Genomic DNA, 144,179 nt, shown 5'->3' with positions numbered 1-144,179 from the left:
TTCTTAGTCTGTAAAATGCTTTTAAATATTTCTTTGATAGTATCTTGCTTTCCATTTCCATTTCCACTGTATTCTGAGTCTCTGAATATTGGGCTTCCGTGACCTTCTGATTTGTTTATTTTTTTCTCATCCATTTTTTTCTCTTGTTTTCTGGAAGACTTTTGTTATGGTTTGGATAAAAATGGCCCCCACTGGTCCATAGGAAGCTGCACTATTGGGAGGTGTGGCCTTTGTTGGAATAGTTGTGGTATTGTTGAAGGAAGTGTTCCTCAATTTTCTTCCTGCTGCCTAAGGATCAAGTTGTAGAACTCTCAACTCCTTCTCCAGCACCATGTCTGCTTGCATGCATGACATGCAAGACCATAATGGACTAACCCTCTGAAGCTATAAGCCAGCCCCAAATCAATGTTTTCCTTTACAAGAGTTGGTCATGGTGTCTCTTCCCAGCAGTAAAACCCAAGACAGCTTTTCTCAGCTGTGTTGCCACACTTCTATCAGGGTCTTCTTACCACAGTTCTGACTCTTAAGAGCTCCTCTGTTCTCCATGGACTTTAAAAATAGTGTCCTATTCTATGTGCATGAGTGATGTATATATGTTACTGTTCTAATTGGGGAGACATTTCCTCTCAGCTGGGTTGGGGAATAAGTAGTCATCTGGCAGAACTGGAGGAAAATAGCTAGGGGGTCTATCTTCTCCTTAAATAGGCTTGAACCCATCTGTTGTGTCTTTAATTTTAAGTTTCTTTCACATGGTTGGAACACTTAACATGAGCTCTCCCCTAATGTAGTTTTAAGTTTACCCCACCCACAAGAAAAGATATGGTAGATTTTACCCATAAGGTGAATTACAGATACTTGCAACTTACTCATTTTCCTTCCATTATGGTCAATGACAAATTTTATTGTCTAATAACGACAATTCCATTTAATTATATTCTAGACACTTCATATTGATGGAATTGGGTAGTATTTGTCAGTGACCAACTTATGTCACTTAGTATAATGTTTCAAGTTTCACCCACGCTACATTGGGTGGATGCCTAATTGCACTCCGTTCTTTGTATACTATTATTTTCTTTATGATACTGGTGATAAAACCCACAATCTTGTGCATGCTAGTCATGTACCCACATCCTGAGCTGCCGCCCATCCAGCCTCCAAATTTTTAAAGTACAAAAGATAAGGGACATTTATGGTGTTTTCTTCTTTTCTCTGTTGTGAATAACAACAGCATAAACACAGGAGTATCTCATTTAAATTCTCTGGAATAAATATCCAGAACTATGATTTCTGAATCAAGTAGTGTTTAAAGTTCCAAGCAGTTTTTTCAGAACTTTTCATAATCTTTTTGGTAGTGACCAAATTCTTTTGTATCCTCACAATGATATTTAAAGTTTTTTTTCCTCCACATCTTCCCCAAAATGTGTGTCTTGATTTTTTTCTATATATTTCAATAGATATGAACTGTATTCTCATTGAAGTTTTGGTTTTTATTTTTTCTGTGGTTAATGATACTGGCTATCTTTTTCATATACTTTTTGTCATTTGTATATTTTCCTTGAAGATTTATCTATTCATACTCTTATGCCATTTTAAAATTGGGTTCTTAGTTTTACCAATAATCCATTGCTTTAAAAACTCCTGCTTTCCCATACTTCCAAAAGCACTTGGTTCCTCAGACAATCACAATGCTTTCCAGGCTCTGCCCCACCAACCGAGCTGCTCATTGGCTTTCTCTGATGCCAGTTAGGATCAGGCTAACTCAGGATTCTTTAAGGAGTGCACGTGTGTTATGTTCAATCTACCATGTTCAGTGCCTTTATGCATGAGATAGCAAACATAATCTAATGGATGAGTGACTTAGAATCCTGTTCTCTGTACTGGTCACTTCTTTGAAAAGGAAAGGCATGGGCAGAGAAAGAAAGCTTTTTCAGAACACACATTTTACTCTAAAGAACTGAGTATCAACTGCCTTTCCTCAATAGAAAATTCTAGAAGCTTTTCTACGGACACTTAGGAAGGGTTGATGTGGGAGCTAGTGAAATGGCTCAAGAGTTAAAAGTACCTGCCACCCAGCCCAAGGAATAGAGTCCAACTCCAGATCCATGTGGTGGAGAGAGAGTCCACTCCTGCCAGTAGTGCTCTTCCCTCCACGTGAACACAATACAATAAAGCAATTTTAAAAGTTCCATTCGATATTGCAAAGAGGTGTGAGGTAACCTTTAGAACGAAACATTTAATTTTGATCATTGACCTTGAGCTACAAGTCTGATATAACAAGGAAAATTCTATCCCATGCCCTACTGGATGCTGACTTACATATTCCCCAAGAAAAGACTCTGCCCTCCCAACTAATTATTTCTCTGAGGAATCAAAGAATTGAGAATTGCTGTCCTGTCTTTCCAACTCCTATGCCTTTGCCTTTTCATTACCTGTAATTACCAACTGTATGTAAATTGAGAAACAAATTTATTTTGTTTTCCTCTTGGAAATGGGTGCATGTCTTAAGGTTCTAATTATTCAGATTTAAGAGGGCATAGCTCTTCAGATGAACACACTGCTTGGTATATTTCCTAGCATGTGGTGCCATGTGATAAAGAATGGAGGTATTCAGTTGGAACTTGTAGAACAATGTATTAGACCATCAATCACATAAAGCACAGTTAGTATAGTTAGAAGAATTTCAGTTTTCCCTTCTTAATCTTCATATGTTCTATGGTTTTAAACAACTAGTTTTAATATAATGTTTTATTATCCATTAATTTTATTTTATATACTGCGGTTCCATTCATCTTCCACTACTCCTTCCTAATTCATTTTAGATCCATCCAATCCTTTCCCACCCCTCCCAACTTTAAGTATTTATTTATTTTAACTACCTACCAAGTCCAACTTGTGCTTTCTTTATACGCATGAATGTGGAGTCATCTGCTTGAGAAGAGTCAACCCAGCAGGAACCACACCCTTGAAGAAACTGTCTCTCCCTCCAGATGCCATCAAGAGTCGGTAGCTCTCAAGCATAGGGATTTGTGAACACCCATCTTTCCAAGCTAGAGTGCTGATTGTCCTGATTTTGTGTAGATCATATGAAGGCAGATACAATTCATGTGAGCTCATGAATACAGCAGTTCTGTTGTATTCAGAATACACTGGTTTGCTCCACTCTTCCCCGACTTTTGACTCTTACAATCTTGCCACTCTCTCTGACACAACTGTCACTGAGCTTTGGGATGTATGTGAGACAAATGTCTTATTTGTGGCTGAACATTCACCTGACACACGTTCGCTGTACTTTGATAAGTTCTACGTCTCTGTTTTAATTACAGTCCACTGCACAAAAAAAACCTCTTACTTAGGATAGCTGCATGAATATAAGGGTAGATATCTAGAGGATAGTTTAATATATTCATGTAATATTCAGAGTAATAGTGGTAAGTTCATCTCTGGGACTTGTGAATTTCCCAACCATGGGCTCTTGGCCAGATTTGTAGTACTTGGCATGTGTTGTCTTCTGTGAAGTGGGCTTTAAATCCCATCTGAAAATGGTTGTTTAACATATCTTGTTTTTTGGTCATTATTATATAAAACAAATAAACGAGTTTTAACAACTTGACCTCACACACATACATTATAAATGCATATAAACAGACATATTTACCTGTTAATGATATGCAAACCTGTAACACCCCTTCGTTTTCTAAAGCTCTCATCCTATTTGAGTTGTGTGTGTTAGAACTACATCACAGCCATGAGCATTTCATTCCTAGCCTTCATTTCTTTTATCTTTCTGAAATAAGTTCAAATACAACTATATTTTTCTATATGACAGAAAAAAGGACTTTTTGTTCTATTTATAGTTTTGCATGAGGGCTTACTGTTATTTTCCTATCTCCTAACTTATGTACTATTAGATTTTCCTCAGTGATGTGATTACCTAAAACAACTCAAAGCTAGGGAAATGATTCAGTAGCTAAGAGTACTGTCTATACAACCAAGAGGAACTGAATTAAAATCCCCAATCCCAAGCACCAGCTTAAAAGCAAGCTATGACAGAGGGCCACCCCAGCACTGAGGGTCAGAGGCAGGTGAATCCCAGAAACTCACTGTTCTGGTCATCTTAACTGAGAGTTTTAGGTTTAACAAGAGGCCTGAACAAAAAACATGGTGGCAACAGAGGAAGACACCTAGCATTATCCTCTCCCTTGTGCACAAATACATATAAGCCACACGTGAGCGTGAACACATGCACACAGTCACACATACATGATTAGAAACAAGCAAACACTGAGAACTCTGCTTGTGCTTAGTGCCAAGAGTTGATTTTCGTCACCACTACTAGTCTCTCAGAGAGTGTGATGCTGGCAGAAGAGAGCTTTCGTGCCAATCATGTCTCACACATATCTACCATCAATATTTATATTATCATTTTTGTACGGAACTTGAAGTTGGATAGCGTTTAATTTCTAAAAGCTAATAAGACCATAGAAACATAAGTTACTGTAAAGCTCTGCTGTACTGCTATGAATTTTTTTCAGTTATATTAGGTGGTCATTTGGCAAGGTGAAACTTCAGTCTTTGAGGTAACGATGTCTAAATTTTGTGGAGAGTCAGTCAGGGAAGAAGCCTGCTGAGAAGCAGTACTGCCTTCACCTGTAATTGAGCCATTCACACTGTAGATAATGAAGGAATGAATACAGGGTGCAGAGTGGTATCAATTCATGATTTTTCTTCAAGGGCACCAGCTAGGATATTATAGCTACAGTTTCAATATGTGGGCTTTGACACGCAGAGACTTAGCCAGACTTTGACTCTGTTATTTGCTAGTCATTTAGGTAACTTCCCTAATTTTGAGTTGGTTCACTGGTAAAATGAAGACTAATAATTTTTTGGCTCTTAATGTTTGTATCTTTTTAAAATTTCAACGTGTCATCGAAAGCCAGTAATATGAGTGTGTATTACTTTCTATAGAAGAGTGGATGGCACAGTCTTACAGGATATTTTATCATAGTATCTGACAATAAGTGTTCAGTAACCAGTGGCTTCGTTCCTTACCCTAGAGACAACATTGTTCAGTAATGAGCAGCTATAAGACATCACACAATTTCCAGCAGGACAGCTATGTCTTGAGTCAGGCACTGAACATAAAGTAAGATAGCTATAAAGTTCTGTTCTTTGTAAATAAAATGTACTGATTTGATCTTATAATTCTTGATTAAATTATAGTTTTAAAATATACTCTTCAGGTTAGAATTAAAAGCAATATTTTTCTGTTTAAAGGATAATAAACATTAAAAAATTATAAAAGTCACCTCTAGATGATAATATCCTTTGATAATAAATATTATATTTGATATATTTTCTTTTGCCTTTAGTCTGTGGATGCTCATGAAAACATACTCCTGTGTTTGTATATGTATAATCATATATAGACTTCAGTGTTTTATGGAATTTGATGTCTGTAGTAGGGAGCACAGGCCCTTTGTTCGTCCGGGTCACCTTGCTAGCTTACACCTAAAATAATCACACAGAAATTGTAATTAAATTACTGCCTGGCCCATTAGCTCTAGCCTCTTATTGGCTAACTTTCACATCTTGATTAACCCATTTCTATTAAATCTGTGTATCTCCATGTGACTGTGGCTTACTGGCAAGATTCGAACCTATGTCTGTCTCAGGCCGGAGATTCATGCCGTGTGCCATACTTCCCTTCTTCCCAGCATTCTGTTCTGTCTACTCCACCCACCTAAGGGCTGCCCAATTGAAAGGCCAAGGCAGTTTCTTTATTTAACCAATGATAGCAACACAAATACAGAAGGACCTCCTATAGCTTTTTTTTTTTTTTACTTAAAGACTTCTGTCTGGTTTAGAATTTATGAGAGAAACTGTCATTTTCTCTCTGTGCTTTCTGTCATTTGGGAGTTCCTTGAGTTTGTGGTATACAGCATGACGCCATGGTAATGTGCAGTTGGCATAAGTTTGGTACATACCATCATCCTGAAAGTTAAAAGGCCCACCATAGGGATCAGTACCACTTTACAGGACAGCTCTGTTACCCTTGCAAGCCTGCTCTCTGTTCAGTTGTCACTGTATTTATTGTGGCTAATTCCTTTTTAAACAAAAGCAAGAAAAGGTGTATGCTTTTATTCCATCCATTTCTCTTCATTATAAAAACAGTTTATTTCTAAAATTGCCAAGAAGATAGTGATAAAACCAACAAAGCACTGATTAACAAGGAAAATGAAACATTGCAATATATTTAACTATCCCTTCTTTACACCCTTTTCTAGAGTATATACACATTTTCAGAATTACAATCATGCTTCCAAGTTTTACTCTACTATAAATAATATTCCAGTAGAGATCCACATGCATAAAGATATCTTTAAAAGTATTTTTCTCCTTGTCGTAAATGAATCAAAATAAGATTATAAGCTGAAGGCCATGCTGTGCTTTAAGAAATATTTTATGCTGGGTTTTATGAGGTTTTGTTGTGAGAAGATGTCTAAAAAATTCCATTTGTGTGTGGAGAGCAGAAAAATGGATGTAGATACAAACTGTAGAAATTTAAATTATCTTTTGAAACTAGGGAGCAATTGTTTCTGTTCTAATTTTCTCCAAAGGTTTCTAAATTAAGATATCTTCCTGTGGGATGATATTAATCAAGGAGGTGGAGATTTGGGGAACTCTCCTCCCTCTAATGGAAGTTAGAGAATAGAGCTCCAACCTGGATATATATATCCTAAAAAGGAAAGACACTGTCACTAAAAATAATAAGCTTTTAATGTAAAATAAAAAACCAAAACTTATTCAGCCATTAAATGTCAAATTTTCTCAGTAGATTTCGGCACAGTAATTTAAAACAATAGGCCATTGTCTTTGGGTTCTACTGCTATCCTAAAACAGCATGACCAAAAGCAACTTGGGGATAATGAATTTCTTTCAGCTTATGATTCCAGGCAATAGTCCATTACTGAGGGAGGTCAAGGCAGGAGGCTGGACGAAGGAAAGGAAGCAGAAGCCACGAGGGAATTGTGCTTACTGTTTGCCTCTCATGGCTTACTAACCTTGCTTTGTTACAGCACCTAGGATGACCAGCTTAGGGTTGGTACCACTCATAGTGGACTTGGCACTCATTTCATTCCTCAGTCAAGTAAACATCCATAGGCCAATATGGTGGGGCATGTCTTGATTGAGGTTCCCTTTTCCCAAATGAGACACAGACTTATGTCAAGGTGACAAAACACCTGTCGGGCCAGCCAGCAAGGAAGAGAAAGCCCAGGACTGTGCTGTGCCTCCTACCCAACCTTTGGGAGCACAGTTTAAGGGTGGGGTTCGCTGTGTGTGCGCCTAAGATCCTGTGCCTCAGTCAAAAGTGTCTGAAGACTAGGAGTGTTCTCACTAGAAAAGACAAATATCAGAAGCCACTTAAAGAGCACTTCTGTATTTCAATGGGTCTTAAATCCCCTGAAAATATTATTTTTCTTTATTCATATAAAGCTTCTTGTTGAGTCATTTTAAGTCTTTTTTCATAAAATGACTTAGCACAACAAATATCTAAGGTAATATTTAAATTGGAAACTCATATAGGGATAATTATAGACTCGTTTGTATAATCTCCAGCCCAGGTTAACCATTGGAAGGAAGATGTAGAACTAAAAGCAAACAAGAAAGCGCTGCCTGTTAATTTCAGAAGTGTTCAGAAGTCACTCTCAGCTCAGATGAAAGGACTCATCATCCATGTGTTCTGTACATTGCACTGGACACCATGAAAGTGTAAGAAATAGGTACCAAGAATTGTGAGTGATGTCTGTCCTTATCCCAATGGCTCCATTTCATGAATATTGATCGATATTAGCCGGCTGAACTATAGATGAAACACTATATGGACAGATGTGCCTTTCACATTTTTGTTCTTTGTAAACACAGTATGGAGATGTTCATAAGTTTTTGTTCAATATATATATATATTTTAAATGAAGTGAGTGGTTGTTGGAGGCAGTTAAAATTCACTTTCTACTTATTATGGAACTGAGAATCTTTTAATTAAAATTTCTTCATATGATATATTCTCATCATGTTTTGCCCTTGTCCCCTCTTAGAGTTTTTTACTAAGATCCACAGTCTTTTACTTTTTAAGAAAAAACAGATTATATTTCAGATATAACATTAGCTTTTACTTTATTATAAATAGAAATCTAAATAAAGAGTAAAAAGGGGAAATAAATCTTTCAGGATTTTAAATGACAATACAAATCCAATAAAATATACTTATCCATTTAAAAACGCACAGGTATTTAAAAGCATATGATCTCCTCTCTCTCGGAAAGCAGATTCAATTCCCAGGCAACGCTGTGGAGCAAGGCTAACACTTTCACATGCTTTATGAGGCACGGGTTCCCCACAGCCAATGCCACCTAGTTTTTATTATCTACTTTTTTAATTTTTATTTTACTTTTGATTAAAACATAATTACATCATTCTTTCTCTCCTCATCCTAACTCCTCCACATCCCTTCCAGCCCCTCCTACCTCTCTCAAACTCATGACCTCTTTTTCTTTAATTATTATTGCCACATATTTATATAAATAAATATACAAATACAACCTGCTGAGTCTGTTTTGTGCTACTTGTATGTCTATTTTTTAGGGCTTACTATTTAGTACTGGATAAACCAATTAGGGAATTTATTCCTGGAGAGGACTATTTCTCCTTCACTCAGCAGTTGGTTTCTTCCCAGCAATTGCCAATAGTTCTTCATCTAGGAGTAGGACCCTGTAAGATTTTGTCCACCCACACTGGGATGTCAAGTAGTATTGATATTGCTTAGATCTTATTCACTCTTTCATAACACTGAGATTTGATGGGAATAGTTTCCCTGTCATACCTAGAAGACACAAGTTCACAACAAAGTTCCTGTTCCTCTGGCTTGTACAATCTTTCTACCTCCTCTTCCCTGATCTTCTCTGAGCCTTAGATGTAGGGCTTGTGTTGTGGTTGTATCAGCTGGGACTGTGCTCCCCAAAGTCAGTTATTCTTTGTATTTTGACAAGTTGTTGATTTGGTTGTTTTTTATAATTGTCTCTGGGGCAAAAGAAAAAACCCAAACAAACAAACAAAAAAAACAAACAACAACAACAACCACCACAAAAAGCTACTCTGATGAGGGGTGAGGGGTGAGATACTTCCTTCTGTGAGTATAAGGATAAGCATTTACAATGCAGTTAGGAATTACTTTGGTTTAGTGGCAGTTGTAGATTCTTCTCTAAAATCCATGACCTCACAGGACAAAGGTTGACTACATTTCCAGTACCGAGCTTGATTTCCTTCATCTTAAGTGGGCATTAAATCCAATTAAACACTACTGATTATTATACTTTTAGTGATATCATGCCCTACTTGTCATTTTTGTGAAGCGTTGACTCTTTCATTTTCTAGCTAACATACTGAATGTTTCCAAACTGCTCTTCACGACAGGTGAGTGCCAAAGTGCAAGGACAGAGATCTAGATTGTAGGTGAACAAGGTGGCATAAATGTTAAAATAATTTTAACCTAAATTTCACAATACTAATTGTGTTTCAAAATAATGTCTCCAGCCAATTCTAAATAAGTTGAAGTCAGGTAATATTTAAGCTTAATATTACTGTAACATAAAATAATACTATACAATACAAGTATTATATGTACAAGTATGAAAAGACATAGGACTTATCCCCACTCCCAAAAAATATATAATGTTTTTGGATATATCCTCAGCAAAATCATAAACTAATAAAAATCCATATTTTAGCATATGTTATCCTTATAAAACAAGAAATATGTGTGGCTTTACGTGTACAGAGAAAATAGTAATATGATTAAAAATTTTGATTGCTGTGATGGTTTGAATGAAAATAGCCCCAATAGGCTCATAGTGAGTGGCACTATTAGAAAGTGTGGCTTTTTTGAGGTAGGTGTGGCCTTATTAGAGAAAGTATAACACTGGGAGTGGACTTTAAGGTTTCAAATGCTTAGACCAGATCAGGGTCACCCTCTCTTCCTGATACCTGCCAATCCAGGTATAGAATTCATGGATCTTCTCCAGCACCATATCTCCCTGCTCTCTGCCTTGCTTCCCTTCATGATGATAATGGACTAAACCTCTGAGCTGGAAGCCAGCCCTAGTTAAATGTTTTTATTTATGAGAGTTGCTGTGGACGTGGTGTCTCTTCACAACAATAGAAACCCTAACAAGGATAGCTGCTATAGGTCACTATAGTCAACACAAATAATAGTGAGAAACCCCATATGGTAAAGTTATATTTTTATAGAGTACCTGTTTTTTTAAAATATTTATTTGGGACATTCTCAGTGCAATGCCTTGATTTAGATCATTAACATGTGCATTTTTTTTATAATGTGTCTCTTGAAAATTGGTTGTTTCATTTTTAAATAGCAGGCAGTATCCTTTCAATTTACTTAACTCCCCGTTTGGAAAACTATAATGAGATTTTAAATATCAGTTAATATAAAGGGTTTATCATGTCATGCTTTATTTTTAAACTATGTGGTGAACTAATGTAGTAATTGATGTCAAGAGAAATTGTATTATTTCCATGCCAACTGTTCTCGAAGTTAAGTTACTCATTTATTTTTGGACTTGTTATTATCTCGGTTTTAATTATGTAGAATTAAAAGTGAGAGGAAGAAAATGAGGCATCCATTACTGGAAGCACACTCTAAGGTTTCTGTCAATTATGGCATCTTATTGATTCACTTTGATTGTGAGAGAAACTGGAGAACACACTGAATGTGGCAATTCTACTGTGTGGATTGGGAAATCACTGTAATTCAAAAATTTTTATACCTTCTATGTCATCGTGCAAAACATACCATCAAATCAGAAATTAAGTTATTACACTGCACTTTAGCCCAATTTGACAAGTTTTATGTGTCTGAACACAAAATTTGTATTCAAAATATTTTGTTATCATTGTATAATATAAGACTCTTAACGTTTTCGCTGTAATGTAGAGTACAGAAAAGCAATGCAGCTTGTGGGTCTGTAGATAGATAAGAAGAAATGGTATGTGTGTGTGCAGGCTTGTCTCTGTGTGTGCGCGTGCGTGCATGTGTTGAGAAGGAGGCAAATACTACTGATATCATGAAAGTCCTATTTTCCTATTTGGAATTAGCACTATTAGGGTAGCTTAGGGTAGCATAGTGTGAAATGGCTCATAAAGAATGTGCTAATGCAATACGCACGCAGAAAGAAAGTATTTTCATACTTGAAAATGATGGGTTATAACATTGGAAATAGATATAAAACTCATGTTATAACTGGATCCTTCCCACACTCCAGTAAAGCAGGTGATATCTATCCAACAAAAGGTCCAGGTCCAACAGAAATGACTAAAATTAATGACACCAAAGCAGATAACTTAAGAATGATATTCCAAATTTGAAAGATTTTGAGATACATTTGTCCATTGGCCTTGCAAAGACATTTTTTTTATTTTGAACTTGTTTATAGAGACAGAGTTGTTAACAAGACATTATTCAGTACTGATGAACAACCAAAGGAAAATATTCCAGAGACCCTGGAATATGAATAGCATCATGAGTACAGTTTTGTAAAAGGTTTTCCAAAGTTTTATTTTGAATGACTACCAAACATCTGATGATTGAAATGTAACTTCCAGTATAACAAATTAATTATTGTCCACAGCAGCCCTTTCCAATAAAATCCCTATCGTGATGAAAATATCTGCATTGTCCCATATGGTAGCCACCAGCAACACTGCTTTTTAAATACTTAAAATGACTTCAGCATATCTGAACAACAAAACTTGAGTTGAATTCATTGGTGTTTAACTTTGATTTTACAGGACCACACATGACTGACAGTTACATTACAGGGCAACACACATCTGCAGCACTGATCTCTCATGAAACAGAGTTGATGGACACAAGAATTTGAATTTAACTGTTCCTGCAGGAAGGCGATGTCATTGATTACTAAAAGACAATCCTGGGAAGGGTAAAATAAAAGATTGTTGTTCCTCAAGAGAACTAATGGTAAGGAAAATTAAAAGGATGATGTGGATATTAAGCAGCTAACATCAATTAGGGATGAAATGATAAATACAACCCCATATTTATTACCAGTGGCACCAATAGAAATGTAATGAAAGTCATTCAACAAGTTTTGAAAGTGGAGCAGAAGCTGAAGCTTGAATGGACAAACAATTTGAAACCTCTAAGATTTAGAAACTAAAAGTTATTATAGGAACACAATCTTACTTTCTTGGGCAATGAAGACTTATTTTTTTTAAATTTAAGGTGAAATAAGTAACTATGATCTGAATGAAGAAATACTTTCTATATTATCATATGAAAACATGGATAAAGCAAAAGACTTCCTCTCTCCTAAGGTATTTGGGCTGAACTTAACATCTGAGGCAGTGCATCCTGGGAAAACGAGTATCGGAAACACTAGAGCAAAGATAAAGTCGTTACAGGAACTAAATCACAACTGCACAGCTTCCAGTGTGGTCAATGAAAATTCAATAACTCAAGGTCTTAGTCAGTCTTTTTTATTCTTAGTTTTTTTATGATGAGACACCATGAATAAAAGCAGCTTGGGGAGGAAATGGCTTATTTCAATTGCTCTTCTATTTGACAGTTTGTTATCAGTGGCAGTCAGGGCAGGAACTCAAAAACGGTTGTATCTGGAGGTTTCTCTCCCACCCATCAGTCCCAAATAATCACTCTGAAGCTTAATATTAATTATAAATTGTTTCACCTTTTAGCTCAGGCTTAATATTAACTAGCTTTTGCAACTTGAATTAACCCATTTCTATTATTCTGTATTTTACCATGAGGGTCATGGCTTGTTACCTCACATCTTGCTTCTCCCGTGGCCGCTGGCATTCATGTCCTCTCTGCCTTATTTTTCCCTATATTCAGTTCAGCTTTCCCACCTGGCTACATTCTATCCTGTTATAGGCCAAAGCAGCTTTATTCATCAACCAATAAAAACAACTCATATTCACCGTGTACAAGACATTCCACTTCACGGGGTAGCAATCTGGAGGCAGGAGATGATATAGAGGCCACGAAGGAGTGCTACTTACTGGCTTGCTCCTTATGGTTTGCTCAGCCTACTTTCTGACAGCAGCCTGTGAACAGCATTGCCCACAATGGGTTGCACACTTCCATATCACCAATTAAGAACATATCTTACAAGTTTGCCTATGTCAAGTTCTTATGGAGGTAGTTTCTCAGATCAGGTTCCCTCCCATCAGATGACTTCAGCTGTGTCAAGTTGGCGCAAGACTACCCAGCCTGCTAATGGTCCTACCTTGAAAAATTGGCCAAGAAATACAGGTGAAATTTAGTTTTAGTATTACTGGACTGATGAATAAATAAAGCATCGTTATAAAGCAGTTCGGTTTTCTAATACAAATCTTATTACAACTCTAAATAATAATAGGTTTTATTCCTCTAATAGGAGTGACAGTTCCTCAGTTAATATTGAATTCACCCCTCCCTTGTTTTCTTGAAAAGTAGGATGTGCTATACTAAAAATGCAGAAACATTTCAGGAGAATCTTACTATTTGTGGAGTTATATATAAAAACAAATGCTCAATAACGTTTTCTTAAAATGAAATAAAGGGGTAAAAAAATGACAGAAACAAAACAAAGAGGTGGAAAGACCACGACATTATAAAATAAAGCAGGAATTTGAACACAGTCAAGGTATTCCCAAAAATGAAAATAATATTCAGAATAAACTCGAGTAGCTTAGAGAACAAATTAAATAGCTTTTAAAAGTTATTAATTAGGAAAATTTATCTATATACATACTTACAAATAAAAATAAGTTGTGGCTGGAGGTATTAGGGTTTAAGAGTTAAGAACACTTACTGCTCTTACAGGAAATCAGGGTTCTTTCCTCCCCCATACACATACATGGTGGCCCCCTGAGTCTAGTACAGAGGATCCGATGCCTTCTCGCTTCTTGGGGACTAGGCATGCACATGGCACACATATATACACGCAGGTAAAACACTAATACCAATAAAATAAAACAAGAAATAAATAATCAAAAACTAAAATAACTTATAAATATGGTACTAATGAATAACTTGTTCTAACAATTGCAGGAACAATTGGAAAGGTCTAGGGATAACCTAATTTTAATGAAAACTTGCTATACAATAAATATAAAATCTCAAATGTTTTATTTAAAACATAATTTATTGTTCAAAAGATGTTGGGACAGCTGGAGGATCACTTAAATTAACTGAAAGTTTTAATCCATAACTTACATTTAACAAAATGTAAGTCAATTTGATATTTAAACATTTTTTTAAGTGTAACCATAAGCATTCCCTAAAATCTATAGAAAATGTTTTTTTTAAATTTTTTTTTATTGCGAAAAGAAGAAAAAAAAACATAAACAAAAAAACAAGTTTCCACCTCCTCCCAGCCTCCCATTTCCCTTCCCCTCCTCCCACCCTTCTCCCCCTCCCCCCACTCCTCCCCCCCCTCCCTCTCCAGTCCACAGAGCAGTCCGGGTTCCCTGCCCTGTGGTAAGTCCTAGGTCCTCCCCCCTCCGTCCATATCTAGGAAGGTGAACATCCAAACGGGCTAGGCTCCCACAAAGCCAGCACATTAAGTAGGATCAAAACCCCCTGCCATTGTCCTTGGTGTCTCATCAGCCCTCATTGTTCGGCATGTTCAGAGAGTCCAGTTTTATCCCCTGCTTTTTCGGTCACAGTCCAGCTGGCCTTGGTGAGCTCCCCGTAGATCAGCTCCACTGTCTCAGTGGGTGGATGCACGCCTCGTGGTCCCGAATTCTTTGCTCATGTTCTCCCTCCTTCTGCTCCTCATTGGGACCTTGGGAGCTCAGTCCAGTGCTCCTGTGTGGGTCTCTGTCTCTATCTCTATCCATCACCAGATGAAGATTCTATGATGATATGCAAGATATTCGTCAGTATTGCTCTAGGATAGGGTCATTTCAGGTTCCCAATCCTCAGCTGCCCAAGGAACTAACTGGGAACCTCATCTTGGGCACTAGGGAGCCCCTCTAGGGTCAAGTCTCTTGCCCACCCTAAACTGGCTCCCTTAACTAAGAATTGTGGTTCCGTGCTCCCCTATCCACCTTTCCTTTATCCCAATTCTCCTGTTTACCAGGTCCCCCATCCTTCCCTTCTACCTTTTCTCTCCCCATCTCCCTTTACCCCCATCCCACCCCATCCCCAAGATCCCATTTTCTCCCCGGAAATTTGGTCTACTTCCCTTAGCCAAGAGGACAACTATATGTTTTTCCTTGGGTTCACCTTCTTACTTAGCTTCTTTAGGTTCACCTATTGTAGACTCCGTGGTCCTTATTTATGGCTAGAAACCAATTATGAGTGAGTACATCCCATATTCATCTTTTTGGGTCTGGGACACCTCACTCAGGATAGTGTTTTCTATTTCCATCCATTTGCATGCAAAATTCAAGAAGTCATTGTTTTTTACCGCAGCGTAGTACTCTAGCGTGTATATATTCCATAATTTCTTCATCCATTCTTCCATTGAAGGGCATCTAGGTTGTTTCCAGGTTCTGGCTATTACAAATAATACTGCTATGAACATAGTTGAACAAATGCTTTTGTCATTTGATAAAGCATGTCTTGGGTATATTCCCAAGAGTGGTATTGCTGGGTCCAGGGGTAAGTTGATCCCGAATTTCCTGAGAAACCGAAACACTGACTTCCACAGTGGTTGCACAAGATTTCATTCCCACCAGCAATGGATGAGGGTACCCGTTCCTCCACAGCCTCTCCAGCAAAGGTTATCCTTGGTGTTTTTGAGTTTAGTCATTCAGACAGGTGAAAGATGATATCTCAAAGTTGTTTTGATTTGCATTTCCCTGATTGCTAAGGAAGTTGAACACGACCTTAAGTGTCTTTTGGCCATTTGAACTTCTTCTGTTGAGAATTCTCTGTTCAGTTCAGTGCCCCATTTTTTAATTGGGTTAATTAGCATTTTAAAGTCTAGTTTCTTGAGTTCTCTATATATTTTGGAGATCAGACCTTTGTCTGTTGTGGGGTTGGTGAAAATCTTCTCCCAGTCAGTAGGTTGCCTTTGTGTCTTAGTGACCATGTCCTTTGCTTTACAGAAGCTTCTCAGTTTAAGTAGGTCCCATTTATTCAATGTTGCCCTTAATGTCTGTGCTTCTGGGGTTATACATAGGAAGCGATCTCCTGTGCCCATCTGTTGTAGGGTATTTCCCACTTTCTCTTCTATCAGGTTCAGTGTGTTCGGGCTGATATTGAGGTCTTTAATCCATTTGGACTTGAGTTTTGTGCACGGTGAGAGATATGGGTCTATTTTCATTCTTCTACAGGTTGACATCCAGTTGTGCCAGCACCATTTGTTGAAGATGCTTTCTTTCTTCCATTGTATACTTTTAGCTCCTTTATCGAAAATGAGGTGTTCATAGGTTTGTGGGATAAAATCCGGGTCTTCTATACGATTCCATTGGTCGACTTCTCTGTTTTTATGCCAGTACCACACTGTTTTCATTACTGTAGCTCTGTAATAGAGTTTGAAGTCAGGGATGGTAATGCCTCCAGAAGATCCTTTATTGTATAGGATTGTTTTTGGCTATCCTGGGTTTTTTGTTTTTCCATATAAAGTTGATTATTGTCTTCTCCAGATCTGTGAAGAATTTTGATGGGATCTTGATGGGGATTGCATTGAATCTATAAATTGCCTTAGGTAGAATTGCCATTTTTACTATGTTGATCCTCCCAATCCAAGAGCAAGGGAGGTCCATCCATTTTTTGGTATCCTCTTCAATTTCTTTCTTCAATGCCTTAAAGTTCTTGTCAAATAAATCTTTCACTTCCTTGGTTAGATTTACCCCAAGATATTTTATGCTGTTTGTGGCTATCGTGAATGGTGAAGCTTCTCTGATTTCCCTCTCTGCTTCCATATCCTTTGTGTATAAGAGGGCGACTGATTTTTTGGAGTTGATCTTGTATCCTGCCACATTACTAAAGCTGTTTATCAGCTGTATAAGTTCTTTGGTGGAGTTTTGGGGGTCGCTTATGTACACTATCATATCATCTGCAAATAACGAAAGTTTAACTTCTTCCTTTCCAATTCGAATCCCCTTGATCCCATTATGTTGTCTTATTGCTATTGCTAGAACTTCAAGCACTATATTGAAGAGTTATGGCGAGAGTGGACAGCCTTGCCGTGTTCCTGAGTTAAGTGGGATGGCTTTGAGTTTCTCTCCGTTTAATTTGTTGGTAGCTGTAGGCTTGCTGTATATAGCTTTTATTGTATTTAGGTATGACCCTTGTATCCCTAATCTCTCCAAGACTTTTAACATAAATGGATGTTGAATTTTGTCAAATGCTTTTTCAGCATCTAATGAAATGATCATATGGTTTTTTTCTTTCAGTTTATTTATATGCTGGATTACATTGATAGATTTTCGTATGTTGAACCAGCCCTGCATCTGAGGAATGAAGCCTACTTGATCATAATGGATAATTTTTCGGATGTGTTCTTGGATTCGATTTGCCAGTATTTTGTTGAGGATTTTTGCGTCGATATTCATGAGTGAGATTGGCCTGTAGTTCTCTTTCCTGGTTGAGTCTTTGAGTGGTTTTGGTATCAGAGTAATTGTGGCTTCATAAAAGGAATTTGGTAATGACCCTTCTGTTTCTATATTGTGGAATACATTAAGGAGTATAGGTATTAGGTCTTCTTGGAAGTTCTGGTAGAATTCTGCATTGAAACCATCTGGTCCTGGGCTTTTTTTGGTAGGGAGGTTTTTGATAACAGCTTCTAATTCTTCGCGACTTACAGGTCTGTTTAGATTGTTCACCTGGTCCTGGTTTAGTTTTGGTAGATGGTATTTGTCTAAAAAAGTGTCCATTTCTTTTACATTTTCCAGTTTTGTGGCATACAGGCTTTTGTAGTAAGATCTAATGACTCTCTGAATTTCCTCTGTGTCTGTGGTTATGTCCCCCTTTTCATTTCTGATCTTATTAATTTGCAAATTCTCTCTCTGTCGTTTGATTAGTTTGGATAGGGGTTTATCAATCTTGTTGATTTTCTCCAGGAACCAGCTTTTTGTTTCATTGATTCTTTGGATTGTTTTCTGTGTTTCTATTTTGTTGATTTCAGCCCTCAATTTGATTATTTCCAGTCTTCTACTCCTCCTAGGTGAGTCTGCTTCTTTTTTTTCTAGAGCTTTCAAGTGGGCTGTTAAGTCTCCAGTATGTGCTTTCTCTGTTTTCTTTAGGTGGGCACTTAGTGCGATGAACTTTCCTCTCAGGACTGCTTTCATAGTGTCCCATAAGTTCGAGTATGTTGTTTCTTTATTTTCATTGAATTCAAGGAAGACTTTAATTTCTTTCTTTATTTCTTCCTTAATCCAGGTATGGTTCAGTAGTTGACTGTTCAGTTTCCATGAGTTTGTAGGCTTTCTGGGGGTAGCATTGTTGTTGAATTCTAACTTTAATCCATGGTGATCTGATAAGACACAGGTGGTTACTAATATTTTTTTGTAACTGTGTAAGTTAGCTTTGTTACCAAGTATATGGTCAATTTTCGAGAAGGTTCCATGAGCTGCAGAGAAGAAGGTATATTCTTTCCCTTTGGGTGGAATAATCTGTAGATGTCTGTTAAGTCCATTTGCTTCATTACCTCCATTAATTCTCTAATTTCTCTGTTAGGTTTCTGTCTGATTGACCTGTCCATTGGTGAGAGAGGAGTGTTGAAGTCTCCTACTATTAGTGTGTGCGGTTTGATGTCTGCCTTGAGTTTTAGTAATGTTTCTTTTACGTACGTGGGTGCTTTTATATTAGGGGCATAGATATTCAGGATTGAGACTTCATCCTGATGAATTGTTCCTGTTATGAGTATAAAATGTCCCTCTCCATCTCTTCTGATTGATTTAAGTTTGAAGTCAACTTTGTTAGAAATTAGTATGGCCACACCTGCTTGTTTCTTAGGTCCATTTGCTTGATAAGCCTTTTCCCAGCCCTTTACTCTGAGTAGGTGCCTGTCTTTGTGGTTGAGGTGTGTTTCTTGTAGACAGCAGAATGTTGGATCCTGTTTTCCCATCCAATCTCTTAGCCTGTGCCTTTTTATAGGTGAGTTGAGCCCATTGATATTAAGTGATATTAATGACCAGTGGTTGTTAACTCCGGTCACTTTTTTAGTAGTAGGGTTTGTGTGTTTTCCTTCTTTAATTTGCGCTGGTGAAGAGTCTCTAGATGTCTGAGTTATTGTGGTCATTGTTGGACTCCTTGGTTAGTGATTTTCCTTCTATTATTTTCTGTAAGGCTGGATTTGTGGCTACGTATTGTTTAAATTTGTTTTTATCCTGGAAAATTTTGTTTTCTCCATTTATAGTGAATGAAAGTTTGGCTGGATATAGTAGTCTGGGCTTGCATCCGTGGTCTCTTAGTTTTTGGAGAACATCTATCCAGGACCTTCTGGCTTTCATGGTTTCCATAGAGAAGTCAGGTGTAAGTCTGATAGGTTTACCTTTATAAGTAACTAGGCCTTTTTCCTTTGCGGCTCTTAATATTCTTTCTTTATTCTGTATATTTTGTGTTTTGATTATTATATGGCGAGGGGATGTTTTCTTTTGATCCAGCCTATTTGGTGTTCTGTATGCTTCTTGAACCTTCATAGGTACATCTGTCTTCAGTTTGGGAAAGTTTTCTTCTATAATTTTATTAAGTATATTTTCTGTACCGTTGAGCTGCACTTCTTCTCCTTCTTCTACTCCAATTATTCTTAGGTTTGGTCTTTTTATTGTGTCCCATATTTCCTGAATGTTTTGTGATGAGAGTTTGTTGGACTTGCTGTTTTCTTTGATCAGAGTGTTTATTTTCTCTATGTTATCCTCAGAATCTGAGATTCTTTCTTCTATCTCTTGTATTCTGCTGGTTATACTTGATTCTGTAGTCTCTATTCGTTTACCTAGATTTTCCATGTCCAGCCGGCCCTCTGTTTGTGTTTTCTTCTTTGCCTCCATTTCAGTTTTCAAGTCATGAACTGTTTCCTTTATCTGCTTGATTGTTTTTCCTTGGTTTCCTAGGGTATCATTCACTGATTTACTCAATTCCTCGAACTTTCTATTATACTTCTCTTCCATTTCCATAAGGGCGTTTTTTATATGCTGTTTAAGGGTGTCAATCACTTTCATGAAGTCAGTTTTTTCTACTTCTTCTTGATTAAGGTGTTCATGTCCTCCTGTTGTGGGGTCACTGGCTTCTGGTGGTTTCGTGTTGTTTTTCAGATTGTTGGGAGAATTCCTGCATTGGCGTCTGCCCATCTCTTCCTCCCAATACTCCCTTTTGGATCTTCTTTTACAGGATCAGGTCTTCTTGCCCACTGATGTACCTTCCCAGTGATGTCACTCCCCAGAGATGTTTCTCCACAATGATGTTTCACTCGGTGCCCAGATCGAAACTCCGCGCTGCCTGGTTAGCTCGCGAACAAAGGGCCCACCCTGCTCGCTGCGGGCAGGCTATGGGAACAAAGGAGCTACCGGCCACCCCTTTGTCCTCCCGGTTCAGGCTGGGCAGGAAGGCGCTATGCCCTAGAAAATGTTTTAATAATAGAAAACTTAAGTGTTTCCCTGAATATTAGACCTCAGCACACACATTTTGGAACTAACTAAAAGCATGTTTTTCCATGTAAAAGAAGACCATTATCAGAGTTAAAATGTGAATAGACAAAATAGCAAGCAATAACTGCACTTCACATCACAGATTAAAGTCTTCTTCCTAAATTTCCTTTCTGCTAGAGAGAAATGAATCTGTAACCCTTGAGACCAATGATTTGTTCTACGGTTTAGAGAAATGTTCCTTAAAGGCCCAGTGATGAAGTCTGGGTCCTCAACCCACTGTGCTACAGGGATGCTGAGTCTCAAGGAAGTGGCGGCTTCTGGAAGGAAGTTAAGTCAAGTGCCTTTGAAGAAATGTCTGCCACTTCCTGCCCAGTCTTTGCTTCCTGGCTGCTGTCAAGTGAGGGATTTTGCTCACTACTGTGGTATGCTATTTGCATCACAAGCCAAAAGCAACTGAACTTTCTAGACCACGGCCTGAAACGTCTAGTTCTCAAAACCAAAGAACAACTCTCCACTTCTAGGTTAGTTTCCCTTAGTTACTAGATGACATAACTTGATAAAAATGGTGAACACACAGAAAGACTACAGAACAGGAAACACAAATGGAAAGAACAAGTCCTCCAAGCCCATTTTCAACTTCCAGGGGAGTGACAGACAAGATGGGAGTCTTCCCTGTGGTACTTTATCCTCGCCTTTGCTACTCATGTGAACGGAGCGGAGCCTCAATTTACCTTCCATTAGCAATGGCACACATACTCTACCCAGAATTTCTCTGAATTCTGAAGTAGGCATATCTAAAGTCCAATCTTTAAACAAACACAGGTCTTTAATAAATCACTGTTATCTCTAAAGGGTAAAGGCATAGCAGAGAAGGTAATGAACAGTACTGAATACCAAGCTTGCTTTCCTGTTTCCACAGAACTGGACAACCAGGGCACTTCTTCCAATGCTTAGTCAGGTTTGGTCAGGTTTCTGGAACAAAAGCCCTAAAATAAGAAGAAAAAAAAAAAGAAATAAAGCCAAAGCCAAAATCAGAGAATGACAGAGTAGGTTAAACATTAATCCACTAGTGGCTTGATGTGTTTTAGATGCTTGATTATAAAAATGTATTTGTAGAAGGCCTTAGAAATCAACAGGCCTCTTGGTCAAGAAACTAAGTGTTTAATGTTATAGGGTGTGTGAGCTGATGTTCTGTTTTATATATTTAACACAATTTAAGTCTTTCCCCGTGAATTGGGTTTTCCTTATTTGTTTTAGTCTCTACTGAATTTGTATGTATTTGTAATGAGTGGTTTAGAGTGGTTCTTGTATTAATTCTTCCAGAGTATAGGCAATTAACATTATGTGAGGACATGGTTTGTATATTAGACACGGAAGAAGGAGTAGGTGGAGGACAGTGACAACTTCCATGGAACTACTGAAAGCAATTTAGAATTCAGAAGGAACTTGAGATTTAATTTGACTATCATGTGGCTATATTGAACTACATGTCAATCTTAATCTTATTTGATTTGAAGAACATTTGCAATAATCTTTACCAAAAAATGTGATTTTTGTTCTCCTGGCATTGAAAAAATTAGTAAATGCTGAGTATCTTAGTTTAACACCTAAATTACAATCTGTTAGCTTGTGGCAGAACATGTGATTTTATTGTGTCATGCACTGACCAGCTGTTACTTTATTATGCAGGTATATTTGCTCACAAAAGAGCAAATAATTTTTTGAAATAATCATTGAAATATTTCCAATGGAGTCTGTGCCTGAAACTATTTCTCTTTGTTAGCCCCAACCACACAGGGGGAGAGGACTCCATCACCGAATAGAAAATTTCTTGCATTTTACAGTCAATTTTGGTAGGAACTGGTAGAGGAAAAACCAAAGCACATTGGCATGAAATTACCTCATTAGACTTTGTAGCTGAAATGTAAATATTTTAGAAGTATTTTAGACAAAAGTGCATATTTTCCAAATCTTTCATAATAGTGAGGAATTTTTAAAAGTGAGTCTCTTATTGGTAAATCCGTACATTGGAACTTTGCTATGTTCCCTTAGTTCTTAAGCTTGCTTGTCTGTTAAAAAGCCTCATTTGTCTGAACTACGTATTTCTATCAAAACTCTTGTTCTATATTTGGGGGAAAGGGCACATCTACTGCAATCAACATGTTTACAGCAAAAGGTGAATCATGTCCTCCTCTTCCTGTTCACACTTTTCCCCACATAGATGAAATGTTTTGCAAATTTAGACCATATGTGCCATCTGGCTCGGGTGTACATAATTCATGCACTGAGAGGGTGTGCAGCTACATGATAAAATTAGGAGGTCCTTGAAAGGCAGAGACAAGCCTTCTCTCTTGCAAGCTCTATAGATCCAGGCAGATTATTACAGCTCTGGCCCCAGTGTTCTTATCTGTAGGATGACTACAGTAACACCTACTATAAAGCTATGCTACAGTCTAGGCCTGGAACTGGTGAGTGAAAAAAGCATTGCGTATGTCTTTCAGATCTGAGCTAAACTGTTAATTGGCTACGTTTTACTTGCATATAAGGCAAGTATAAACATTCATCTAATCAGTCTTTAGTAGACCAGGCTGACCTTGAACTCGGGAATCCCCTTACTTCTGACTTACAAGTGTTGTGATTAAAGGTGTGTGCCATCACACCCAGGGGTATTTTATCACTCAATGACAGTAACAATCCATGACATAAGAATCAAATACCACCAAATATCAACGTAATTTTCAACATAGATCCATTAAAAATGGACATTTATATCTAGACCAAAGAAAATTCAGAAAATGAGCTTAGCTGTCCTGAAACATTTGCAAATGGGACCTCCTAAAACTGAGAAGCTTCTGTAAAGGAAAGGACACTGTCATTAAGACAAAACGGCAACCTACTGATTGGGAGATCTTTACAAACCCTGCAGCAGACAAAGGTGTGATCTCCAAAATATATAAAGAACTCAAGAAACTAGACTTTAAAATGCTAATTAACCCAATTAAAAATGGGGTACTGAACTGAACAGAGAATTCTCAACAGAAGAAGTTCAAATGGCCAAAAGACACTTAAGGTCATGCTCAACCTCCTCAGCGATCAGGGAAATGCAAATAAAAACAACTTTGAGATACCATTTTACACCTGTCAGAATGGCTAAAATCAAAAACACCATTGATAGCCTTTGCTGGAGAGGATGTGGAGTAAGGGGAACACTCGTCCAATGCTGGTGGGAATGCAAACTTGTGCAACCACTTCGGAAATCAGTGTGGCGGTTTCTCAGGAAATTCGGGATCAACCTACCCCAGGTGCCAGCTATACCACTCTTGGGGATATACCCAAGAGATGCCCTAAGCATTTGTTTAACTATTTTCATAGCAGCATTATTTGTAATAGCCAGAATCTGGAAACAACCTAGATGCCCTTCAATGGAAGAATGGATAAAGAAAGTATGGAATATATACGCATTAGAGTATATTTACTCAGCTGTAAAAAAACAATGACATCTTGAATTTTGCATGCAAATGGATGGAAATAGAAAACACTGTCCTGAGTGAGGTAATCCAGACCCAAAAAGATGAATATGATATGTACTCACTCATAAGTGGATTCTAGCCATAAATAAAGGACATTGAGCATATAATTCGTGATCCTAGAGAAGCTAAATAAGAAGGTGAACCCAAAGAAAAGCATATAGTTATCCTCCTGGATACTGGAAGTAGAAAAGATTTCCAGGCAAAAATTGGGAGCTTGGGGGTGGGTGTGGGGTGGGGGTAAGAGGAGATGGGGAGAGAGAAGTGAGAAGGGGAGGATAGGGAAATCTTGGGGGAATGGGACGGCTGGGATGGAGGAAGGGTGGATATGGGAGCAGGGAAGTATATATCTTAATTAAGGGAGCCATTTTAGGGTTGGGAAGAGACTTGACTCTAGAGGGGTTCCCAGGTGTCCAAGGAGATGTCCCCAGCTTGTTCCTTGGGCAGCTGAGGAGAGGGCACCTGAACTGGCCCTATCCTATAGTCATACTGATGAATATCTTGCATATCACCATAGAACCTTCATCTGGCGATGGATGGAGATAGAGACAGAGACCCACACTGGAGCACTGGACTGAGCTGCCAAGGTCCCAATGAGGAGCAGAAGGAGGGAGAACATGAGCAAAGAAGTCAGGACCGCGAGGGGTGCGCCCACCCATTGAGACTGCAGGACTGATCTAATGGGGGCTCACCAAGGCCAGCTGGACTGGGACTGATGGAGCATGTGATCAAATCAGACTCTCTGAATGTGGCTGACAATGAGGGCTGAATGAGAAGTCAAGGACAATGGCACTGGGTTTTGATTCTACTGCATGTAGTGGCTTTGTGGAAGTCTAGTCTGTTTGGATGCTCACCTTCCTAGACCTGGATGGAGGGGGGAGGACCTTGGACTTCTCACAGGGCAGGGAACCCTGACTGCTCTTTGGACTGGAGAGGGAGGGGGAGGGGAGTGGGGGAGGGGAAGGGAAATAGGAGGAGGGGAGGACGTGGAAATTTTTAATTAAAAGAAAATAAAAGAAAAAAGAAAAAAAAACATTTGTAGAACTCATAAGGTACCCAACACAAACAATCTTTGTTCATAGAAAAGTCATCTGCTAAATTTACATTGAGGTATTTCCATTGACACCCCTCCTTGGCTTTCAGTTAAGTCAAACGACATAATCACATGTCTGCTAAGAACCAATTTCCTGTAGTTTACTCCTGACAGGGAGAAGCTTATAGTACTCAATTTCCTTATGCAGTGGTTATATTTCTTGCGTTCCATTCTCTTTCTGGAAAAAGCTCCCACCTACACACTGGGAATTCATCTCCATTCAGTCTTAAAATTCTCTGCCAAAGTTGCTAGCCAAGTGGCGCTGAGTTGTTTGGCTATCTGGGCTGAAGTGAACAGACAGACTTACACTGAGTCTGTATTTCCAGTGCAGATTCTGAGTCCTACAACTTCATACCAGACTGAAAATATTCATGACCTCTAAATGATCTCATTAGTGAAATCGGTTGAAAAAATAAATAATAACATATAAACAATGTTAACTGAGTGCTCACATTACTTATGTGGTGGTTTTAGCTCTCAAAACTTGTCCAAGTTTCAATTTTCAGTTTATTATCAGCTTGTTTTTTGTTTGTTTGTTTTGTTTTACTTTTTCAATAAATACATTGTTATGAAGTCAACTTTGAACTTTTTGGAACTGTCAAAGTGTAAAAGCACATAATAGATAAAACAACTTTAGTGATTATTTTCTTGGTGAGTCACTAAGAAGTTCTGTGGCATCAGCGAGGAAAGAATTAAGACATAATTTACATATTAGCACAATGTTAGATGAAGCATTTTTTTAAGGATAATAAAGGGCCATTTTTGCTACAAGTTATTACCTAAATTTTGAATTTCATCATGTATTAATGCAAGCAAGGTCAAATTGACTTCTGAAAGAAAACTGAGGGGAATATTGCAATATCTGACGATAGAGCTACCTGTGTACAAAGCAAAGGTCTTGATGACCACTTAATACGCTTTCAAATGGTTCCTATCATCTTGTTTTTTTTTTTTTTTTTTGATTTTCTAGACAGGGTTTCTCTGTAGCTTTTTTGGTTTCTGTCCTGGCCTCGAACTCACAGAGATCTGCCTGCCTCTGCCTCCTGAGTGCTGGGATTAAAGGCGTGCACCACCATCATCTTGTATGTCAAAGTAATATTGAGTACACATGTCCTCTATATCAGGCCCTAGAGAGGACGTCAGGCATGTGAGCATACTACAGAAGAGATCAAGGAAATGCAGCAGTTCATCTGTGGTTGGTTTTCATGTTATTCTTTCAAAATGAGAGAAAATAAGTCTTGAGATAAGGACTTTTGAAATATCAACAAAAATGGAAGCTAAAACATATTCATATATGTGCATGTCTATATATTAAGGGAAAATATGTGTGTGATGTGTGTGTCTTTATGTGTGTGTGCATATATATATATATATACACATATATACTCTTGGAATACCTAATATATCCTATACATTTATGTATATCAATATATGTGCATATTGATATATGCATATACATTCTACACAGAATTGTTTACATACACATACCTATATCACATATATCATGTAGAAGCTATGCACCGTTACCCATGTCCGAAAGGTATATGTATACCATGGGTCAGGTTGAGTACGGTCACTTTTTAAGTAGATTAGCTGAAGATTGTTGCTTGCCTTCCTTGCGCGACTTCCCCGAAATCAGCATTCAGCACGTCCAGCTTCCTGGCAGACAACAGAACATTCAGCTCCTATGTAAGGGGAGACTCTCACCAATGAGAAGGGAGGGTCCGGCATGGGGAATGTGACAGCTCTGGCACAAAGGAGCAAAGAAGGGCGCTCCAGGAGGAGGGTGGGAGAGTGCGGCTCGCATCCATGCTGCCTCAGCTGAGAACCGCCACTGGCATTTATTTGGCCCATAACTGCCTGGGCACTGACCTTGGCAGCCTCACAGAGGTAACCTTCATGCAAGGGGGGACTGTTTCTCAACAATGCCGCCAAAGCACTCACCACAGACATTCTTCTTTTCCTCTTGTAAAAGGAGCAAATACATGGGAAAGCATATTTTAATTTTTTCACTTCCCCCTTGTCCCCTTGTAAGGGTCAACACTCCTGGTTTGCTGTGGGAGATTTCTTATGTGCCTCACATGCCCTTCCTAGCCCTGTTGAATGTGAAAGCAACGTTTAATTATAGGACATAGCAACAATGTTTTTATTAGGTTGCTGCGTGTCTTTTCAGTTCAAGGCCATAAAATAAGTAGCTTTCCCTAGAAGCCTCTGTGCCCGATGTCATGTGAGGTAATCTCACTCTCAGTGAGGCAGTCTCTCCCTGGAAGGCTATCTTCGGTGCTAATGGCCCTTGTCCATCCACACATCACCTTGTAAAAATGGCTGGGATGCTGGCCTTCCTGTGTCCATATATATGGCCACTAATTACCTCTAACTCATTGTGCTGATAATCACAGAAGCCAAACATTTGCATGGCATAGTATATTTGAAAAAAGAAAATTCTTGTCTGAGAGAATGGAATATAGTTTTATACTCTCGTGGCTTGGAGGATAAGTTCAGTGGGAGAGAACAAATATGAGAAAGTAACCTCGTGTTCAATTAATGTAGAAAGACAAGTAACGGTTTCAGTTCTGGAAAGAAATCGAATATTTGAAGAGTTCCCATGCCTGTGCATGCATGCCTAGTAGGCTGCCGGCTGAGACTGGTGGCCAGCCCATTCAAACATTTCAAGTCAGAGCTCCTGCGAAAATAATGTGCTTTTGTGCCTGCTAGCTCACGTCAGAAAGGGCTTTCCCCCCTCACAGCTGGCATCAGGCTTGGACTGAATCGCTTGCTTTTTTCTGCCTTTCCTCTTCTTTTTTGGACATTAGTGGCCATGCTCAGCTGCTCACAATGACTGCTAAGAGCAGGAGGGGTTGAGGGGAAGAGTCAAAGGTGGATATGATCAAAATGCATTGTGTGTCGTTCTCAAGGAATTAATAGAAATGTATAAAAGGAAAAAGCTATTCTAGAATAAATTATCAATGAATAGAAAGGCGATGCATTTGCTTGGGTTTGCTGTGAACCCCTTGGTTATGGCTGGGCAGGAGTGGAAATTAGTGTCCTAGTTCATGTGACAGATATCATTGTCTTTACTGATGATAGCCCAAACATTCTAAGAACCTTGGAAATTTACTTCTACTATACAACCAAAAACATAATTTTTTTAACTTTGAAGATTATATTATTTTCTACTGTCCGTTTTCTCCTTCCTAACTATCCCACAACCCTGCCTTTTTCTCTTTCAAATTCATGACCCTTTTTTTTATTAATCATTCTAGCATATGTGTGAGTGTGTGTAGTCCTAAATACATAAATATGACATGCTCAGACTGAATAACATTATTTGTCTGTCTATGTTTTCAGGACTGTCCATTTGGATAACCAATTGATGTGTTCTTCCCTGTGAAATTCAATCCTCCTGCTGTCAGCATTCCTTAATTGCCTGTAATTCTTCCTATGGGACTGAGGCCTCATTAGCCTCCCCGACATCCACATTAGCAAGTCTGTTGTTGTCCTTGTCAGCTCATGTTTAGGAAGCCATGTTGGCTAGACTTCTTGGGTATAGCTTCTGATACAATCTCAAGCAAACTTCCCATTCCTCTGACTCTTACAGTCTTTGGGCCATCCCTTCTGCAATGGTTCCCCAGCCTTTGGTGCAAGAAAAGAGTGTGTTGTGGATGTGTCCGTTGGAAATAGGCTCCACAGCCCTGTACTCTGATTGCTGGTGGTTTTCTGTAATAGTCTCCATTGGTTGCAAAGAGAAGGGTCTTGATGAGGAGTGAGAACTGCAGTTATCTGTGAGTAGAAAGACACATATTTAGAATGTAGTTAGGGGTTATGCTGGTTTAGTAGAAAGGTAATTATAGGTTCTTCTCCAAGATCCATGACTTCTCTAGCGCTAGATAGTTAGCTAGGTTTTTAGTACCAAACATAACTTCCCTCTTATTGGACTGGCCTTAAGTCCATTTACAGAGCTGTTGGACGTTCAGATGCCAAGCTGGTCATTGTTGTGGTCCATAGGCATCATATGTGGGTAAGACTGTTGGTAACTTCTCTCCTTTGGAAGCTTGTGTGGTGCCTTCTGGAACCATGAAAACCAGTGGTCAGTCATTTAGTACTTGGGTCAATTTCAGCTCAGTGGTCTCTGGGCCATGTGTCTAAGTGCATGGTACCTTCAACAATAGGGGCTTAGTTTCCACCTTTCCTTCAACCAAAGGAAACGGCAATAGTCTGTAATATTTTGGAAGTCTCTTGAACAACCCTGATGAAAAATTCAAAAGATGGCTTCCCTTGCCTGTTGAGGTTTTTATTATTGTTTTTTGCTCTTCAAAGGAGAAATGTCAGTCCAGATGGGAAATTTTCATTCAAACTCTATATGTTTATTTATACATTGGCCTGTGTATATTATGGGTAGGTAGATAGTAAATGATTCCTGATGACTTTTTCAGGCATCTTTACTGTTATTTTACTCTCCTCCATCTTTCTTATGTATTTGCCCATCTCCCCTCCCTAATTAGAGCCCCCCATTTTCCCATTTTCCCCTTTGGATCACTAGTATCCTAGTGTTAACCTCTCTATTGCTCCCTCATTCTCCCTAACTCTGAATGGTCCCTTTTTAATTTCCTAATAACCAAATACATTTTGCTGGTTTTTTTTTAATTTTTGAGATTTAATTTGATTTTAATGCTTCTTTCTTCACTTTCCTTCCTCCAATTCCTCCCATATACTCTTACTTGCTCTCTTTAAAATTCATGGTAAATGTAATCTTCACCTCTGGTCAAAGAAACTTCTTTTTGCCACAGTCAGATGTTACTACAGAAGACCACAACCAATCAAAAGGCAGAATTGTGGATCTCAGTTCCAATGCATTAATCTACAAAACACCCCCACACCTAAGGTTCAGGGAAGATGTTATAGAAGATGGGGTGGGGAGAATGTAAGAGCCAAAGATCTGGGAGTTTTCTATGAGACTGTGTCTCCTCGTAACATCACAAGCTAAAGCCATGAAGCCTCACCATAATGACTTCCCAAATGCGAGAAAAATAAGCAAATATTTGTCAATCAGGCTGAATATACCTCCATTTCAGAAGATAATTGGCATAATAAAACAATATTATTTTATATTTTGCCTTCTAGAGTACATATAGGACTATGTGTATTTTAATATTAATCAACATTTTAATTAACAAACATAGTATATGTCTATCAGTATAGTCTCCTCTGCAAAACCATTTCACGTAAGCCAATATAATTGTATCTACATCACTACTTTATCTCCATCCTCTGTTAGGTATGTCATCATTTGTACCAGACTTTTTCTTTTGGGCCACCAACCAGCTCCCAAATCATGACATGGATACTTATTAGTTATGAATGCTTGGCCCTATCTTCTGCTTTTCCCACTGGCTCTTATAACTTAACCTATTCCCCTTCATCTATGTTTTACCATGGGATTTTTACCTTTCTTTTCTTTTGTATATCTTACTTTCTCTGTTTCTTGTGTCTGGCTGGTTGGTGGCTGCCTGGTTTCTGGCCCTGGGCATGTTCGTATCCTTCTCCTTCTTCTTTCTCTTTTGCCTAGATTTCTCCTCCTACTTATTTTCTCTCCCCACCAGCCCCACCTATCCCTCTTCTGCCTATTGGCCATTCAGCTTTTTATTAGAGCAATCAGGTGCCTTAGGCAGACAAGGTGAAACAGATGCAACACAGCTTTACATAATTAAATAAATGCAGCATAAACAAATGTAACATGTCTTTGCCTAGTTAAAATAATATTCCATAACAATCATCTTGTAATCAGTGAATGAATGGCTAACCAGGAAGAATAATATAGTTTATTATTTAATGTTTCAAAAAGAGAGTTGTATTATATATACATTTATATGTATTAATTTCTAGATTTTCTTCTTTAACATTATATTTAGTTTCCATTCCCACTATAATATTCCATTCACATTATTATTTTTCTTGGTATGATATGCATAATTATAACAGTGTCATTATTATTTCCTTATTCTCATTTCAATTTTTGAGAAATTTAAGTTTGGACTTTTTATGTTTTATTGTATTACATTTACAACATTACTTTAAATTAATAAAAGAGGGCTATAAAAGTGAAAAAAAGAGAGTTGTAATTCTGAATGAAGCCATGATAATGAAGAGATGTAAAAAACATAAGCTTAATTACTGTCTATAACTGACAGAGTCAAGACCTATAACACGGGATGTTGTTCAAGTGAAGGTGGGTGTGTTCAATATTGATGGACAGGTCAATGTGTTTCCTTCATTAAAATCAGAGCAATGTAGGACAATGTGCACAGTTGCAATCGTGTTTGGGAATATAGAGGCGACACCAGACAGTGATTTCCATTTCGGCTTTCAAACTTTCTGATGCAGATAAGAGAATAAAATTATGAATTCAGGTTTGCAGATCCGGTATATGAGAATAGATCATATTTATATTTCTGTGTTTGAATTTCTTCACTTAGAATAATATCCTTCATGTTGTGGCAAAAAACAGAATTTTTATTTTATGGGGCTGAGAATTAACCAGTTACATGAATATGTGCACATATGCATAAGGACTACATTTCATATTTTCCTTATCCATACATCTAGTGATGGATATTCCCCTATCCTGGATATTATAACAATGGGAAATCTATGTCTTCAACATGTTGATTTAATTTTCTTTTCGTATATACTTAGAAGGGAAAACATATTGCAATTACTTGACATCAGAGACCTCTGTGCTGTTTTGCAGTCGCTGAACCCACGTATATTCCTACCAGTAGTGTGCACATTGTCAGTAGTTCTATCATAGGACTGTGATAATAGCCAGCCAGACACATGTTGGGTGTTGCTTTGTTGCTGTTTGGATTTACGTTTCTCTAAGTACTCGGAATTGTGAACATCCTTTTCATGTTATTTAAGTAAATACAATTTTATTTTCATAAAATTGAAAAGAAATGAGTTAGGGAAGGCACATGGGCAGGGCTAATCCCAGAAAGCCTTTTTTTTTTTAAAAAAAAAAAAGAAATAGTGGTTCAAATGACAACTTGAGAACCCGAATGCCTCATGTCCATCTGCACTCCACTTCCTCTCTGTTGGTACCACTTTTGAAAACAACATGTCACTCTATGGGAAGATGGCTGCTGTGCAAGTCAGTTCAGCATCCTTCTGCTTTTCTCTGTCTAGTGAGAATCAAGGCGATGCTCAGATCATCCCTGCATTAATTATTCTGATAGGAGAATGAAAGGCAGATAATTCAAGCTAGGGTCACATGCCAACTCCTTGAGTTAGTGTTGGGGTGACTGCCCAAAAAAATTTACTCTTTTTTGCTTTTTAAAAGTAAGACATGAATGCTGAATTACCAAAGCCAAGCAAATCTGTACTACAATCTGCCATTGCCTCTGGCATACAGAAGAAAACTCAAATGAGTGGTATATTATCAGTCTGTCCTTAAAAATGTACCCACATATATATGCATGTAATTCTGGGATAACTTACTGTATGCATTTTTATTTTCAAAAAGGTAGTTCAAGCTGGGCGGTGGTGGTGCACGCCTTTAATCCCAGCACTCGGGAGGCAGAGGCAGGCAGATCTCTGGGAGTTCGAGTCCAGCCTGGTCTAAAAGAGCTAGTTCTGGGACAGGCACCAAAACTACAGAGAAACCCTGTCTCAAAACAAACAAACAAAAAAGTAGTTCAAACTGGAGATATTGTCTTGTGAACCTTTGAGCTGTGGGTCAATAGTACATTATAACTATTTTTTCATATGACGATGTACATGTAAATTTGGGCTTTGTTGGAATCTACTATTTGGGATGCTGTAATTACTCACCCATTGACATAGTTCAGGAATCTTTCATGTGCTTCACTGAAATGAAGAAACCTTCTATCAGTTGACGTTTTTCTAGCAATCCAGTCACAGAATGAAGCTAATTTGGAATCACTTGTGTTATAATTGGAATGGCATATTTACATGTGAAATGTATTTATACTAACTGTTCTATTTATTTATTCAACTAATTTTTTCCCACTGTGGTAGGTTATGATGTATAGCTCTTTTATTCATTGCTTTCTGTCACTGTAATACTAATGCCACACAGAAAGAACTTGATGGGGGAAAGGTTTACTTTGCCTCACAGTTTCAAGTCACTCAATGCACGATGGCAGGGGAGGCATGCGGGAAGTACCTCAGTCTCCTGCTGTCAGTGGAAGCACACGGGAGATGCCCTGCAATCACAGGGAACTGGGAAACAGGAGAAAGCGGAATACTGACATCTTCTATATTTCTTCTTTTTCACATTTTATTTCTTCCAGAGCCCCAGATCGTAGGATGTACCACTTCCATATAGTGTGGGTCCTCCCTCTCTCCTTAGTTAACCCTAAGGTAATGACCTCATAGATATATGCAAAAATGATTATAGGTCTGAGTCTTGTCAAGCTGGTGATACAGACTAAGCCTTACACTTCTATACCCTATGTCGCCTTCTTCCTAGTTTCAAAATCATTCTTCTTTCTGCATATTATACAGAAAAAAATTAGTTGGCTGATTGTTTGATGTCGAATATCTTTTCAGTTTCTGTGGAGTCAGAGGCAAAGCGTGTCATGGACAAATTGTGGCTTATGTAAGAGAAAGGACGAATCAGTGGCCTTTTCCTTCTCAGCTTTGAACACTGCATCATTTCTGAGACCTTGTCAATGCGTGTTTATCTTGAGGTTATTTTGTGGTCTATCTGATTTCTGAGCATTATCTTTCTTTGTCAATGAAGACATTAGTCTTCTTGACACTCTTCGTGAAGTTCCCACTAATTGGGCTTAGCCTTGGTCCCATGCCCGCATCCCAAGGCCTTTCTTGTCCTTATGGGTCTGATTAGTTGCCTTGCTCTTCAACTGAGCATTAGAATGATTATTTGGTGCACCCTTTCACGGGACTGACTGCAACTGTAGAACCTGCCTGTCTTTCTGAATTACTTAGGAAACAGTTATTTTCCTTTTGTTTTTTCTAATCATGCTTTCCCCCAAACTTTGGGTTTCTTTGACCCTTCTCTAAAGTCCCACTCTCCACTATGTAGCTGACCCCCATCCTGGCTTAACCCAAGTGGCATGAGTCTTTCCCATCTATTCTTACTTCTCTGTCTTGGGCAGCTACATGCTTATTCTATAAGTGTTTGAATTGTCATTTTTCCGTACTTAGGTAGAACTTCCCACTACCATGTCAACTGTGGTAGCTCAAATTTTTCATAAGTGGGAAACAAAGGCAGGAAAATCATAAGTTTGAGATGAGCCTCGGCTACATAGCAAGAATCTATCTCAAGCCAAATAAAACAAAGCAACATCATAACACATAAAAAATATTCCATTCTCACCCTTCACTCTGATGCATCCCTCTTTAACACTGAAATGTTCACTCAACATTGTTGCCTTTTCTATAATGCTAGTTAGTTATTCTGATGGCTAACCATAGGTAAAGAGTTTCTGCCCAGTGAGAAGATTCAACAGTTCCCAGAGAGACTTCTTTCCCATTCTCATGCCTTCAACAATTCTTATACTGAGTGAGCTCATTTAAATCAGAGATTCAGTATCGTAAACTTGCTTTGTTGAATATTAACATAATTTCTATGTTTTGCAATGCCTTGTGGTAGTATGTTTCTCTCTTTCCCTCCCCTTCCTTTTACTTATTTCCTTTTTTTTTTCTCTCTAGCTTTTCTCATTTTTGGTTACGATCAGGAAAAATGAAAGTTACCACTTAAACTCCATCGAACACCAGACCCAGAAATTGCTTCTGTAACCACTGGCTATAACTTCATGGTTGCTCTTGTAGAAAAAGCATGCTAGCATCTCATCGTGTATTTTCCTAAAGAAAGGTCTGGCCAGAGCTGGATGATTTCAAGTTCACTGAATGCAAATGAAGTCACTCCATGGCAATGAGCTGAGAAAAGAAGGCTCTGTGTTTGATAAACGGAAAATGAAAGGGGCCTAAAATAAATAAGGAAGGATGAAATAGGAGGATAGCAAGTGGTAGTTCAGGAAATTACAGTCATGGAAATCACCAAGTTCCTCCAAATGGCTCCAGATGTGTTGTAGATAGCACAAGTTAGGAACTAGGTAGCAAAAATAAGAGTGGATGGCCATAAAAGGAGGGTAGTAGAACAATTCAAACTCTTTCTTCTAAAATAAACAATCCCGTTAGGTGAGAGGGAGTTCACGCGAGAAAGAAAAACGAGGGCTGTTAAAAAGCTGAAGGGGGCGGGGAGAAGATATTCTGTTTCTCTGTGGTTTGCGTATTCTTATTCTAACACTCATGTGATTTGTAAGGCTTTTAGAGACGAGTGGCTAATTATCTGAACATATTGAAACGTGACGAAAACTTGTTCTGTAGGCAATGGGTAGGCCTTGGATAAGAGGTAGATCCTACTTCTCATTATTCGGTGTAAAATCATACACACACACACACACACACACACACACAGTAAATGGTAAGGGAAGAAAAAGGTACATGAAGAGAATGGAAGATTGAGATTAATACTGTGTCCTCCTTTTGTTCATTTAGCTCCTGGAATAACTTCCTTTGTGTTAGTTTCTGTGCTAGTCACCTCAGTCTGTGATTGAAGCCTCAACAAGAACTGTAGACACTATTATTCATTTGTTTCTTTTAAAAACTCGGCTTATAGGCCAATATGTTGGGATGACACAGCCAGGTCATGGTAAACCAAGAGTCTGGTTCTAAGTTACTCTGTCTCCCAATATCTAGCTTCTCCGGCACTGTATCTGGGTCAGCAAATTTCTTTTTGTAAACTGTCAGAGAGTAGAGACTGTGGGTTTGTGGCAGAACTACTCTGTTCTGTCAAGTGCAGGAGCAGCCATGGACCATATACATGTGGATGATGCTAGGGTCTCGCGAAACATGATTAGTGCAGGAGCAGTCATGGACCATATATATGCGGATGAGGATGCCTGGCTCCCACAAAGCATGATTTACAGACATAAAATTTGAATTTCATGTAATTTTCATGTCCCAAAATGTTATTTTTCTTTTCTTTTTTTTAACTATTCGAAAAATTCTTACCTTTCAGGCTCAACAAAGACAGGTGGTGAGACAGATTGGCTCTCATGCTATAGACTGTCAACTTCTGGCAGAGAATGAGCTTGTCAAATTCACACTCTCCACCACAGTGTTCCGAATGTACTAACAGACTTTATCCAATCAAAGAGGAAACTAAGGCTCATTAGCCACCACACATTGTGAATTAAAGCCTGGAATAGTCCCTGACTGTGTGTTAGCTCAATCTAATGTTGAATTCTTTGGTCCAGGGTCAGAATAGAAGAAAGTGGACAATAATGAGGGTTATTCTGTATATTGTTGATGTGTCCTACAGAAGGATCTATTTATGCTATTGCTCTCAGATTAAGCAACTGTCTGAATGGATGTCTCCATATTCCTTGATGTGGTTGGAGATGGCCAATGGAGGCAGCAGTCGAGGATTTGGAGATGAGGAGGATCATGTAGATAGGGCTGTTTTCCCAAGGATTCCATCCTTCAGGAATCCCAGTAAATAGAGCATTTCACTCCCAAGTTCTAGGAACCGCTTCATTCCAATTCTAGTATAGCCACAGAGTGTCAGAGAGTTCCCGGAGCTTTTATCCACAGGGAGGCTAGCCTCAGTACTTTAGCATATATTTTTCATCATTCGATGTAGTACTTTATAAATCTCTTCTCATGTTGTGCAATGTAAATATGCCCTTAGCTTACTCCGGGGACTCTGTGATAAGCCATGATTAGGTTTAATAAGAAGTGTTTAGCAGATGCTCTAGAGCTTTTCATCTATGGTAGGAGGAAAATATCATATCCTATTGTGTCCACCTTGTATCCTGGGATACTTTAAACAGATTTTTAAAATTTAGCTGACATATAATATGTGCCATAATTTTCACATATTTATGACAATATCATGCATGTATATAATGAATTTTTTTGATTTCCTTTCCTATTGCTTTCTTTCACCCCCTTTTCTCTCCTCTCAAGACTCTTCTTCTCTAAAATCTTTCTTTCTACTTTGGTGCCTTACTTTTTTGTGGGAGTGTAACCCATTGAGTTCAATTAGGGCTGTTTGCATGAGCACAAATATAGGGTCATTTGCTGGAAAAGTGGTAACTTATCAATGGCTACACCACTGAAGAAAATGACACCATCCTCAGCAACCATTGATTACCCATAGTCCCTCAGGGAGCAGTAGAGCCTCATGAGCTCTCCCCTTTGCTTGTTGAAATGTTGACAGGCAGATAACTGCAGCCACACAAAGTTCTTAAGTACAATTATCAGGCCACATCCAGTGTTTCGTAACGCTCTTTCCCAACTGCTGGCTCTTATATTTTGTCCTTCCATCTATCAGTGACATTCCCTCAGTATGGACGGAGTGAGGCTGAGATTGTCTTAAGGCTCTGGTACTCAAAACTGATTTATTCTCACCATGTTGACAAATGGTGAGTCTCTTCATTAACCACTGACCATTGTAATAAGAAGTTTCTTGTTGAAGGCTGACAACAGCACCAATCTATGAGTCCATACCTAAGTATTTAGATGGTAGTTTGAAAACATGACCGTTTAGCAAAACAGTATCTTTCCTCTTAGGGTCTTATTGTCTCCCCAGACACAGGCTCTTGACCAAGTTTACAGTGTCAGGCATGAATTCCTTCCTATGGAAAGGGCTTCAAATCCAATCACTCAGCAGTTAGTTACTTCCTCAATAGTCATGCCACTGTTGCAATAGTAATATCTTGCCCGGCACGTTGTTACCATAGCTCATGAGGTCCGTCCTTGACTAAAATCATTGAAGACAGTTCTCACTCAGTAGGTTGCAAAACAATTCAAATTGCCTTCTCTTAAGTCCTACGATCAAAGTATGTGATATCTTCACCAACGGATCTTATTATCTAGCTCTGGTAGGTAAGGAACAGCAATGACAATAATCTGTGTTGTTGGGAGAGAATTCTGGAACCTCCCTTTCTAACAACTCCATGGGAATATCTTACTGTGTAGCTTTAGCTAGTTGGATAATATGTAGCCCAGGCTGGCTTTGAACTCACAGCAATTCTCTTGGCTCAACTTCATGAGTGGGATTATAGGCATATACCAACACATTCAGATTAAGGTTCATATTTTATAAGCTCTAATATATGTATATACATAAAAATTCTTCACTACTATTAAGATAATTGATACATTAGCTGGATAGTGGTGGTGCACGCCTTTAATACCAGCGCTCAGGAGGCAGAGGCAGGTGGATCACTGTTAGTTCGAGGCCAGCCTGGTCTACAAAAGCTAGATCCAGGACAGGCTGCAAAGCCACATAGAAACCCTGTCTTGAAAAAAAAAAAGAAAGGCAATTAATATATCACTTTCAAAGTTTTTTACATACCTTAGTAATATTTTTCTACTCACTTTCTATTCCCACAGATCTTCACCACATAATAATCAGTTATTTTATGTCTTTAAGAATTATATTATATATAAATATAAATAAAAAATAAATAGTATTTATATATTTTAATATATAATTATTATTTGTATATAAATACAATTATAAAATATGAAAATTTATATATTATTAAAATAATATCAGTTATTTTTGTCTGATTTAGCCCCCTTGGCATAATTCTTTGTTACAATATTTTCAATCAATGAATCAGTAAGTCTTTATTGTTAGCACATGCCCTCATAACTGTATTTAGGCTCTAAGTTCTTAAATATCTGTAATTATGCACCAACATTTATTACTATGCTTACCTTTCAGTAGGAACCACTGATATGGAAGGAGGGACAGAGGATAGATGCAGAATTGTGTGAAGCCTCTAGCCTTTAAGGGATATTAGTCTCTGAGGTAATAAAATTCTTAAGATTTGTTATATGGATAGTGTTGTTATAACATTCTGCTCATAATTAAAGGTTAAGACTAGCATCAGTCCTCAGTCTGAAATCAAAGCCTCCTCCATTGTGATTGAAGAAATCCCATGGTGTCTTGTCTTTATGCCTCTCCCAGCGTCAGGGTGATTAGATGTATTTTAGTGTAGCCAAATTTTGTAGACATGTCCAGAATGTGTGTAACAGCTGCCAGTTTGCTCTCAAGTCATCATGATGCTGAAGAAATGTGTAACAAAGGAAAAGCTACAGATTTTCAACAGTGCTGCCTCCACGTTTCATAAGTAAGCAGCAGTCAGCATAATTTGTCTTGACACTAAGAGATCTGTGTGCTACCCTGGCAACAGCATCACTAGTAATGTATAGGAATTCTCTTCTACCAATAGTTTGATAAGAATTGTGAGTTTGTAAAAAAAAATGTGGTTATCTCATTTATTATTCAACGGACATTCTTACATGTTTGTCCTCCTTTGCTGTTGATTTAGGAATATAACACTAATAACCTTTTTAAATGCTTCAAATGTTAAATTAATCTTGTAGGACTCAGGGATACACTGCTTTCCGTGAAAGCTTGAGGACCGATGTTTAGAATCCCAGAACCCGAAAAAAGGCTAGACAACATGGTGGCCATTGATAATAGCATTAGGAAGATGAAGATAGGATCTCTGGGACAAGGTAGCTAGCTAAACTAGTTAAACTTGGCAAGTTTGGGGTTCAGGAGAGAACATACCTTGAAGTAGAGAGTAATGGAGGAAGAAACATGGCATCAACTTTGGGCCTACACATGCATGTACACACACAAGCATGTAAATATACACACATGTGCATTGTAATGCATGCATGCATGCATACACGTACACACTTATGCATTTATAAACCAAATCTTGCATTCCTGGGATAAAATGCACTTGAGCATAATGCATTGTTTTTATAGTTTGCTATATGTGCTTTGCCATCACTTAGATGAGAAGAATCTCATGGGATTATTAGTTTGCAGCTTCCCTTCCAGGTTCTGTTTAGGCTTAGTGTTACGAATAAGACTATATTACAGAATAGGGAAGTAGTCACTCCTTTTCAGTTTTGTGGAAGAGTTTGTGTAAAATGTTTTTATCTCCTCCAGTGTTTGGGAAAATTCACCATTGAAATTGAGCTTGTACTTTTTTGAAGGAGAAGCTGAAATGTAAATAAAATTTCTTTCATCCCCAGATATGCTGGAATATACTGTAATCCTAGCACTTGGGAATATCATGAGTCCTCAGGGGCCCTGCCTCCTTCCCAGATCAGCCTTTAACAACCACTATTGCACTCTATACATTTGTGAAAAAACTTTGTTCTAAGCCCACTTTGGAGCAAATATTGTTAGTTTGTGACTTTCAAGTTATTTTCCTCTGTTTGTTCAGTTTGTTGAAATAAATAATTTGTATAATTTTCTTCCAATATTCCCTTATCTGTAAAACATCTTTAGACTACGGATTGTTAACTGCTTCTCTCATTCTTTATTTTTATTTTTATTTTTTTTTTAATTGAAAAAATTTCCGCCTCCTTCCCGCCTCCCATTTCCCTCCCCCTCCCTCTCCAGTCCAAAGAGCAGTCAGGGTTCTCTGCTCTGTGGTCCTCCTCCCTCCCTCCAGGTCTAGAAAGGTGAGCATCCAAACAGGCTAGGTTCCACAAAGCTAGTGCATGCAGTAGGATAAAAACCCAGTGCCATTGTCCTTGGCTTCTCATCAGCGCTCATTATCTGACATGTTCAGAGAGTCCGGTTTTATCCCATGCTTTTTCAGAATTCAGGATCAACCTACCCCAGGACCCAGCAATACCACTTTTGGGGATATACCCAAGAGAAGCCCTATCATATTACAAAAGAATTTGTTCAACTATGTTCATTGAAATGTTATTTGTAATAGCCAGAACATGGAAACAACCTAGATGCCCTTCAATGGAAGAATGGATGAAGAAAGTGTGGAATATATACATATTAGAGTACTACTCAGAGGTAATATACAATGACATCTTGAGCTTTGCATGCAAATGGATGGAAATAGAAAACACTATCCTGAGTGAGGTAACCCAGACCCAAAAAGATGAACATGGGATGTACTCACTCATAATTGGTTTCTAGCCGTAAATAAAGGACATTGAGCCTATAATTCGTGATCCTAGAGAAGCTAAATAAGAAGGTGAACCCAAAGAAAAGCATATAGTTATCCTCCTGGATATTGGAAGTAGACAAGATTGCCAGGCAAAAATTGGGAACTTGGGGGTGGGGTGAGATAGGGGTAAGGGGAAATGGGGAGAGAAAGGTGAGAAGGGGAGGATGGCGAGAGCTTGGGGGAATGGGATGGTTGGGACAAAGGAAGGGTAGATATGGAAGCAGGAAAGTATATATCTTAATTAAGGGAGCCATTTTAGGGTTGGGAAGAGACTTGACTCTAGAGAGGTTCCCAGGTGTCCAGGGAGATGCCCCCAGTTAGGTCCTTGGGCAGCTGAGGAGAGGGAACCTGAAATGGCCCTATCCTATAGCCATACTGATAAATACCTTGCATATGACCATAGAACCTTCATCTGGTGATGGTTGGAGATAGAGACAGAGACCCACACTGGAGCACTGGACTGAGCTCCCAAGGTCCAAATGAGGAGCAGAAGGAGGGAGAACATGAGCAAGGAAGTCAGGACCGCAAGGGATGCACCCACCCACTGAGACAGTGGGGCTGATCTATTGGGAGCTCACCAAGGCTTCTTTCATTCTTAATGCTGATGATTTCAGTCCCCACTGGCTTTGCCAATACATCTCACTGGAGTTTTATCAGCTTTAATAGCTTTTCCAAAGAACCGAATTTCAGTTTTATTGGTGCTCTCTACTGTTTCTCTTTCCCGAATTTTATTGATTGCCACACTTATATTTTTAATTTCCTTTAATCTGCCTGTTTTCTCTAATTAATTTCCAGTGTTTTAAGTTGGAGGCTGAGGCCATCAGTTTGACAACTCTGATCCTTCCTCACACGAGGACTTAATTCTGCATATTTTCTTTTAAATACTTCACTAGCAGTTCACAAATTTTGGAGTGTTTGCTCTGATTTTAATTAGCTTACAATGTCTAATTTCATCTTCAACTTATTTTTGACATGTGGATTATCTAGAGGTTTAGTAAATTAGTTTCCAAGTATTCAGGAATTTCCTAGACATTCTTCTCTTGCTAATTTTGACTTTGCTGGCTCTATGATCCGACATCATTTAGAAAGTGTGGCTTGAATATCACTTTCTTCCATCTGCAAGCCTTTCCTTGGCATCTTTCTCTCTCTTCTTTTTTTTTTTTAATGTGTAGCCCAGGCTGGCCTCGAACTTGTGATCCTCCTGCCTCTACCTCCATCAGCAAATCCTACAGGCATGTGCCACTACAACCAGCTCTTTGACATCTTTCTACAGGCACGCGTCTTGTGAGTTCCTTCATGTTTTAATTATATTGATTGCTGTCATATTTAGGAGATACTTTCTAGGTTAAATTGTTTTTCTGTGTGTTAAACATATCATTCCACCATGATCCCACTTCAGTCTAAATGTTAGCAACATCCTGGTCTCTGTTCTCAGATACTGTGTTTTGCTGTCCTTTGGGTTTTTGTTTTTTTTTTTTTTTAAGTTTTCTCTCTCTGTCTCCCTCTATCTCTCTCTTTCTTCCTCCATTTCTCCCGCCTTCAACCCACTCTCATATCCTGGTTTTGAGTTACTTAGTTACAATCTGCCTTGTTCTTTTGCGCTCCATGTAAAACTCATGGAGTTATTCAAACTGTGCTATTGTAATTTTCATCAAATTTGGAAGATTTCCAGACATATTTCTTTATAAACTGTTCAGTGCCATCCGTCCTTTCCCTGGGTGCTCTTAATCACTTGTGTGTTTGGCAGTTTGTTATTGCCCTGCAACTCATTAAAGCTTTGTTTATTTTTTAATTGAATCCTTTTCTTCTGTGTGTTTATTTTGAAATTCCTGTTGCCATGTCCCCCAAGTACACATCTTTCCCTTTGTTGTTTATTTCATCCAGTGCATTTCGACCACTAGAAACGTGATTATGCTTTTTATTATTTTCCACTTATTTATATAACTTTTTTAACATATGAAATGTAATTATAGTTATTAAATTCTATTTGATTATTGGCATGTATGTCAAGTTCTGAGTTTTTTCCCTTGACTAATTTATTTGTGTTTTTTAAAATATTTTTTTGAGATTATAACACAATTACATCATTCTCTCCCCCTTCCCTTTCCTCTCTCATACACCCAAACCTCTCTCAAATATCCCTTCTTACTCCCTTTTCAAATTCACTATCCACTGCAGGAAGAAGCTCTTCCGATAATGACTGAGCAAGACTCTAATCTATGAGTATAACAAAATTTTGTGGCATTTGGATTGTTTCCAGGTTCTGGCTATGACAATGCTACTATGAACATAGCTGAACACAGAAAAAAATAATGACATTTTGAAATTTGCAGGCAAATGGATGGATCTAGAAAACATCATATTGAGCAAGGTAACCCCCAGAAAGACAAATATCATATATACTCACTAATAAGTAATTTTTAGACATAAAGCAAAGAAAACCAGCTTACAAATCACAATCCCAGAGAACCTAGACAACAATGAGGACCCTAAGAGAGACATACATGGATCTATTCTCCATGGGAAGTAGAAAAAGACAGGATCTCCTGAGTAAATTTGGAGCATGGGGACCATGGGAAGGGTTGAAGGGGAGGGGAGAGAAGGGAGGGTAATAGAGAAAGTATATAGCTCAATAAAATCTATAAAAATCAATAAAAAAGATATCGAATACTCTTTTGTACACTGTGAAGATGTATCTTTGTCAAAGCACCTTCTGATTGGTTTAATAAAGAGCATCATAGCCACCAGCTAGACAGAAAATGTTAGACAGGACTTCCAGAAAGAGAGAGAAGAAGGGGGAGATGAACATAGGCACAGGGGATACACCGGGAGGCATGGAAACGAAGAATAGAGGTTAAAAAATCATAGGTCAAAATATGAATTAATATAAATGGGTTCATTTAAGTTATAATAGCTAGGGGGGACAAGCCCAAGCAATAGGTCAAACTTTGATAATTAATAATAAGTTCCATGTCAATATTTGGTAGCTAACTGTATGGAGGAATAAAGACTTGCTATAACAGAATGTTGTTAAGTATCATTTTATTGCCACATTCAGCAAAACATAGTATTTGGTTTCCTGCTAGATCTATGACCTGTTGGTCTCAGGTTAGCCCCTTGAACCTTGCACAGGCCTTAAATCCAATCAGACAGTGGTTGGTTTCTCCCACAAACTTTGTGCCACTATTGCACTAGTCTGTGTTGCAGGCAGGTCACCATTGCAGACTGCAGTAATTGTTGCTCACTGGTGTTTACCCTTCTCCTCTGGTAGCGTGCAGAGTAACTTTCAGTACTATACACACTAGTCAATAGGGATAAAGGCTCTACGGAAGCACTGACCCAACTTCTTCACGTTCAGTGAGTTATGCAGATACTGTCTTCAGCAATAGGGCCTTACCATCAGTTTGTGAAGAGCAATCAATCGCCTTGGCAAGAGTCTGAGTTGTTTGGGGGCTTCCATGGGGCACCCCTTTGGCCAACGACTCAGTATATGTAACTCATTCCCAGCACTAGAGGTTTATTTTGGTGGTAAATGTGTAGTTGGAACTTTGTCTTTCTGTTATTTGGTGATTTCACTTACAGTTTTTTCATTTGTGTATATATTTTAAGAAGCTTTTACACTGTTATGTTTCCATATAGCCCCTCAGTGGTCCTTAGTGTTAGCTCTCCCTCCCCATATTCCTTCCCTTACACCATCTTCCCCAGTTGATCCTTCCATCCCAGTATCCCTCCCCAACTTCTCTCTATAGTTTTCTGTTCTACTTCTCTTTCCCAAAAGATTTTTTCCCTCCCCTTTAGTCCCTCACTCTATACCCAACCTTTGTGGTTATATGAATTTTAGCTAGTATCAATGATTTTCAAGTTATATTGGAGATAATCCTGAGGGTCTTTAAAGTACTCTGGGGATAGTGATATGGTTTATTGTAAGATGCCTTTGTTTTAAAGTTATAAAGTTTCAGAATTTGATTAGGAGACTCTTTGACAGATAAAGATGACAACACAAATAATTGAAATGGGTACCATACTGCTTAGGTTAAAAACTAGTGACCCTACTTCATAGCTATGTAAATTTAGGCTATTAATAAACTTCACTAAGCCTCAGTATATCCATGAGAGAAATTTTAATCATGCCTAACTAATGAGGGATTAAGAGAACTAAAACAATTCCTATAGAGCTCTCAGTTTGTTCAATTTGTGTTAGATATTATGATCTTTTTAAACCTAAAGGACTTTTTACAATATTTATCAAATAACAAAATTAGGGTATGGTAAAAAAAAAAATAGGTGAATTTTATAATATTCTTCTCTTACAGAAACAATTTGAACAACCTTCCACTTAGGAAATTGTTGTTTTTTAAAAAAAATTATTAAACTCTTTTGTTAAAATTTTTTATTGAGCTATGTATTTTTTCAGCTCCCCTGCTTTTCTTTTTTTCTCTCATTCTACCCTATCCCATGATACCCATGCTCCCAATTTACTCAGGAGATCTTGTCATTTTCTACTACCCATGTTGATTAAATCCATTTATGTCTCTCTTACAGTCCTCTTTGTTGTCTACATTTTCTGGGATTGTGAATTGTAGGCTAGTTTTCTTTGCTTTATGTCTAAAATCTACTTATGAGTGAGTGCATATTATATTTGTCTTTTTGGCTTGTGTTACCTCACTCAATATGTTTTCTAGTTCCATCCATTTGCCTGCAAAATTTCAAGATGACATTATTTTTTCCGCTGTGTTGTACTCCATTGTGTAAATGTATCACATTTTTCTTATCTCTTCTTCAGTCAAGGGACATTTAAATTGTTTCCAAGTTATGGCTATGACAAATAATTCTGCAACTGACATAGTTGAGCACATGTCCTTATGGTATGATTGAGCATCATTTGGGTATGTACCCAAAAGTGGTGTTGCTTGGTCTTGAGGTAGGTTGTTTCCTAATTTTCTGAGAAATTGTCATACTGATATCCAAAGTGGCTGTACCAGTTTACACTCCCACAAGAAATTCAAGAATGTTCCCTTTTCCCCACATCCTCTCTAGCATAAGTTATTATCAGTATTTTTGATCTTGGCCATTCTTACAGGTGTAAACTCAGAGTTGTTTTGATTTGCATTTCTCTGATGGTTAAGGATGTCGAGCATTTCCTTAAGTGTCTTTTAGCCATTTTAGACTCATACGTTGAGAATCCACTATTTAGGTCTGTACCCCATTTTTTATTGGATTATTTGTTCTTTTGATAACCTAGTTCTTTAGTTCTTTGTACATTTTGGAGATCAGCCCTCTGTCTGATGTGGGGTTGCTGAAGATCTTATCCCTTTCTATAGGCTTCGGTTTTGTCCTGTTGAACATTTCCTTTACTTTACAGAAGCTTCTCAGTTTCATTTATTAATTGTTTCTCTCAGTATCTGTGCCACTGGGGTTATATTTAGGAAGTGTTCTCCTGTGCCAATGCGTTCAAGTGTATTGTAGGAAAATATCTTTATGGAAGCTAAAGAATATGAGTGAGAAATCACAGCATGTGGTCATTGTGCATAAATGAGAAAAGATACATTGATGAGTTTATGAAGAATAGTTTCACATTGTCTGTATCCCTCTTCCCCTAAGTCTGGTTGGCACAGTAGAGAGAAAGATCCCAACTCTGCCTGGAGTAGATAGAAGGCCAGCACCACGCCAGTCCCAGGGTGTTCTCCTTGGCACTGACAGTGGATTGGTCCTCACAGATCTAGGTTGTAGAAATGCTTTTGAGACCTAATGCCCAGACCTAATACCTTAATACCTTACCCTGTGGGTAAGATTCCATTTGCTTATTTTAACAAGAGGAAGAGGACTAAAGGAAAGGGAGAAATGATGCAACTATATTAAAATCTCAAAAATAAAAGGAACAGTTTTTTTTCTTTAAGAGACTTATTTTTCTTTTTTCTTTTTCTTTATTTTATTTTTTTTATTGAGAAAAGGAGGAAAAAAAAACAAGTTTCCACCTCCTCCCAGCCTCCCATTTCCCTCCCCCTCCTCCCACCCTTCTCCCCCTCCCCCCACTCCTTTCCCCCTCCCTCTCCAGTCCAAAGAGCAGTCAGGGTTTTCTGCCCTGTGGTAAGTCCTAGGTCCTCCCCCCTCCGTCCATGTCTAGGAAGGTGGACATCCAAACTGGCTAGGCTCCCACCAAGCCAGCACATTAAGCAGGATCAAAACCCCGTGCCATTGTCCTTTGCGTCTCATCAGCCCTCATTGTTCGCCATGTTCAGAGAGTCCAGTTTTATCCCATGCTCCATCAGTCCCAGTCCAGCTGGCCTTGGTGAGCTCCCAATAGATCAGCTCCATTGTCTCAGTGGGTGGGTGCACCCCTCGAGGTCCCGACTTCTTTGCTCATGTTCTCACTCCTTCTGCTCCTCATTGGGACCTTGGGAGCTCAGTCCAGTGCTCCAGTGTGGGTCTCTGTCTCTATCTCCATCCATCACCAGATGAAGGTTCTATGATGATATGCAAGATATTCGTCATTATTGCACTAGGATAGGGTCATTTCAAGTTCCCTATCCTCAGCTGCCCCAGGAACTAACTGGGGACCTCGGCTTGGGCACCTGGGTGCCCCTCTAGGGTCCGGTCCCTTGCCAACCCTAAAGTGGTTCCCTTAACTAAGAATTGTGGTTCCGTGCTCCCCTGTCCAACCTTCCTTTATCCCAATCCTCCTGTTTCCCCAAGGCCCCCCCTCCTTCCCTTCTAACTTTTCTCTCCCCATCACCCCTTACCCCCATCCCACCCCACCCCCAAGATCCCAATTTTCTCCCCGGCAATTTTGTCTACTTCCCTTAGCCAAGAGGATAACTATATGTTTTTCCTTGGGTTAACCTTCTTACTTAGCTTCTTTAGATTCACCTATTGTAGACTCCGTGACCCTTATTTATGGCTAGAAACCAATTGTTTCTCATTTGTAGCCTTGGGAAGATAGCTTGGTGAGTGAAATATCTGCTGCACAGCAAGAGGGCCTGTGTTTGGGTCACTAGAATCCACATAAAAAGCCAGGTGTGGGATCATACTCTCTATAACACTAGCACTATAGGCTGTAAAGATAGGTAGATCATCAGAGCTCACTGGTCAGCGAGGCTAGCTGATTGGTGATGGCTAGTTCAGTGAGGAAATACATTTCAATAAACAGCTGTAGAATGATAGAGGATAACATCTGGCATCAACCTTTAGCCCCTGCACTTTTGCACACACACACACATACACACACACATACACACACACACACACACACACGTACAGCTATGTGCACACACTTCCACAAACATGAACACATGCATATATGCACAAAAATACATACTCCAAAGCTTTGGAATATGTTCACAATATATTTTAGCTGCTGTTATGTGATTTATCTTTAGGGGACATTACAAATATCTGTTTACGTCAGATAGGGAACTAACAACAGATCAAAGAAATGATTCTACCCCAAGTCTAGCCTAGTGAATCAATGAGTTTAGTGCAGTTGCTTATGGGAGGATGGTAGGCTAATTATGGTAGCATGATATCTCAAAAACAACTATGTCACTGAAAATTAATCTCAGAATCAGTGTGTTGTCTGAGTTTTCTGTTCTGCCTGGTCCTGCAGTCATTCAGTCCCATAGAAATCACACAGAGGTCTACATCAATTGCAAACTAATTGGCCCATTAGCTCAGGCTTCTTATTAACTCTTAGCACTTATATTAGCCCATTATTTTTGTTCATGTTAGCCACGTGGCTTGGTACCTTTTTCAGCGAGGCAGTCACATCTTTCTTCCTCTGTGGCTGGGTCACAATTGCAGATCATCTTCCCTCTTCCCAGAATTCCCATTTCCCTGCCTCTACTTACTGTCTGGTAAACCTGTCTATACTTCCTGCCTGGCTACTGTCCAATCAGCATTTATTTAAAATATAAGTGACAGGGTACATTCCATTGTCCCACAGCATCAGTAGGTAACAATTCACAGAAACTGCATCTCTGAGGCCCCTGCACAACTAGCAACTGCTTATGCCAATTTAGCAATTGTGAGGCTCTTGTGATTCTTACTCTTTTCAAGAGGTGCAGTGCTTAGAAGTTTCCTTTACTTCTTCAGGATTATGAACCTCCCTCCTCCCTCTAGAAAGGAATGTTTCTGTAAAGAGGAAACCATGGAACAGCATTCCATCCCTTTCTCCAGCTCGAACACTCTTCTCAACTTCTCACCCTTTGATGATAATGCTCCCTGAAGTTTGGAAGAGTAATATTGATTTTAAGTATCTTCTGGGTGTGCACTGGTCTCTCACAGTTGTTGCACTGGTGGAATCTATATTTAAATAATTAATACCAACCTTTTCTCAAACTCTCTTGAAACACTGTAGAGAAAAAAAATCTTCTAAATTTCATTTTATAGAACCAGAATTATTCCTGCTATTAATGAGAGATAAGAATGCTATAAGAAAATGAAATGATACATTAACATACTTGATCATCACCAGGCACAGTTTATGAGAACCAACGAGCATGAAATAGCACAATAATGGAATGAAGAAAAACAGCAAATGATCATTTTAGCAGGTGAAACAAAAATGCAAAAAATAGCATATTTATTAACGGCATAAAAACTCTCAGTACATTTCAGATAGAAGTTGCATATCCCAACATAATGAATATAAAATATGGCAAACTCACCCTAATAAAATCTCAGCAGGAAAAGTTGAAAGATTTTCCTCCATGATCAGGTTCAAGATAGAGATGCCCACTGAAGTCTGGAGACTTCCATTCCTAGCCAGGAAAAGCAGACAAAGAAAAGAAATAGGAGTCATTGAAGAAAATTAAAAAAAAAGACAACAACAGGTAAACAAAACAAGAACAAAAAGCCTGTTTACAAATGGCATGATTTTGTATATTAGAAACCCTAAGCCTAGTGCCTCCATCGGGCATCTCACAACCACTCATTACTCAGCTTCCATAGAATCTGACACTCTCTTTTGGCCTCCTCAGACACCTGTACACATGTATGCACACACACACACACACACACACACACCATGCATGCACATGCAAATCAATGAAAATAAGTCTTTAAAAAAACCCAAAGGAACAACTCAAAAGAACAGAGTTCAGAAATAACCTCATGCATATATGTAAAGTTGCTGAAAATACGTAATGCAGACAGGATAGTCTTAATTACTGGGGCGTGAAGAACTAAGTGTCTATATGCATAAGGAAAAGATGATATTCTCTTGTATCATTAAAAGAAATTAATTGAAGAGTGAAACCTGGGACTGAAACAGTTAATACACACGGAAACAGCATAACAAAGAAGCTTCAGCAGTGATGTTTTATGTGATTCCCTAAAGCATAAACAGCACACATAAAAATAGACACAGGTGTTTGTTGTGAGTTTAACTTCTTCAGAGCAAAGGGAAATATTAGCATACCACATATTTCCTTTTTCGCCTTTTATTGAAAATAGATTCAGCCCTCACATAATATATTCTGATTATGGTTTCCCTCCCTCTACTCTACAGTTTCCGGTTCCACTCCTTTTTCCAGTTCCTTTCCACCTCCCCTCCCATCTGGATTCATCCCCTTTTTGTCTCTCATTAAAAATCAAAAAGACAAAAACAACAACAACAAAAAAGGTCAGTTGTGGCTCACACCATTAATTCCAGCTCTTGGGAGGCAGAGGCAGATGGATCTCTGTGAGTCTGAGGCCAGCCTGGTCTGCTACAAGAACTAGTTCCAGGATCAGGGCAGACTCCAAAGCTATAAAGAAATCCTGTCATGTAAACCAAAAACAAACAAACAAAAACAGGCTTCTAAAAGATAATTATCAGATAACCCAATATCAAACAATACACTAGAACAGGACAAAATAAACAAACAGAAGGAAAGGAATCGAAGAGAAGGCACACTCAGGGCTTCAATGAAAATACTAAACTGGAAGCCATAATATATATTCAATGAACATGTAGGGTAAAAACTGAAAAGAAAAAATGTAAGTAAAATACACATTGTATATAATATATTAATAATATTAATTATTCACAATATAATAATAGCATATATTAAATATATTATGTACAATATTAGATGCATAATATTATTAAAAAACCATACCTCTTCCTTGGGAAAACTCTAAATGGCAGATGAAGCCAGTGTGATATAAGAGGTTCCTAAGGACCCAGCGGCTTGGGAGGTGATGGTAGAAGCCTCAAAGGAGGATTCAGTAGTGATTTTAGGGGCCATGAGACTCGAGGAGAAAAAACTGAAGATGAGTGACCTTTGTTAACAATCTGGGCTGCCTGCTGAAGGACAAAACGATCAATTCCCTGGAGGAGATCTACTTGTTCTCCCTTCCCATCAGGGATTCTGGAGTACTGGCTTTTGCCTGGGAGCGCACCTGAAGGATGAGGTTCTATGGACCATGCACACCGGCAGACTCAGGATGCCTGTGTTCAAAGTTGAAGATTTTCGCCACTATCAGGCACTATATTGGTTACGTTTATCTCCACTAGACCTGTTAACTGGTTCAAGGAAGTAGCCACTGCTGTCTAAGGGGCTATCACCTTGCCAAGCTTTCCATTGTCTCTAAGCAGAGAAGGTATGGGGGAAACAAGATTGGCAAGCTTCATACCATCCCATGCAATGTGACAGGCCACTGGAGCTCTGTGCTAGTGTGCCTTATCCCTTCCCTGAGAGGTACTGACATTGTCTCTGTACCTGTGCCCAAGAAGCTGTTGTTGGTGTTGCTGGAGCTCCTTCCGCTCCTCCAGCCTATAGCAGCTGAGATACCAGCCTATTGGGGCGTGGTCTCTCTCCCTTTAAAAAAGCGGCCACTTCCCTCTCCTCTCTCTCTTCACTTCCTGCTCCGCCAGCGACTAGACTCCCTTCCTGGTTGCGCAGAGGGCTGTTGTCTGGGACGGTGATCTGTAATTTTTTCCCCTTTAAATAAATATCACCATATTAATCATAATTCCAAACTGGTGTGGCATTGTTTGCGACTTACGCCTACAGTTGATGGCTGTTTATGCTGCAACTTTGCCAAGTCCATCCATGATGCCATCCCTAAGACCTACAGAGAACTGACCCCCCCAACCTCTGGAAAGAGATTGTGTTCAACAAGTCTCCTTATCAGGAGTTCATTGGCCACGTTGTGTAAACCCACAACAAAGTCTCTGTTTAGAGGATCTGGGATCAGCTGTGGCCACCACAAAGGGGTTTTATATTAAAAAATAAAATGAACTAAGTCTTAAAAATTAAAAATAGGACTACCATATAATTTAGTAGCCATAGTGCTTGGAATGTACATATTCTAGTCTATTTATGCCACTGTAAGAAAGTGTCACAGCCTGAGTAACTACTGAAAGACAATTTTTAACCATTTGTTGAGAACACATTCACACCACAGCATATTAAAAAGAATGCAATCAGCATGCTAGTCCAAATTCCCATATTCATTGTAGCATTACTCACAATAAGCAAGATAGGAAATAAATCTAAGGTCCATCAACAAATAAATGAATATTTGAAATGTGGTATGCATACATGATAAACTTCTTTTCAGCCTTATAAAAGATGTAATTCTTATTTATTTTATTTAAACCACATGGATAGCCTGGAGGACGTTATAGTAAGTGAAGCAGGATACATGAAGGATAGATAGTAAATGATCTCACCGGCATACGCAATCAAAATGTTGACCTTAAAGAAACAAAATACCCCATGATAGTTGTGGAGGAACTGAGGTGGAAGGAAGGGGGATGGAGTGATGTTGGCAAAGGGTGTAATGTTTCAGTTAGAATAAATACATCAGGGAAGTCTGTTGTACTGCATGGTGACTAGGTTAATAATAATTGATTGATTGTGTACTTGACATTTTCAGGAAAGTAAGTCTTAAATGTCCCCACCCCCAAAAGAAAACTAATAGCTCCGTGAGGTGATGAATATGTCTGCTATCTTTACTGAAGTATTTCATAATGTTTACATAGCTCAGAAACTCTTGTTCTATAGCGTGTGCGCTCGCACACCCAATTTTCCAGTTACACCTCAATGAAATAGGAAAAGAAGAAATTGTGCCGTCATAATAAAAACGATGGGAGGGAATTACAGGTTTGCTAAGTACTGCTGACCGACCAGTAGGAAGAAGCATTTTGTGAAAGGCAAGGAACCCGCCCTGCTCCCAAGTTTGCACCTTGCATGGATATACAATTTTGAGAAGGTGATCAAATTCTGCACCCCACATTGGTAAACTAAACACTTCAGAGAAGCAAGGCCACAAAGCCGTGACTCGGTAAATTCTGTGTCTACAGCGACAAACACAGGTTCCTCTGTGGAGATTTCCCGCTAGACTGTGTCTGGAATCCTACTACTGAAATTATTCAGTGGTAACTCACCAAGATCCCCTGCTGGGAGATTTTTCTAACTGTTGTAACTTTGTTTGGTCTTAATAATCGCCTACCTATGAGAGGAAACTGTTTCCTTGGGTGATGGGAAAACAGTACTTCCCAATAAAAAGCACACAACAATTTGAACTAAAAGGTTACCTGATGGAACAAGTGTCTCTGGACAGAAATCCCATGACATCGAAGCAGTTTAGTAACACTGCCTGGAAGGAGACTTGTTCAAGGGCTTAGAGCTAAATGAATAATTGCTGAGCTACTGAAGAGGAAAATACCAGAAAACACTGACATACGTTTAGCAACAATAGGAAGCATCTACTTGGAACTAGCCTTAGGCAGACAAAACAGGTGTTTCGTTGTCATGACTGCCTCACTTATGCACACCATGAGAGAGAGAAAAAAAAAAAAATGTTGCCCTCTTTCCAGTATTCAGGAACTCCCGAGATCGACTGCGTTCACAGGAATCAGCTTGTGTGGAAAACGTTTTCATTGCAGGGTAGCACGGATAGGAATGCACAAAAAGTTCACCTGGACCAAAGCCTTTGCTGTGTCCAGGTTCAGCGAGGGAAGCAGGAGGAGGTGGCTTGGGTAGATGCTGCCACGCTGGAGCGCCTCCTACTGGTTGTCTTCGTGACTGCGGGCACTGTGCATTTCCCTCTTGTTCCTCTAACCACTGTTGACCTCCCAAGGACTTCTCCATGCATTTTGCCACGGACATCACATGTATTTGAATTACTCATTTTTGTTTTCTTTTCTGCAAATGGGGTCAAAGGAGGCTTGAGAGGGAGCTTGCTTGAGTTTCCGTGTCGCCACCCGCAGCTGTTCCTAGCCGCTGAGTTTCGTAGTACCGCGTAAAAAGAACTGTTCCGTCTAGTTACAGTGAGAAGCCAGTGTTTTTCTGAACCCGTTCTTACCTGTACTGCCTGACAAAGGGTGTTCGGGAACCGGACTGAGAACTGGCTGCTTTCCCGAATTGAAATTGTCCAAATGGTACTTCCTGATGAGTCACTGAGAGGGCACGGGCAGGGCACTCTTGCGTCATTGCCAAGGTTACTGAAGCAGTCTGCTATTGCAACACAGTCGCAGGGGCATTCGTTCTACAGAGAGACAGATGTGTTAGCTGCAGTTGACCAACCTGAAGAGCCTCAAACGGCTAGTCGATTTACACGTTGTCCATAGATTCCCTCCATCTGAAATTCTGGTCACAAGGACCTTTGAGAGGTACACATCTTCTAAATTAATCGTTTTTACTTCTCCGAGCAGTAGGGTTACAGATTAGCTAACGGACACATTAGCAGGGTTCGTCACCTGATCAATAATTAATCACATCTCCGTTCATCCAGGAGAGCACAAGCATCTGCCAGGAGAATGAAAAGTGACTTTTATTATGAGAATTGAATAAGGCTTTGTGTGGACAGCACTTGGAACTTAGAAGGTGAACAACCAGTCATTCTCATCACAATTAGAAATAGAAACACATAGAAAAGGTGGATATTCCATTTCCAAGACAGTCTAAAGAATATCTTTATAATCGTGCTCCTGAAATTGTGTGTAGCTGTGATGAGCATAAGGCTTACCCCTGCAGTTTAAGCAGCTAAAGAAAACCCCTGGGCAGTTCTGATCATCCCCAGACCTCAAAACCTGCCAGATATACACACTGGCCAGTCTTGGAGAAGGAAAAGAAAGCAACAACAATAAGAAAAATAAAAACCTCTGCACTGTGAGATATATACAGTGAAATCAGCTCAGGCTCGGGTAAGAGGGAAAGAAAATATTCACTAGCCTTTAAGAGGCAAGCATAATTTATTGTCTTTTCTACTTTCCTCGGATATCTAGAAAAGGAAGAGTCATTCAATGTAGACTACTAAATGGAGTCCGTTCCTATGAGAGACACCCTCTGGATCCTTGTAGAAGAAGAGTGACTTCAAATCCCTTTCTTGTGCTTTTCGGCGCCAGATACCCTGTAAGGAGTTGTTGGAGAGATCGGTTCTTTCCACCCAGAGTTCTTGCTTTCATCCAGGTGACTCAGGAATGAGTCTAAGCTCCCCTGCTATAAAATGTGTATGATAGTGACATTATCCCCTTCAGCAACTGGTGTGAATATCAATTAACAAAATCTAGAAACTTATTCCAACACATTTATAAAGCAAGCTATTTCAGCAAATCTATCAAATACAGAGGGCACAAAAACTTAGGAAGCACAGCCCCCATTTCTGCTCAAGCAGTGCGGGTCCACTCAATAATGTGCTTTGTGATGGTGATGTACCAGAAACCCACTTAGCATGAGATTAGGGCTGACAAAGGAGAGGTCACCCAGGAGTTTATTTTTAAGCAGAGTGACATACGCATACTCATATATAATTATACCTTGACTCACCTAAGTATATGTTTATCATTCAGTTTTCAGCATTCCTTGTCTTTCCTTCAGTGTGGAGGGCTGATTCCTACTGATTGGAGGTCTGAACTCTATTTTTTCATAAACTTTACCTAAATGACGCCATCTATACTTCCCAGTAATTATAGTCTTCTTAAAGTAGGATGGTTACTTAAGGCCACTTAGAAAGCAGTTAAATTTGTAAAGACACATAGAGAATCCTGTGATTTAGGGAGGACAAAAGAGAGACTGTATTATTTAAGCTGGAGCATAGGCAGTTCAACAGGTCAAAGAGGAAAGAAAGTAGTGTTGGGGGCTGGCAGAGAGGAGGCTTTCAAGGCACAGGGAACCGTGTGCAAACCCAGAGAAAGGGTTGGAAAGATGCCTCAGCAGTTTAGGGACATGTGCTACTGTGCAGAGGACCCGAGTTAGGTCCCAGCACCCACACTGGGTGGCTCACTACCAGCGACTCCAGATTCATGATCATCTGGGTCTTCTGTCCTCCTTGGCATGCTCACACATGTGCGTATATAATAAATACATTATATAATTTTTAAAACATAAATCTTGCCTTAAAAATCAGAGAAGAGCAAATTGTAGAAAATAAACTTTAGCCATATTTTCTTAAGGACTGCTTGGGAAAGGGGATTCAAATGCAAGTTTGGTGAGACCTGGCCAGATACCATTTGCCCACTGTGTCCAAGCTTCGGCTCTACATAACCCTTCCTAGCTTCCCGTATACTCGGCTCATCTTTACGTTGCCTGTTTAGGATTTCTCAGCAGGCTCAGCTTCCGAGCCTCTGCTCCCACACCGACAAGAATGAAGACACCCAAGAACGGCAGCAATGAGCACACTTCTAGCACAGGACTGAGACCTACTCCAGTCACTCACTGGCTGTGAAAGCTGAAGGCTCATTGGCCCACAGCAAAGCCAAGTGCAGCCGAAAATAACCTTCTGCTGCTCGTTTTGCTAAAACCTGAGACTGCAAAAAGAGCGTTGCCTGGCGCCTGTAAATGAGGGTGATTTTGCCCAGCACACCTTCTCTCGGGTACCATTCCTTACCTCACAATCTGACTCATTTGTCGTTCTCAAATGCCACCCACCCGTCAATGACATTCTATGCCTTGATTCCACTGTCCCTTAGTCTGATAATAAGATGCTTGTTTTCTCCTCTCACAGCAATACTTCCTGAGCTTCTGTTAGAATGTGTCATTCATTTTGCCTGGAGCATCTAACGGCACATGCAAGAAAAGTTATTTGATGTTTTCTGTTTGATATTTCTACCTGCCCCAAACAGCACCTCCCATGGAATAGTCAGCAATTTCCCAGTAAGTATTCAATTGAAGAGAAGAAGTGAAGAAAATATGATGACAGTTCTTAAATATGCTTCCATAAACAATGAGAAGCTTTGGCAAAATAAAGAATTTGAAGAGTTGGGAAAGGCTGGGCAGATAGCCCAGGTAAGCACAGAGAACTTAAGTTTGGTGCACTCTCAATTCAGAACCCATACTTTTTTTTTTTTTTTAAAAAAAAGCATGGCATGGCAGTAGATGCTAATAATCCTCCTGCTTGAAGCAGAAACATGAAGATCCCTGGAGCTTTCTTACCAGCCAGCCTCTCCAGCTTGGCAAGTTCCCAGCAAGGAGAGACTTGGACTCGAACAAAAAGACAATACTCAAGAAATGGTATCTCTTGTTCTCTTCTGGCACGTGAACACATGTGCAAATGCACACACATGGGCATGCACAAAAAGGAACACACACACAACATATGAATTTAGATAGGTTTTGATCAGAGAAATTAGTAGGGATAAAACCTAGACATTTTGAGGAACAGGCCTGGGCTACTTATCATGTAGAGAGGACTTAGGGTGGTCACCACCTGCATTGGACACTGTAGGAAGAGTCCCAGTTGCTTTGTGAGTCTGCTCAGCTGAAAGGAAGAGGAACAGTATACACACTGTCTCATTTCTGGCCACACGTTGCACAACAGTCTTTTCTTCATCTGCAACAGTTTCCCTACAGTAAAGACACCCTGATCAGGAATATGTTATAAACCATTCAAATTTCATTATGCAGTCACATGAAAATAAAAGTTGGCTAATGTCTGGGCCATTGTTATGTGACTGAATTTTATATAAAAATTAGCTAGTGTGACATTGTCTTAAAGTTCTCCCGGAGTGTCACTCTTGGTCTGTTGTGAATGACTGTCTTGCACGGATGTGCACACTCCATATACAAGTGTGTTGAAGGGTTATGATTAGGGTTGCTCCGTAGGTTTAGTGGTCCATCCTGAGAGCATCATAGGTCTAAGGCAGTAATTCTCAACCTTCCTAAAGCTGTGGTCCTTTAATACAGTTCCTCATGTTGTTGTAATACAGTTCCTCATGTTGTTGTGACTCCCAACCATGAAATTATTTTTGTTGCCACTTCCTAACTGTAATTTTGTTTCTGTTATGAATCATAATGTAAATAGCTGATATGCAGGGCATCTGCTATGCAACCCCTAAAGGGTCATGACCCATAGGTTGAAAACCATCCATCTAAAGGCAAAGGAAAGACAATAAATATTGTATACATACCCAGTACAACAACAGCAGGCCCCCAGGTACCTGTCTACACAAATGAAAGAGAAGGATGCTTAATCTTTTAGGAGAATGGAGAAATAGGTAACATTGTTAGTTTGCTAGTTGGAAATTAGCAGTCTTGGAGAAAAATAGAGCTGGATTCTTCCTCTTAATCAATAGCTTATAAAACCAAAAATTGATCTGGGTTTGGTGGCATATACCTTTTGTAATGATCTGTTCTGTCTCTTTAAGTGACACACCCACTCTCTTATTCCCCACTCCACTTTCCCCTTTGCAAAGACAGGCTGATCATCAGCTTCCAGCCTGAGTTCCTTCCCTTTTCCACCTCCCTCTCGAAGAGGCAGCTAGGCAGCTTCTGCCTCTCCCCACTTCTCCCCTTCCCTCTTCTGTCTCTTCAGTCTCTCTCCCTCTGCTCTTCTCCCTTTCTCTCTTCCCCCTCCATAACCCACTGAATAAATATCCAAACTCACTCTGCATGGCGTGTCTATCCATGTCTCTGTCTCTTGCCCATCTCCGCATGTCTCCCTGCCCTGGACTAGCCACAGCTCGGGGATCTGCAGCCATCCCTGCCCCTGCCTGGGACTGGCGGCTCTCGGGACCCCCTGCCCACTGTCTGCCACCACATGACCTGCTGCCTGCTGCTACCGGGGATCCTGCAGCATTTTTAATTTTCCATTACACCTTTTATCCTAGGACTCAGGAGGCAGAGGCAGGAAAATCTCTATTGTAAGCACACGTTGGGGTGACTTCTGTTGTGGTCCAGTCACGACAAGTTTGTATATTCCAGGGTAGGGGTGTGTGGTAGGTAGGAGGAAGAGAGATAAGAAAGAAACACAGAGACATAGGATAGTACCTGGAGGACAACTCAGTGAAAACTGAATACTGAATTTGCCCACATTTATTTTCCATATGCTTTTATATGCTCCAATACAAAAAGGCGGGAAGAAGGCAAAAAACTTTTTTAACATGACAGAAAGGACAACCAGAACAGTTACTTGATTCAATACTTGAGACATCAAGCCATTATTTTCTGAATAAAGCATTTGATGTTTGGGGCAGGATATGCAATGAATATACCCTAGACCAACTATCCTGTGGGCAGCCACTTCCTATGTCAAATTTCCTATTTTAAAATGAATTCTCTGACCTTTGGTTAGGATGGATTGGACCCACCTCTAGAACCATACCCTAGGTAGACCCACCTCCAGAACACCAAGTAACCACACCCTATGTCAGGGTTTCTTGTTTGTCTCTATACCTCTTGTCAACAACTTTGAAAAAGTAAAAATAGCCTCAAGCTCCCTGACCTTTGGTCAAGGTAGAACAAGTTCACATCTGTGTGCCTCCATCAATCTCTGTGAGTTTAAGACCAAACTGATGTATATAGAGAGTCCCAGGCTAGCCAGAGCTATATAGTAAGACCCAGACTGAAATTAATAAATAAACAAATCCAATGACCGGGACTGTTAGACTCTACATAATTGCTGGGTGAGTCATATCCCTTACTCTGGAAAGAGGCCCAGCATCCTGAACTTCTCCAAAGGTCACTGGTTGACAAGAATCTAAATCTAGTTCTAAGAGCTGTGCATGTTATATATCAATCTAGTAGGATTGTGTATATATATATATATATATATATATATATATTACATTCTGTAATGATTTTTCTTGTCCCTTTAAGAGACAAGCCATACCCACTTCCTTCCCCCTTCTGAAGAGGCAAGCTGATCTTCAGCTTCCAGTCTGAGTTTTTCCCTTTTCTGTCTCTCTCTCAGAGAGGTAACTGCTGCTATGACTCCTCCCCCTTTCTCTCTCTCTCTCTCTCTCTCTCTCTCTCTCTCTCTCTCTCTCTCTCTGCTCTTCTCCCCTTCACCTCCATAACCCACTAAATAAATATCTAATCTCACTCTGCAAGGCCGTGCCTATCAATGTCTCTGTCTCTTGCCTGCCACGTGGCTTCCTTCCCCAGGACCAGCCACCTTCAGAAACCTAGGGCTTGGTCTCGGGATCCATTGCCCTCGTAGCCACTTGGGGATCCACAGCATTTTACTTCACCATAACACATTCCGCTTCCTCATCCTGGAAGACAGTATAATGAGCTTGTCTGCCACCTGGACAGGACAGAATACTGCCCCTCGGGAAATCTGCCTGTTCCAGAGACTTTAGAAATTTTAGACTTTAGTACAAAAGATACCTAAAATACAAATTGACACATGGCTTCTTTGAACACTGCCCATGGTTACTACTTGAGCATGGCCCACTTTACCCTGTAATGAGTTCCATCTGTCTTCTATACTGTGTGTCTCCTTCACATTCTGTTCATGGAGATCACAAAAGTGTGAGCTCAGAGGAACTCAGAGTAAAGGCCCAGGGGACAAGGTCACCTCTAATTGAAAGTTCAAGTAGCCCACCTTGCACCTACCAAATGCGCATTACAAAAAAGAAAAGAAAAAAATAACAAAAGATACAAAACAAAATGCATTAAGACAATCATCAATGAGATACTTTTCACATAGTGGTATGTTCCTCTCAAAAAGTCAGAGCTGGGTCTAGTAAGTTGAGCAACTGATTGCTTTTTGGGCTGAGTGGGGGGGGGACTTAATTGGGGGAGGGGGAGGGAAATGGGAGGCGGTGGCGGGGAAGAGACAGAAATCTTTAATAAATAAATAAATTAATTTAAAAAAAGTCAGAGCTGTTGAAAGATACAGTTTGCTGTTAAAGCAAAAGGGTGAAACCTAGACTTTGTGTGTGTGTGTGTGTGTGTGTGTGTGCCCCTGTGTGCTCGTGTGTGTGCTTGCTCATGCAGACAGTGCCACTGCACATGCTCCAGTGTCTGTTTGCCTGTGGTATCTTGTCGGAAGATGAAACAATGTAACAGTGAACAGAACGGATTGACTCTCCCGTTAGACAAGCAGGAAGGAAAATCATTTGTGTGAACACTTGTCCCTGGCTTGGGGCAGATCTGCAACTCGTCCCTAAGAAGCAGAAGGGGGAAGAATGAGAAGAAGGAGGGGGGATTATTTTCCCCACTTCCGTAGTGTGTTGACCTCACCCTTCCCTTGAATGGGCGAGTCTGTGGTTGTGCCAACATTCATGATTTCCTTCAATCTAGGTTATGCAGAGAACCATGGCTATTTTCCATAGACTCAGGCCCCAGCTGGGGAGTATTCCATCCTAACAACTTTTCCTCATAACTCCTTAATAAAGACAGAGCCAGGAACTAGACACAAGGGCAAACACACTTCTTCAGTCTTCCTTGTCCTTCATGGACAAAGCAAGGACAGGAAGAGTATGCGTTATTACCCCCACCCCCCCACCCCCTTAAGAATTGTACTTGCTATCTGTATGACTTGCTGAATGGCTTGGACTCTGATAGCAATGAAATTTGACATTCTACAATTATTATTTGATTGGAAGTAGACCTATATTTTTAGATGAATGTCTGAACAATAATCTTGGAAACAAAATAAACAGCCTTCTGAAACCCAAAGCACCCTGGTGTGATAAAATTAAAACAATGGGCAATTAGTTGAGATTCCTTCTTGATTCAATTTGAATTTTCCTATTGAAGAACATTGTTCGGGAATGTTTTAAGACACTTTTAAGGCACATTTTACCAGTTTTGGGTGTATGGCCGTTTTTTTTTTCTTTGAATTTCACTTTTTTAAAATAGTAAAATTAAAGCCGTTCTGCTTAGATTTCAAGGGGTATTAGCTCTCTGCTCACATCTTCTGTCTGGTCTTGTGAGAGTGGTCCATTGTGCCAGTTTCTTTAGCACACTGAATCTTAGACACTAAAGACAGTCTCTCTTCAATGGGGTTACTACAGGGGGAAAGAAAGGGATTTCAGTGCCCCATAGAAGGGACAATCTAATCCTCTTTGCTGGTACATCTGCTGTGGCGGTTTTGCTCTGCAAATCAAAAGGCACCCCATTAATTAAAGTTCCTTTTCCTTTCATTTTTATTCAGTTTGTGAAATGTGACCAGTATTCACCAAAAAGAAGAAAAAAAAAAGTTTCAGGCCACTTTATTCACAAATTTCCACCCGATGGGTGTGCACTTGGATTTGTTGCCCGATTTCCGCTTACTGTCCCCCCACCCCCCCCCACCCCACTCCCCTTCTATTGGATGGAAGGAGCCCTTCTCTTCTGGCAGAGTGCAGTACATTCAGAGGGCTTTACAAAACAAAGCTTTGAGCTCCGAGTCAGCAACAAACTCATCTTTGTTCGTGTGGTTCTATTAAGGAAAGAAGGCCAATCTTATGCAGGTTTCTATGGCTGGCCTCCCTCACAAAGGCGTTTCTCTGTGTGCAAACTCTCTGGCAGGGACTGCCGACTCTGAGATCATCGTCTTCAGTAACCAGCAGCTGCAATGAGGATCAGAGAAAGAAAATCATAAACTGGTTTATAGAGTGATTTTTCCTGGGGAGACTGAAATATAAATTCATCGCGGGTTAGCAGTTAATAAAGGCAGGCTGTTTGCTGCACGCATGCGCCCAGATCAAGGTCTCCTCTATATTTTCCTTTAGCTTTGACGCCAAGTATACTTTGATTGGATATTCACATCATTTGTCTGGAAGAGGAAGTGAAACTCATTTGCATTTTCCTGGGTTTCCCTGGAAATGCGCAGGAATTCCTCTCCTTCAGTTAATGGTGGTTAGTGTATTTGGGATCACATTAAATTATAATATCACAGTGTGTCTCCAGGCCGTGAACATTTGTTGAACAATAGAGTGCCAGTCCCCTAAGAGTCCAAATTGGACCACCTGGAGGTGGTTTAAGACTTCTGAGACAGACAATAAACTTTTGACAGAAACAAAATAATTCCTGAGGCAAACATTGAAAAAACGAACAGCATCAAAACATGACCATTTGTCATGAGACTTTAGGAAATGGAAACCTGTTTAGGCTCTATCCTCGAGAGCAATCTTCGCTCAAATTTCTTCAGGAAAGTTTCAGAACGTTCACACATATTCTGAATTTAAAATGTTCAGATTAATTAAGTCATGATAGGCACTGCTGGACTTAAACTTTGTATTGCTGCAGAATGTCACAGAATCTGAAACTACGCCCCAGCTTTCATTCTCTCTGCTCCAATAGCAAAGATGATACTCGGAGGAAATCCTCATCATGGCTGAGAGTCAGTGCAGGAGTGATCACCGAAGGCATGAAAAACTCAGGCTACCCTGGATGGTAATATACTCCAGAGAGAAAAAAAGAAACAAATTTGGTTTTGTGTGGATATATAAAATATTGATAAACAGAAGCGGCTTGGAAGATATCTGCTCATAAAACAATCACAAAGTCAAAGAAGAAGAATGTTCATTAAATTTTTGTAGATAGGAAATCTTTGGTGTCTCCAGGTGTAGTCACACAGTTTATGATTTTCCTTTCGGAATCCCAAAGCATAAATTCAGAACTTAAAGGGGTATTTATTGTAATGGTCTGTCCTGTCCCTTTAAGAGGCAGGCCCCGCCCCCCTTTCCACTGAGGCAAGCAGATCTTCCTTTCTGCTTCCAGCCTGTGTGCTCTGCCCCTGGTGTCTGCTGCCATGGCTCCTTTCTTCTCCTCTCTCCCTTCTCTCTACCTCCATGCTTCTCTCTCTCTCTCTCTCTCTCTCTCTCTCCCTCTCCCTCTCCCTCTCCCTCTCCCTCTTCCTCTCCCTCTCCCTCTCTCTCTCTCCTTTTCCCTTCCTTTCATAACCCACTAAAAAAATACTCACTCTGCATGGCGTGCCTATCTGTCTCTGTCTCCCAACTGCTGTGGCTCCTCTTGGGACTGGCTGCTCCAACATTGGCCCGCTGAGGTCTCTCACCCGCCTAGGATTGGTGGGATCAGCTGCCCCTCATGGCCTGCATCCTGCTGCCCACTGCGCCCTTCTGGGAACTGCAGAGTTTTATCTAAACCATTACACTTTTAAGTTACTTTTTCTAGAAAGCATTGACTTTTCCTTTGGGTCTACAAAGTAATCAAAATCAGCATAAAGGTTGTCATCTCTGTCTTAATTTTCTTTCTGTCTGTCTCCTTTGATGTGGCTGAAAGCACAAATAAGCCATTATCATTAACTTTTCCTCTCAAACCATCTTGGATTCCTACAAGAGCAAAACCTCATAAGCCAGAGCACCCTCAAACAAGGATACCCAGGAACGTAAGCGTTTAAGGATCAGATTGAACTCAAGTGATGACAATGATAAGAACTTTCTCAGCCCACGTTCGTTGAAGACCCAGAATTGAAACATTGACTGAGCAGAGCACACCAGCATGCCCAAGATGGCGTCTCTCTTGACCCAATTTTTCCTGTAATTAAACCTAAAAGTTCATGTCAGTATCCTAAAAGTGGATTTGTGGTTCCTAGATCCCGTTAGATCAGTGGTTCTCAACCTGTGGGTCATGACCTCTTTGGGAGCCTCATATCAGATATCCTACATATCAGATATTTACATTATTATTCACAACAGTAGCAAAATTAGCTACAAAGTAGCATGTGTTTATTTTTATAGGTATTTGATATTTTGCCTGTGTAAGGGTGTCAGGTCCCCTGGAATTGAACATACAGACAGTTATGAGCTGCTGTGTGGGTGCTGGGAATTGAAGCTGTGTCTTTTGGAGGAACAGCTGGTACTCTTAATCCATGAGCCATCTCTCCAGCCCCCCACTGAAATAATTTTCTGATTGGGGTTCACCACAACATGAGAAGCTGTATTAAAGGGTCACCGAGTTAGAATGTCGAGAACCACTACTCTGGATAAAGGGCAGACTGAATAAACCCCTTCCATGCTTTGCATCATTACTTGACTCTTTCATACCATGCTACGGACAGGTAACTAAGGCTAGCCTGCTGGGGCTGCTGGAGCTCTGGCTTTTGCCCTCTGTGTGAAGAACTATGATGGGATTAAAAGCAGAGGTGAGAAGCCTGTGCTGCTCAACTCCATGGAAAACCTAGCCTAAGTTATTACCATACTCCTCTTTTCCTAATTCATGTCTACCAAGCACAGATTCCAGGGGGGGAAATGTTATATTTTCATATTGTAGACTGACATTTGATAGCAAAGACTTTGTCTATCTTTTTTTATTGTTTCAGGCAAAACAAACAAACAACCTACAAGAGCTAGTTACAGAGTAATGATAAATGTATATACCTGCTTTTCTGGAACACAGAGTTAGAAGGGAGAAAGGCAAGCAATGTGCTGTGTAGCTTCCTGTCATGTGATGACCTTCTCGCTTTATAAAAGGGAAATGTACATTCAGAACTGAGTGCATGAAGGAGAAATTACTGATATCCTGAAAAATCTCGGTGAGCAGTCTATTCTGAAACTTGTCTGGCTCAGGGGAGTTCTCTTCACAGGCAATTACCCCGATACTTTGTTAAAAATGTTTTGCAATTATGCCAACTGCACTTTAGGATAATAATTCACAATGGGTAAGGATGAGCCTCTGAGTTATTTGCCCAAGATTTTTGAGCAACTGTTCCTGTTTGTCAGTGACTGATGAGTCACAGTTCAGATGAGATCTGGTCAGTGTGCCAGTTGTTACAAGAAAACAAGAACGATTTCTACTTTGGAATCCTCGTCACAAGTCTAAACTTCTCTGGGGTTGAAAAATAACCCTGAAGACACATACCTCAGTACTTGATAGACTATGGCACATAAAGGATCTTTCTACCTCCTCCACACAAGCTAGGGCTTGACTAGAGGGTGTTTTTGTTATGAAAAAAAGGAAAGATAATGGCTGAACTAACGAGAAAGACCGTGACAGAGAAATTGATAAAAATAAGTCCATGTCAGAATGCTTGAAGATCTGTAAGAGGGTTTAGAAACAAATAATCTCAATTTGTAGTTTTTCCCATTGGTTGTTGGCCTTTGGTCTGGTTTATTCTCTTTCCATTCCTAGCTCTAAGCTCTAATTTGAGAGATGGTACACACATACAGGCGTCTTATATAACTACAGCCATTTCAGCCAACAGCTGTGCCTGTACCACTTCTTAGCTCTGGAGAGTGCACATCTGTAGCCGGTTCTACCACTGGATGTATGAATCAAACGGGAAAGTGGAAGACAGTTCCACCAACATGTTTTCAAACAGTGAATAGTAGACTCTAGCCCCCTTGAGCACATGATCCCCAAGGGGAGTATAGCGTCCATTTCACACATTCCCTTGTAGACTTCCAATTTAGCATTTATCATGTTGGGGGCAGGAGGATGGATGGTAGTGGAGGTGGGGAGAGGTTCCTCTTCTGCACACCCTTACAAGCTCAGTCCCAGAGTTGTACCAGCTCACTTTCTAGGCTTTAGCAAGGATTTGGCTTTTAATGTAATAGAGCTGAAAATATATTGAAATGTAATTTTACCTTTAAGCTCTTATTGTGGTTATAATGTTATGAAGTCACCTGGAAAAGAATAAGATTTTAAGAAGGATCCCTAGAAAACAGCTGCAGAACTGTAGACAAGAGATCATTATCCCTGCAGGCTGCTATGAACATTATCAGTTAACAATGAACACAGTGCCCTCATATTCTTCAAAGCCCTTTGAGATACTAAGAAACAGATTCATCTGTGGGAGGAAGACAGAGTGAGAAATAAAGCTCTCATTCCCACACTTCTTAACCACCTACACCAATGTGGCTTTATTATGCATGTCCCTTTGATAATAGAATTTTAATATTCCACTTGTTTTGATCAATATAACTTTTAGAAAATGCTTCCCCAGAAAGAATAAAAATTGTAAATAACATCATTGTTTGCTGCAGGAACATTCTGAAAAAAAAAAAAAGAATGTTAGATTGCATAACAAAATCTAGAATACTTTGCTATATCTACTAACTAATCTGTTTTATTAAAGTCCTTCCACAGTCTCACGTGAACCCTTAAATTTCACAATTCTGCCCTCTTTTCCCTTATACTGAAAAATTACTAAAAACCGCACAGGTACTGTTCCCTCTTTTTCTCATGCTATAGTTTATGGATGGTTTCAGGTTGGGCTTTTTAATTATCCATGTGTTAGAGACTCAGCTGATTGTGTGGTGATAATAGCAGTGATGGTACCTTTAAGAGTTGGATTCTAGAAGGGATATTCTGGGACTATGCCCATTAGAATCTATCGATCCCTGTGTCTCAGTCTTCCTGTTGGCAATATGATCCTTTTCTCACAGTCAGGAAGACCCTCACCAAGCTGAGTCAATGTCAATTCAATGCATGGAATCTCTTAAAACATGAGCTAATAAACATCATTTTTTAATAGGGTTTGACTGTCTCTGGAAATTTGTTAGAGCAATAATAATAGCAAACCTCATTAGGAAAAAAACCCTCAATTTTGTCTTATTCCTGCTCTTTTGGTGATATTTATGGAGAACTGGACTTTGAGAATCCTGGGAATCCAATGAGATCCAGCCAAGGCCACCTGTTAATGCAATCCAAGACTTTCAGTCTAAACGTAAAGTCATAGGCCTCTCTCCATTTCTTAGTTTTTATTTTCCTTTGGTACCCACATTTTTACTTCATTTTGTCATATAAAAATTATAAGCCCAATTATAGAACCACGTGTTTGCCTAAACAGATTTGAAAACTTGCCATTCTTGCTGAAAATCCACCTTATTCTGTGACACAGAATCTGTCTCTTTTATTTTAGTGCTGTATGCCTATAAGGAATGTTGTAGGAAAAAGATGGGGAAAGGGTCTCCTTAGTCTTTTCCTGAATTAATCCTGTAAACTGGTAAACTCAAAAAGGTTTGTATACTGACTTGCCTCTGTTAGAAAAAAATTTATTCCCAGTAAGAGACCAACTATTTTAAACTATTAAAAACCGATAGAAAATGTCATCAATATTGTCCATTTTCACCACTCTACAAGATAGTGTTTGAAATCATAGCCACAATTGCAAGACAAGAAAAAGTTAAAAAAAAAGATAATTCAAATGGAAAGAAAGAACCTAAATTATCGTTGATTGGAGATTTTAAGAATGTATACCTAAATTGTCTAACAAAATGATTTTGATTTATGGCCAGTAGGAGGTATAAATAAGACATAGCAACTCATCTTTCAAAATAGTAAGGATTATCTTAACATCAGCTCTTGGAAGTTCTGAATATAACAGTTGCCTGGAAAAGGAAAACAACTGAAAAAATTTGTGCAGTAGTAGATCTATTAACATGGCTTCAAATTTTGTGCACCAAAAGCAGAGTCTTGCAATTCTCATCTTGAAGCAATCTTGTTAGTGAGCAGCATCAAGTGCTTAGAAGTTTTACATGTTTGTTTCCTATATACAACTCTTTGGATCTTTTGTTTGAATAAACAGTTTGTATTCCTATAGCATTCTTTTGTTTGAATAAACAGTTTGTATTCCTATGGTATTCTTTTGTTTGAATAAACAGTTTGTATTCCTATAGTATTCTTTTGTTTGAATAAACAGTTTGTATTCCTATAGTATTCTTTGTTTGAATAAACAGTTTGTATTCCTATAGTATTCTTTGTTTGAATAAACAGTTTGAAGAAGAGTTAAAAAAATCTATATTGTCAATTTAACTAACAAACGCTTATGTATGGTGCTGTGAGGTGTTTGACTTGGAGATAGGAATCTGTGATCTCAATCTGATTTGAATTCCCTTGGCTGAGAAATAGAATAAAGTTCTAGTCATAATTCCTCCCTTGCATCTGTCTGAGTAATAATATTAAGATGTGTGAACTTTCTTTTAGGAATTATTTATTTTTATTTTGACAGTTTTATACATACATGTACACATAAATATTTTGATTATGTTCTTCCCCCCCCCATTGCCCTCCTCTTGCTGTCCCCCTTTTCTTCTCAGTTTGTTCATATAACTGGCAGAAATGATATCCTTTTCTGCTGTAGCTGTTAATTGTCGAGGAAGGGGTGGAGTCTCATGAGTACATTTTTAAGCAATGATGGGAGGTTGAAGTTCCCAATCTTATACAGGCATCCATAGCTGCTATGTGTTCATGGTTGCAGAAGCTATCATGTCAGAATGGCAATATTTCATGGCATTTCCCACTAACATCCTACTCTTACATTATTCCTGTATTCTGTACCATGATATTCCTTGGGCCATGCAGGTGGGCAGGGAGAATGACTATAGATGTCCTGTTTAGAGTTGAGTACTCAACAGTCACTTATTTTAGCACTTGAACCAGATAGGAGTCTCTACATTGACGACAGCTCTCTGCAAAAAGGAGTTTCTGTGACCCAAGATGAAAGCCACCCCAGCTTAGGGTTACAAACATCAATATTTAGAAGGAAGTCCAACAGCGTATCACTTTAGGGGAGCAATGATGGTATACTTCCACTTGCATCCATGACCTCCCAATCCGTGAGTCTTTGAGCAGATTTATAATACAAGGTGTGTATTCTCTGCCATGAAGCAGGTCTCCATCTCAATCACAAAGTTATGGGCTGTGCCCTGTAGAGCTGTGTGACTACCACACCAGTGACATCTTGCCTTGCAAGTCAGAATTTCAGTAAGCATGTTCTATAGCTGGATGAAACAATTAGCCATTTCTCTCCTCTACCAGCCCACCTAAAACATTCTTGGAATGTCAGCAAAGATGGAGTTTCCAGAATAGCTAAAACTGGATTTTTCTGTATCCTATGTAGAGCCTCCAGAAATGGCATCTGCCTCTCTAGTTCTGGTAGGCAACTATGAGCAATGACACTAGTCCGTATTCTTTTGGGAGACCTCAGGAGATTCTTTGGTCACTAACTCATAGGGAGGCATCCTGAACCTGGGTGCTAGGGTTTGTACTTAAAAGCACATGACTTCTGGAAACAGAATTATCCATTCCTGAAGGGCACCACCAATCCAAACTCATGACCATTATTATTACCATTATGCTGATTAAATACTCAGATAACTTTTGAGAGTTCAAGAGTAGGTTCTAGAGGATGTATATGTATATGTTTCTCTGTATATATCATCTCCTCGATGATAGTACTAACTGTCACCTCGTGTGGGATACAGCAGAGAAGCTGCTGAGATGCTGAATGGTTCAGCTACAGAATAGAAAAACCTGAAATGGTGGAGATTGGAGCTGTCACATTTGGAAACTTTGTATATTCTTATGACAATTCAAATAGCTATGGGAATTTGGAATGCTCACACCCCAGGTGCTGATGGACCTTGGCAGCTTCCACTGAAGTATAGCCATATGAAGAACAGCTACAGTGGGGAATGCCAGTAGCTGCACTCTCACTGGGCTACACAAATGGACCTTTAGGACTTGACTCTTTTCATTGACACGTCTTTACTATTGTTCATCATGTGGGTTGACTTAGTAGGTGATGGAGGAAGGTCATTGGTTAATTAAATAAAGAAACTGCTTGCCCTGATAGGTTAGAACATAGGTGGATGGAGTAAACAGAACAGAATGCTGGGAGGAAGAGGAAGTGAGCTCAGAGACGCCATGCTCCCCTCTCCCGGGAAGACACGATAGCTCTGCTCTCTAAGGCACACGCGATGAAGCTCCGACCCAGGATGGACGTAGGCTAGAATCTTTCCCGGTAAGACTGATGCTACACAGATTATTAGAGATGGGTTGATTGGGGTATGAGAATTAGCCTGTAAGGGCTAGAGCTAATGGGCCAAGCAGTGTTTAAATGAATACAGTGGCCGTGTAATTATTTCTGGTGGCAGGAGCTGGGTGGCGGAATGCAGCCCTCAGCTCCTTCAACAAGTAGGGAATTTACTACCATGGGACTTTCTTATTAGAAAGAGGAAAGATGTCATTAACTTCGATTTTAGGGGCTTCCTGGAAGCTCCATTTAAATAAGCATAGAAATATTTGGTTATTTAATAAATATCATAAAAATGCTAGCATACTACACTCTTTGGAACCTATGCTTCAGTATCTTTACCTTGTTCCATCCATCATGACTAATTTAAATAGAACTTTAATAATTTATTAAATGGTTTAATTGGATATCCATGTTAAAGGCTATCGATACTTTTTTATCACCAGCCTTTGTATAGTAAAAGGCTCCTAATGATCATTTAGCCTAATCACTAATTCTTCAAATTTAACAGCATCCAGTATTCTTTGATATCCCACTTCCCTTTGAAAGTTGAACTATAACACATACAATAAAGTGCACAATTTTGTAGGAAAGTCAATCAATTCACATACACATATACATCACTCCAGAGTGTTCACTGTTCAAATAAAGGTAATATTTGAAGCACAGTGTTTCAGTCCCAAGCTCCCGGAAATTAACTGCACAAAGACAACCACTTTTTGCCTTTTGTCAGTATAGGTCAGGATCTGTGTAGGTGTGTGTGTATGTGTGTGTGTGTTTCAACTTCATCCACTGTAAATGGGATCACACATATATTAATGTTTGTCTTTTTCAACTTCTTAGCTCTAGGAGATTCACCCACACTGTTGTGCTATGACATCCTTTTGTACTGCAGCATCTTATGTAGTATCTACTAATGCTCATTCCAACACATTTAAAACAGTTTGTTTAGGGAGTCTCCAGCCAACAGACATTTGAAGTGAACATTGACAACTTGTTTGTATCATTCTATCCTCTTACCAGCAATGGCCAAAATTTCTATTATTTCACATCCAAGAGAATTCTTGTGTCCTTCTTATTTCTGTGCATATTGGTACGGCAAACATTATATTTTGGGAGGTTTTATTTGGACTTGCAAAATGGTTATTTTGGATATCAGTGCCCTTTAATGTACTTATGGAAACATGTATTAATACACAATATAGGAGAGGGAACAAATAGTATATGAAAGAAGTCGATGATGGTGAAGTAAAAGAAACAATAACATGAAATTAGGGGTAAAGGTAGAAGCAGCAAGTAAATGCTGCGATTCATTAAGAATCCAATGATAATTCAGGATAGGCAGCCAATCTTCTTAATGAGGTGCTCCACTAAGCTTACAGATAAATGTTTCTAACAAGGTGATTCTGGTTGATGACAAATAACAAGTATTAAGAAGCCCTAGTTACTCATTATTAGGTTTCAAACTCACAGAGATCCACCTGTCTTTGCCCCCTGAGTGCTGGGGTTAAAGGCATGCGCCACCACCACCCAGGTAAGGTGAAGGTGAAGCTGGGGTATTTGGCAGGATGCACTACGGTTCTCTAGATAAAAGAGGGAAGGTCATTTTGTTTTGTTTTATTTCACTTTGTGTGTATGTGAGAGGGGGAGGGTGTACCTTAGGGTATGGGGTCTCTCATTGGCCTGGGCCTTGCTTTATGATTAGGCTGGGATGGCCTGCCAGTGAGCTCCAGGGATCCACATGCGGATGGAATCTGTGTAGTTTATGTTGACTGTCTCTGTCCAATGGCTCAGAGGAGGCACAAGGGTAGTTTAGGCTAGACATCTTCAATAGCCCAGGGATGTCATGTGCTACATCCTCAACATAGGCGTGCTCAATAAAGATGATCTTGATGGTACAGAAATTCAAAAGAGCCTGATGTTTAACAGAAGGGAAAGCTAGGAAAGAAGGAACTGCCTGAAGGATTCTAGGTTCTTCTTGTTTGTTTGTCTGTGCTTTTTATGAATTGGAAAGTCCAGGTGCTTTACCTGGTTGGTGAGCACCTGGAATTCCCAGGGATCATTGTGAGCTGTGGGGTGCTGTAGGAAGATTTACAGCCAGTGGTTACCGGCCCACTGGGACGTGGCCTCTTATACTATATATGCCTATGTAAAGCATGCCTTTATCTGGCCTCTTTTCCAGCCTCTCTGTTCCGGTTGTGGATTTTGGTTTCTGTTCTCCGTTCAAGCAGAGGATTCTGATTTGTGAGTTTACCTCTAAATAAATAACCATCTATTTCTTAATTCTGAGCTAGTGTGGAATTTCTTTTAAGTGTCCTTCTTCAGTGGGTGAGTGAGAAAAGCCAGGATGCCACCAGAAAGCATTATTCCCTAGTAGTTCTTTTTATTTATTTATTTTTTTATTGAAAAGAAAAAAAATTTCCACCTCCTCCCAGCCTCCCATTTCCCTCCCCTTGCTCCTGCCCCTCTTCCCCTCCCCCCACTTTTCTCCTCCTCCCTCTCCAGTCTGAAGAGCAGTCAGGGTTCCCTGCCCTGTGGAAAATCCAAGGTCCTCCCCCCTCCATCCAGGTATAGGAAGGTGAACATCCAAACCGGCTAGGCTCCCACAAAGCCAGAACATGAAGTAGGATCAAAACCCCATGCCATTGTCCTTGGCTTCTCATCAGCCCTCATTGTTCGCCATGTTCAGAGAGTCCGATTTTATCCCTTGCTTTTTCAGTCACAGACCAGCTGGCCTTGGTGAGCTCCCAATAGATCAGCCCCACTGTCTCCGTGGGTGGGTGCACCGCTCGTGGTCCTGACTTCCTTGCTCATGTTCTCCCTCCTTTTGCTCCTCATTGGGACCTTGGGAGCTCAGTCTGGTGCTCCAGTGTGGGTCTCTGTCTCTATTTCCATCCATCGCCAGATGAAGGTTCTATGGTGATATGCAAGATATTCATCAGTATGGCTATAGGATAGGATCATTTCAGGTTCCCTATCCTCAGTAACTCAAGTGGCCTGTAAAACTTACAAGTTATGTGTAGTGATTTTTGCATGACTACTCTTTGTATACAACTATCCGGTGTCGTACATACTTTCGTCATTGGATTTCCTTTTAAAGTGTTTCTTAATATTGTGTTAGGTTAAGTCATAACAATATTCAGGCCAATTTATTCTGTAGCTTGTTCACAATTTCCACACAATATCTACTCTCTTATCTGAACACTTCCTACATACATGGCCTGTGAATAAATAATTTATGACACATCCTCAATGATTGCTTATATTTGAGTTTGAGGCTGAAAGATCAATTTTGGAGACAAGGCTGTTAATGGAAGCAGGTTCTCCAACTCAGGATCTTCTAACAGTTCTCATTGCACATAGGTCCTTCTTTTAGGAAAAATGTACCTTTGCACATATATGATGTATATATGTGTGCACATGATGTGCATGTATGTTTGTATGCAGAAATGTGTGTATGTTCTTGCCATGGCACACCTGCATACTATGGTATGCATTTGGAACTTAGAGGACCAGCTTGGATGTCAGTACGTACCTTCTATCTTGTTTTGAAACAGTGTCTTATTTTTATTGTTCATTCCCTACACCATACTCCACATTTGTTGCCCTGCCATCTTTCAGGGGTTCTTCTATCTCTGCCCCCCATCTGGATGCAGTAGACCAGGGATTATAGATGTGGATGGCCAACTCTGGCTTTACTTGTGTTCTGAAGATTCAAACTCAGGTCCTCATCCTTATAAGAAATGAACTTCTCCCACATCTGCCAATCCTTCACATATGTTCTTATTCAATCTTTGTCCAACACATGTTTTACCTCTATTGAGAGCTGGAAAAGAATTTGAACACTGTGTATATTGTTAACAAAGAACAAATTTGGAACTTTACACAGACTGAAATGGTTGCAGTTATTCCAATGCAAACACTTGAGCATATGTTTGCAGCCTTGGGAAGGGTGCTGAGTTCATAGATCTGTGGGTGTCTATACTTAATGCTATTGAGAAAGCACATGGCAGCTGAAGAAATGAACAGAGTAAGAGAACCAGAAGTCATCCACCAGAAAGATATACATTCAGGAGCTTACCAGGACAGTTAACTTTTCATACGTTGCAACATGGAATTATGATATTTTCATTTTGAAGAACACCATTAGGCCAGTGAATTACTCAGCTGATAAAGGTCCTTGCTGTCTTGTCTGACAGCATGAGTTCTTTCTAGAGCTCACATAATTGAAGGAAGGAGAGAACCAACTCTCCCCAGCTGTCCTCAGCTTTCTCATGTATGTATGCATGTGAGTGCATGGGTGCATGCATAGACACACACGCGTGTGTGCACACACGCTCACCAATAAAAAGTAATAAAAATGTTTAAAAAGATATTAAACAGATAATTTCTTTTTATGATAATTGAATGGAATTATCATTATGTATATAGATCAATATATAAAAGAAATAATGCATTCTTGCTCTCTGTTATTTTCATCAGCATTGTTTCTAGCAATGCATGTGTGGAGAATAGATGAAGTTTCAAAAAATGTATTTTAATGGATATAGAATTACATCACTTTCCCCCCTCCATTTCCTCTCTCCAAGTACTTCTATTTTCTCCTCAAATTAATGTCTACTTTTATTTCTTATTATTGTTATATATGCATACACACTTATTATTGTTACATATGCATACACATGCACACTCAAATATATAAATACTACTGGCTGAATTCATTTTTAATTTTTTGTGTTTATACGGCTTCATGCTAAACAAGGAATAAGTAAAGTTTTAGTCTACCTTTGGGGACAAAATGCATGACATTTAGGTCCTCAACATTACCATAAGCATGATATTTTGAATTTGACAGACAATATTAATGAATATGCAAAAGGTTTAATGTTTCCTATGCTTTATCAACACATTATAAAGTAAAATGTTTGTGTTTCCACTGAAAGGACACAGTACAATTTTAAAGTTCCCCTCATTTGGAACTTTCCTGACTCTTAGAATCTCCCCAATAAGTGTTTGTTAAATCAATAAACTCTAGCAATAAAAGCATCAACATTTAAGTGACCCAAAGATAATCAAACTCCAAACTTTACAGTGTTGGCCTGGGGATGAGAAAATAGATTTGATAGAAAGCAATTCTATCAGAACATATTTTGACTTGATTTCCTTTTATTCCTAACTGCTGGCATAGATCATGATATGTGGCAAATGCTAAAAACACTTTGTTGGTTGCATGGGTTCTTCCTTTCATTTGCAGTTATACTCACTTATTTACATTTCTTTGCACTGTTTGTTTTGTTAGTGATGTGGTGTTGCAAGCAACACAGAGCAGTTAACTTTGAACGCTTGTGAGCGTCCATCCTCAAGAGTCCATAAATAAGGTACTTGAGAAGTAAGGGAAACTTTCGCATTTCAGAACAGATTCCCTGCTGCCTTCATTATATGACCAAAGATAGACGTAATGAGCATGGCCAGTAATAAGCATGAGTGAGAGAAAGAGAATATAAGGTCATGGAAAAACAACACATAAAGATGGTGATTGAGAGGGATGTGGGAGTAGATGGCTCATTTGAGTTAGAGAAAGCAGAAGTATACTGAAGAGTAATGAGATACTTGGTTAGAAAATTTACAGAGTCAGGACCCTGTTGATGAAGGGCTTAGGTACCAGACTCTAGAATTTAAGTGAGATGGCATGGGAAGGGGAAAGTGATTCTAGGAGATGGCTCAGTGAACAAGGCGCTTGGGGAAAATGGCCCTGGTGAATGTGCCTCATAAAACATCTGGCTCAGCAGCTGGGCATGAAGCTCATAGCTGAAGGGTCAACACTCTTGGGAGGTTTCTGGGATCTGAAAGAAGTACAAATGCAAAAAGTGTCCCAACAGTAGTATGTGGGGACGGGTGGGCCAAAAGTGAGCTGAAGGGTGTGAGTCAGAGACTAAGGGACATTGGGCTGGTGTTTTGTTTATTTGGTTTTGTTGTTGTTGTTATTGTTGGGGTATTTTTTTTGGTGGGAGGATATGTGCTTTTTGTTTATTTTTATCCAGATTAGTAGATTTGTTTACAACCACTCTTGTAAAATACTTTTTAAAAATACAACTAATTTCTTTGCAAGTTACAAATATCAACTATGATAACCTAATTTTTTTGGTGGATAATATACATGATTAGGCAGAAAGAGGCAAGGTTACACTGGAAGATGAATTATCAAATGAGAGTCAAAATCTATTTATGACTCGCTCTTCTTGATCAAATTGTTCCCTCTTAGTGTTCTACCACCATGCTAACTTCCTGACCAATATCCCTGTTGACTCTGTCTACCTCAACAGCCACCAGATTGAACACCAGACTGACCTGAGTGGCCCAGCCTGCTCTATCTGAGATTAAAAGATGAGTTTCTACCATAATATTCTTCATTTTTCAGGTAACTGGTTGGCAATGAGACTATCTGATCTGAATCATACCACATGACCTGTAATATTTCTGACTCCGTTTTAAGAACATCAAAATAAATACTCATATTTCCTTTTAGGAAGCTCCTTCAGGCTATTTGAGAAGGAGTGTTAGTCCTCAGTTTTGTGTTAAGTTCTTTCCAAGCACAGTTGGCATCCTGTCTTTCTTCTGGGCATGCCAGAGTCATCATTACAAACCCCTAATCAGAGGTGATCAGCTCTCATGGTTCAAGCTCGATGCACCAGAAATGTGAGCTAATGCTGTAGCCAAAGCATCCACTGTCCCTTTCTCTTCTACCAGTTGTTGCAAGGAGGCCACAACCAGTCCTTGAGTCGATGATCGGGAAAATGCCAACAGCAGCAAAATAAACAGAAGCTAGAAACCTGATGGCATCCACGCTTTTAGATTTAACTAAATCTATCATTGAAGGAACTCTATATATTTAATTATTATTCCTGCTTTCTGTTCCACATCTCTCAGTTGACCTCTTTCTCTTGGTTGATAAAGACAGACACAATCTCCTGTCCAGCCAACACTACCTGCGCGTCCAGAGTGATGGATATAGTCTCTGGCGTCCTTCAAGCTAACTTTTTGTGACAGTGCAACATCCTCATGAAAACACTGAGCATTTTGCTTTCTGTGTGGCATCATGGTCATTTCGGGAGCATTTTTTTTCTTTCTCTTACAGAAGATAACAGCCCTTGCTTCAGATCTACTGCTTTTACAGTATAAGAGACTACGCCCAGGTGGGCTGGTATCTTAAAGGATACTGGCTGAAGGAGAAGGAGCATCTACAACACTGTATCTTTAATGCTATTGGCTAAAGAAGCAAAATGTGCTCCCACAGCAGTTTTTGATATGCCCTGGGGTCCCAATATCATTCCAAATGTGATTAATTTGGCTTTGATATGATGTTCCATCACACCACACCACACTGAGTTTTCTAGTTATATCTTTGAAATTTTTGGCTTACTTGGTTTGCCAGTTGACTTGTTAGAGCCAAAACAAGTACCTTTGGTGAGCAGCTTTTTAAACTGCTTTTTGAATTCTTTGGAGCCTTTCATTCAAGTGTATGGCAAAAGAGAATGTCTTTCCTGTTCATGTCTGGGCTTTAACAATTATATTTTTTCCTTAATATACAGAACCAAATGTTTTAACTTGACTAGGTAGTCTCCCCAGAAACAGAGAAACTGGAGATGGCTCGTTTCTTTTATTCATGTGTTAGAGTCTCTTCCACTTTACCACTTGATTTATGAGCAAAAGTTTTGATTTTTTTCATATTCTTCAACATCTCCATTTGGTATGTCTTTTCATCTTGACTTATGAGATGGGGAGAATTCATCTGAAAGTTTATTGAGTCCATCTTTGGTGTCTCCAATTATCTTATCTTTTGTTTTAACATAAGCTGGTATTGGGTGCATCCAAGTCATATGTGACATCTCTCATTACTGTTTTCTCATCAGGGTCTTAATGGTACCTGACTTCCTTCTACCACTATGTGAGTTTTCTTAGCACTTTAAGATCCCTTATTGTTTCAGGGTTTGTTTTTGTGTGCATTTGTTTTTATGTTTGTTTTGTTTTCTTTTCTTTTTCAGGCTGAGGTTGGGGTAGAGTCTTTAAAAAATTCCTCTACAGTCTTCTGGTGGACTGGGATCATTATGCATCTTTAATTAGTTTAAGCTACTTGGTACTCAAACAAAGATTCTGTAACGATTAAGCTCAACTAATACAATTTCAGAGGCTCGGTCTATTATCATCGTGGCAGGGAGCAAGGCAGCATGCAGGCAGACATGGGCTGGAAAAGTACCTGAGGGTTCTACATGCTGATTCTCAGACAGGAAACGAGGGCATTTGGCTGGTTTTAAGACTGGTTTATATTGTAGGTATTAGGGACCACAAGAGACCATGATTCTCTTGGACAAAGATAATAATAAATATTTGCAGTTGTAGAGAATTAATTGGCATACTTGTGACAGCTGAAACAGCAAGAGTAAGTAGGCAAATATAAAGGATATTTAGAAAAGGGAGAGATAACAAAATATCAAAGTGAGATTTAGTTGGTTCTTAGAGTATTGACTAGTCTGACTGGAGGAAATAGGAAAAACTATGACTAAGAAAGTAGGAACCTGGATAGAGGTGGGCGGTCCTTGGGCTTCCCACAGGTCAGGGAACCCTGATTGCTCTTCGAGCAGATGAGGGAGGGGGACTTGATTGAGGGAGGGGGAGGGAAATGGGAAGCGGTTGCGGGGAGGAGGCAGAAATCCTTAATAAATAAATAAATTAAAAAAAGAAAGAAAATAAAATAGAAAGCAAAAAAAAAAATGAAAGAAAGTAGGAATAAGGAATATAGTGTTCTGAATAGGAAGACCTCAAGGGAACACACCAACCAAGTTATTCTTTGAAATTCTTCTCAATGAATTGTTAAAATATGCTGCATGATTCCTGTAATAACTGACTAAAATGAGCAATAAATATAATACCTATAACTCCATTATTATAAATATTTCAAGGTGAAAATATGATCTAAATTTAGGCTTCTAAAGTATGCATGCCAAAGTTCTATGAATGTGTAACATGAGCGGTCTGCTTGTTTGTGTTAGCTCTAGCCTCTCACTGGCTAACTCTCACATCTTGATTAACCTATTTTTCTGATCTATGTTAGCCATGTGGCTCAGTACCTTTTTTCAGTGGGGCAGATCACATCCTGCAGCTTTGGTGGTCTGGGCAGGAGTGGGAGGAATCGACTTCCTCCTTCCCAGAATTCTCCTGTTCTCTTTACATCATTTCTACTTCCTGTCTGGTTTTTCCTCCTATCTTTCCTGCCTGGCCAATCAGCATTTATTTAAAGTATGATTGACAGAATACAGACAATTCTCTTGCACCATGCGTGAGGGAAAATAAAACATGGGGATAAGATTAAAATCTCAGGCTGTGAAATATATAAACTTGTATTCAAGGCATGTTTTTGTAAGAGCGCTGCATGGAATTTGCATGGTTTCCAAGGAAATAAGGGACTGACAAAATCAGCTCATATTCAGCCCTGATTTATTCAACCCTCTATTTGCTTCCAAGCATTAGGTTCTTTCTGTACTGTTGTATTTCATATAAATATAAGGTGATTTAACTATTCATCTTGGGCCTGGTGTGATGGCTCAGTGATTAAGTGCCTTTATTGCTCTTCTATAGGACAGCAGTTCAGTTCTCAGCACCCACATGAGACATCTCACAGCCCCTTGTAGCTTCATCATTAGGGGATCTGATACCCTCTTCTGACCGTTGGGCACCTACACACACATAATACATACACAGACATATATTAAAAAATCTTTAAAACACTATTAATCTGATGTATCAGGAATACCTTGTAGCCATGAGCTGTTCTTCATGTAGAACCAAGAAGATTAGGGAGGAACAAATGTCAACTCTTTCTAGTGCCCCTCCATTTGATTCTGTCACTGTAATATTGACATCACCATAAATATCCAGGTCTTTTTTTTTCTAGGAATGAAATTTATTGACACCATATTGTTTAAGACACTTAAATTGCCAGCAGCTGATGTTTGTGTGAAAGGACAACCAAAGGAAAAGAGAAAAAAAATCAAAACAATTGAGTATAACATATTCTGAAGGATGTCATACTAAGTAAGAAAAGACACCAATTATTTTGAGACTCTTCAACTCAGGATATTCAGAAGTCAAATTCAAGAAGCAAAATTTAAATTTGTATTTGGAGAAAGCTGTTTATTTTTCCAGAAAACATTGATTAAAATATTGGAGGTACAGCACAATGGTCAAATGTAAGACTTATCTAACACTGCCAGGGTTGAATTCCAGACTCTGTGCCATAAAAACAAAGAAGCCCACAAAAGCCTTACTCAAGGAAAAGAAGAGTGCGCTAAGTGTTAGAAGGCTTGAGCTTGAGATCTGAGATCTCCTTCTACCATTAAAGAAGTGATAACCCCAGGCCGTACTTTAACTCATCAACTATAATATTTTCTGATGCATTAATATATAGGCAATATTATTCCAGTTCCAAAATTAACACCAAATTAATAGACTCTATATGTTTAACAAAAAGGTATTAAATAGCCAGAGCCTGGAAAGCACTGTGTGAAGTGCCGCTGATAGGAGCTCTGAAAATGAGAAGACGCAGTTCTGACAAGTGACTTAGAAAAAGGTAAATGCCAATGCCAATTGGAGCTAAGCAAATTCTGTAACCAAATACTAAAAAACTACCATATAAAGTGCCTTCTTGATGAGGAGCTGGTGATATCACCAAATAGATAGTGTTTGTGAATTATTAATTCACGCTAAGAATTTGTGTTAATAAGAAGCAGCACACTTTTAAAATGTTTTGCAAAATTATTTTCAGCTGTTTTTGAGATGAAAAGAAAATATTAGTTTTAATATTACCTAAAATTTGAATATCTCGTATAAATGAATATTCATTTCTTTGAAAAGATATTGACCTCATAACTGTCATCACCATTAACTCATTGAAGCAATGCTTAACACCAACATCAAAATGGAGTCCCCTTTTACTATTTAGTATTTCATCACCACAGCTCTACGTGACAGACTTGCAAAGAAAAATGAGGTCTCTAAGTCACTCTCAGATTCTCTGCTAGATGAGCTTGTAGTATACCTAGATCTGTAATAAAATAATAGTTACCCTTAAATACGAGCGAGCCATTTTGGTAAGACTGTAAATTAAAATAGTAACTACTGACATTTTTGTCTCTGTATCCAAATGTCTGTTCTATATTCACCTAGAGTCAATCTATATTTGCCTATATTTAAGTATGTGATGAAAATCTATAAAATTTAGAAAGGAAGTTAAATCTCTTCACTACCAGAACTCTTTAATTATAGCAGGAAAAACACCTACTTAATGTAAAAAACATATGTATACAGTAGATAAGAACTCTTCAACAGAATTTTGTTTTTTGTTTAAAAGAAGGCCACATTTGTGTTCACATTCAACATCCTAAAAAACTTTGTAGGAATATATTATTTTCTAGGTGCTATGATCAAACATTTGTTGAGAAGTACCTTAATTTTCAACAAGTCTTATTTTGGCTCAGTTTGAGTCTTTTATGGCAGTGAAGGAATGGCGGCTGAAGCATAAGGTATTGGCTACTTTGTGTCTGTAGTTAGAAAGTAGAAACCGATGTCTTACTTGGTATGAAGTCTCTCTGTCTCTCTGTCTCTCTGCCTCTGTCTCCCTCCCTCTCTCATATTCATTCCATTATTCTGGGGATGCTTCCACCCACATCCAGGTTAGTTAATCTCCTTAGTAAACCTCTCTGGAAATACACTTTCAAATATACTCAGAGATGTGTCCCTAGGTAGTTCTAAATCAAGTTATAATGATGATTAACCACCACAAAGGGTGGGTACTTTCTCTTTTGATACACATGAGCAGGTAACTCCAGTGTGTGCACACACATATTTTTCTTTTGAAGGGGCTCACAGTCTTCTTTTTTCCAACGTATGAGTATGTTTTGTAAATCTCCTCTCTCATTCTTCGTATCTAAAAAGAGAAAAGACACAGGAGCAATCTCCTGTATAGTTGTCATGGAGACAGATGGATTGCTTTTCTTAGAGGGATGTGGAGTAGAGGAAAGGTGATGCACTTCTACTGGAAGTAGAGTTTGTCTGATGCTCTGGTGAGGAGGGGAACAAGATATAAGATGCTGGAAAGAAGGAAAGAGAGAGTTCTTTGTACTAAGAATGTTACAAAAATCTAGGCATTTCAAGATATACTCCAAGAGACGAATCCATGCCTGATACTGTTCTGGTGGCCAAAAACTGAGACAAGGCAGTTCATGGACCTATGGGAAAAGCAAACACTACTGCTCTGATGAAAGAACATGACAATAAAATGACCCTGAACAATAATATTCTGCTGTCCTCATGGTGTCTTGCCCAACCATATCAGAGGTACTTTCTCCTGCCATAGATGCTAAAAAACACAGGCCCACAACTGGACAGTGTACAGAGAGTGAGAATCCATAGAACACTAAGTCCTAAATTCGATGTCTCCATCAATTCCTTCCACTTAGGCTCAGAAAACTTTGCAGAAGAAAAGCCTGAAAGACTGTGAGATCCACTTGGATGGACAAGAGGGCCTTCTAGCCACAACAGAACTGACCCACATAGGAACTAACAGAGACTGTAGCGGGATACACCGGGCCTGCACAGGTCTAAGCAAGAAGAAGTTCCAGCTTTGAGATGGGAAGTGGACAGGATCCCCAATCTCTAAGCCAGAATCGATTTCCAATTACAACCACTTGAAAACGAACATTTAATTTTCTTCAAGGGAATTCCATAGGGTATGCAAACCACACTTAAGAGAAGCAGAAGAAGTAGAAGGCCAACACTAAATGAATTCAATGGTGTTTTTGGAGATACTCCGTCTCATAATTCTATGGCCGTTTTTGGCATTACTTGTCCTCTGCTTATCTATTATGGTTCCTGATTTTGTGTGTTTATAGTGCATACGTGTGTATATACACACATACAAGCATGCATGCAGATATACATACATATGTCATGCTTTCTATTTTTTCTGTTTGTTTGCTTTATTTTATTCTTTGTGTATGTGTGTGCGTGTGTGTCCTGTTTGTTTTAGAAAGAGAGTGAGAAAGAAGGCATGGAGTTGGGCAGGTGGGGAGGATATGGGATATGAAGGAGGGAAAAGAGTGATTAGAATGTACTGTGTGAAAAAATATTTTAATAAAAATTCTTATCTAAAAAAATTCTTATCTAAATAACTCCTAAGTGCACTAAATATTTGTCTGTGTATCCATAGTAAGGTGTAACTCTCATCCTAGTCAAAGAAGCTTCTCTTTGCTGTAGCTGCAAATCATCACTGAAACCAAAACTGAACAAAATGCAGAAAACAACTGATTTTGGAGTGCTTGTCTTCAGTAGACGCATCTATAACATAACTCCTGAGCCTAAAGGTCAGGAAACACAGAAAAATATGTGAGGCAGAAAAAATGAAGGCCCATAGGAACAGGAAGTCTACTGTGAGATTGTAGCTCCTAAAAATGATGTGGTTACATCCATGATACCACAATATGACAAGCTAAAAACAAACAAACAAACAAAACAAATATTGACTGTAACAATAGACATGCTAATGTGGAAGAAAGAAGTTTCACAGGGCTCCACCTAAGACAAAGAACTATAGGCAACTAAGAACCGTGAAGAGAAGGAAAATTAGTCTTCCTCAGGAATGAGCCACTTAATTGGATATCCATATCTACAGGTCAATCCTGAAATCGTGTGTGTGTGTGTGTGTGTGTGTGTGTACACACACATATATATGTACACAATGAATACACTAGGGCTGGACAAGCCATAATTAGTTATTTGTAGTGACATTTCAACTGTATCTTAATAAATAAAGACTATCTGAAGATCTGACAATAAAACAGTCCCACTGGTTATCCTTACAGATCAGATTATGGTAACACACACCTTTAATCTCGGGATCCATAATGGCACACACTTTTAATCCCAGTTAAACACTAGTTGCTATAGAAACGGAACGGTGCATGCCTTTAATGATGGTGATGCATACCTTTAATCCCAGTCCTAGAGAGGGATATAAAATGGGGGAAGGCAACTCTCAGATGCAGTCTCCTGAGATTCCTGGAGGCAGGGTCGTCGTTTTCAGACTGAAGTCGAGGTAAGAACCAGTGGCTGGCTGTTTTCCTTTTTGTTTCTTCAGGTTTTACCTCAACTTCTGACCCTTAGATTTTATTAATTGCACTAATTAAATAAAAAAACCCACTAAAAACATGAACATGATGGCAAAAAAATGGGAACAAAATAATTCCTGTGGGGGTCAATACTGAGTGTCAACAGACAGGTCTCGAATCATCCAAGAGAGAAATATCTGGGGCTGTCAGGAATTGTCCAGACTATTTGTCTCTTGCTTGCCAGTCAGGATTTTCCTGATTAGGTTATTTGAAATGACCCATCCAAAGTGTGATAAGCACTTCCTACCTCCCAGAAGCCTTGGCAGTCTGGATGTGAGGAAGGCTGAGTAGAAAGCGTTTGTTTTTGCCTGTTGTCATGGACTTTGCCAATAACATCGATGCCCCTGCTGCTGTCCATTGTTGGCGTGACAAGCAGACTCTCCTGGGCACATCTCTATGTGGATTTCATGAAGGAGTTCTTTCATTTACTGTATTTATTGTTATTTTCCTACAGTTTGAGCAAATGTTCACAAAATAATTATTGGTTAATTTTTGTAATAGAAAAATAAGGGGAAATGTATGGATTTCATGAGGCATTACTCTAAACCACAGGAGGAAGTACATGAGTCTTTGTAGGTTTTCGGATCAAATACAGTTTTGGAACCCTATGCCAGAGCTTTGGTATCACAATATTTGTAGATTGTTTCTGAGATTATTATTCTGTCACTCAGGTTTGAAACCCAGAGAACTAGGAAGATCATAAAGATGGTTTAAGTACAGAAAAACTAGAATGATCTCAATGATTGACAGTTACAATAAAAGCAGATGAATTTCTTTCACACTAATCCACTGATATTGCATGGTGAGTCAACTGTGCTATAGAATCTATTATTTTTCTGTCAAGTTACAGAGAATTTGACCTTCATTTTAAGATTTGGGAACTGAAACTCCTTAATGGAATTAACGTCTAACCTTGTCATTCACACACAATGTGAATATACTTACCGTTACCTAAGTACTTTGGAAGCCCAGATGTCTAGGGATAGTTTTATTGTTATTGTGAGCTTACACACTGAGTGGAAAAAAAATCCTCAACTGCACTCACATATTCAGGCTTGTGTGGGGGTAGAGAGATGACAGATAGGTAGATAATAGACAGACAGATAGATAAGTAGATAGAGGCAGATAGATAGATAGATAGATAGAGATAGATAGAGATAGATAGAGATAGATAGATAGAGATAGATAGATAGATAGATAGATAGATAGATATAGATAGATAGACAGACAGACAGGTGTGTATGGTTTGGAATAGTCATGCATTAAACATCAGGAGGCTAAATAGCATGACTTGGATATGCCTTTGAGTGTGATAAAGGAGGTGGCAGTTTGAGCAGGTCTGCTGAAATATAAGATGTAATAAAGAAATCATCAGTTCTCATTTTATTATAGAATACTAGAGACTCGATAGATATTCAGGAAGCTAAGGAAATCTGGCCGAAGTATGAATAGGTAAGAGTTATTACTTGAATGGTGATTTATGTAATTAATATAAACAGAGTCAGAGACTCAAGGCCTAGAGTGTATACCACGCACAAGGCAGAGCCACAGCAATAGTGTGGCATCGAGTAAACCTGGGTCATAACCTTTACTTCAGCACCTTGTCAGCTGTGAACTACTAGACTGATGACCTAGCTAACATGCCTTGAACTGTGTTCCTCTTTTTAAAAATAGGGCTTGCACTGCTGAACATACAGAGGTCTTGCTATCTAGCAGAAGGGCTGGTATAACAGTAAATACACAATAGCTCCTCATATTCTCAGTCTTCTTTAACGGAAGATAAATATTTGCTCCCATGTTAGTCTCTTTTAAACATTTGTTTTGAAAACTCATTTGCTTCATCCCTCAGTGAGTGATGTGGGACAGCGCTGCCACATGGAGCCCTGCAAAGGTTCATATGGCTGATGAATTAATGAAGCAGCAATCACTGCTACCAGAAAGACGTGACTGTGGACTAGCCCGTAGGAGTACACTATGATGCTTATGAACTCCAATTACTCCCAATCGCAAAAGAATAACAAGGTTTTAATTAATGCCAACATCTGGCGATTAGCTAGCCTATAAATAATAACATTCCCTCGGGATTTGAAGTGTCCCTTTTCTCTGGTCCATCTGTGGGCTCTGGGGGGCCATTCTGGGGAGCACTGGAGATCACAGAGACGGGGAGACCGGAAGCTTGATGATGATGTACAGCTCAGAAGCTATCACAGGAAACGCCTCACTTCACTCTTTCCTGGGGAGGAATTGGGTCTTCTCGAGGACTCTTCTAAGGAAACCTTTCCCCCAGATCTGTTCCCCAGGCCGCACATGTCAGGCTGGCACTGTCGAGATGCCAAAGGTTTTTTTCCTTGTGGGGACGGCATCATTGACAGCCAGCTAATTCTCATGGGTGCCCCTTTGACGATGCATCTTCTCTTACCACACTGGCTACTGAACACTATGCTTAGTCTTTTCAAATGTCTGATTAACCTTTACTAAAATTTAATGGACATTAGAGTTGCTAAGCAGACTGCCTCAGTCTCGTTAATTCCTGTTGATTGTCTACCCCTGTGTGTGTCTAGGTCGGCCACCATTGCACTGGGAACACGCACATCCTGGGATTCCTGCTTCTTCTTACTTACCTTGTCTCCACTGCATCCCATTATCATCCCATCTGAGTGACGGAGTGCCTTCCCTGTAGAGCAGCATTTATGCAAGATTACTGATTGTCTTGCTCAACCTCTTTCAGTTACTTGCTGAGACAGCCTGTCTCACCTTGGGCGACTCCAGCAGAGAGGAACTGTGTGGAAAAATTGTAAGCTCCATGTCACAGACATTTCCGATCCTGTAAAGGGTCACAGCCATCTTTTCACACAATCTTAACCGCCTCCACGGCTGAGAGTATGCCCCTCCCTGCGTGCACCAACAAGCATGGCTCCATCTGCCAAAGGCAGGCACGTCTCCTTTTCTACCTCCTGTCTCCTTAAACTGTCTCAGAAATCTAACATTCAAAATTTTGCCATGTCCTACATTAAGGATATGGACTTATTTTACTCTGACCCTAGGCTAACAGAACTCTTTTTATACTGAGCACTAGTCTGAACACTAATATCTGGACAAATACCGTGTTTCAGCCACATTTACTGACCCAATTCCCATATTTTCTCAACTTGGACCAAATTTATTTCCGTTGTTAGGGGAGGAACTTGTAGATGAAGCTTTTCTCCATCATAGGCTTAAAAGACAGACTAGGCTCCTTCCTGTTTATGTTTAAACCTCCGTTTCTCAAAGAATGGGCTAAAACCCACCTGCAACCTTAACTGCAAATGGTTCTGTACTGCCTGTTCCAGGAAATGGCAATCATGTCTTTGTTTTTAAAAGTTATTATAACCATCTTGCAGCCCTACATTTGTTTGAAAAGATTTCTATGAGCACCTTGTTATGATTACCTTGCGATTGATTGTGCCTTTGCTTCAGGAGATCGTTATGACTAACTATGACTAACTGGTTATGCTTATGTTCAGCTTCAGCAACCCTGCCAATTTTTTCCACCAAGTCCCTCATTTGGATATCTCCTACCTGTGATCTAAGACACCTTGTCTTGACCATATCCCAGCCCCACAACTATGACAGAAGCCTCCTATCCCAGCAGAGGCCAGATCAGCATCCTGAAACACAGGTATAACTGCCCCCACTTTTCCCACACTCACTGAGCATAACTCAAACCACCCCTCATCTCCTCACCACTGTATCCAAGCCTTCATAGCCTGTGGAAATCTTCTACCCCATCAGAGGTCAGAGCAGCTCCCTGAAAACCAGGCAGAAGCATTCTACCCCACCAGAAGTCAGGCAAGCATTCTGAACCCCAGAGGACCCCCAGCCAGATCAGGGAATAGAATTTCAGGCCCCAGAAGACTGGAAAGGAAACAGAAACCAAGAAAGAAAACACCCATCCTACAAAGACAAACCCAACATCAGCACCTAGAACTATATTCACTCCAAATCCAGATGCCTAAACATCAGTGCAGTGTGGGAGGGAGAGAGATGGAATGGTTCATGTCCTGTGGACAGAGGCAGATCTGAAGAGGTGAAAGAGGTGATGAGTGGGCAGAAGTTGGTGGCAGTCAAGCCATAGTGATGTCTGAGCCTGGGCTGCTGCCAGGCCCATATCTGGGTGCATGGTTTTGTGACAGCCAGGCTCTGTGTTAACATCTGTGGCTCCTGATTTCACTGAAGGAAATACTTATGAGGGAAAGGGCTGCAGAGTTGACCCCACCCCTCACTGACTGAGGGAGGGTCGGCTGGTCCTCCCCCTTACCACTGTAGCACTAGGGAGAATGAGCCCTGTGCCTCACCTGGGCAACACAGTAGAGCTGACCCTGTAGACAAGGACACAGATGAGCTGACCCTGAGGTATGAAAGTCGGATCGCTGGTACCACCACCCTCGTCTGTGGTGTGGTGATGAGGGCGATGAAACGATGCCCTCTCCTCTTGCCTCTGTCACCTTTGGCAGATGAGGGAGCAGATCCCCCCTCCCTTTTCCAGTTGCAGCCCTCAGGAAACTGGTCCCTGCACCTTGTCTGGGAAGCATGATAGAGCTGACCCTGTTAACAGGGGTCTGAGTAAACCCTCCTAAGACCATGAGTTTGGGAGATCTGGTATGCCTCTCATCTGTCATATGGTATATGGGCAAGGGAGAGACAACCCACTAGCACCTGTGGTAGGTGGAAGAGCTGGCTCTGATGTCATAAGAGTGAGAGCATGGGGATCATGGGAGAGGGTTGAAGGGGAGGGGAGAGGTAGGGAGGGGAGCAAAGAAAAATGTACAGCTCAATAAAATGAATAAAAAATAAAATAAAGTTTAGGAAAAAAAAACGAATGGGAGAGGCTGTCCCTGCCCCTCACCAGCTGCAGCACTCGGGAGAGTGGCCCGTGCACCTCCCCTGGGCAACACAGTAGAGCTGGCCCTGATCATGTAGGTGTGGGAGAACTGATTCTGAGGGCAAGAGAACAAGAGGACCCCTTAGTCATCGCTGCATATGGTGAACTAGTCAGGGCAGTGCAAGAGAGCTCCCTCTAGTGGTGATGGCGGGACAGGGGCAGTGCGACCATCCCAACCCATCAAGTACCCAGGCCCATAACCAACCCATAACCCAGGGTTATGAGTTGATCCACCTCAACATCCACCCCACGTATGATCTGCTGGGGCACGTGAAGGTGAAGGGTCATGTCCTGCAGATCCAAAGTTGCAAGGTCTCCATGACACAGGGCAACAACAGGATATCCAAAGGGAGCTGCTGTGGAATAACCTTTCTGTATACTGTGAAAATTGTTGCTCTCAATGTTAATAAAAAGTTGATTGGTCAATAGCTAGGTAAAATTTTTCAGGGCAGAAAGAATACTGGGAAGAAGGGCAGAGTCTTGGGAGTCACAGGAGAATCAGAGAGAAGCAAGATGAATGTGCCATGTTGGAAGAAGGTATAGTCACATGGCGGAGGGTAGATAAAAATATGGGTTAATTTAAAATGTAAGAGTTAACTAGTAATCAGTCTGAGCTATCAGCTAAGAATTTATAATTAATAATAATTGTCTTAATGGTTATTTGGGAACAACTGCCGAGACATAGAGAAACTCTGCCTACAAGAAGCCCCTCCTGATTGCCCAGTATTGATGGTGTAGCAGAGACCAGAATCCTTGAACCAGACCAATAACTTTTTACAATGAACACTTATAAGTAAAGTGGACCAAAGGGTATGCTGTGTGTCTCTCTATATCACCCTACAGCTTCCCTAGAGAGATTTCTCTTTTTTAAGTTTTTCTCTTAAATTTTATTTTATTTTGGGGGGGAGGGTAGTTGAGAAGAAGGTGGATATGAAGGGATGTGGAGATGAATGGGATCAAGATGCATGATGTGAAACTCAGAAAGAATAAATAAAAAGAAAGTTAAAAATTAGAAATAGATACATTTTTCAAGGAAATTCCTGACACAAAATATCCAGGAAATCTGGAACATTATGAAAAGATGAAACCTAAGAATAGTAAGAATAGAAGAAGGAGAAGGTTCCCACCTGGAAGGTCATGAAAATATTTTTAACAAAATCATACAAGAAAAATTTCCTAACCTAAAGATGGACATGGCTATAATAAAAGTACAAGAAGCTTGCAGAACAACAAACATATTGGACCAGAAAAGAAAATCACCTTGACACATAGTAATCAAAACGTTGAACACACAGAACAAAAAATATTAAAAGCTAGAAGAGAAAAAAAGAACAAGTAATAAATAAAAGTAAAGCTATTAGAATTACGTATGACTTCTCAAAGGAGGCTCTAATAGCCAGAAAGACATGGACAGATATGTTGCAGACTCTAAGAGACCACAGATGCTAGGGTAGACTACTGTACCCAGAAAAACTTTCAACCATCATAGATGGAGAAAACATGATATTCCATAATAAAGTCAAATTTAAACAATATCTATCCACATATCTACCATCCCTGAAGATGGTATTAGAAGGAAAACCCCATCCAAAAAAGGATAAACACATGCTTGAAACACAGGCAATACACAATCTCACATCAGCATAACACCAATGGAAACACACACACTACCACTACCAACAACAAAATAACAGGAATTAGTAACCATCAATGATATCTCTGTCAGTGTCAATGGACTAAATTCCCCAATAAGAAGACGTGGGATAGCAGGGCAGTGGTAGCACACGCCTTTAATCCAAGCACTTGGGAGGCAGAGACAGGTAGATCTCTGTGAGTTCAAGGACAGCCTGGTCTATAAGAGCTATTTCCAGGACAGGCTCCAGACCTACAGAGAAACCCTGCCTTGAAAAACAAACAAACAAAAAAGAAGACACAGACTAACAAAATAAATGTGAAAATGATGAGATCCGTCCTTTTACTGCATACAAGAAACACATCTCAACATCAATGCTAGACATTACTTCAGAGTAAAAGGTTGGAAAAAGATTTTTGTAAGCAAATGGTTCCAAGAAACAAGCTGGTGTAGCTATTCTAATATCTAACAAAATAGACTTCAAGTCAAGATTAACCAAAAGAGATGAAGGATAGCTAATACTCATCAAAGGAAAAATTCATAAAGATGACATTTCAATTCTCAACATCTAATCCCTTGGTGCCAAAAAGAAGGGCATCCACATTTGTAAAAGAAACATTACTAAAGCTTAAGTAATGTATTGAATCTCACAAGTTGATAGTGGGAGATGTCAATATCCCACTCTCACCAATAGACAGGTCTCCCAGACAGAAACTAAGCAAAGAAATAATGGAGTTAACATCTTTCTCTTCAAAACATAAAAATCCCCAAATCCAACAAAAATTAAAACAAACTAATAAAAAGAAAACCAACAAGGCAAAAAAATATAGCAGAACAAAACAAAAAGCACACAGAAAACCAACTGGTTGTCCAATTCAGCTAGTTCTGAAAACATTTCATATGGACTGCTTAGGTTATAGTTAAGAATATAAGCAGGCAGTGGTGACTCACACGTTTAATCCCAGCGCTTGGAAGGCAGAGGCCGGTTGATCTCTGAGTCTGAGTTCAGCCTGGTTTACAGTGAGAGTTCCAGGACAGACAGGACTACACAGAGAAAGTCTCTCTCTCTCTTCCTCTATCTCTCTCAGTTTCTTTCTTTCTTTCTTTCTTTCTTTCTTTCTTTCTTTTTTCCTTCCTTCCTTCCTTTCTCTCTCTCTCTCTCTCTCTCTCTCTCTCTCTATATATATATATATGACACTCACACACACAGACGTATATATGCATGCAACAATTAGTAAATAAAAGACCATGAATTTGAAGGAGAGGAATAGAAAGGGCTTTGAGGGAGAAGAAGGATGGGAGAAATGTTCTAATAATTTATGGTCTTAAAAATTAAAATATTAAGTAAATAAACAAAAACATGGAGTACATTTTGTGATGGTCAACTATTTCTGGATATGAGTCCTGCCCTAGGTGTGATTGATTTATCCAATGAATTGGAGAAAACCGATTTTCTATTTCCCAGGAGATATCAATTGTGTGCCCTCCTTCCTTTTCTCCTCCTGTATTTGGACTAAATTTCTTAGCAGTTTCTGAAGTTTTGATCTTTCATCTTATATAAGAATAAAAAAAATTCCAGTTTAAAAATGATAGCTCATAATATTTTGAATAATTCACTAAAATGTTTTGAATATCTTTTATGAAAATATAGAAATTTCTCAGTTTTGAAAGATGTTTTCAAAATCTTTAAATCTATAACTCCAGTCAAATTTGAGGATGTATTAGTAATACATTTCTGGATAGACAAAATACACCTTTTCTCCTTGGTATGCTAGATAGATGTTCAATAAACATTTATTGAAAATTGACTGTGTTATAGGTACTGAGGATTCATTGATCCACATTAAACAGTGCATGAAATGATGGACTTTTGCAACAGTGTTGACTTGAAATATGCTGCTCCCTCATAGCTCTCATTTAGGGTATTGGGATTCAACAGCTCGCTTTATACAAAATGCCTTTGTCCCACAATCAAAATTTGTTTTTAATTAACCACTGTAGTTTTTTTTGAATGATTAGGATGTGAACAACATTCTATAGTTTAAATGGCATATACACATAACTTCATTCTGTTCAAATATTCATGAACATGATCAGATGTCTAGAATAATAGCACAATAACATGTTGTATCTGTTTATCTTCCACACTGGACTTCTCCCTGTCTGCTGGGAACTATGAAGTGAGTCTGTAAATAACTGTCTAAGCTTTTTAAAATGATTGTGCTGGAATTTGAGAAAGACAAGGAAAATTTTGACTTTTCTGTACTAAAAATCAGTTCATTGCCGAAAAACAGGATCAATGTGAAATGAATAGAGCAGAAAGATTTGTGCCTTTCCTACAGCTCTTGTAGGTCAATGGTGAAAGAATGAGGGGTGCTTCTGCAAAGGGGTTGTCCATGAGATGCAGTGCTGGGGACCACACTCTTCACACTGGCCTTGTGCACATTAGTGTTTCTTTCTGTCCTACTTTCTCTCCCCTGAAGCTCCCAGTCATACTGCTATTACCCCTTCCTCTGACTTAAAGAGTTATGGTTTTATAATTCTTCTATTAAAATTCTTGGTTTGTTTTCTATTATTTCCTCTTCATACCCTTTCATTAGGGAACATGATAAATACTACACTATGGAAACCGAGCCCTCTTTGACTTCAGTAAATGTAGAGAAAATTAGGCAAATCAAAAGTTACTCAGAACTAAAGTACTCTGTAGCTTTCATTAAAAATCAATCAAACTTAAACACCATGACTATGCTATGAAATAATATTTGAGAAGAAAATGGCTTTTCCAGCAAGATGCTAACCTCTGTCACTAAAAGCCTTTGTTAGTGTTCTCAGCAGAGTTACTTAATCTTAAAAAAAAGAAAAGAAAAAAAGAAAGAAAGAAAATCCAGTCTTTATCAGCTTCTTCAATGGCCAATTATTACCTGGCTACAAAGTTCGAGAGCTGACCCATGGATACTGCCTGGATTAATGGAGTGGAAAGCCCTTCTGTATATTGTTACTTTTATTAGTTAATAAATAAAATAGCCTCCTTAGCCTGTGATAGGGCAGAGAAGAGCAAGGTAGGGAAAACTCAAATGCTAGTTATTTAGGCAAGAAACTACTCTTTCCTCTACTGCTTTATGTTATGCTGTTTGAAATGGACATGCAGGACCCACAGAAAAATGACTGCTGAAGTTGCCTAAAGAAGGTGAGATGGTTCTTCAAGGTTCTTGCTTCATGAAAGAGTCTGCCAGACATTCTGTAAGACACAGGCAGGGATATGTCTCTGTCAATTCTAGAGTTTTGGAAGTTGCTAACAATGCACTTTCTGTTTATTTAGGTAATATTATATCCTTCTAGAGACTTTGATGGAGTTGAAAAATAGATATAGTTTCTTTAGTTATAATAAAAAATAAAGTGGATATAAATATTTTAACTAAAATTCTCGCTTTATAACTGTTTTGTTACATGTAATTTTGCTTTGTTAAAAAAATTTAATAGAATATTGAAGTGGTAGATTTGAGAAAGAATAGGGTTTAAATTCTTTGTTTTCCTTTTCATCAATCCATGTGCTGTGTGACCATAAACGCATGCTTTAAAATCGCCTTACATAAAAAGTCTTCAAAAAATAATTTTTATGGTTAGTCTTCTACTTTCCACACAGGATTATTGGTTGGATCAAAAGTTAATGCATGGGAAAACTTTTCAAAACCACACAGAAGTCATTGTTTGCAACTAGCTGAAAGAATTCCTTGGCTTACGTTTGTTCAGAACTGAAATTTGGATCAAGGTATATATTTAACAACATATTATCTATACAGACATTGTCGATTAGAAAAAAGTAAACAACAAACTATTAGAGGAGATGTTTGGCTAGAAGAACATCTTCTGTATTGCTTACTCTATATAAGACCGCTGACTTGAATCAGTCTCTACTTTCAGTAAGACTATTGCACACACTCCCTTTCATCAGTTTTTGGTATAAGGAAGATAAACAAGGATGCAAAAAAGCTTGATTAAGACACTAGAAACATGTTCATTGTCTTGTTTATTTGCTTTTGTTAATTTAGTGGGTTGACCATTTGGTTCACTATATTGCTGGAAGTATTCAAGTTAAAATAAAGTTAGTTTCTGAAGTTTCTGAGTGAAAACACTCATTTGAGCTGAAATTAACAGTGAGTTACAAGGAAATAATTGATGTAAAATAGTCTCTCTCTGTTTCATTCTCTATAAAATTTCATCTCTTTTAAACATCCCATTGTTTCTGAGGTTCATGACTACAGTACTGAAATACTGAATGGAATTGTTTGATTAGGGAACTTAGAATATACCAGCCCTGACTTATTGACTCTTTAGAGGTGGCAGGAGGAATACCAGAATCTGAACTAGAAAGAAGCATGTGGGCATAATTTTATATATTCCTGAGTCTACAACTCTATGTGTGTGTGTGTGTGTGTGTGTGTGTGTGTGTGTGTACCCTACCTGGATAACATATTTCTATGCTCCAGGAAGTCACTGGGAGGGTAGAAGGGACATGTGCTGTTTAATGTTTTTAAAGCATAGATTGTATTTAATCATTTTAACTTTAGTCATCTCCTTGGTTATTTCAAAAAAGTTAAAAATTATTTTTTGTCTGTTTTGTGCTTTGGTATGTGAAGTTCTTGTACTTCATTCAGCACATGTGGTAAGGAAGCAATATGCACATAGATCATAACTTATTGTGAGTGACAGAATAGAGAATCTTCTATTTGACTGAATTTGTGAGGATGTTCTAGATAGATGTTTGACTTGTCTGAGAGGCCATTGCTCTGTGTCTGGATGGAGTGCAATTGTCTCTTGGAAGCTTGACTTTACCTTCTGCTCAATGCCTCCTGCTCCAAACACAGCACAGCCCCCAGGGTTCTCATTAGTGATCTAGCCCCCTCAGATCATGTCATCACAGTTTGCATCCTGAGCTCAACCTGCAATCACGTCCTGGTTCCATACACGAAGATCCTCTTCAGGAAACTCTGCCCTTACCTGTGGCTTCTCATCACGTCTATGTGGCTCTTTTGCTTTTGAGACAAACTCAGATGCCACACATTGAGAGAGAAATGCTGGGAATCAATGCTCAACCATGACGATGGGGATGGTTAAGGAACTGGTGCCCGGTTATCCCTGCTCCCTCACTCCTCCACCTGAAAACTGAGAGATGCACACGTTAGCTTCTCACAGCACCTTCAGAGTTGAGTCAGGGTAAAATCTATGCATTCACAGACCCTATGGTGGCTATGCACCTTTTCCTCTATTACCTCTTCCACCCGATCACTGTCTTAGGTTTCTCATTCACAGATGAATTAGCCGAGTCTTGTCATTCTCAAAATGGCCTGAGGAGTCTAAACTAAATTAAGAAGTTAGGATTCATTTCTTTTTGCCTTCTACACGTTGTTTCTATCTAACTCACTAACTTTTATTTGTTGGAAGCATAAACAATTTAAACTATAAAAAATATCTTGCACTGAAAACAGAACAGCACACGCCTGTGTATAGACTAAGAGAATCATGGGAGGATTCTAGAAGGCTGGTCTGTGGTTCTAGTGCATCTTGCCTTGAAAGTTCTTTTTTTTCCTTTTTTTAAAATTTATTTATTTATTAAAGATTACTGTCTCTTCCCCGTCGCCGCCTCCAATCAAGTCCCCCTCCCTCGTCAGCCCAAAGAGCAATCAGGGTTCCCTGCCCTGTGGGAAGTCCAAGGACCACCCACCTCCATCCAGGTCTAGTAAGGTGAGCATCCAAACTGCCTAGGCTCCCACAAAGCCAGTATGTGCAGTAGGATCAAAACCCCATTGCCATTGTTCTTGAGTTCTCAGTAGTCCGCATTGTCTGCTATGTTCAGTTCTTATAGGACATATTGACAGAAGTCATACTTATAGTAAACTTGTTATATAAATTTCCATTGAAACTGTCTAAACAAGATACTAAACACCAATCCCACACTTATTTTATTTGCCATGAAATGTGCTCGTATTGCAAATCATTTTATAACTTCAATTAGGAAAGGAAAAGTCATACACAACTATATTGTGATTTCAGTGTTTATTGGCAAGAGAATTTTTTCTTTGAATTGTTTTACTTTTTTTATTCTGGTGAATAAAAGAAGACAGGGCTTAATTGCTGTGAAGAGACACCATTAACACAGCAATTCTTAAGCAAATAGAAAGCATGTAAATGGGACTGGCTTACAGCTACAGAGAAGGAGTCATGATCATCATGATAGAAAGCAGACAGGCATGACCTTGGAGCAATAGCAGAGAGCTTTACATCCTGATCCAGAGGCATCAGGCTGAGAGAGTGACACAGGACCTGGCATGGGATGTTGAAACCTCAAAGTTGACTCTTGTGACGCACTTCCTCCAACAAGCCCACATGTTTTCATTCTTCCAAACAGTCATTAACTTGGTCCCAGCATACAAACACATGAGCCTGTCGAGGTCACTCCCATTCAGACCACCATAGAGGCTCATCCATCCAACTTTAGTATGTAGCACTTGGTATTCTGAGGCAGGAGAATTGATATGAGTTTGAGGATAGCCTGAGCTCTATAGTGAGTTTCAGATCACCTTAGACTACAATAATAGATTCTGTCTTAAAATTTTTTTTTTTTAGCATGAGAAGAAATTGAAACTTAAATGGAAAATATGTTACATAAATACTGGGTTCTGGCATTGAAGACCACTTCCAAAATATAAGTCCAGCATCACAGACACTGACAGAAACAATTAATAAATGAGACCTCCTGAAACTGAAATGCTTCTGTAAAGCAAAGGACAAGGTCAACAAAACAAAATGACAGCCTACAGAATGGGAAAAGATCTTCACTAACACCACATCAGACAGAGGTCTGATCTCCAAAAAACACAAAGAACTGAAGAAATTGGTCACCAAAAGAACACGTAATCCAATAAAAATAAATGGACTACAGACCTAAATAGAGAACTCTCAACAGAGGAATCTAAAATGACTGAAAGAAACCTAAGGAAATGTTTAACATCTTTAATCATCAGAGAAATGCAAATCAAAACAACTCTGAGATTCCATTTTACACCTGTAAAAATGGCCAAGATCAAAAACACTGTTGACAACTTATGCTGGAGAGGTTGTGGGGTAAAGGGAACACTCCTGAATTGCTGGTGGGAGTGCAAGCTGGTACAGCTCCTTTGGATGTCAGTGTGGCAATTTCTCAGAATATTAGGAAACAACCTTCCTCAAGACCCAGTAATAACACTATTGGGAATATACCCAAAGGATGCTCAATCGTGCCACAAGGACATGTGCTCAACTATGTTCATAGCAGCTTTGTTTGTCATAGCCAGAACCTGGAAACAGCCTAAATACCCCTTGACCAAAGAATGGATATGGAAAATGTGGTACATTTACACAATGGAATACTACACAGCAGAAAAAAATGACATCTTGAACTTTACAGGAAAATGGATGGAACTAGAAAACATTATTTTGAGTAAGATAACCCAGACACAGAAAGACAATTATCACATGCACTCACTCATAGGTGGTTTATAAACATAAAGCAAAGAAAACCAGCCTGCAAATCACAATCCCAGAGAACTTAGACAACAATGAGGACACTAAGAGAGATTTACATAGATCTAATCTACATGGGAAGTAGAAAAAGACAAGATCTCCTGAGTAAATTGGGATCATGGGGAACTTGGGGGAGGATTGAAGAGGGGAGGGGAGAGGCAGGGTGGGGAGCAGAGAAAAATGTAGAGCTCAATAAAAAATTTTTTAAAAAGAAACACATGGCTATTTTCCAAAATGACTTTTGTACAAAACAAAATTGAGATCATTCAGTTATATAATTCAGCTAATTGGAAAGGTTTTTTTGTAATTTTAGAACAACAAATGGTATTTATAAAAAATAAATAAATACTGGGTTCTGGGCTTTATATGGTATTAGTTTAGTGTAAATAAAATGCATAATTTAGTCAATTACAAAAATTACAATTTCATTTTAAAAGTATTTAGTAAGAAAACATAAACATTCAGTTAAAATACCTAAAATTTTTCTAACCATGCATTTTCAGGATTATAGCTACAAATACTATTACCGTATCTGAGTTATTAATTTTAAAAGGAGTTTGGAAAGGAATAGTGACATGATTGATCATCTTCCTGGTTTCATAGACCAAGATTTTGTAATTGGGCTTGAAGTTCACATAATAAATTAATCACATTAAAAGCACATCCAGGACACTTAATACAATTACAATGATCTACAACCACCCCTGTATCTGGTTCCAACATATCTATCTTCATTACCCCAATTGGAGACCCGTACCCACATACCCTCCCATTCCCTGGTAATCACCAATGTGCTTTCACTAAGGATTTACCTATTCTGGAGATTTTGTAGAGAGTCATGCAGTATGTGGCCTTTCTTTCAGGCTTAATACACTTGCGATACTGTTTTTGTGGTTTCTTCATGTAGTAGCATGTCAGAATTTTATTTCTTTTTATTACAGAATAGGCTTCTACTACATATGTTATGTGAACAGAGTTTCTATGAACACGTGTGAATAAGCATCTGTTTGGATCCCTGTTCTCAGTTGGAGGACATTTAACTAAAAGTGGAATGCTGAGTTAAAGCAATTTTATCTGTAACATCCTGAGCAACTGCCAACCCTCCACAGCTGCTGCATCCTCTGCATCCTCACTAGTAAAACACAAGGGTCACAGTGTCCTGCATCCTTCCCAACATTTCCTCCCCTCTTTTGGTTTTGTTTTTTGTTGCAGCCATGTTGGTGGGTGTGAAGAGCTAGCTCATTGTGAGCTGTGTTTTGTTTTGACTTTTGTTTTTGAGATGGGTTTTTTTATGTAACCATAGGTGGCCTGAACCACTATGGCCATTGTGGCTGACTTAGAACTCCTTAATGACCTGTGATAAGCATCTTTTTATATGCTTTTTAGCTATTTTGTATCTTTGGAAAACTTTCTCAAGTCCTTTCTCCAGTGTTCAGTTGATCTGTCCTGTCAATTGTTAAATTATATGAGCTGTCATTATATCCTAGATACTGGACCCTTATTAGATATGACTTAAAAATACATTCTTGTGATTTGAAGGGTGTCCTTTCAATTTCTTTATAATTCCATTTAATGCACAAAAGTTTTTAATTTAGGAAACATCCACCAACTTGCTACTTTCTTTTTAGTTGCTTGGACTTTTGGTGTCACACTTAAGAATCCATTATCAAATCCAAGGTCACAAAAATTTAGTCACATTTTCTTCTGTCTTAAGTTTGGTTTCTTATGTGTAGATTGATGATGCATTTCAATTAAATTTTAAACAAGGTTGGAATCTAGTTTCATTCTTTTGCATATATGCTTCTGATTGTTATTATATTTTTGTATCTGCTCTAATTTATAATTCACTCACCTTCACTGTTTCCTCCTTTCTGCTAAAGTTAGTTTTGATTTATACTCTTTCTAGTCCATGGTAGAATAAGAGCATTATTTCGAGATCATACTTCTTTTAGAATTGACAGTTGACAATTTTTATTTGAGCACTCATTTAGATACTTTGGGATATCTTGCTTCTAATTTTGAAGAAAGCAAGAGAAGAGAATGTAAATTCAAGTTTTGATGTGCTTAATTGGGTTCCCTGTGAAACACTGATGTAGAAATAGTAGTTAGGAAGCAAGTGATGGTGCCTAGGATTTAGGAGAAGGGTATAGATTGAAAAGACATACTTATGAACATAAAATGAAGCATGAATGGAAGTCATAGTGATGGATAGTAATTAAAACCATGAATGGCATAAATTATACCTAAAAAGGATGGGCCTTTCACAAATGTTAGCATCTGAAGCTAAATAAGAAACAAGTAGTCAGTACAAAAAACATGGCAGGAACACATGAAAGGTCTTTAAGGATGGATGTGGAATAGAGAAATAGTGTTTGAGCTTAGATGCAAAGATATTGAGATGATGAGACAAATCAGGAGTGAACGGTGTCCTTCAGGTTCTGTGACAGTGGATAGGGCATCAGCAGAAGATGCTAGTTAGTTATTGCTTTATTGGATTGCTTAATTTTCTGTGATTTCTTCACCTATACATAAGTCTGTCACTGGCAGGTTACCTTGCTGTTTGGTTCTGAGTGATCTTGGCTCCCAAACTCAGCCCACCAACTTTGTAGTACACTGTGGTCACATACTCCCACATCATGAAGTAGCAATTATGGTGCATAGTAGAATCATTTACCTCTCATTTGATGAAGCAAACTGTTGCTTCTTAGATTCTTAGCTTTTAGAAGACTTTTCACTGTGGCCCTGTTAGTGGCTGTCTCTTCTGCGCTAATAGAAAACAGGTCAGCATTTTCTCATTAGTATTCTACTACAACAGATGAATGCAAAATATTTTATTTAATAGTTTACTTAGAGATATTTAGATTCCCTGGGAACATACCAGCCAAGCACTGGTAGGGTGAACAGGTAGGCTAAGGGTGTAGTAGAAGGAGTAGGTTGCCTGGCTAGTTTAATCTCTGAAATAACCACACAGAAATTGTATTAATTAAATTACTGCCTGGCCCATTATATCTAGCCTTGTCTTGGCCAACTCTCACATCTTGATCTAACCCATTTCTATTAACTTGTGTTCACCACGAGGTCATGGCTTACCGGGAAAGATTCAGCCTATCTGACCTGGCAGCTTCATGGTGGCTCGGGTCTATCTGCTGCTTTCTTCCCCCCAGAATAGTTATATCTTCTCCGCCTATCTAAGTTTTGCCCTATCAGGCCAAGCAGTTTCTTTATTGATTAACCAATGAAAGCAACACTAATACAGAAGGACCTCCTACACCACAAGGGCAGATCTTCACCAGTTCCACCTTTCTTCCAAATCAAATCACACAGTCTCTTCTCTAGCACTGTGGCAATCTGCGGCAGCTTTCCTCCCCTCTCGCTGCTTCCCCCATATCCAGTGGTTCATACAGCTGCTCCCCTCCAAGTACCCTCCCCCCCCATTCATTGCTTTGTCCCAGCCCTGAAATCCAGCATGCATTCCCTGGGAACCCACAGGCTACCTCAGTCAGGGAAATGAGTAGGCTAAATGTGCAGCTTTCCACTCTGCCTCCTCTCCTCCAAATCCAATCCCCTGATCTCACTCCACTCTCTGTGGCAGACCATCTGCTTCAGCCTCCTTCTCTCTGCCCCAACTTTAGCTGTTCTCGTAGATCTTCATTTCCAAACTGCCTCCCTACTCTGCCTGTTTTCCTAGGTCCAGCGGAGGCATTCTCTGGGAAGCCACCAGGAAAGCCTGCAAGGAAGCAGGGAGGTGAGCTTTAGTTCTTCATTTTCCCCTCCTCTGTTTTATTACCAGTCCTCTAGTCCCATCCCCACATCCTGAGCAGACTTCTTACTGTGGTTTCTTCTCATTCTCTGCCCTGTTTCCAGGGGACTAAGAAGATCCTGGTAAAATACTATTTTTTCTCTCTTCTGTGAATCAAAGAAGTGAAAGACCTATTCGACAAGGACTTCAAGTCTTTGAAAAAAAGAAATTGAAGAAGAGACCAGAAAATGAAAAGATCTCCCATGATCTTGGATAGGTAGGATCAACATAATAAAAATGGCAATCCTAACAAAAGTGATCTATAGATTCACTGCAATTCCCATCAAAATCCCAACACAAATTCTTCACAGAATTTGGGGAAATATGCTATGGGGGAAGGGGTGAATATGGAGAAACAGGAATGTGAGCAGCACTGGGGTGCATGATGTGAAATTCTCAAAGACTCAATAAAGAATTGTGGTTTTTTTTTAAGTTTCCCAACCAAAGCAAGTTCAGTACCAGATGGTTTGTAGTGCAGAATTCTACCAGGTTTCCAAGAAGGGTTAATGCCAATACTCCTCAAATTATTCCACAAAATAGAAATAAAAGGAACATTGCCCAATTCATTTCATGAGGGCCGCAGTTATTCTGATACCCAAAGCACATAAAGATCCTACAAAGAAAGAGAATTACAGACCAGTGTCCCTTATGAAGATAGATGTAAAAATACTCAATAGAATACTCTTAAACAGAATCAAAGAATATATCAAAATAATCATCCACCATGATCAAGTAAGCTTTATCCCAGAGATGCAGGGATGATTCAACACAAAAAAAAATTAGTCAATGTACTCTATGATATAAACAAACTGAAAGAAAACAAAAAACACAATCATCTAACTAGACGCTGAAAAGAACTTTGACAAAATCCAACACCCTTTCAAGACAACAGTTTTGGAGAGAGTAGGAATAAAAAGGACTTACCTAAACATAATAAAAGCACTTAACAGTGAGCCTATAGCCAACATCAAATTAAATGTGGAGAAACTCAAAGCAATTCCATTAAAATCAGGAACAAGATAAGGCTATCTATTCTGTCCATCCCTCTTCAATATAGTACTTGAAGTCTTAGCTAGAGAAATAAGTCAGCTGAAGGAGATCAAGGGGGTATCAATTAGGAAGCAGTATTTTCATTTGCAGATAATATGATAGTATGTATAAGTGACTCTAAAATTTCCAACTGAAGGACCTACAGCTCATAAACACATTCAGCAAAGCAGCTGGGTACAAAATTAATTCACAAAAATCAGTAGCTTTACTATATACAAATAATAAATGGGCTGAGAAAGAAATCAGGGAAATAACACCTTTCACATTAGCCTCAAATAATATAAAAGATTTTAGAGAAACTCTAAACTAGCAAATGAAAAACATATGATAAAAACTTCAAATGAAGAAACTGAAAAAGATATCAGAAGATGGAAAGATCTCCCATGCTCATGGATCAATAGGATTAACGTAGTAAAAATGGCCATCCTAGCAAAAGCAATCTACAGATTCAATGCAATCCCCACCAAAATTCCAGCACAATTCTTAGCAGACCTAAAAAGAACAACCTAACAACCTTTAGCTTCCACATGGAATTACAAAAATCTCAGAATAGCTAAAAAATAATCTTGAATAATGAAAGAACTGCTAGAGGTATCACAACCTCCAATTTCAAGTTCTATTATCATGTTATAAAAATAAAAATAGCTTGGTATTAGGGCAAAAATAGACACATTGATCCATGAAATTGAATTGCAAGCCCATGCATAAATCCACATATCAATGAACACTTAAGTTTTGATAAAGATGCCAGAAATACACACTGTTTAAAGGACACCATATTCAACAAATGGTGTTGGCCAAACTTGAGAGGTTCCTTTAGAAGAATCCCAACACTTATCACCATGCACAAAGTTCATCAAAGACCTCAGTTGATGGAAGACCTCAACATAAAACCATGTACACTGCAGCCCAAAGAAGAGAAAATGGAGTCTAACCTTGAACTCAGTGGGACAAGAAAAGCTTTCTGAAAAGAACACTCTTAAAACAGGCAGTAAGATTAAAATAAAGCACCCCATCAACCAGACAAAGTGAAAGCCTACAGAATAGGAAAATATTTTTATTAGCTGTTCATCTGATAGAGGGCTAATATCCAAAATATATAAAGAGCTTTGCAAATTAGATATCAAGGAAAAATAACCCAATTAAAAAAGGGTTACAAGTTTAAACAGAATTCTCAAAGGAGGAAACACAAATGTCTAAGAAACACTTAAGGAAAATTCAACATCCTTACTCATCAGTGAAATTAAGACTACTTTGAGATTTTATCTTACGTTTGTCAGAATGGCTAAGATCAATGAAACATGTGACAGGTCATGTTTCTAAGGATATAGTATAAAGAGTATTCATCCATTACTGTTGTAAGTACAAACTTGTACAGCCACTGTAGAAATCAATGTGGTTGTTCCGGTGGACTCTTGGAATAGATAGATCTACTTCAAGTTCCAGCTATACCACTCTTGGGCTTATACCCAAAGGTCACTTCATCCCAGGTACTATTGCTTAAACTTGTTCATTGCTACGTTATTTATAATATCCAGAGATGGTGAAAAATTTAGATGTCCCTCTATAGGAGAACGAATAAAGAAACTGTGGTATATTTACATAATGAAATATTACTCAACAGTTAAAAATTTTAAGTCATGAAATTTGCAGGTAAACAAATGGACCTAGAAAAAAATAATTTTGAGTGAGGTATTCCAGAGCCAGAAAGACAATATGGCATGTAACTATGTATATATGGATATTATCTATCAAGTCAATGATAACCAAGATTCTGTTTGTAGAACCACAGAGGAAAGGCATAAATTAAGTCACCGAGGAGGCTCATTTGGAAAAGAAAATAGAATAAATATTTATGGGTGGATGGGGGACTGGGATAGGAGGCTCAAGTGGAAAGGGGGGTGAAAGAGGGGAAAGAAAGAGAGAAAAAAGGGGGAGACAGCTAAATTAAGGTTCATTTGAGGGTTACTATGAAATTGTAGTACAGTAGAAACTTCCTAAATACCTGTATGAAGGTAATCTCAGTGAAATCTCTAAATTATGGGGGAAAGCACTGTCTCAACACACTATATCTCTTGTAACTAATTGAAGATTCCAATACTGGAATTGGTTTTATCTACCTAATTTTTTTGGCCAAAGGGGTCCCATGGGAGCTCCAAACAATCCGGGCTGTTGCTAAGGCAAAAGATTGCCCTCCACAAACTGACAGCAAGGCTCTATTGCTGAAGAGAACACTTTTACAAGTCATTGAACATGGAGAGGTAAAGCTGGTACCTACATATAGTCTTCACTTCTACATACTACTATCTTTGGTACAGGAAGGTATCTTGCATGCTACCAAAGGAGAAACATAAATATCAGCCAAGCCACAAATCTTTTGATGTACAATGATGTCCTGTCTACAAGATATGCTAGTTCAATGGTGGCACAAAGCATGTGGGGATAACCAATCATATCTGATTTGACTTGAAACCTACTCTACAAGATGAAACTCCATACCAGACAATGCTTGAATGACCAAGAACCTGAGAACAGATAGCCTAGGGACCAAGGGAAAAGCCAAATACTGCTTATTGCTTTAAAAATAAAAAATAAAATGACTCTTAATGATATTCTTCTATATTCACAGATCTGTGCCTTGTTTGGTAATCATCAGAGAATTTTCCTTCTGCAGCAAGCATATGGTGGCAACAAATACAGAGACAGTCAGACATTGTGTGGAAAGAGAGAGACCATGAAAAACTCAGTTCCAAATGGGACATCTTTATCAAATCCTTCTCCCTCAGGGCTCAGAGAGCCCTGTGAAAGAGGAAACAGAAAGGTGTAAGAGTCAGAGGAGATGGAAAACAAGACCCTCTAAATCATCAGGAACTGAAGCTCATATGAATTCACAAAGACTGAGAAAGGATGCACAGGGGCTGCACAAATCTGCACCAGATGGGGTCCTAGAGCTGGAGGGAGAAGCAGACACATGCCCCCATCACTAACCCAGAAGAACCTTCCGTTGATAACCACTTGCAAATGAAAATTTTGTTTCCACCAAGGGAGTCTCCCTGGGGAAACAAACTTCTCTTAAGGGTAGGCTGCAAGCCCAGCAGTAAATGGCCAACAGAATAAAACTCAGCAACATATTTGGAGGTTCCTTATCTCATAATATCAAAGGGGCCTTTCCTTTTTTTAATGTTGTTATTTTATTTATACATATATATATATATACATTTGTGTTTGCGCAGGCACACACACACATATTCTCTTTTTACCCTAGAGGTCCTCTACGAGTATTTTTATGGCTCCCAGGTCAGGTTTTAGGGATTGCCGAGTGTGTGAATGCGTGGGTCTGTTTCTAGGGCTTTCTCTCATGCTCTTTCCCTCCTTTTCGTTTGTTTTGTCCTCTTCCAATGTATTAGTTTTTGTTTTATCTTTTTATACTTTATTTCATTATTAAAAAAGGGGGGGAGAAGAAGAAGTGTTTAGCTCATGTGCTGAAAAGATTGCCCATTGTTGTACACATTTAGTACTACTGGAAAAGTCCGTGGATTGAATCTGTTCTCAGAAACCATAATGCCAGCACATTTAACACTTTAAAGGTACAGGGAAACTAACTCCTGAGAATAATCTCTACATGGAAAGATTCAGGGATGTTTGACCATTTGCTCTCCACCCGCCTTCTCTTCCTTCCATCTCCAATTTATGTTTCCTTGAAGCCCAGAGGAAGATTATTGGATCACTGTTTTCACTTCTTCTACTGCTCTCAATATCATTTTAGAAAGATGGAGCATTAATTTTAATTGTTCTTAATAATAAAAATTCAGAGTCAACTGTCAAGGGTGAAAGATCAGAGAAGCAGAGCAGTCACCCACTAGAGAGTTCTTACCTCTACCAATGCTCAGACTGAGGGGATCATCCTGTTTTTATGAATCCTTAGACTGAATGCTGTCTCTCAGAATCTTCAGACTGCATCTGAGCTCCTGTCTCCTCCTGCCTTATATTCCTCTCTTAGTCCAGGCCTATCATTCCTGTCTCTAACTCCTTAGTGCTGAAATTAAAGGCAAGTGATCCCAAGTGCTGGGATTGCCTTTGTGTGAGCTGTTCCTCTTTTGGACAGATTCAATCTCATATAGCCTGTGGTGACCTTGAACTCACAGAGACCCAAATGCCTCTGTCTCCTGAGTGCTGGGAATAAAGGTGTGCATCACTGCTACCTGGCCTCTATGGCTAACTACTGACTTAACTCTGCACTCTGATCTTCATGCAAGCTTTGTTAGATCATAAAATATCACTACAGAAAGACATTGACTTTTATTCTATTTGTTAGTATCATGGATGTATACGTGTATGTGATGTTCAGTGTAGGTAAGGGCACAGTAGTTTGAAAGAAAATGGCCCCTAAATGGAGTGGCACTATTAGGAGGTGTGGCGTTGTTGGAGTAGGTATAGTATTATTGGAGGAAATGTGTCACTGTGGGGTGGGCTTTGAGGTCTTATAAATGCTCAAGCCACACCTAATGAGTCAGTTCACTTCTTGTTGCCTGCAAGTCACGATATAGGACACTTGGCTACTTCTCCAGCATCATGTCTGTCTGTATGCCACCTTGTCACACCATGATGGTAATGGACTAAACCTCTGAAACTGTAAGCTGTCACCTCAAATGTTTTCCTTATAAGAGTTGCCATGTTCATAGCACCTCTTCATAGCAATAGAAATGCTAACTAAGACAATGTGATATGTGCCTACCACAATTTATATGTGCATGTCAGAAGACACTTTCTGCATGGGTTCTCTCCTTCCACTTCTTTGAGGCAGGGTCTCTCTTATTGTTTCTTCCAGGCTGTAATTTTTTTATTGTTTTTATTGAGCTATACATTTTTCTCTGCTCCCCTCCCTGTCTTTCCTCTCCCCCTCAGCTTACTCCTGAAGGGTATTATTTTCTCTTGACCTCTTTCTTTCTGCCTCTCTTTCCTGGGGGTGAGCAACACCCCACCATCACACACTTCTCCCATGATACACTGCCTCATTACAGACCTAGACATGAATCAAACCAAGTGTCTGCAGAGTGTAACTTGTAGGACACAAAGCCTAGAGAAGTTGTTGCTTTTTAACTTGATGCACACTGCACTGGGAAAGAAGAGGCTGGACCAAGCACATTGGTGTTCAAGGGCTGTTCCTGCCTCCCAAATATACTATGCTGAGCTGGGGTGCAGCTCAGTTGTGGGATGCCTGCTGAACATATGCAAAGCCCTGGGTTTCATCCCAGCACTGACAAAACTTAAAAATAAACACTCCCAGGCTTGGACAAGATGCTCAGACTGATTTCCTTGTTTTAAAGCAATAGTGCCTTACTTAACTAGGTACTCAATCACCACAAAACTAAAATGAAGAAGCTGTCATGCACTGAGATTGAATATGGGGCTGCACTGTACCGGAATCGGGAAGGGTTCCCTCCTTCACCTTCAACAGAATTGCATGGGTTCTCTTCACTCTGTCTTTTGGATTCCTCATACATGCCAATTTATTCTGAAATCTGTGATGTGCTGGAGGAAGGCCCTGGACCATTCTTATTCCTGCATATGGTGATGAATGGAACATTGTCGTTGAGATTCACTGACTATAATTATGACAATTTTACTTGGCAGCAGATCTTGTTTTTGCTCTTTTATCTTGTAGTAATGTTTATTAATATTTAACTTTTATTCAGTTGCCTACTCAGTAGTGTGTTCTGCACAGATAATTTAAACATGCCTACTTTCGGTCTTCAGGATTCTAATCACTAAAATGATTGTTCTGTTCATTCCCTGGAGGGGTTAAAAAGTAGACAGCAGTTGAGCACTGGTAGAGGTGGCGGTCTAATTCATTGTGCTTTCTCTCCCAGTTATATATGCACTGCAGTCTCTTCCATGTGCACGTCGAGATTCTAGCAGCTCCATGCAAAAGCATTTCTTCAACCCACAGTGCAGCCTGAGAACCTGCAGTGTATCTTCCTTCCTGCAAACACTGGAATGGTGTCAGGTCGAGTTTCCCGCACCACCCCACCGCCCTGACCTTTGATTCCTGAAGGAGATATCTCTATTGGGTTGGAAGGTAGAGATCTCATCAGAGCTCCTAGGAACAAGCACACAGAAACTGAACAGAAGGCTGAGAAGCCAGAAGGAGTCAGAGTTGAGAACTCTCGGGGACTTATGAAACAAACCTGACTCCTCAAAGCCTGGCTGTGGACACAGGCTAAAAGCTATTGAGAACTTGTTGCCTAGCAACGTGAGACCAGTTAATAAAGGAGTTGGAAGCTTTTCATTTCCCAGACGGCAGGTAATTTTTCTAGGGGAGCTTGGAAAGCGTATTCTTCTATCTTTTGCTTTTCTAGAGTCTAATATTTGCTCTGCATGTCGATTAGATGACAGAATTTAGTGAATTCTCCCTGGATGCGATGTGATATTTGGGGTGTGGGGAGTGTCGGTCTCTTTAGTTGCATGAGCAGAGATGCTATATTTAAAACCGAGAGATCAAGAACGAGTTGCACTAAGCACCACTTAATGCAAAGGAGTAGCAGTGGCTGCATATATTTCTGAAATAACAAGGCAGGTAGAGGGGAAAGTGGTAAATAAAACATCAGCTGAACTCCTTCAAGGACACACTTTTCCAAAGATTGATGGAAACATTTGATTCCTAAACATTTGATTCAGTGTTGTATCTCTAAACAAGCCACAGAAAACCGGTGTGGCTTCAGAAAAGGCAGGAAGGCAAGCTTTTCCTCCTGAGCTTGGTTCCTCGGACATACCCACAAGCCAGTGCTGCTCTCAAACACGTTAGTTATTTGATAGAAGAATTTAGTGTCCACTGAACAGAATTTAGTGTCTGTTCTCAACTCGGGGCTTATATTTTGGTATCTTTATTTTATAATCATTCATTTTTATTGTATGTAAATGGAAACACTAGTCCATAGTGGATCAGAAGTGACAAATCAGAAGGAAGCTGTCCCTTGCATGCCGAGCAGCACAACTCGGGAGCACATCCACAGATCTTTTGTAACTGTCCAGATATTAAATACGTTTTCATTTGTGAGTCGTTCAGTCTCACCTGCAGTCAGTACCTCAGCTGCAGACACATCCACAGGCAATGCAGGGCATACTCATATCACAGAAAAAAAAAAAACCTCTTCATCGCAAGGACAACCGGTAACCTTTGTTCTAGTCCAGCGCCTCTTGTCCATCAACCTGTGGAAGCTTAGGTTAACATTTGTAGGCAGCCCCTCAGGTCTGTCCCTGACAACTCCCTAAGGCTGCTTGTGGTGGTTCATTAGAGTCCAGATGTGATTCACTAGGATAGAACCTGTGGGAGAGGTCATAGAGCCTTCAAACACAGTTTTCTTCTCTGAAAAATGGAAATTATATCTGCCCTGTTCAATGTCTGGGAAATTGTAATTAAATTATGTACTTCATAAAGGTTTATGAAAATGTAAGATAGATGTTATGAATTGTACATAAATGTAGGTTTTTCCACTGATCTTAATTTTCTTTTAGCTCCTTTAGTTTAAATGGTGAGAACACACATGTGTAGATTATTTTCTGCCTGGGCATGCTAGATGTTGGCTTCCATTTGAGGCATCCTAAAGTTGCAAATCCACACTCTTCTCTGTAGTTAGTTAGATCTGAATAATGTTTATTATTATCAGTCCATGCCACAAAGGTGACAAAGGGAAGCAAGACAATGTGTTACATACATACGCCTTGTAGGTCTTGTTTACATAGGTGTTAGGAAACAGTATTTGTTGTGAAATGAGTAAAGTCTGATAAGTAGTACATTAAAAAAGTACATGTAATGACTCCAAGGACACAGCATCCTCAGACATCAGAGTGAGTCCCTCGTATGGAACATATAGTCTTGCCATCACAAGAGAAGCCAGTTAGCAGGTGAACTGTTAAGGGACTCAAAACAGTGTTGTATTTTTTCATCTAAGTGACTCTTCCTCTTGTCAGAGGCCAGAGGCAGCAAGGAGCCAGAAGTTCCCAAATTACAGAGCAGCAACATGACTGGTCCTGTCTGTTTTTTGCCTTTATGCAAATACGTATTTGTGTGACGGGAAGTGAGGCTGAGAGGAAACATGAATAGACAGCCAACCCCTGAGTTCCCAATCCTAATAGTTATGAACAGCTTGATTGCTTTAGACTACCTGATAAGATTTTGTTTTATATATATATATATGTGTGTGTGTGTGTGTGTGTGTGTGTGTTTTGCCTATATAAGTCCGCACAACATATACATGAGTCACAGACAGTTGTGAGCTTCCATGTGGGTGCTGGTAATTGAACCTGGGTCCTTTGGAAGAGCAGTCAGTGCTCTCAACTACTGAGCCACCTCTCCAGTGCACACGCAAAAAAACAGCTCCATCTTATGCCTGTGGCTTGGGTGGGCAGGACTCAGCCAGGAGCCTCTAGAGCCAGGTGGCCAATCACCATTACAGCGAGTGAGTACAGGGTGGGGAAATGGAAGAGAGAGAGAGGCAGAATGGTTTTGGTCTGGGAAGAGAGGTGGATCTGAAGACATGGGTGCGGTGAGGAACAGGCTGACATGAATGGCCTACTGGCCACCTGAGTCCAACGTGATGTCTGTGTCTGGGCTATTTATTGCCAAGGACCAAGTCTTGGTCTGAGGTCCCGAAGCAGGTGAGAGAGCCTGTGGTAATGTCTATGACTCCTGTACCACTGAGGACGACCAGGCAGATGCCTGTAGTCTGGGCGGCTGATCTGAGAGACCTGCACTGCCACCTGGGGTCATTGTAATATTCAGGTCTGGGTTGCAGCTGAGAACCATGTCTGGGCCTATGGTCCTACCATACCCGGGTCTGTGTTGATGTCTGGTGGCCCATGTTGCCAAAGATGGCATGGATACCCAAGGTCAAGGCTGCAACCTGAGACCATGTTGGTATCTGAGGGCTGTGCCATTGCTGGGGCCATGCCGATCTAAGTGGCTAACAATTGTCACCTGGGGCCATGGGATCATTTGGGCCAATGTTACTGCTGAGGAGCAGGTCTGTGTCAGTGGCCCTATAGCAACCAGGCTCTGACTGATGTCCATGGCCCTAATTATAATTTTATATTACAGGCAAAAGAGCCATTTGCTCTGCCCTGCCCTTCTCAGCAAACTATCTTCCATAATACAATATTCCTAGTTTGTTCAATAGAGCTGAGTATAGCTTCTATCAGTTAACTGGATGGTTTCCTCCCACCCTCCATTAGAAAAGGAGCACAAACCAAAATGTTAGTGCTTAGCACAATTCAGGGATAAAGATAACAACAAAAATCTTATTTTTAAAAGTTCTTTTAACTTTCAATGATTCTTTGTGGATTTTACATCATGCCTCATGATCCCTCTCATCTCCATCTCCCCTCGATTCTGCCCTCTGCCCTTGCAACCTCTCCGCAAAAAAACAAAACAAAATTTCAAAGTAAAACCCCGAACCAAACCAAACAACAACCCAAACAAAAAAGAAGAAGAAGAAAAAAAAAAAAAGAATCTTGCCATGGAAGCTGCAGTGTGGCCCTATGAGTCACACAGCTTACCCTTTAGTCCATTCATCTCTGTTTGCAAGTGTTTCTCTGCTATGAGTCATTGGTCTGACTGGAGGCCTCTGGCTTCTGTCACATCATTAATAATAGGCTCACACTGGGGCTCCTCTTGAATAGCCTGTTGTTGTCCTATGTCATGGAGATCTTGTTGTAGGAGAAGGCCGCTTGTTTTTCCCGGCAGTCTGGCTACCATAGCCCGGAAATAACCACACAGAAACTGTATTAATTAAATCATTGCTTGACGCATTAGCTCTATCTTCTTATTGGCTAACTCTTACATCTTAATTTAAACAATTTCTATTAATCTGTGTATCACCACGAGGTCGTGGCCCACGAGCAAAATTTCAGCACATCTATCTCCAGCCGCAGATCATGGCATCTCTCTGACTCTGCCTTCTTACTCCCAGCATTCAGCCCAGTTTATCCCACCTACCTAAGTTCTGCCCTATCAAAAGGACAAGGACAAGGCAGTTTCTTTATTCTTTAATGGTAATCACAGCACACAGAGGGATCTCTACATCATCTTGTAGCTTTGGATCTGTAGGTTGGTCTCCTTCTTGTGCTCCAAGAGTTCATAGATGAGGTGGATGTTGGGCTGGGCTAACTCATAGTCCTGGTTCTAGCCTTGGGTGGTAGCTGGGTTAGCAAGCCCACCTGCTTTCCCTCATCATCACTACCAGGACAAGCTCTCTATGCATCTTTGGGAGATAGAAATGGGGCCTAGGGTCCTGAAAGTGGAGGGTACTGAACCAGTTCTGACAGTCTTCTCAAGACCAGTGGCTGCCTCAGGATGCAGGGCTGGGGGAAAACTATAAGAAAACTGTGCTTCCTGTGAACATAGCCCAGAGGAGGCGCATGGTTGAGGACACAACCTCCATCTGGGCATTCTGAGCTTGTTTTCCAGTCCTCTTATGAGGTACATTCCAAACCCTCTTGTGTATGTATATGTATACACATATGTATATGATGCACATGATGGATATATGTGTTTGCATGTGTGTGTGTGTGAGTACATAAATGTGTGTGTATGCACGTGGAAGCAGAGGACAAACTCCGGTCACCATACACCTTATCTTTTAAGTAAGGTCTCTCGCTATCCTGGAACTTGCCAGGGAGGCTAGGTTTGCTGTCTAGCATGCTCCAAGCATCTGACTGTCTCCACCTCTTAATGTTGGGATTACAAGTGCATGTCACCAGGCCTAGCATTTCTTATTTTAATGGGGGGTTCTTGAGATTGAACTCTGGTCCTCATGCTTACAAGGCAAGTGCTTTACCAACTGAGTTATCTCCCCAGTCTTTCCCACCTCAAATCCTTTGTATTCATAGCAGCAGACAAATCAAAACAACCTTAGTTTTGGAGGCAAAAAGCTTGTTCTTGCTGAACAAAGTACAGGATGTGTTTTAAAACACCCATGGACACTGGCATGCCTTGGTATGAATCCATATGGAGAAAGTGGAGGGAGAGGATCTGGGTGGAGGCACTGCTGAGCTCAATGGCTTTCCTGTGTCAAGGCTATGATGGCAGGCCTGAAAATAAGCGCTAAGAAATGCCAACGTGGAGGCTGTTAAAAAGACATCTAGGTTAACTGAGTCTAAGAGGAGATTTTCTACCTTCAAAGACAGTGTCCTAGGATGGGTCAGCATGGCCAGAGTAGGGCAAATTCTCAAAAGCATCATTGAAGATAAAATAGTCTTTCTTTTAATCACACCAAGGACACGTCAGTTGACTATTTAAGAGTACCACACTACCCTGGCAAAATAAATGCCTGATCAGAAGTGAATGGGACTTCGCATCATTAACTAGAAAATAAAAGACATTTGGGAGTTGGAGATATATCTCACCTGGTAGAGTTCTTGCCTGGTATGCATGTAGCCATGCATCCAATGCCAAGTACCAAATGAACTAGGCATGAAGGCACAGGCCTGTAAGCTCAGCACTGGAAAAGTGAAGGTAAGAAGATCAAAGTTCAAGGTTGGCCTCTGCTACATTGTTAGTTTGATGCCAACCTGAGACCTTGCCTCAAATAAATAATTAGAGAAAACAAAGGGATTGGGGGAATGGCTCAGTGGTTAAAGATTCATTCTGCTCCTCCACAGGACCAGAGTTCAGCTCCTAGGACTCACATTTGTCAGCTCACAACTGCCTGTAGCTCCACTTCTAGATCTCACCCTGCCTTCTGGCATCTGCAGGTACCCACATACATGTGGTACATGTGTATGCCCCTGATACACACACACACACACACACACACACACACACCATTTTTTATTTTAAAAGCTAATTAATGAAGTAAATCAAGATGTGATAGTACTAACATCATTTATGAAGGAGTTTCTACATTTTTTGTAGTAATCAAACAAAATAGCAAATGTATAGTTTCTTAATAAAAAAAATGACATAACCTCAGAAATCGTCATCATAGGTAGTAGACATGACAATAGGTATCATAGGTTGGTGCAGGAATCTTGACATGATTAGAGACATATTGAATTTTAATTTCCATGCTTGTCTATGAGCAACCCTGTGGGATCTCTCTGCACAATTTCTCCATACACTCTGGTTTAGTCAAGTATCTTCCCACTTAACCAAGATCACTTTAGTCCTGGGCTAAAGTCCCTCCATCTGACCCAAACTACGAGTCCACTGGTCCTCCTGTCACCGGGGCTCAAGCTTCAGCCAGAAGGCCCTCAATAATTGCACTCTCTGCAATTGCAGATATGTAACCCCGCCACACTTCTCTGCACTTTGCAGCTGTCTCTTGTGTATTCAGACCAGTTTGCTTTACAATGATTGGCAGTTTTGATTTCAGAAAAATTAAGAAACTGAAGAAGCTACTATCCTCCTTACACTGTGCTTTTAAAATTTCTCTAACCCAAGGACTGTCATGAAGGGAACTATGTGTGAGTGCTCATGCCATGGCATGTATGAGGAGGTCAGAAGGACAATTCTATGGAGCTGGTCCTTCCCCCTAACTTTACATATGCCCAGGAGATCCAATTAAGGCATCAGGCTTACTCAGCAGGTTCTTTACTAGTGAGCCATCTCAGCAGACCGAGACGGGTTCCACTTGCACACACAGTAATTATTTTATGTATCTCCTGGAAATATGGCATTGACAAATAAAATTAAGATGAGGTCATTAGGATGCACTCTAGCCCAGCATTTTTATGAGAAGAGACAGAAATTTTCCTCTGTAGGGAGAGTGCGATATGATTGGAAGTGAAAATTGGAATAAAGCAATGAAATGCCTGAAGCAATGAGAAGACAGGCTGTGCAGGGAAAGATTCTTATAGCTCGATCCTGACAGAGTGGCTGCAGGCTTGCAACCCTTAGAACTTTTTGAGAATTAAATTTTGGTTGTCTGTTTCTAGCAATGCAGTTTGTAGTACTCGGTGTTGACAGGCCTGGAACACCAACAATCAGTTACAAGGACTAATCCCTGTTCCTTTAATTAAGAGGATTATGTGTCAGAACCACAGACAAGTTACAGAAGAAAGGAAATGGTTTCCAAACAGCATGAGATGGAGCCCAAGAGTTCAAATATATAAATATGGGGCATTTCACATCCATGTCTCAACAGTGAGTATACTAGAACAATTGATGTCTTTTCATGATGAAATGGCCAGCTTTGAGGAAGAGTTAAGGGAGCTGAAATGAGTCACTGTTGACTCTGCCCTAAACTTGTGCTTCTCGAAGATGGGATTTAAAATCTGTGGGTGAGGGGAACGTGCAGCTTCCTAGAGAGAAAATAGTCCTCACCTCCCTGAACTCTGCCACAGACAATATCCACAAACTGTTACCTAGAGTGAGATGGGAATCTCTGAGGGAAAGAAAAATAGGGAAATAAGTTCTTAGGACCTTGGTGGAAATGCTAGCAAGAAAAAATTCAGACTTAGGTTCCTAACAACAAAAGGCAATGGACTCGGGCATTGTGTCATCATTCCTTGAAAACATTGACTCCTGAACAGTCTAAATGATGAAGAAAGAAAAGCAAGAATGAATTTCCTGGAGGCTAACATCATATCCAACTCTGTTCCTTAGCAAAAGTAAATTACAAGCACCTACAGGTTTAGTCACCCATGTATTTTCAATGATTAAGATCAAAACGTAGCCCTGAAGTTAAATTATAAAAGGCACATACTGTATTTGCAGCCTCATGGTTCTTAACTGACCTACGTCATTTGTCCTCCCACAGCTCTGAGACATTGGAAGCAAACTAACACTAAGAGAGAGGATCACTTAAGACCCCATCATGCACACAGTCAGTCAAGATTTCAGAATGATTCTGCCATAGTGAAAACATGTATGAGACCGCAGACCCTATAACATTATCCGTACTTCTCCATGCACTTGTGAGCTGCTCCAGTTCTGTTATGCTTCACACCCTCTCATTCTCAGTATGTGTAACATTCTTGCAACACAGATGCAGTGCTTATGCCTCTAGCTGAGTTTGGTTAGCTTTCCATCATGATTCGAATCTGGGATTGTGTGTGTGTGTGTGTGTGTGTGTGTGTGTGTGTGCTTGCCTGTATGTGTATGTGTGTACATGTTCATGTATCCATAGGTGAATGCATGTATACTGGGGAGGGGGAAATGTGTGTAGAGAGCAGAGGCTGACACCAGGTGTCTTCCTTAATCACTCTTTACCTTTGTAGAAACAACCGTGCACACACGCACACATACACATATTTATGCAAGTGTGCACACAGGCATACAATAATTATAGTAATGATAATAATAATAATAAAAGAGGAAAAGTAAGATAACAGTAAAGCATTCTTGAAACATGTATACCTGATTAGAATACATAGTTGAGACCACTGGCTAACTCACTATTCTTTCTCAAAAGGCACATAAAGCAAACTATTCTAGATGTATATCAAATTGTTTAATTTTATAAAAATTGGATTCTTATCATTCAACATTTTTCCACTTTGCTCCATAAAAATGGTCATTTTCTTTTCTTATTAAACTTTTTTATTCTTTTCAAAAAGGATAAATAATAATAGCCTTGAGATCGTACTTGGAGAAAGGATAAACAGAGAAATCATCTTTAAGACACTGTTTTCAATATAGAACTTATATTTAGGAGTTAATTCATTTGTTATTTAGCATGTACCTCTCACTCCTTCCCTAGAAAATGTATCTGCTCTGACACCTAGTTCCCTGATAGTCAAATGAGGGAAATATATATGTACCCTTATGTACTTCTGTTGCTTTTTTTTTTACAGTTAGTAGTAATACGCAATTTTACAATTAGATGATGTTCACGGTGATGGTTCTGTGCATGCTCACAGCATATGCTGCCCACATCCGTCTCTTTTCTGTGGCTCCTTTCCTCACCCTTCCCATCCTTGGCTATTCCTTGAAACACTTTCAAGATTACCTTTGTTGTTTGTTTGTTTGTTTGTTTCTGCATGTGAAAGAGGACATGTGACGCTCATTTTTCTCTGACAAGCTTATTTTGCTTATCAAACTGTCCTCCAGTTCCCTTCATTTTACTACAAAGAGCAGAATTTTCTTAGTTTTTAATGGCTCCATTGCATATCCATCAGATTTCCCTACCCGCTCGCCTGTTGAAGGGCACTTAGGCTGACTCATCTTGGCTATTGTGTATGGTGGAATGCACCCCTCTTTAAGGTTAGTGTGGATGTTTCAGAGGTAAAACAAGAAATGGGGATCCAGTAATAAAGGCTGCTGCTGTAGCTCACTGATTTTACTTCATCAAAATCATTGATCCTCAGGACAGTTTCGTAACCTGAAATACTCAGAGTTTAAATTGTCAGTGTTTTGGAGTTGGTTATGTTTAGGGAGATCTACTAGGGTTCATTAAACAATCGACTGATTGACAGAAAGGTAACTCCCAATTAAAAGCAGAAATATGAACTGAACATGGTATCAGCACCAATCTGACTGGTGCCCTTTCTCTTAGTGAGCACAATTTTGAGAAACTGAAAGATAAAATTCCAGTATAACAAGCAACTCAAACTGAGGATCTTAGTGTGATGACATAAATGCTTTTTGCCGTGAAGCTCTGCCAGGCTGATGTGATTCCATTATACCTGCCGAAGGGAACTATTTTCTCCTCTTCTTGATCTGACAGGTGGCCTCAGACCTTGCACCCACAGAGCTAAAATGGGCAATGACAACCACTATCTTTGGAAATCTGCCTTTCCTGTTTTCATGTCTAAAAACCTCTGTTCGAAGAAATAATCCCTTTGGGTCTAAACGTTGATATGAAATCTGACAGTGCTTGGAATCTAATGACACCGTGTATTCATTTTGTATCGACTTTGATATTTAACTCGCATGAAAATGTTCTATCTGACAGGATGAGTTAGTAGGCACCTCATGCTGTGCCATGTCGCATTTACAGGCAATGATGATCATTCTAATGGATACAAACAAACACAGACGTGGTTTTATAAAATCTTAGGAGAACGGTTGTAGGGCAGAATTTAGGAGAGCCATGTGTCTAGGAATCAAAACATGTGAATGGAAACAATAAGTGGAAGCTGCTCAGATCCGTTCTGGGAGCAATAGGAAACAGTGCTTTAAGAAGGAGGAGTCTTCAGCGAAACCAGGTAACTGGCATTGCCACCCTCGGCTCTGAGGCCGTTCAGTCACTCCACACTTGCCATTCTTGCTGTCAGAGGATAGAGGTCACACCCAGCAGCTTCCCATGAGTCATCCCATGAATCACAGGGTAGGATCCAGGGAACCCATTATAGCATGGACTGATGCCCGAAACCTCATCCCTGGCCTGCAGGTGGGCACACTTGCCCTGTCCCCCCAACCCCCAGCACAGGTATTGAGCTGCCCATGCTATTTCTCACCAGGAGTAGCCAAAACCCAGCAGGGTAAGAGATGAATGAGCAACATCAAGAGGGGAGATAGAAGAAAAACGGGTGAGGATCTTCAGAATTCATTAGAAAAGAAGGGTAAATAGTTTTGTTAGCTCCCAGAGCTGTGAGTAAGCTACTTTTAATGACTATGCATGCATTTAAAATTTTCTGTTATATCGGGTTTATTCCATCATGCTCTGATAATTTGCTTAGCATCTGAAGTACAATATTCTCTTTAAAGGCTTTGGCCTCCTTAAAATCTTCACTACATTTTAAAACACATTGTCATTTCGGTTTCCTCTTTGCTTTGGCTCGAGCCAAATGCAGCAAGGTTATTTTTTGGTTGTTTTCCTTTTGTAGCCTAGTGTGTTTTAATATGTATTTTCATCTCCATTGTCATTTTCTTGCCCAAGATGTGTTTTTAAAACTATAATTAAGTCAGTTATTCTGATACTAACTGCAATCACATATTAACATCACAAAAACATTAATAAAAGTTCAGTTTTCAGCTCCCAAGGTCCCAATGAGGAGCAGAAGGAGGGAGAACATGAGCAAAGAAGTCGGGACCACGAGGGGTGCACCCACCCACTGAGACAGTGGAGCTGATCTACTGGGAGCTCACCAAGGCCAGGGGGACTGTGACCGAAAAAGCATGGGATAAAACCGGACTCTCTGAACATGGCGAACAATGAGGGCTGATGAGACGCCAAGGACAATGGCACGGGGTTTTGATCCTACTTAATGTGCTGGCTTTGTGGGAGCCTAGCCAGTTTGGATGTTCACCTTCCTAGATATGGACGGAGAGGAGAGGACCTAGGACTTACCACAGGGCAGGGAACCCTGACTGCTCTTTGGACTGGAGAGGGAGGGGGAGAGGAGTGGGGGGAGGGGGAGAGGAGTGGGGGGAGAGGGAGAAGGGCGGGAGGAGGGGGAGAAGGGTGGGAGGAGGGGGAGGGAAATGGGAGGCTGGGAGGAGGTGGAAACTTGTGGTTTTTTTTTTCCTCTCCTTTTCTCAATAAAAAAAATCATTCTTAAAAAAAAAAGTTCAGTTTTCTAGAGAATGTAAAAGTGGCAGCCTTCTCTATAGTCAAAATGAAGGCAGAAGGCTATTCTATTCTATTTTATTTTATTTTTTATTTATTTATTTATTTTTTTAAATTTATTTATTTATTAAGGATTTCTGCCTCCTCCCCGCCACCGCCTCCCTTTTCCCTCCCCCTCCCCCCGGTCAAGTCCCCCTCCCCCATCAGCTCGAAGAGCAATCAGGGTTCCCTGACCTGCAGGAAGCCCAAGGACCACCCACCTCCATCCAGGTCTCCTGCCTTATCACTGCATTGCCCTGTTTTCAGCTCTTCTGAGGAGACCCGACTGGTCCAGTATCAGACGCAGCTTCCATTTACCTTTGCAGCGTCTACCACCTGCTCCCTTTCTGTGCCTGAATCCCTTTGTAGTGGATAGAAACAAAAGTGTCTGTGAGCCTTTTCAAAGTCACAGGATTCTTTCTTTCTTTCTCTCTCTCTCTCTCTCTCTCTCTCCCTCTCTCTCTCTCTTCCTTTCTTTTATTAATTTTTATTTTCCATTCCAACCCCAGTTCTCCCTCCCACCCTCCTTCCACCTCCTCAGCCTACCCCCCATTCACTCCTCCCAAGGGGTAAGGGCTCCCAAGGGGAATCTACAAAGCACAGATTTTATTCTTGTGTGCCAAGACTTGGATGCCAGTGATGTCTTTATAGAGTTTTAGAGTGTGGTTCTCTGAAAATATCATACAACTAGAAACCACAAGCTTAATTTCAGATTCTTTAATTAAACATAAGCTAAACATATGTTCTTAAGGATTTCTCACCAACTATTTAACAAAGTGGACACTCCAGTGGTGGTGTTTAAGATCTATTTTTCATGAGCATCCTATCCTCAAAGAGCTTTTATTCTCTTCTGTTTTTTTTCCAGATTGTTCTACACTGAGAATGTTATCCAGTCCATCAAAACTACAAGAAAACACAGATAAAAATTAGCCTCTCATCTTCATCTTGCAATGGTTTCTCTAGTAAAATAAATCTTATGAGCCGGGCGGTGGTGACACACGTCTTTAATCCCAGTACTCCGGGAGGCAGAGACAGACAAATCTCTGTGAGTTCATGGCCAGTCTGGTCTACAGAGGGAGTTCCAAGATAGGCCCCAAAGCTACAGAGAAACCTTATCTCAAAAAATCAGTGTGTGTGTGTGTGTGTGTGTGTGTGTGTGTATTGTAAAGATAATAGATAATTGACTATATTGCCTTTGGGAGAGGGGTGAGATGTTAGAGATAATCTGACACGGGGATTATTATTATTAAATATCTACAACTAGAAAGAGTCAAATTGTAGTGAATGGACTCATTTTTAGCCAGCTACTTTGTATTTTGAGATGTGACTCTTGATTTATATGCTAAACTCCCTATCATATCTTCTTGACTCTTTTAAAGAGTAACTAGTAGTTGGAAGCAATCTTTTGATTACGACCTAAACTTATACTTTCTGTTTTCTTATCATCTGTGCCATCTGAAAACTGATTTGAACATAAATTACTGTATTTCCTGATTCTAAGATATTATCTTGAACGGAGAGCAAAAAATACTATCTAGTGAATGAATATCCTGATTGTGAGACACAGCAGTTTTAGAACTTTCAAAGCAGAAAACCGTGCATTTGAAATCAAAGATATAACAAGTATTTTTTTTTTCTTGCAAGAAATCAAGCTTCATTCTGTGGTCCTTGCTATACAAGTAAATTCTGTGGTTTTTTTTTTCCATTTAAATATGTGGGACAGACACAGGCAATTTCAACTGGTTTCTAAATAAGATGAAATGAAGGGCTTGATCTCTCCACAGGGAGGAAATGCCAGCTCTTCAAAGGAGGCAGTACAGGTCGTGCTGCCTCCGGGTTAACCTTTCAGTGTGGGTATTCTGTTGTCTGTCCTTGACTATGGTCTATTTTTGCTATTTCTCATTTTATCCAGAGGTGTTTCAAAGCCCAGGCAGAATTTCAGAATGGAGCAAAAATATTATTATTTTATTATTTAAGTATCACATTGACTGATCATCACAATCATCCTTCATTTCATGACGTGAGTGGTTAATTAGATTAGTGTTTTGTCATTACTTTATTGCTTCCCAGACTATCAGTGAAATGACCAGTCGCACCAGAATTTCTGGTACTGACAGAAATGATGATTCCCAAGGTTGGAAAAATGGCTCAGCATTTAAGAATGTTTGCTGTTCTTCCAAAAGCTCCAAGTTGGGCTCACAACCACCTTTAACTCCAGTTCTAAGAGATCTTACAGCCGCTTCTGGTCTCTGTAGGAATCTACACATATGGCCACATAACACACACATACACACATTTCTTGGGCAGACAGCACTCTTGCTTGAAATCATTTTACTGCCCCATTCTGCCAGCGATATTCCAACAGGCAGAACACTCCACTGATCATATGGATTCTTGACTAAATGGGGATTGAAAACATCCAGGCTTTTAACTACAGTGTACGGATGGTCTTTGTATAAACGTGAGAGCTGGGGGAACATTATTCTTCCCCTGAGGGCTTGGCATAGATGTTATATTCACAGTAAGTAGAAGTTCAGAAATTGTATTTCAAATATATGCAAGTTAGATTCACAATTTTTTGTTGGTAGTGGTGTTTTATTTTTATTTTTTATCAGGACAGGTTTTCTCTGAAACTTTGGAACCTGTCCTAGAACTTGCTCTGTAGACCAGGCTGGCCTCAAACTCACAGAAACCCACCTGTCTCTGTTTCCTGAGTGCTGGGATTAAAGTGTGCACCACCACCATGCTGATTAAATGCTAGGGACTGAAAGATAAGACAACCTACTTCTGTAAATAACCAGGCCATTCCCTTTTTAAGTTTATAGTCAGAGTCACCTGTTAGACAACCTGAAAGGCAGGCTTTTGGGGGTTGGGCTGTTTTTCATATTATTTTTCCCCTTGAAAGTAGAAAGTGATTTAAGGTGTGGTAACACAAACAGTACCTTGTATTTACACAATACTTTTCCCTAAGGCGTTGGCAGATTTTATCCACACTGGCTCCTTTTCAGCATGGGATCCATGGGTAGAGATGATGACTAGGAATCAAGACGACAAAAGAACCAAGTCTATGATGTCATTAATTCACAAGCAGAATGGATTCTGAAATTACGGTAAAGACGAGATCACATCTGGGTGTTCATCTTCTTGCCTCCAGCGAGAATTATCTATTTTATGTCTACCTTTAAAATACTATAGCAAGATGATGAGGTAAGATGTCTTTAGTAAAATTTTTGGAACTTAGAGCTTGAATAGGGATCTGTCTACAATAAAACCTAAAATGTAAGGAGAAGATGAAAATATTAGAATATCTCCCTGCTACAGAAATTAAGGTATTCAGTTTGACATTATTTCAGTATGAATTGCATTAAAAACATAAAATAGACAAGATAATTTTTAAAAAGGATTAGGACTTCTGGATATCGGGAAAATGACATTGACACCTAAACCAATTTTTGAATTTTAAATTTAATGAAAATGAGATGTTTTGAAATATATATTTTTTAAAAAATATTTTATTTATTCTTTGAGAACTCCACACATGCATACCATGTAGTTTGTCCTTACCCACTCCCATTCTCCACCAACTCTGCCAAGGCCTCTTCACCACATCTCTCTCCTAACTTCGTGTCTTTTTAAAAAAAAAAAAACTTGAGCCTAATTATGGCAGTCCTAATTACCAGAGTCTAATTAATGCTGTTCATATGTGCATGAATATAGGCATCCACTGGGACATGGTTAACTTACCAAGAGCCACATCCCTGAAGGAAATTGACTGTTCTTCTCCCACAGTCACCAACTGCCTGTAGCTCCTCAGCCATGGGAGGGGATTTGAGGGCATCCCCCAATCTATACCAGAATGTTGAGTAGCTTGACACGGTGCAGATGTTGTGTAGGCAACCACAGCTCTCATGAGTTCATGCGTGCTGTGGTCCTGTCATGTCCAGAAACATCACTTCAGAGCAGCCTGACTCAACCTCTGTCTCTTATAGTCTTTCTACCTCATATTCTATGATGTCCCTTGAACCTTGGGGAAGGAGGTAATAGAAACACTCCATTGAGGAATGAGCTCTTTACAGTCATTTTTTCTTTCCACTTTGACCAGTTGTGAGCCTCTGGATTAACCGCTGTCCACTGCAAAAAAAAAATAATTTCTCTGATGAGGATTAAGAGACGTGCAAATCGGAGGATGTAAAGATCAATGTTTAGAAGTATGGTTTGAATGGAAATGAGCCAATAGGTTCATATGTGCTTTAATTCTTAGTCCTTATTGATAAATTGTTTCAAAAGAATTAGTAGGTATGTCCTTGTTGGAAGAGGGTTGTCACTGAGGGTGGGCTTTGAAATTTCAAATCTTATACCAGGCTCCAGGCTCAATTTCTCTCTCTCTCTCTCTCTCTCTCTCTCTCTCTCTCTCTCTCCTGCCTGTAGATGGCAATGGAAAGTTCGTGGCTACTCTTCTAGAATCATGCCTGCCTGCATTCCAGCATGCTCCATGTCATGTTGCTAATGGACTGACCGTCTGAATCTATAAGCATAACCCTATCAAATATTGTTGTTTATAAGTTTCATTGCTCATGGTTTCTCTTCACAGCAATAGAACATCAACTAAGACTAGAGAGCAGTTTGATACTCCGTCCATTTAATACATTGTTAATAGTAGTTTCTCCCTTGAAGCTTATTATTTTCCCAGCCGCGGGCTTTTGACAGAGTTCTCAGTAGTAAACATGAGTTCTGCCTTCTGGGAGTGGGTTTTCAATCTAGTCAGAAAGTGAATGGTTATCCCCCATAGCATCCTTGCCACTATTGTATCAATGTGCACATATCTAGCCTTGTGTGCTACTATTGTAGTACACAGACTTCAGAGCTGAGCTACATGTAAAGCTACTATTTTAGAAGCTTCATAGAAAGATATTCTACATGGAATTACCCTATATTGGGAGATAACACTTCTCCCGAACATCATACTTTTTATACACACACACATACACGCACGCGCGTGCGCACACACACACACACACACACACACACACACACACACACACAGCAAGAGAAGAGATGGCTCAGTGATTAAGAACATTTTTTTTTCTTTCAGAGGATTGAGGTTCAAGTTCCCAAAACTACAATTGTGTCTCACAACCATCTACTCCAATTCATGTGGTTCTGACCTTCTCTGACCTCCCAGGCACCAGGCACACATGTAAAATGCATGCATCCATAAAGGCCAAAACACTCATACACATAAAATAAAATATGAATCCAATATAAAGAGTCCAGTATGAGGTATGGGATTACTCCCCTTTAAATCGTTGGCCAGTGAAGTGCCATAGGCTCCCCTAAAAAAGTATAAGGCTTGTTCTTGCTCTCGACTCCTCCCAGAACTTGATGTTAAGATCCTTCCTGGCTGACTATGGGGGCACACATCTTTAATCCCAGCCCTTGGGTGCCAGAGGCAGGTGGATCTCTGTGAGCTTGAGGACAGCCTGGCCTACATAATAAGCTCCATGCCAGTCAAGACTATGTCCCACGATTTCAGGAAGTAATTTGGGGTAGAGACACAGCCGAGTCTAGATCGGGCCAGTTTTACTCCAGCTCCCCCAGTCTTTACTGCAGCCATTCTGCAAAACTTAAAGAGATTTTAGAGATTGATATTTTCACATGAGCGCCTCTGTATTTTAAATTTGTCTGTTTTGAACAGTGAATGAGTGTCACAAAATATACTTGCAAATAGTAGGCAAAGCTCACTGGCCCCATGCTCCCTTTGGCTTAGTTGGGTTTTGTTTCTTTTGGTGCTTTTAATATACTCAAGAAAAAATTTAAAAGTAAACACTGTCCCTGCTCCTAAACATGCTCTCCAGCCTTCTTTAATCCCTACCGTTCATTTTCAATAAATTAAAAATCTACTTAACTCTTCAAGGATCTTCAGTGCCCATAATCAAGTGTAAATTCCTTAAGAAAATTTTAGGATCTCTCTCCTCCTTCATGCCGCTTTCTATGTGGGCATATTGTGGTCTGTTAGAAGATGCTGCTTTTGCTCTTGCCCTCTGTTGATCTTGTACACCAGCTAGAATATTGTGTGCTGTCTGGAGCCCTTTAAGTGATGTTTACACAGCTTACCAGAACACAGAGTACAGGAAGAACTTAATCATAAAACTATTGCTATAATTGATACAGAGTGACCTGTTTTGACCCACTGGATATATTAAAAGTAAACTCAATAAGTATTATTGAGATCTTCCTGTGTGCCACTCAGCTAGGCATTAGAGTTATGAAAATTTAAAGCATCGTTCTCTTTGAATTGTTTCAGCCCCAGTTGGAAATGCCATCCACAGGTGGAATAGGGAAGCTTTCATGGAGTTTTGTGGAAGATGCTGATGGAGACAAGAGTAAGGAAAGAATGGAAAAGTAATTTAGAGAGTAAATACACGAGAGGATTGCGAGGAGGAGTAGACACTTTTTACATGTGGCATAGAGAGGGGAGGCATTTTAGGCAGGAGAAAGAACTATCAAACAGAGGATTAATGTGTTTCTGTAAGGAAGGCGAGCATGAGAATGGCACATTGTTTCCTAGGATTGAAAGTTTGTAGCAGTGTAGACACAGGCTTAGATCATTATTGTCACCCGGTGGTATAGTTTATATGGAATTTGGCCATGGAAATTATTTTCCTAAGCCCTCCTCTCATGAGACAGGAGTCTCTTAGCTAAACCATTAAGGCTCAACTGATACCTACTGCTCTTCAAGTCCCTCAGTCACAGCCAATTTAGAGAACTGTTGCCACCCACAGAGAGCTAGTATTAGGAAAGGAATACATCTGAGATCCAGTATTAGGGAAGGAATGTATTTCAGAGTTTTCTGATAAATTTCTTTGTTCAAATCACGTGTTGCCCCCACCCCTTTACCTGCATTCTGTTGTGTAAGCCTCAACACATATTTCATATTTTTAAATTCAATAAGTGAAACTTTGTTAGACATAATTTTGGTGGGACTGGGATACTTATTTTATGCTTCGTTTTTACAAAATTTAGACTTAAAATACAAATTAATAATGATTCCTGGTTATTTTACCTCTAGGTGCTATTGTAACATTATATTATATGTAACATATATATCATAATATATGATATTATACACTTTTAATAGTTCTGTAAGATTCTTCAAGGCTGTGCTAACACCTGCAAGAAAGAACTGTGTTGTCATTTAGAATAATAACATCCTGTCTGTTGTTACTGTCACATACACAAAAACCCGAGGATAATTCTATAAAGTATAAAACTTTTGGAATATGAAAGTTTAGAGTTATATATAACAGGAAAGATAAAAGCTAGTAGTAGATTTTAGTGTTTACCAGGATGAAAGCAGCATTAAAAGCCTTTGTTTGTTTAGCTCTCACGATATGTGGTTTCACCAGCAAGGCAAACCTCCTTGGGGCTGATTGAGTCAGCTCTCGAAAAGGCGGTGAGCCATGCTGTTGCCATTCAGAGTTTTCCCCATTAAATGCTTCTTGGAATTAGGTCATACATGGGCACTGGCTGAGCAAGGCACAAAGTGTCCCTCACAATGATTGGGATAATTGTTGGTTCTGTCCACCCTTGCATCTCTCCTCTTTCCATCCTTTCATTTGGTAGTTTTTTCTTTACTTCTATACCTGTTTTTCAGTGCAACCACAGGCATTGATTTGCTCTGATAGTCGCTTGGGCTAAAGGCTGTAACATTACAAACCTATTGAAAGCCAGAATATATTGCTGTGTCTTGACCATCCATGTGTCTATACACTCAGCAGAAGGCCTGCCATGCTAATAGAAATGCAATAACTATTTCTTAACTAAAAGTGAATGACAATGTTTTCACTGGACATTTAACATTGAAATAATGGCTGAGTTCTGAATGTGCTACCTTACAAGGTTAATACTGTTATAATTATAGTTTGGAATAAGTAAATTTTAACTTATCATGAAATGGTATTGTGCATAAATATAATATGTGTAGTAGTCATATTATATTTTATCATTATATACCCATAGATTATTTCAGCTTTCAATTGGGTCTTAAGATATAATATCCACTCTTGGTATTTTTTTTCCATTTATTTATTTTTAAATGTTTTCTTTATTATTTTATTATGTGTACAGTGTTCTGCCTGCATGTACACCTGCAGGCTAGAAGAGGGCATCAGATCTCATTACAGATGGTTGTGAACCACCATGTGGTTGCTAGGAATTGAACTCAGGACCTTTGGAAGAGCAGTCGGTGATCCTAACCTCTGAGCCATGCCTCCAGCCCTTGGCATTTTTCAATAATACAATATATTAATTAAAATCACCCAGAGAACCTAGACAACAATGAGGGCCCTAAGAAAGACATACATAGATCTAATCTACATGGGAAGTAGAAAAAGACAAGATCTCCTGAGTAAATTAGGAGCATGGGGACCTTGGGAGAGGGTTGAAGGGGAGGGGAGAAGCAGGGAAAGGAGCAGAGAAAATTGTAGAGCTCAATAAAAATCAATTTTAAAAAATCCCCATGTTGTATACGAGATCTCTTAGCTCATTTTTCCCAGCTAACTGAAACTCTGTATCCTTAGTCCATTATCTCTTCAACTCTCCATTCTAAGCATTCTAGCCCACTGAAGCCACAATACTCAAGTCTGTCCGTCAACTATTGGAGATTCTACTCTGAATGAAATTATTTAGTATGACCACCTCTCTTTCTGGAAGATAAGCCTCTTTCATATTTTCTGACATTTCTTTCCTTTTCAGGTGTCCTCTGGATTTACACAAGGACTAAGGCTTGTGCCTCCTAGTATTGATGGTGGAACCCACGTGTTGAGAAGGCTCTGGTGTGCTTTAAGGTACTTGCCCTCGAAGGCCATGTCCAGGGATTAAAAATCAACAAAGCGTTATTAGACCATCTCTATGAGCTCAACAGGAGTCCTGTCTCTGTGCTGTGGAGCCCTGGGATTTGGCTGGAACTCTCTGTCACTGTGTTCATTTCTGATATCTTGTCCTCACCACTGTTTTAATTCTAATGTGACTGGCCCTTTGGGGTTCCTCAGAAGGAAATTTCTTTCCAGAATCTAACAGGGAAATGTGGTTGAAGTCTTTCTCTACACTCTTCAATCCTACTTTTAAAAAAATAGGTGCTACTCTTCAATATAGCCTTCATGATTGAATCTTTTGGGTAAAAGAGGGGGAGGAAGGGAGTCCTAATTGCTGTTCTCATTAACTGGGTCCTTTGCCCTTTCAGGTTTCTAGTTCAAGAAACCTTACCCATTATTATATATCAGATAATACTACCCCCAGGGTCATCATCTCTTCTTTCCAGAACTGACATTAAAGGAATATGATTAGTAGAGAGGAATAAAAACACATTGATTTTAACATTTTCCAAGCGTTATATACGTCAGATTCATTTTACCCAAGAGAATGCTAAAGCTCAAAGTGGTAAAAGTAACTTGCGAAATAGCAGAGCCCTGATTCAAAGCCTGGCTATAAAGCATAATGATAGCACCAGATGGCTGGGAGTTTTTAAGCTTCTCATATCTCCCCACAAGCTTTAAGCACCAAATATTGCTTATCAAATTTAAAACATAATTTTGTAGCACTTTTCCAACCTCATTTAATGTTCAGCACACGAGACCGGAAGCAATTGCCCTAATTAATTAGTTTTACAAAGCACACTGTAGAAATGAATTAATGATTAGATGAAATTAAAATCTAACTGAGGCAGGCAATTCTACTGCTTTCCACTCATGGTGGGGAGAGCTTTGTTTCAGATAAGTGTTATCTGTGATACATCAAAATGCATCATTGTCATTTTAAAATGTGTTTGACTTAATTTTTAAAAAGAACAGAGAAGTATTTTGCATTTAAAACTCCTGGTTGAGGATTAATGGACTAGAATCTATATTATTTAAGACATAATTTGGTTTGAGTTTTTAAAAAAGTAAGATTAAAATTTGTTTCTAAAAGGAAGTTACAAATATGATTTTTTTTTTCAATGTGGATAACAATTATTCAAGAAGGATATTTTTTTAACCAACAGGTTGTTCCAGACTACTGCTAGAAAAAATGTCACAGAAATAATCATGAAATAAACTCTATCTGGCTCTTTGATCACTGTGTTCAATGCATGTTGACTCTCTCTTGAAATTAATTGCATATGCCCTACTGGCGTGCATCTTCCTCCAGCCAGTTATCTTAGTAAACACGTAGCAAGCACTGATCTCCTGGTGATGCTTCCAGCCAAGACTAGCTGTGTGTAGAAAAGCCCTGCTGCCACTACTGCTCCCTTTGGAAACCCTGTTTATCGAGGGTCATCTATACAGAGCTAAGACCCATTGCTGCTCCATGCTTCTCTCTCATGATGTCTACCATTTCTTGAGGGACCTGTCTTTTTCCAGCCCAGATGACTGAATGTGCACCAGTACTCTTCATGGTGTGATCTCGGGGCACCATGGAGATTTTATTGAGGTCACTCTTTTATAGGCATCATGCTTTTTATGTTCTTTTTAATGTAAAAGACTGTGAGAAGTTAGCAAAGGCATGGGCTAAAAATAGATCACACACTCTAAAAAAAATTTTCCCTGTGATATTGAACTCATTATCCATCAGGCAAACCTGCCTTAACTCTTTCCTGCTCTAAGTACCTTTCCAGGGAGCTTTTCTTTCCTTATGCAACAAGTCCACTGTGGGTCTATCTAAGGTTTCAAATGAGGATTTCTGCTTTCTTTCTTCCTGACCTTCTACTCATGCTTGCCACTGCCTGCTTGGTATTTGTTTGATACCCCAGATCTACCTTGAATTCAATGGGCTGAGTTAAATGCACCATTTTCCTTGACCTTCCATCTAGGTTTCCTGTTTCAATGAAACAGAACCACGTTTACCCCGTTACCTATTTAGAAACTAGCATTTCCAATGCTATCTTCCTCAAACTCACCAATACTCATTTCTCTCTTCTCATAAATCCTGATCTTCTGCCTCCCGAAAATATCATTAAGTCTATTCGCATCTCGTTCTCACTCTCTTAGCTCTTGCCAAGATTTCTGAAATACAGCCCTTGGGAGATGGCTCAATAAGTAAAGTACTTATCATGTAAGCCCAAGGCCCTGAATTCGGATCCTTAGCACCCACATAAATTATTGAACATGGCTGTGTGTCTGTAACCCTTGTAACAAAGAGGAGGAGACCCCAGGATCAATGGGGCTCAATAGACAAGCAGTTTAGAAGAATCACCAAACTCCGGGATCAGTGAAAACCCTTGTCTAAAAAAATTAGGTGGAAAAAGAATACAATAGACAATTGACATCATTCTCAGGTCTCTGTGTGCAGTGCACACTTCCGGTATCCACATACATACCCAGGCACCAGAACAAACAGAGTAAACTAACAAGATTTCTGCAATAGCATTCTCCCTGCCCTCTTCCTGCTCTAACTTCATATAAATTATTTGCTTAAAACCTCTAAATTTTTCTTTGTCTCAGCCTAGCCTGGTCACAAAGATGTCTTTTTCTCTTTTGATGGTGGTACTGACTCTCTCACCTCTGGGATTTTCCAAACACCATCCCTTATGTATAGAAAGATGGCTATGTTTTTTAATCAATGGGTGACCAAATTATGCTTGTCTAGAGCAGAGACCCTCAAAGACCTCATGACAAGCAGATGCTCTGAATATATTTATCTTTTACCTGAACAAGTTTGCCCCATTTAATTGTTTGTTTTATAAACAAAAATCTGAACTGAAACTGACATCTGCATATGAACCTACAAGATTTGTTTTTAGATCCTGGCAGGAACGTTCAGTGTTCACGCCTGTCAGCAGCATCACAGGACGGTGTTCCTGACTGGGGAGTGTCACCCTCTTTGACTTGCGTGGCACCCTGAAGATGCAGCCAAGACTGAGGGCAGGATGGCAAACCCAGAACAGCGAGGGAAATACTGTATATCTTCTGTCAGCCAAATCCCTCGACTCCAACCTGGCATGAGTAGGGAGACAGATGTCACTGTCAGATTGCTCCGTCATCCTTGATGTGACCTACCACGAGTTGTTCTGATTTCATATCTAACAGGCTGAGTCATTTCTGCAAGTCTGGACAGTGAAAAGGAGAAAATAATTTTATGATTTGGCAAGGCCAGTGATGTATACTCCACCTAGAAACAGACCTAGAATCTCCACAATTGAAGAGAGCATCTGGCTGCCATCTACAGGAAGCTGGGAGCATGCCAGCTTTAATAATTACAGTCAGCTTGCCCACCTTCCGGCGTCACCTAAGTCAGATGACACACATTCAGTTCTGTTCCAAAGCATACCATGCATGATTGCTAGAAAATTCTGTGAGGTAACTGTCTCATCCTAGAAATGGTAACAGTTTATGGGTACATGGAAGAAAGTAATTACGCAGTGAACTCAGAAGAATGTCTTCAAAATGACAACTTAGGAGATGATAAAATTGGTAATTACTACTCATGCAAATTTAAGTATTTTAATTCACATAACTCACATTGTCTTTCTAGTTTATTAAGTGAGAAAATACTTATTTTAATTTTCTCTAATATTTTTATTTTGTATTATAATAATTATTCTAAGTCAAATATGATCTGAGATACAAAAACACCACACAAGAAAGAGATTTGTTTTTGTCTAGTACAAGTTGGGCTTTATAAAGTCTAAAATATAATTAAAATATCAGAAAGCAACATTGCATATGTATATATTTAACAATGTTATATTATTTCATAATATGCACATTGTTTCACAATACTATTTTATACACACCAATTGTGTATATATATTTCACAATGTTCTATTCTTTCATAACACATTATTTCACAATAATATACATATAAAATATTGTGAAATAATTATGCAACAGAGGGTCCCACTTTATTTAAACTTTTCTGAATTTCTTATGTTCAAAGGATTCCACATAATTTTATTAAAAAGTTTGATAGTTTCAGCCATTTTTCTAAAAGTAGTTCTATTCTTCCATGCTATTTTCAGAGTTTTAAGGAGGAAATGGTCTAAGGGCAATTGCTCTTTTGAAAGAAACCAACACTCCAGAGAGGGGAAATTTAGGCAAGTATGTTGGACGGTAATGACCAGCACCTGAATGCCCTTTATAACATGCATGGCAAAGTTCTATGTCGTTTGCCCATGATGACACACTTAATCCTTGTAACTCACTTGGGTGGGTGTTCTTAAAATTCTGATTCCATGAACAAAGAAACTGAAGTCTGCCCCAGTTAAAGGTAAGAATTTCCCTAGGTCACAGCTAGCATACGAAAGAGATAGAATTCAAACAACTCAAACATCCACTACTGGCCTTCTAAAACACCACGAGAAGAAATTATTCTTTTTAAAAAGAGTTAAATATCCCCCAGTAAATTTGATGCCCAATCACAATAATGACAATTGTGTGAACTGTCTAACATCCTTACAAGAAACTCCTGTTTAACCAGCCTCCATCAGCCTCTGCTATTTACAACCTGCTGATGTCACACCAAACCACAAAGAGTTTCCTGATTCATTTTCCAGGTAGAATAACCATATCAGCATTACTGGCATGAATAAACAGTACTCCTATGAAGAAGGAGTGGGAAACAGAGGATAAAATGGGAAAAGTAAGTAACAATCAAATTCAGCAGAACATTGAAGAGAAGTAGGTCAGATATGGTGGCTCACAATGGTAATGCCAGCATCTAGGATGCAGAGTCAAGAGAATCAGAAATTCAGCATGGAAAGTTTAAGTTTAGCCTGAGCTACAAAAGACCCTGTTTCAAAGACAAAAAGCCAAGCATGTAGCATGTACATTGTTGAAGTTCTTAAAGAAATAAACAAAGATTGGTTTACGTGTTAATTATCTAAGCTATCATTCAAGAAAGCATTTCTGAAATTAAAAACAGGAAACATGCTTGGGCCACTCAGACTGCACAAGAATCAAGGAAAAAGAGAAACTTAACAGTACCTGTAGATAAGTTGGAGCTCCAAAACCTAAAACTTATACTCTCAGAGAGAACAAAACTGCATCTTAAAAATCAACCTGGCCATTTAAACATACCCTGAAGAAGATATGCAAAAATAGGTATGCTACCATGGTGAGGGGGCAGCTCCCAAGGTCTTAAATCTTGATTAAGAACTACAGCAATTAAAAAATGTTAATCTGACAAAATAACTTTATAAAGACCAAGTAGGTGTGTAGGGGTGTGTGTGTGTGTGTGTGTGTGTGTGTGTGTGTGTGCGTGTGTGTGCATGTATCTATATATGTATCATCAATTAAATAAAGAGAGCAGGTGGGAGAGTGTGGAACTGGTTAGAGAATTTAAGTTCAGAGAATTTAAGCCTATTCTTGTTCATTCACAGTTATTGACAGAAGATATAGCTTAAGGTGTGGCTACTAACAGAGGTATCTTGACCTAGCGTATGGTTACTTGGCATTTTGGGTATTAAGATGGTAATTACTTTGTTCCTTGTATCATGATAAAAAAGTCTTTTGTTTCCTTCACCCTTTTTTTGGATTGGGTTATTAAAATTCATAAGAAATAAACAAACACGGGGAGATTCAGGATTCACTGAGTTGCCCTTCCAGTATTATCCTATGTCTCTGCATTTCTTTGTATCTCTGTTTATTTCTGCCAGCATTTCTAATCCACATACCCCTACCCTGGAACATATGAACCAGTTGGGTTAGACCCCAACACATGTCTCCCTAATGTGTGGCTACCGCAGGAGAAGTAGAGGAACCTTTAGAGGGAGCAAAGGAAAGGGAAAATTATTACTGTATTATGATCTCAGAAAAGATTTAACAATAACAATAAATATCAGCCCCAACTTAATAAAAGTCAAATATAAAAACAAAAAAACAAGCAAACCAAACTAGCCATGTTTTCAAGGCAGTTATCACTAGGACTAGCACCAAATTGGGCCTCACCTTGCAGGTGATTGGAACACACATGTCTCAGTCACAGGCATTATCAATACAATTCTGTTTCCCTGAGTTGTCAGCTGTGACTCCAACCATTGGGCTTGAAAAGCTTTGGGAGGAAAACGGTTGGAATGAAGAATCACCATCTTAAGCTAGGAGTCAAGTTTCATGAATCAGCATGATATTAGCATTGGGATGATGATTGAAGCACAAAGACAGAAATTTATAAAAATTAGGGAAATTGAAGAACCACAGGCCGTCTCCTGACAGGAACTTTATAGTTTCCCCTTACCAAATCTCTTTAGTTTAAAGTTTGGAAAGTGGTTACAAAGCATTTTTATGGTTTCAATTTCATAACTTATTGCTTATTAAATTTATTTAAGAAAATTAAAATGCCTAAGAAGAAATATATATGAAAAGGCTTCCATACAATTAATTTAAATTTGTTAAAGATGCTTTAAACCTTTGTAACTGTATATGAATACATTTGCAACAGTGTACTGGAGAGTATGTTAAACTTTAAGCTATTCCTTTATAAAAACACTTCTTACTTGAAATAAGGGACATAAATTTGGACTAGTGAAATGGCCCAGTGGTTAAGAATCCATACAGTCCCATGCTTTTTCAGACCCAGGCCAGCTGGCCTTAGTGGGTTCCCGATAGAACATCCCCATTGTCTCAGTGTGTGGGTGCACCCCTCGTGGTCCTGAGTTCCTTGCTCGTGCTCTCTCTCCTTCTGCTCCTGATTTGGACCTTGAGATTTCAGTCCGGTGCTCCAATTTGGGTCTCTGTCTCTGTCTCCTTTCATCGCCTGATGAAGGTTAATATTCAGGAGGATGCCTATATGTTTGTCTTAGGATGGGGGAGCCTAGGCAGTTTGGATGCTCACCTTACTAGACCTGGATGGAGGTGGGTGGTCCTTGGACTTCCCACAGGTCAGGGAACCCTGATTGCTCTTTGAGCTGATGATGGAGGGGGACTTGATCGGGGGAGGGGAAGGGGGAGGGAAATGGGAGGCGGTGGCGGGGAAGAGGCAGAAATCTTTAATAAATAACTAAATTAAAAAAAAAAGAATTCATACAGTCCTCACAAAGAACTGGAGTTTGCTTCAGATACCTCAAGACCACCTGTAAGTCCAGTCTCAGGGAATCTGATACCCCCTTCTGGCCTCCTTGGCCTTCTTTACTCTCTCTCTCTCTCTCTCTCTCTCTCTCTCTCTCTCTCCCTACCTCCCTCCCTTGGCCTCCTTTACACACACACACACACACTCTCTCTCTCTCTCTCTCTCTCTCTCTCTCTCTCTCTGTCTCTCTGTCTGTCTGTCTCTCTCTCTCTCTCTCTCTCACACACACACACATTTTTTAAAATAGAGACACATTTAAAATTGATTGTCTTCTATTATTCAGGTTTAAAATAACACAAACAGTTTTTAAAAAAATAACAAAAATAAATCACAAGCTGAATCTTCAGAGTATCTTAAAACAATTCACAAATCTTATAGTAACACAATGAAAAAAGCAGATAAAAAACTCTAAATAAGAATAAAAATGAAGAAAAACAATTATAACAAAAAATTTGAGTAGAAAACAGACAAAATAGAATTCATGCATTCTAAAATTATTGATGAATCTATAAAACAACAGGCCACTAAATAAAGAGTGTAAAAAAGAGGATGTAGTTACTGTATGAAATATGGAGTATTGATCAGAAAGTATCTGTAGGAAAGAAACTTGAAAAATTGATTGCAGAAGGAATTTTTCTCATTACTGAGGGAACTAGTCTGCAAGTAAAGCATATAATTTCCCAGAAAAATTGAATGTTCCAAAATGGTACCAAAAGAGGTAGGAAAATGGAAAAGGCTCTCCCAAGGCTGAACAAGGATAATTATTCCAAAGAGCATGCTCTATTTGAGAATATGAGCCGAGAGAACTCAAGAGGAAAAGCCTATTGAGTCTTTAATGCAACATATTTTCTTTCAAAAAATGTCTAAGCATTTCCAATTCAGTTAAAAAGCAAACACAAAACAACAACAAAAACAAATTTCACTCCTCTGAACAAATGTAATGTGAAACACCAACAAATATTCCACAAGAAAAATCTATAGACTAATGGAAAAAAGTAAAGATACATTATTAACAAAAAATTCAGCATATTTTATAATATTTTTGAAGTGTAATGAAACAGTGGAGTATTTTGAAAACAAGATATGGATTAATATATTTACCATATTAATAAGAAAATAATCATACCCTCATTTTCACTGATTATCGAGGGCAAAATTCTTGTCATGATTTTTTTAATTCGATATAATAGCAACTTTCCTAATTTTATAAATTATAACTGACATTTCAGCTCAAAAGCAAACAAAGTATTTAACAGAGAAACTTTCCATTAAAAGAAGCAAACAGAGATACCAGGCTCTCAAATATTAGCACATTGCTTTTGAGCTCCCCATCACCCTCCAGCATTGTGTTGGAGCAGCTGGGCTGGACTCCGTAAACGTTGCTTTTTTTGCAGCTCCTAGAAAGCTAAGCATTATCAGTGAATGGATGGCTCTAGGGAAACCCTGTAGGTGTAAAATAAATTTCTTTTTTTCTTTTTAAAAACAACTGAGCAGGACCATGGCCATGGAAGTTAGAATCCACCATGTAACAACTAACCTGCCAAATCAACTAGTCCTGAAAATGGATGGCACTGGAGCACTGGGCCCATAGCCAATGCCAAGAGTCAGAACGTAATGGGTGCACTCATGAGCACACTCACAGCAAATCTCAATGGATACAAAAAAAAATTGAGTAAACCCCTGTATATTATCAGATCACCATGGATTAAAGTTAGAATTCAACAACACAAACTATAGAAAGCCTACAAACTTATGAAAACTGAACAATTCTCATATGAATTACCATTGGGTCAAGGAAGGAATAAAGAAATTTAAGACTTTGTAGATTTCAATGAAAATGAATGCATAATATACCTCAACTTATGGGACATTATGGAAGCAATGCAAAAAGGAGAGTTCATAGTACTAAGTGACCACATAAAGAATTTGGAGAATTCTCACACCAGCAACTTAACAGTACACCTTAAATCTCTAGAACAAAAGAAGCAAATTCATCCAAGAGGAGTAGATGGAAGGAAATAATCAAACTCAGGCCTGAAATCAATAAAATGGAAACAAAAAGAACAATACAGATAATCAGTATAGCAAAGAATTAGTTCTTTGAGAAAATAAAAAGACTGATAAAACCATATTCAAACTAACCAAAAAGCAGAGAGAGAGAGAATATCCAAATTAACAAAAATCAGAAATGAAAAGGGGGATATAACAAATACTGAGAAAATCCAGAGAAACATCAGGTTATATTTCAAGAAAACTATACGCTACAAAATTTAAAAATCTAAAAGAAATAAACAATTTTCTTAATAGATACCATACTCCAAAAATTAAATCAAGACCAGATAAATGATTTAAACAGACCTAATACCTCTCAGGAAATAGAAACAGGCATTAAAATCTCCAACCAAAAAACCACAGGGCGAGATGTTTCAGTACAAAATTCTACTAGAATTCCAAGGAAAAGCTAATGTCAATACTCTTCAAATTGTTCCACACTATAGAAGCAGAAGGAATATTATCAAGCTCTTTTTATAAGGCTACAGTTACTCTCATATCCAAACCATACAAAGATGCAACAAAAAAAGAATTACAGACCAATCTCTTTCATAAACATTAATGCAAAAATATTTAATAAAATACTGCTGAGCGACAATGGTCTTGTACTCTGTCACTTGTATTGTTTTAATAAAATGCTGATTGGCCAGTATCCAGGCAGGAAGTATAGAAAAGTTAACCAGGCAGGAAGTAGAGGTGGGATGACAAGAACAGGAGAATTCTGGGAAGAGGAAAGACTCTGTCTGCAGTCATCACCCAGATACAGAGAAAGCAAGATGAGAATACCTCGCTGATAAAAGGTACCAATCCACATGGCTGACACAGACAAGAGTTATGGGTTAACATAGGATGTAAGAGTTAAAAAGAATCCTGAGCTAAAAGGCCAACCAGTTTATGCTTAATATACACCTCTGTGTGTTTCTTTGAAATTAAACAGTTACGGGAATGGGTGTGACAAAAACCCCTGTCAACAAAATACTAGCAAACTGAATCCAAGAATATATAAAAGAAATTAAGCACCATGATTAAGTAGGCTTTATCCTAGAGATACAGGGTTGGTATAACATATGAAGATCTGTCAAAGTAATTCACCATATAAACAAACTGAAAGAAAAAACCTACATTCATTATATGTTGTAAAGCTTTGACAAAAGCCAACACCCCTTCATGATAAAAGTCTTGAAGAGATCAGGGATACAAGGAACATCTCTTAACATAATAAAAGCAATATACAGCAAGATTACAGCCAACATCAAATTAAATAGAGGGAAACTCTAAGCAGTTCCATTAAAATCAGGAGCAAGACAAGGCTGTCTACTCTCTCCATACCTATTCAATATAGTATTGAAAATTCTAGCTATATAAATGAGACAACAAAAGGAGATCAAGGGGATAGAAATTGGAAAGAAAGAAGTCAAGCATTCACTATTTGCAGATGATATGATAGTATACATAAGTGACCCCAAAAATTCTAACAGGGAACTCTTTCAGTTGATAAACACCTTCAGCAATGTGGTTGGATACAAGATTAACTCAAAAAATCAGCAACCCTACTATATACAAATGATAAACTGGATGAGAAAGAAATCATAGAAACATCACTTTTTACAATAGCCACAAATAATATAAATTCTCTTGGGGCAAGTCTAATCAAGCAAGTGAAAGATCTGTATGACAAGAACTCTAAATCTCTAAAGAAAGATATTGAATAAGAAAGATATCAGAAAATTGAAAGATCTCTCATGCTCTTCAATAGGCAAGAGCAACATAATAAAAATGGCAATCTTATCAAAAGCAATCTACAGATTCAATGCAATCCTCATCCAAATCCCAGCACAATTCTTCACAGACCTCAAGTCTCAGTTCTCAACTTCATATGGAAAAACAAAACACACAGGGCAGCTAACACAATCCTGTACAACAAAGAAACTTCTAGAGGCATTGCCATCCTTGTCTTCAAGCTCTACTATAGAGCTATAATAATAAATACAGCTTGATATTGTCATAAAAACAGACACATGGATCAATGGAATCAAACTGAAGACCCTGACATAAATCCATGAATGCCTGATTTTGACAAAGAAGCTAAAGTTATACGATGGAGAAAAAGAAAGCATCTTCAACAAACGGTGCTGGCATAGCTAGATATTGACAAGTAGAAGAATGCAGATAGATCCATATGTATCCCCATGCACAAAACACAAGTCTAAGTGGATCAAAGACCTCAACATAAATCCAGTTATGCTGTAGCTGACAGAATAGAAAGTGGGATGTAGCTTTGAATGAATTGGCACAGGAAACTACTTCCTAAATAAAACACCAGTAGCCCAAGCACAGAGATTGACAACTAATCAATGGGACCTCCTGAAACTGAGAAACTTTTGTAAGGCAAAAGACATGGTCAGTAAGACAAAATGGCAGCCTACAGAATGATGAAAGATCCTCACCAACCCCACATCTGAAAGAGGGAGGACTGATCTCCAAAATATATAAAGAACTCAAGAAGCTGAACTTCAGAAGACCAAACAATCCAATTAAAAAATGGGAAACAGATCTAAAGATATAATTCTCAACAGAAGAATCTCAAATGGCAAAAAGACATTTAAAGAACTGTTCAACATCCATAGTCACAGGGAAATGCAAATCAAAACTTCACTGAGAGTCCATCTTACACCTATCAAAATGGCTAAGAACAAAAACACTGATGACAGCTTATGTTGGAGAGGATGTGGAGTAAGGGGAACACTCCTTCACTGCTTTTGGGAGTGCAAACTTGTACAGGCACTTTGGAAATTGGTATGGCAGTTTTTTAGAAAATTGGGAATCAATCTACCACAAAACCCAGCAATACCAATTTTAGACTTAAACCCAAAGGATGTGTAATCCTACCACAAAGACAGTAGGTCAACTATGTTCATAGCAGCATTATTTGTAATAATTTATAGGGAACTCATGGGTGCTGGATCTCACCTGTGCCCTGTAGATATGGTTTCTACTTTTCTGGGGCCTGTGATCCAGCTCTGAACTTCTTCTTTTGATGGACTCCAACTTTACATTCTTCAGAGAGGTCTCATCTTCAGTGCTGGGCACAGACTGACATTTCTTCAGCTCCCAGCCTCAACCCAGAATTACCACCCAGCATTCTCTTACTTTACTGTGATTTCTTATAAATTTATATGATACTTTATATTAGAATTTTTAATTGCTGTGTAATTTCTTTCACCTGTTTTGATCACCATGCATTTAAATATATCAGATATACTAGCTACTGCAATTATAGAGGAAAAGAAATATTAGGACTAAATATGTTATCATTGCATGTTCTTAAAGAAATTTATGTTGTCAACCAAAACCACTACTAAGATTAAATAATTCACTAGATCATAGAATATAAAATTATGGAAAACTATATGCAGGTATCTGTAATAAAGAAAGACACATTAAATAAAATGAAAAATTGTTGCAGCAAATTTTAATAACATAAAATCTGCATAAGGAAAGGTACAAGACACACTTGTAATGTACAAAGTGAACATATATTTTTCAATAGAAATGTCATCCTCCAGAAATTTTAATTAGGTTAATTATTTTTATTTAATTATTTTTCTGATAAAATAATTTGTATGTGATTACTTTACATGATCAAGAGATATTAACTTTTCTATAACTAAGTGAAGAAATATTAAACTTACATCAAATTCAATAAATTAGAGCCAATAAAATTCTTCACTTTCGAGAAGACCAATAATGAGGTAAAGTGTTGGGTGATATCAGAGCACAATATTGAGACTATAATTAAAAGAGCTTTGTATCAAACATAGTCATGCAGAAAAACCAAAGGACAGATCAGAAGTGGCACTAAGAGACCGTGGATATGCCATTAACATCAAATAAGTAGGCAACTCAAGTAGGAAAACTGTCAACTGCTGAGTGAATACTTCTGACAAAAATTGGACTATATCTGACATAGCACACCTAGACTGTTCCCAGTTGATCAAATATTTTAATATGACCATGTTCAATATTAAAAAGTAATTAAAAAACTGTTTTGCCACCTCTATGTGAAAATAACCTCTGAAACTACAACATGAATTCTAGCTAGAAGAACTAACAAATTCATCTCTGCAAAACTCAGAACAGAGCAACAAACCATCTACATCACGAAAGCATCATGTACAAAATCAAAAGGTGTGACATACTGGATAAACACCCTCTCAACCTCACTTGTATCCATGCATATATAGAGG

The 144,179-nt window shown here is 39.2% G+C and overlaps 1 pseudogene; it reads right to left on the bottom strand.

Moving 5' to 3' along the window:
• Nucleotides 1-77,448: 77,448 nt before the first annotated feature.
• Nucleotides 77,449-113,302, bottom strand: LOC121463269 (annotated as a pseudogene).
• Between the last annotated feature and the right edge of the window lie 30,877 nt (nt 113,303-144,179).

The sequence above is a fragment of the Microtus oregoni genome, unplaced genomic scaffold (assembly GCF_018167655.1).
Source record: "Microtus oregoni isolate MIOR12 unplaced genomic scaffold, Mior012 000026F_ref0000081, whole genome shotgun sequence".
Classification (NCBI taxonomy): Eukaryota; Metazoa; Chordata; class Mammalia; order Rodentia; family Cricetidae; genus Microtus; species Microtus oregoni.
Note: the sequence above shows the minus strand (reverse complement) of the source record. Positions and strands in the feature narration are given on the sequence as shown.